Source organism: Mus caroli, unplaced genomic scaffold (assembly GCF_978045245.1).
Source record: "Mus caroli unplaced genomic scaffold, Mus_caroli_1 scaffold_3, whole genome shotgun sequence".
Taxonomy (NCBI): domain Eukaryota; kingdom Metazoa; phylum Chordata; class Mammalia; order Rodentia; family Muridae; genus Mus; species Mus caroli.
Window position 1 is genome coordinate 63,890,736 of NW_028227258.1, and position 137,247 is coordinate 64,027,982.

The 137,247-nt window shown below is 45.8% G+C and overlaps 2 protein-coding genes and 1 non-coding gene across 7 annotated transcripts; 2 read left to right on the forward strand and 1 right to left on the reverse strand.

Annotated features, from left to right (window-relative positions):
• The first annotated feature begins 23,294 nt into the window (after positions 1-23,294).
• On the forward strand, positions 23,295-97,989 carry LOC147005496 (uncharacterized). Of its 4 annotated transcripts, none has more exons than XM_085835641.1 (4): positions 23,295-23,512; positions 90,136-90,271; positions 92,246-92,328; positions 97,771-97,989. In XM_085835641.1, the coding sequence occupies exon 4, from the start codon at positions 97,783-97,785 to the stop codon at positions 97,987-97,989; it is 207 nt and encodes a 68-aa protein (XP_085691767.1). In that variant the 5' UTR covers positions 23,295-23,512; positions 90,136-90,271; positions 92,246-92,328; positions 97,771-97,782. The 4 variants fall into 4 exon arrangements, with proteins under 4 accessions (XP_085691767.1, XP_085691769.1, XP_085691770.1 ...); XM_085835643.1 differs by lacking the exon at positions 23,295-23,512 and adding an exon at positions 85,773-85,829; XM_085835644.1 differs by lacking the exon at positions 23,295-23,512 and adding an exon at positions 86,502-86,570.
• On the reverse strand, positions 42,040-42,119 carry LOC115030797 (small nucleolar RNA SNORD71). The gene has a single exon (XR_003836370.1). It is a non-coding gene; the product is annotated as a small nucleolar RNA SNORD71 (small nucleolar RNA).
• On the forward strand, positions 97,957-110,782 carry Bcl9 (BCL9 transcription coactivator). Of its 2 annotated transcripts, none has more exons than XM_029475353.2 (7): positions 97,957-98,083; positions 98,971-99,287; positions 100,494-100,683; positions 101,424-101,523; positions 103,670-105,908; positions 107,070-107,330; positions 108,496-110,782. In XM_029475353.2, exons 1-7 carry the CDS (start codon positions 98,031-98,033, stop codon positions 109,611-109,613), a joined length of 4,278 nt encoding a protein of 1,425 aa, XP_029331213.2. In that variant the 5' UTR covers positions 97,957-98,030; the 3' UTR covers positions 109,614-110,782. The 2 variants fall into 2 exon arrangements, with proteins under 2 accessions (XP_029331213.2, XP_029331216.2); XM_029475356.2 differs by having other exon boundaries at positions 98,971-99,065.
• Positions 110,783-137,247: the final 26,465 nt, after the last annotated feature.

Sequence of the window (137,247 nt, forward strand, 5' to 3'; positions counted from 1 at the left end):
CTGTTCAAGGTAAACCTGGGCTATACAGGTAGATATCCTGGCTTGTACAACCAAAACCAAAAAAGCAAGCAAGACATCCTTTCCCCTTTCCCAGCTGGTCCATCTTTTCATTCCTGTCCTTTTGCAACCTGTAGGCTATCTCAATTTATCTGACCTCCTGAGTCCTTGTTGTATCCTAGGTTCCCCTAATTTCTATGACTCACGGGATAGCTTCAGTGCAAAGATATCTATTGTGCTCTGATAATCTAATCACCTGCTTTCTCTAAGAAGGCTGAGTTCCCTGAGAAAGGAGGCCACATCCTATCTTCGCCTTGTTCCCTGGGTTCAGCATGGCTCTTGGTCCTTTCTGAGCTCAGGACACCCAGCCTGGGTTCTTGCCCCCACATTCTTCCTGCTCTGCCCAATGCTCAGATCTCAGACTCGGAATTTCAGGCTCACATGTGCAGACCTTGCCGGACAGTTCTACTCTTGGCCCCTCCCGGGCTCTTCAAACTCAACAGGTCAGGAACGGAAGGTGGCTTCTATTCAGGAGTCCTCTCCTCCTCCTTGCAAAGCCTCTGTTTATCCGCTGCCAGAACAGAAATCCCTGCTGTTTCATTTTTATCCCTACTTCAAGCAGACGTCACAGCCCTTCAGCTCCCCTTCCGACGCATCTTGATTCATCTGTTTTCCCATTTCCACAACTGTTGCTCCAATTCAGATCACACGGAGAACATCATTCTGACGGCACACCCAGCAGGCCAACCATTGCAAACCGTAACAGGACTCCCTTCATTCATTAGCTCCCTTGGTGTTCACACCGACTCGAGTCATGAAGTTGAAGCTTAGAGAGAACTTGTCCGAGCTGGTAAGCCTCCAAGCAGACATTTTGCCCGTTTCACCCTAATGCCAGTATGGTAGGTGTTAACATTACACCACACTGGAGATGTCAGCCAGTGCTAGGTCCTTCCATCTGCCTTTCCTGTTGACTCCTTTCTGCCTTGGACACCCGGCTTTCTTTCTTTTTTTTTTTTTAATTGAAGTCTTATTGTGTAATTTCTACTTAAAGCTCTTCATTATTTTTCCTTTGCTTAGTGAGACAGCGCAAGCCTGGGGATAGGTCAGGAGCCTTTCATAACCTTCGCCACATTAAGCCTCTCTCCTCCTGCCACTGCTGCCCCTAGCTTCATTATGCAATTTGGGAGCTGTACCTTAGTATCATCCAACTAACTAGATTTGAGTTTTTTTTTTTTCCTTTTCCCTCTGCTTTGCAAATCCCTTCCCTCGCCTTTTGCCCAGTGGTTCTCACCCTTCCTGATGAACAGTTCCTCGTGGTGCAATGACCCCTGATTATAAAATTATCTCATTGCTACTTCATTTCTGTAGTTCTGCTACTCTTGTGGACTGTAATGTGAATATATGATATGCAGGATATTTGCTATGTGATCCCCCCAAGGGGTGGAGACATGCAGGTTGAGAAACCTACTCTAGCCAGTCCTTGCATACACTTCAGGTCTCACCTCCACGAGACACGTGGTAAAGAACCCCCACTCCAGAGCACAGTGTGTCTTCAGTCTGTGCCACTATTGCTGGACACTATGAGTGACTGTGTGCTTATCAGGGGAGGAGGCTGCCTGATTGATTCGGCAGTGCCCTGTGTCTACTAAGCAGTGATTTATTAGAGGAGCTCCCAGACAGACCAGGTGGAAGTAAGGAGCATGGGACTGGGCAAGGGTCCAGCCTCATCCAAATCCCAAGAAGGGCTCTCAAGCTCAAATCAAACTAGATTTTCCCAGTTGAAGTCAGAACAAATGAGGTTTTGTTTTCTCCTGTTCCAACCATCAGTCACTGGCTGACAGAGTGTTTGCGGTGACAAGTGTTACCCCCACTGGAGAGTTCTTGTTCTAACAAAGGGAGCAGCTTAGAGACCTCAGCAAGCGTGGGTGTCACTACGCAATGGGAATGATCTATACATCGGCAGCCAGAATACATCGCCCTTGACAGCTCGCCAAAGGAACAAAGGGCAAACATCTTCATCCACTCACTCCCTGGTTCTTTTACGCCCAGTTTCATGATTTCTCCAGGGATTGAACTCCCTCATTTTGACAGTCTTGACTCTGTGAGGCCTCTCCATTTTCTTCAACCTTCCCTAAGGTCTAACCACTTTTGAGGGCTTCCCAGCTTGAGTGATTCTAGTTTCTTATCTCTTGTGTTTTGTTAAGAAGTAGATGAAGCTCAGTGATGGTGGCACACACCTTTAATCCCAGCACTCAGGAGGCAGAGACAGGTGGATCTCTGAGTTTGAAGTCAACCTGTTCTACAGAGTGAGTGAGTTCCAGGTTAGCCAGGGCTACACAGAGAAACCCTGTCTCAACATCCCCGCCAACCCCCCCCCCCAAAAGAACTAAATCAACATGGCCGTGGTCATTGATATTTCCACAACTTAATCCATTTTCTAAAGATTGGTTCCTATTAATTTTATTTACATGTATGTGTGTGTGAGTCTGTATGTTTATGAATGTATGCACTCTATACATTCATACATATGAATGAACTATGTGCACTTGGAGGTTGGAAAGGGTATTAGGGCCTTTGAACCTGGAGTTACATGTAGCTGTGAGCCACCCAACAAGTGAGCTCTGGAAGAGCAGAAAAGTATTTTTAACTGCTGAGCCATCTCTCCAGCCACACCTCAATTCAAACAGTCACATCTCAAATAAAGTGAGACTGCAGGGAGCCAATTAAATTTTTTGTTTGTTTGTTTGGGGTGTGTGTGTCACAGCTTGAGTGACATCAGAAGACAACTTGTAAGAGTCATTCTCTCCTTCCACCACCTGGGTTCTGGGGATCAAACTCAGGTGGTCAGACACAGTTGCGAGCCTCTTTGCCCAGTAAGCTATTTCCCTGGTCCCAATTTAATTTTTAAACCATTTGACTAGAGCAAATTTACTCCACACAAAAAGATTTCCTTATACTTGGGGGCTCACCCTACTAAGATATCTTTCCGTTCTCCGTACATTTTTAGATCCAACATTCACTATATATGGATTCAACTACTTGTGGTTCAAATGTGTTCAGAAAAATAATGGTCGGTGCTGAACACGTACAGACTTCCACTGATATTCCCTAAATAATTTGACAGAGCATCAACTTGCATAGTATCTACTTTGTTCTGGGTGTTACAAATAATCTCCAGATATAGTTTAAGGAATACAGCTGGGTGTGCTTGTACTGCACACAAATACAATGCTGTCTTACATAAGGGCCTTCAAAGGTTTTGGTGTGAACTCTGTGCTGGTTTATTTGGCTCCTGAACAAGGTTCTGGTATCACCTAAACCACATGCTTCTAGGCACGGGTGAGGGCATCTCTAGGTTGGATCAATTCAAGTGGTAAGATCTACCCTAAATGTAAGTGGAACCATCCAATGGACTGGAGTGCTGGTCGGAGAAAGCAAGCTGAGCATAAGCACCCATCTCTCTGCCTCCTGATTGCAGAGGCAACGTAACTAGCTGCCTCAAGATCCTCTCTCTACTTCCAACCCAGGACAGATGGGAACCAAAACAAACTGTTTTTTAAACTTGTTTGTTTGTTTGTTTTTGTTTTTCGAGACAGGGTTTCTCTTTATAGCCCTGGCTGTCCTGGAACTCACTTTGTAGACCAGGCTGGCCTCGAACTCAGAAATCTGCCTGCCTCTGCCTCCCAAGTGCTGGGATTAAGGGCCTGCAGCACCACGCCTGTCTCTGTTTTTTAAACTTTTTAAAAACTGTTTTTGTTTGGTTTCTTGTTGCAACAGTAAGAAAAATAACAATTACCCCTCACCAGTCCAATAGAAGCACCAAATACACACTTACCAACTACAGGTGCTCACCTACTGTAAGGCAGTGGTTCTCAACCTATGGGTCGGGACCCCTTTGTGGATCACAAGTGCATATGAGATATTTACATTACAATTCATAACAGTAGCAAAATTACAGTTATGAAGTAGCAGCAAGCCAGGGCAGTGGTGGTGCATGCCTTTAATTCCAGCACTTGGGAGGCAGAGGCAGGCAGATTTCTGAGTTGAGGCTAGCCTGGTCTACAGAGTGAGTTCCAGGACAGCCAGGGATATACAGAAAAATCCTGTCTCAAAAAAAAAAAAAAAAAAAAAAAAAGAAGAAGGAGAAGGAGAAGAAGAAGAAGAAAGAAGAAGAAGATGAAGCAAAATAATTATGGTTGGGGGCCACCATACTATGAGAAACTGTATTAAAGGGTCACAGCATTATAAAGGTTGGAAACCTCTGCTGTAAGGGTTAGGGGCTGGCTGCTCAGAGTCTTTACTGGAAAGCTCCATGGAACCAAACCATATGGAGGAAAAAATATGGTTTCAGAAGGTTCTCTTCTGCAGGAAGCCTGTACCCTCAGGTTATTTGGTTTTGGTTGTTGTTGTTGTTTTATTGTATTTTTTTTTAAGACAGAGTTTCATGTATCTCAGGCTGAATTCAAGCTTCCTATGTAGCAGAGAATGGCCTTGAACTCCTGATCTATCTGTTTCTCCCTCCCAGATGCTAGGGTTGCAGGTGTACACCGTCATACCCAGTTTATGCAGTTTGATCTCAGGTCTTCATGCCTCCTAGGCAAGCACTCTACCAAAGTAGCTACATCCTCAGCTCATTCCCCAAGCAAAGTTCCTTTCTGGGGAAAATTCAAATTAACCAGACTCAGTCAAAAGTTGAGCCTGGGGACTGGTTAAGAGCAGCACCTCCAGAGGACCAGAGTAAAGTTCTCAGCTAGAAGTACACAGCTGCCTGTAACTGCAGCTCTGGAGAACTGATACTTTCTTCTAGCCTCCATGTGTTCCTCTCACTCCCACCCTGACACACAAACACACACACACACACTCATTTTTAAAAGTGAAAAATGAATTAGTGTTCTCATTTTACAGAGAAGGAAGCAGAGGTCTGGAAATGGGTTGACTCCTTTAAGGCTACACAGCTAATAAATAGCAGGGCACAGGAATCGAACCCAGGATTTCTGGTGCCGCATATGAAGGTGTTTCAAAGAACCCTGCTGTGTAGCTCAAGGCTGGTGTGCCATGCATGCTCATCACTTTTGTTGAGTTGAACTGCCCATGCCTCTGTTACTCATAGCCAGTGTTCCTTCTCTTGAAGTAACAAGGAGTTACTTAAACTAGGCTGTGTTAGTTAATACATTGTATCAATGGGGTCAGGGGCTTTGGTTTAGTTCCCTCAAAGACAGCTCACATCTGTGTGGTACAGGGACACTTAACTGAAGACAGAGCTACCAATCTTTTCAGACATCTCTCAAGTCCTAGCCCTAGGACTGGAAAGAGTGGGATGGAGAGATGGAGAGGAAAAGGAAGAGGGAGAGAGGAGAAAGGGGAAGGAGAGAGGGAAAGAGAAGTGGGAGGAGGGGGAGAGGGGAAAAGAGAAGAGGGAGAAAGGAGAGAGACAGAGACAGAGGCAGAGAGACAGAGACAGCTATGGGGGAGGGGAGCAGGCTGGAATCTTCATCCTGCCTTCTGCACTTGGGGGTCTCTTGTCCACATCTGCTTTTTCAGGTTCCAATCCCAGCACTTGATGGGGAACCCCCTGCTGTCAGCCAATGGAGACAGACCACTCAGCCCCGTCCTTCCTGTTTTCCAAAAAGGCTCCTACTCAGAAGGGTAAGCAGCCATCTGGCTTGATCCTGACAAGATGGGGACTGACTGCTGCTGAGCATAGACCTGGTTGAGTTTCCTGCCGCACACGTGACCACCAGACCCGTGGGGGGGGGTTTCTACGGCAACCAAAGGGCAGTGAGTTTGAGAAAAGCTGAGGGCTGAATCCTAGAGGAGTCAGGCCACTGAAGGAAAAGAGGGGTGTGCAAGACCAACCCCGCTCCCCGAAACCCACAGAGAGGAAGGCAAGACAGAAGTTTCCCCTTGTGAAGAAAGTGAGGCTTTGAATTAGATAGACAGACAGACAGATTGATGGGAAATGTAGAAAGGAGAGTAACCAAGCACAGACAGACAGATTGATGGAAAGATGTAGAAAGGAGAGTAACCAAGCAGTTTGGGTGCTGTTAACGAGTGCTCAGTCAGTCAGAGATGTGTTCAGCAATTCCCAGCGGTGGCTGTGGTAGACTTGTTTCCCTCAGAGATCCTGCTGGTCCTGAAGGCCTTTACCAAAGCTAAATTCTACCTTGTGCAGGGGAAGGCATGAGAAAAGAAGCGAGAGATGGCAGCAGTAAGCCTCCAAGCCATACTCACACACATACACACAAATATTTAAGTGCTAGGATTCGGCCATTTCCTGTCTCTTTTACAGGGTAGATAATCTTTCCATTTCCTCATTGGTAAAATGGCAACCATGACAGCACGCTTGCCCTAAGAGGCTGCACTGAGGCTTAAAACACTCAATAAAAATACATAAAACTACAGCTGGCTGACTGTGGGTGTCACACACCTTTAATCCTGAGAAACAGGGCCAGGCAGATCTCTGTGAGTTCAAGGCCAGCCTGATCTACACAGAGAGTTCCAAGCCAGTCAGGGATATACAATACAGTAAGACCCTGTCTCAAAACAACTGCAGCAACAAATAATCAAAACAAAACAAAACAAAAACCATAGCTGGGGCTGGAGCGATGACTCGGAAGCTAGGGGGGTGTACTGGCTATTTTTGTGTCAACTTGACACAGCTGGAGTTATCACAGAGAAAGGAGCTTCAGTTGAGGAAATGCCTCCATGAGATCCAACTGTAAGGCATTTTCTCAATTAGTGATCAAGGGGGAAAGGCCCCTCTTGTGGGTGGGACCATCCCTGGGCTGGTAGTCTTGGTTCTATAAGAGAGTAGGCTGAGTAAGCCAGGGGAGGGAAGCCAGTAAAGAACATCCCTCCATGGCCTCTGTATCAGCTCCTGCTCCCTGACCTGTCTGAGTTCCAGTCCTGACTTCCTTTGGTGATGAACAGCAGCATGGAAGTGTAAGCCGAATAAACCCTTTCCTCCCCAACTTGCTTCTTGGTCATGATGTTTGTGCAGGAATAGAAACCCTGACTAAGACAAATTGGTACCAGCAGAGTGGGGTATTCCTGTGACAACCTGACCATGTTTTGGGGAGGACTGTGGAAGGACTTTGGAACTTTGGGCTTGAAGATCCATTCGTTGTTAAGAGATCTGTCAGATGTTGTGTAGGAGCTTGGAAGATAATGCTGAGAACAGTGCAGAAGATGGAGGCCTGGTTTGTGAAATTTCAGGGGGAAAATTAAAGACTCTCTTCAGGGCCATTGCTGTTTTTATTGTGAAGATTTTGTAGTTCTGGTTAGCTGGGGCTGAAGAATCAGCTGTGATTAACAAGATACCAGAACTACTAAAGCAAAAACTTTGCATTACTGGGACTATTGATGCTGGTTAGCTGGAGCTAAGAAATTAGCGGTGATTAAGAAGAGACCAGCATCGTTAAGGTAACATCTTCTGGGAAGTGTTTTCTGAAAGCACAAAGAGGCTGTGTTCCAGAGATAGGCAAGGTTGTACTCCTTCTGCAGCGGGACTTGGTAATGTGTAAGGGTCACCCAGGTGGTACTGGTTTTGAAGGCATGAAGGGGTCATGCAGAGCAGCTGAGGCTAAGCACTGTGAGAGGCCATGGAAGGCCATTGGTGAAGGTGCAGCCTCAGTTGCAGTTGGGGGCCCAGGACTGAAGGGGTCATGCAGTGTTTTGGAGATGCCAGTACCATGAGATGACCACCAAGAGCAGCAGCAGCAGTGGAGTACAGGCATCTGGAGCCCAGAGGACGACGTGTGTGCTACAAAGGGCATGGCTGGAGAAGTGACCCAAGCCCTTGGAGGAGCCCAGAAGATCGTGAGTTGGATCCCAGACGTTGGACAGTTGGAGATTGATTTTTGCTTTGATTGTGACTGTGCCCCGATATTTTCCCTCTTGAAGGAAGAAACTGTTTTAGTGGAGCCCACAGTTAAGAGACTTTTAATTGTAAAAAGACTTTGGATTTTAAAAGAGATGGATATTTTAAAGAGATTGAAATTTTAAGAATATGTAAAGACTGTGGGACTTTTAAAGTTATTTAGATCTTGGGGATGAATAAGAATGTAAGGGTTGAGGCTTACTAGTGATGTGTTTGTGTGTCAAGTTGACAAGGGGTCAATTGTACTGGCTATTTTTGTGTCAACTTGACACAGCTGGAGTTATCACAGAGAAAGGAGCTTCAGTTGAGGAAATGCCTCCATGAGATCCAACTGTAAGGCATTTTCTCAATTAGTGATCAAGGGGGAAAGGCCCCTCTTGTGGGTGGGACCATCCCTGGGCTGGTAGTCTTGGTTCTATAAGAGAGTAGGCTGAGTAAGCCAGGGGAGGGAAGCCAGTAAAGAACATCCCTCCATGGCCTCTGTATCAGCTCCTGCTCCCTGACCTGTCTGAGTTCCAGTCCTGACTTCCTTTGGTGATGAACAGCAGCATGGAAGTGTAAGCCGAATAAACCCTTTCCTCCCCAACTTGCTTCTTGGTCATGATGTTTGTGCAGGAATAGAAACCCTGACTAAGACAGGGGGCTTGCTGCTTTTGAAGAGAATCCCATATGGTGGATCACAGCCATGTCTTAACTTCAGTTCCCGGGTGGCCGATGCCGCCTTCTGACCAGGCATACATGCAGGCAAAACTCTTACATACATAAAAATATATACCTGGCTATGTATTTTAGCTAGTGTCACTGCTGTAAGAATGCGCAGACTCCAGAGAACTGCTCCGCGTGTCATGTTGACTTCTAATATTCTCAACTTTCACACTTCAGCCTGCTCCGGTAACCTACTGAGTAGTATTAGTTTTAGATGTAGGGAATACATTTTAGCAGCCACCTCTTAAGCAGCTGTATGCCAGCTCACACTAAAATGCAGGCCATCCCCGTTATGTCTGGAGTCACTGCGACCTTTCCAGCCTTGCAGGATGATGACAAAGCCAGGGGTTTGCCTTCCAGATCCGGCTCAGCGCAGGCGCAGGCGGTGGGGGCGGAGGGAAGGAAAGATCCCCAGGAAAACTGCTGTTGGCACGAACTGAATGAGGCGAGTGGGAGCCGAGCTGACTGCCGAGTTCAGCTTAGCCGCAGGCTATAGAAACAGACTTGAGACTTGAGTAAGAGCAAACAGGAGAAAAGCAGCGCTGTGAAGCAGCACGCGGGCCGGCTAGAACCGGTTGTTAATGCACCAGACCAATTTCTTCGGTACAGTTACTTCCACGCCTGGTCAGAGGGGCGGGTGCAATTCTTCAAGAAGTATTTACTGGTCTGCTCCGTTTCTCAGCGCTGGCATGAGCCGGGTGAGAAAAGGGAAGGCTGGAGGCGGCTCTGGCTCTTGGGTTTACAATCTCTTGCTGAGAGAATCCATTAGATACTGAGGCAGGTTTGTTTATGATTATACCCGCAAACAGCTAACTGCAACGATCAGTTAAGGCAAAGAGGATATCCCTTCATTTGTTCACCCTTATAGATACACATTCATTTACAGACTTGTGTGTGTGTGTGTGCGTGTGCATGTGCGTGTGCGTGTGCGTGTGTGTGTGTGTGTGTGTGTGTGTGTGTGTGTGCGAGCATGCATGCATGTCTATGTGTGTGCCCGTATGTATCTATGTGCGTGTGTGCACGCATGCATGCGTGACTGTGTGCATGAGTGCATGTTCGTGTGCCAGTGTGTGTGCACGTGTGCGTGTGCATGTGTGTTCTACCAAAGAACAAACCCAGGGCCCTGTACCACTATGCTGCAGTCCCACTGTTTGCTTTTCTGGAATGAGGTTTTATTTGCGGAAGACCGGCCTTGAACTTGCTGTGTAGTCCAGATTGACTCTGAATCCCCCTTTCAATCTATCCATTTCATCCTCCCAAATGCTAGGATCACAATCCTGCAACTCTACACCTGAACACAAACTCCTCCTTTACTTACATGAGCTCCTGAGAGAAGTTGGGGGCCAAGGCCAACCCTGGTATTCAGTGTGAGAAAGGTGGCCAGAATGTAATCCTGCTCTGAGAGGCTAGAGGCCTGTTGAGCTGAGAGCAGTCTGTTTGGGGACGGTCTCACTATGTATCCCTGGCTGGCCTGGAACTCACCAGGGAGACCAGGCTGGCTGCATTGGATTCACTGAGATCCTCCAGCCTCTGAGTGCAGGGAATAAAGGCATGTCCCACCAAGCCCCGCCTGCATTTTCTTGATTAAGGACTGAAGTGAGAGGGTTCAGCCCACTGGAGGTGGTGTCATCCCTGGGCTGGCACTCCTGAGTGACATAAGAAAGCAGGCTGAGTACATGCGCCATAAGCAAGCAAACAAGCAGAGGTCCTCTTTGGCCTCTGCCTCAGTTCCTGCCTCTGAGTTCCTGCCGGAGTTCCTGCCCTGTCTTCCATCACGATGGACCACAAATTGTAAGAATAAACCTGGATTCTTATTTTATGAGATAAAGTTCCTGCCGGGGTTGCTTGCCCTTGTTGCATTTCTCACAGCTGTAGAGAGCAAGCTAGGACAGTGTGCAGAAGGCGGAGGCTGAAAGAAACCTAAGGAAGTGAACAGGGGTGGGGGATCGGAGTGAATATCCTCTATACCCCAAAACACCACACTGCCATTAATAAAGATTGTATTTTGAGAGAACTACTTAACAGCATTTAATAAGATCTGGTGACATGCAAAGAGGACAGTGGAGCAGGGACACCAATCCAGATATTTCTCTAGTGGTAGCATGGAGTTTACTTTGGTAGAACCCACAATGCACTTCGCCCTTGGCCCTCTCAGGACTCTGTGGCACGGTTCTGTTGTGACCAGCTTATAGGTCCAGGCAGCCCAGGAAAGTGAGCAAACACCGACCTTAGAGGTCAGTTTGAAAACCTGGGCCTTCTCACAGAAAGCCTCTAAGAGAGAAAAGCAAGCCTCCTGCCAGTGAATTCATGCCCTCCCCCATCCCACAGAGGGAGATGTCGCTCCAGGGAATAGGGTGTTAGCAATATCAGCCCACAGGTGCCAGTGAAGGCTCAGGCTTCAGAGGAGATCCCACAGGAAAACAGAGCTGCACCACCTGAAAGGATTCCTCTGGGCTTTGGAAGGGACGTCCCACCGGGGGCTGCTTCCGGGCACACCATGCCCTTCCTTCCACTGGGTCCCCGGGTAACTTCACATAAAGCCTGCTCCAAAAAAGCCATCCTCTGATTCATGCTGAATGAATTCCTGGCATGCACTGTCAGAATGTGAAAGGCAGGTGTAGCTCCCCTGATGTTTTGAGTAGGTACTTGTTCAAATCATGTAACCTCTCTAGGAACCGTTTCTCAAAGGAGTGATGTATAATTTCTCCTCCGTCGTCGCGGTGGTGAGGGGGCGGATTCTGAGGAGGAGACACTGAGGGAGGAGGCAGGGAAAGCAATGCCATCCTGGATCCGAGCTGGGGAGATCAAAGGATAGGGGTGAGCCTCACCTCTGGAGATGGAGGGGTGGGGGTGGAGGGGTGGGGGTGGGGTGGAAGTCTATAAGAGGAGGGGAGGGAAAAGAACTAAAAGTGTATGGGAAGGGGGAGACACGGTTTTAGATTCCCCGGAGGACTCCGAGCATCCTGAGGATGCTTTTCAGGATGTCTGTGCTGCCCATGCCCCATCTCTACCCCGCAGCACCCCTCCCTTTACCCTTCAAGTAGCAAGTGCCTTCCAGCCTCTTTGTACTGGTTTACTCTCCGGCTCACCCAGCCTCTTGCCTTTGTTCTACCTCACCGATCACAACCAAATGCAAGTGCCAAATGCCCCAGTAGCCTGAGCTTCAGCCACAGCCATCCTTGCTGCCTACCCTGGTAGGTCTCAAACGCTATCATGCGCCAGAATCACTGGCAGGGCACAATGGTTGTAGTTTATAGACAGAATCTCATGTAGCTCAGGCTAGCTTCAAACTTTAACCAAGGATGACTTTGAACTCCTGGTGCTCCTGACTCCATTTCCCCAGTGCTGGGATTACAGGGCTGGGCCACCACTTAATCAGTCCTGGGAATCAAACCCAAGGCTTCCTGAACTCGAGGCAAGCACCCTACCAACTGAGCTATACCCACAGTCCAATGAAGGATGTTTTAAGAGTGCTTGCTGGGAAGTCCTCTGAGAATTGACATTGCGGATCTGAGAACCCTAGCCTTAGTCATCCACTGGCCCCCGTTGATGCTGGAACAGCTTGGAGATGGGTATACACTAGGTCCTTGACTGTGTCCTCCACGGTAGCGAGCTTACCCACAATAGGGACCCAAATCCCTCCTGCTGGACAGACCGTATGGCATGAGGGGTTCACGGTGATTTTTTTAGGTACCGTTAATGAAGCAAGGAGGTCTGTCTTCAGGAACATTTCACTTTTTTTCCTTCCAAACCTCAACCATCTTCTGGGCTGTCCGGCCTTCCCTTTCCAACAAACATATGTCTTCTTTAAATACTACAAGTTCTCCCAGCTGTCTATCAAAGTTCATAAGTAATTCTTTACAAGAAGTTTGGCAGAGAAGAGAACTGAGGTAATCAGTCTCTGCAGAGGGTGCAAGGCCCCAGAAGGCCTGGTATTGTACTGAATTAAGAAGAGAAAGACTTGAGCTCATTTAAATACCCATGGAGAGAAGCCAAGAAGGATGCTAATGTGGGAGAGAGGCAGAGGCCCCTAAGGAGAGGGGAAATGGGATCCAGAGTACAGGGAGAAAAAGAGCTGCTAGGACCAGGGCAGGGATACATGTCCCTCTGTTGGTGGAAAAAGAAAAAGATGGGCTCAGACGCAGGAATAATGGGGCTATAGACTTTAGGTGACTCCCAGTTCTAAGTCCACGGAATTAAATTGCCATAGTGTCACTGGCTTAATATGTCACCTCTCCTTGGCAGAGCTCTAAGCCCCAAGAAATGAATCTTCCACGAGAGTCTCTCAGGCTGGAAGATGTCTGCCAGTGGAACAGCCAGGACTTCCCAGGGGCACAAAGTGGAACTGGGAAAGGAAGGATAAATGCACCCAGCTGTGACAAGGGAGGGACCAGAGCAGGGTCACAATCTAATCAGTGCCAGGACCAGATTTAGAGTTGCCCTCAGCGAGCCCATCTGTCTGGCCCATCCAGTCACACTCTCTAACCACCTGAAACTGCAAGGAGCAGGTGGAAGGCAGGATTGAGAATAGATTTTTCCTAAACCTCAGGGACGGGAAGTTGGGATGTCATGGTCTACCCCTGACCCACACAGAGTACATCCCATCTCTGGGGAACCTGGAGGTAAAAGGAAATAATAAAAGCTCTAACAATCTGCCAGATACCTCCTTTCCTGAACTGGCATGCAAAGAAGTTTCTGGATCACAAATGTAAGCCATACTCTTCATCCTTCCCCTCTTCTTCCCCCTCTTCCTCCTCCTCTTTCTCCTCCCCTCTTCCTCCTCTTTCTCCTCCTCCCCCTCCTCCCTCTCGTCCTCTTTCTTACTATCATTGTCTTTATTGGGTGTCAGGGACCATTCTAGCTAATAGAAATACTTAATTTTAATTTTTATATGGTTTTCCTGACTATAAAAACAATAGATGGTCAATGTTTAAAAAGAAGAAACTCTATAACAAGACGTGCATTCCTAACCTAAGACAGCCAAACAGGGTGTGGTGGAAGAAGGTAAGCACGAGACTCAGAATCCGTTGACACTCAGGCTCTTCTGATTGTGCGATCATGGGCACACACACAATGTCATCGTGTGATCTTGGACACACAAGGCTTCCTTTCCTCCCTTTCCATATTGCTAAATGAAGGTAATGCTGCTCCCTCACCCCCACCCAGACAGGGTTTCTCTGTGTAGCCCTGGATGTCCTGGAACTCACTCTGTAGACCAGGCTGGCCTCGAACCCGGGAATCCTCCTGCCTCTGCCTCTTGAGTGCTGTGATAAAGGACGTGCACCACCATGCCTGCAGTTTTTGCTTTTTTTTTTTCTTTTTAAGTTTTAGTTCTATTTTAAAGTTATATGCATGCGTGTGCATGTCTGGACTTAGGGGTTAGGAGCTCTTGGGTACAGGTTTCTGAGGAGACTAGAATAGGAAGTCAGACTCCCTGGAGTTAGTGTTACACACAGTTGTGAGCCACCTGACTTAGGAGCTGAACTAGGGTTCTCTGCCAAGAGCCATTTCTCCACCCCGGGAATAACAGTTCTTGGAAATTTTAAGTAAGATGAGATTCATAAAGTACTGACAACAGCACTTGGCACATGGTCAGCAGATGACATAAGATGGTCACTATTGATGTCATTTCTGATATTTCATGCCCATCTACATAGCTTGAGTCTCAGGAGTAAGTGACCAATGGTAACAGCTCATGGAACATTTTCTTCAGACTTTGTGCTGGCCACTTTTATGTCAACTTAACACAAGATCGAGTTATCTGAAAGGAGGTAACCTTAGCGGAGAAAACGTCTCCATTCGATCCAATTGTAAGGCATTTTCTTTTTTCTTTTAAAATAATTATTTATGTTTATATCATGTGCATTGGTGTTTTGCCTTCATTTATGTTGGTGTGAGGATGTTGGATCCCTTGGATCTGGAGTAATAGACAGTTGTTAACTGCCAAGTGGGTACTGGGACTGGAACTCAGGTCCTCTGAAAAAGCAGCCACTGCTCTTAACCATTGAGCCATCTTTCCAGCCTGTAAGGTAAGTCTTAGTTAGTGACTGATGGGGGGGAGGGGCGCATTATGGGTGGTGCCATCCATGGGCTGGAGGGCCTGGGTTCTATAAGAAAGCAGGATAAGCAAGCCATGAGAAGCAAGCCAGTAAGCAGCATTCCTTCATGGTCTCTGCTTCAGCTCCTGCCTCCAGGTTCCTGTTCCATTTGAGTTCCTGTCCTGACTTTCTTTGATGATGAACTGTGGTCCTGAAGCGTAAGCTAAATAAGCCCTTTCCTCCCCCAAGTTGCTTTGGTGGGTCATGGTGTTTCATCACAGCAGTAGTAACCCCAACTCAGCCAGACTAGTCAGTATGCACACACACACACACACACACACACACACACAATTTCACATGGCCTGTTCACTTGCCAAGTATTATGAAATACTCTCAAACTAATTCCATGGAACTGGGACTATAGCTCTGTGGTACAGCGCTTGCTTAAGATATGCAAGAACCTAAACTCCATCCACAAGTATGGACAGAGAGTCACACAAAGAGTGGCAAGGAAGACTATATAAAGAAATCTCTCTCTCTCTCTTCTGCTTTTCTCCTCCCCTCCTCCTCCCCTCCCCTCTCTCCTCTCTCCCTCTCCCCAGGACACTCCCTTAAAACAAAGACACTCACTCAGGCAGTCCCTGGCAGCAGCCTCCATAGTGATTTTGAGTAAGAGGCAGTGACAAGCATTTACCTAACTAAACTCAAAACAATGCTTTCAGTTCAACTTTTAATGTATCTTTCATCTCTATGAAAGATATTCATTTCATTGCTGGGCAAAAGATGTGATATAAAAGATAAATTACTTTTGCCTGGCTTCAGTCCCTTTCGGAGCCTTATTAAACTGTGTTTCACAGAGATAATTGCATGATTTCCATTTTGGGTGTCCTGAGGTCAAGTAACCTCAGGTCCTGAGGAACTAGGAACACGACCAGAATATTTTGGGAGCTTTTATCTCCTGGCAGCTGTGTAGGGCAGAACGACATGAACCCTTGATCCAGGCTGGTCCGAAATCCTCCTATAAGTACGCATCTCCCTCAGAATGATTTTAGGTTGAACTCAGGACTTTGACTTAGCTGTAGCTTAGTTGTAGCTAGTGACCTGGGTAACTGTTTCCCAAATAGCCCTGAGAGCCCCTCGAGGCCCAAGTCATATCTCAGTCCTTTTGCCCATTCAAAGCTGCTGTAAGCTCACATTCAGGGCCAAGATCAACCAACAGAGGTAGTCTTTTTTTTTTTCTGGCTGTCTCCAAGAACTGCTGAAGTTTATTGTGCCTCCTCTTAGCTGGTACCAAAACCAGTTGCTCCCTCTGGTAGCTATGGCCCGCCTTTCTGCTCTGCTGAGCTGTGAGCTACACAGAAGCAGTTTCAGGGAAAGAACATTACAAACCCAGTCTATAGTGAAGGTGGTGAGTTCTAGACTGTGTCAGCCTTACCTCCCTCAATATTGCAAGCCTGTCCCAGGGTAGAAAACATTTCCCTTCACAGGAGGAGGAAAAGAACAAAATGGCTTTTCTGACCAAAAAGCCTGCTGTATTATTTACTGTACATTTACCTTGGTTATAATAACATGCTAGGAGATTCATGTTTGGGCAGCTTCACACGGTTCCATCAAGGCTGGTCTTCCTTAAAGTACACCTAGCTTATGATGAAATTTGCAAACTCCAAATTACTATTCGTTAGCCTGTCCAAGTAGCATTACCTGCATTAATCAACCTCACAGGACATGAGCAAATATCTCTGTCCTTTAAGGGTTTTTTTTCCCCTTTAAAAAAATTATTTATTTTCTCTATGTGAGTACATTGTCGCCATCTTCAGACACACCAGAAGAGGGCACTGGATCCCATTACAGATGATTGTCAGTCACCATGTGGTTGCTGGAAATTGAACTCAGGACCTCTGGAAGTCAGTGCCAGCTCTATACACACACAGACACACACACACACACACACCTTTAAGTTTTTATCAGGGATTTTGAACGCCTTCTATAGATCTTTGGTAGGAATTCGAATTATCGAGAGTTAGTTGATCAGAAAGACAGCAAGATAAAAACTATTTAGGAGAAAAAAACGATGCATCAGTCTCTTGGGCATTGAATATGTTAGTCAGCACAATTCCTTCCTCAGTTTATCCCGGGTGAGGCTGTTCTGAGTCTTTGGAATGGATGAAGAATGGAGAAGCTGTGTACATTTATGCTGAGGGAAGATTTTCTACTCGCTTCCTCTCACTGGAGCCTAGTTGTCTGCATCTCTGCTTAAAATATATATTTAGTTTACTTGTGTTCTTATGAACATTTTCCTTCTTTTTTGTTTTTGGTGTATTTGTGTGTATGTGTGTGTGTGTGTGTGTTTGAGACTGTTTCACTGTATAGCCCTGGCTGTCCTGGAACTTACTCTGTAGACCAGGCTGGCCTCAAACTCAGAGATCTGCCTGCCTCTGCCTCTGCCTCTGCCTCTGCCTCTGCCTCTCTGCCTCTGCCTCTGCCTCTGCCTCTCTGCCTCTCTGCCTCTCTGCCTCTCTGCCTCTCTGCCTCTCTGCCTCTCTGCCTCTCTGCCTCTCTGCCTCTCTGCCTCTCTGCCTCTCTGCCTCTCTGCCTCTCTGCCTCTCTGCCTCTGCCTCTGCCTCTGCCTCTGCCTCTGCCTCTGCCTCTCTGCCTCTCTGCCTCTCTGCCTCTCTGCCTCTCTGCCTCTCTGCCTCTCTGCCTCTCTGCCTCTCTGCCTCTCTGCCTCTCTGCCTCTCTGCCTCTCTGCCTCTCTGCCTCTCTGCCTCTCTGCCTCTCTGCCTCTGCCTCTCTGCCTCTGCTTCTGCCTCTCTGCCTCTGCCTCTGCCTCTGCCTCTGCCTCTGCCTCTGCCTCTGCCTCTGCCTCTGCCTCTGCCTCTGCCTCTGCCTCTGCCTCCAGAGCACTGTGACTAAACATGTGTACCACCACCTCCCAGTGAACATTTACCTTTTTGTTTGTTTGTATAAACCATGGTTCTCTATTTAACTGTCTGGAAGAGGACACAGTAGCTTAGTTTCCCAAACATCTGGTTCTTCTTGATTCCACACCAGCATGTTCAGTCACTTGTGATGCTCTTTATTGATGTATAACTTAACTAAGAGAAGACAAAGTAATAACTTGCAAGGCTTAAAAAACATGAGTTTGAGCCAGGCGGTAGTAGCACACACCTTTAATCCCAGCACTTGGGAGGCAGAGACAGGTGAATCTCTGTGTTAGAGGCCACCCTGATCTACCTAGCACATTCCAGAAGAGCCAAACAGCGAAGGCTACACAGAGAAGTCTGGTTTCTTTCTTCTAAGACATAGAAAATATTTTCCTTGAATGTTTACATTTGCCGTCTAGAATTCAAGGGAGGAGCTAAGGTCTCTACAGTTGCCTGTGGTCACAGAAATCTATGGCAACGTAGACAAGATAAAATAGCAGTAAAGATCAAAAGGTTGGGGTCAAACAGAGCCAAGTATGAGTCCCTTATATTTATGAATTATGTGACCTTGGCCTAAACCCTGATAACATTTAACATTTGCAGATTGCTTTGTGTGCACTAGACACTGAGCTAAATCTGCCAGATGCATTCATTATCTCATTTCATCCTTAAAATAATCCCATAAGGAAGGTGCTATTAATATCCTCATTTCACAAATGAAAAACTCAAAGCTCAATAGGTTGGGCAGTTAGTTCAAAATCACAGACACCAAGTTTCAAAAAACAAAGCATTCGATTGCAGCCCTGTTGTCTGTACTCTACTTACAAGCAAGAGTTGTGGGAACTGAGTAGATGATACACACCAAGAGTATGTCTACATACAGCGGTTCCTTCCGTGTAGTGTTTGTTTGTTTGTTTGAGACAGGGTCTCACTATGTAGCCTTGGCTGGCCTGGAACTTACTGTGTAGACCAGGCTGGCCTTATACTCACAGGGATCCACCTGTCTCTGCCTCTCGGTGCTGGGATTAAAGACCTGCGCCACCATGGTGGGCCTTATGAAGTATTCTTACTTCACATTGCCCACTAGAGTTTGTCCAGCACTATACCATTTATAAAGATCATTTGCTTAGTCAACCACTAGAAACTGGCTTAGAGAAGTGACAAACACAGATACTCAAAATAAAACCAGGCTGGGGAGATGGCTCAGCGGGGAAAGGCATAAGCCACAAAAGCCTGAGAACCTGAGTTCTGTCCCCCAAACCCACTTAAAGGTGGGAGGAGAGGACCGACTCCACAAACTTGCCCTCTAACTTCCACACATGTGCTATGACATGTACAACCCCACATGTATATCATGTGCACACATGCATACCAACTGGCACACAATTGTAATAAATTATAACTTAAAAATATAGCCTGGGTCATTTGGTTTGTAAATGCTCTTTCAGTCCCAGAATGCAGCAGCCATGTCCAACTTTCAATATGTGTGTGTGTGTGTGTGTGTTTCTGTATAACATATGCCATATATTATTATACATATTATATACATGCCATATATATATTCTTAGGTGGATTCTAGTCCTATCTGCCTCTAAATTGCTTCCTCAGGGTGGCAAATCTGGAAACTTTTCCTTTTCTTAATTTTCCACTTCATTCTCTCTTTTTTCAGACAGTTCTCCTTCCAGTGATGTGAAGGAACAAGAAGTCCCGTTTGTCTGACCCCCACATTCTTTCCCCAGTTAAATATCTATGTAGGGAGGTAGATGTCAAATTATAAATGGACCTTTTTTTTTTTTGGTTGATTTATAATTTGGGGTGTCTGGAAATCTGAGAATTTCCCGATGTTTTGAGTGGGACTCCAGTCCCCCAGGGATCCCAGAGGAACCCATCCCCTGTACCAGATGTAAAAAACAGGAAAGCAAACGGAGAAGATAAAGCAAGGGCTCCTCTTCCTGTGAGCCAAGGCGGCAGGGCTGAGTGAAGCTGACTGTGCCTGCACCAGGCACAGGGTTCCATTACAGGCACTTGGGAGGTGGAACTGGGGTGATCACAAGTTCAAGGTCAGGGTGCCTGCTGTACAGAGCAAGTTCCAAGAGATTTAGATCCCCCACCACCACCATACACACACACACACACACACATACGCACCTTTCAGTCTTCATTTGTTCCTAATAAAAGCTTGTCTTCACTTTCCATAGCCCCTCAAAATTCGCACCACCTGAAGGATGTTCTTCATCTTTCTGTTATTTTAAGCAACCTCCACATTAGACCTTGCTCACACCAGAGGCTCCTAAGTTCCCAAACTTTTGCCTGCTTCCATTTTGTTCCTCTAATCTGAGCCGCTATCTGATATAAACTAGCTCTTTGTAGCAAAGTAGAGTAAGGAGGTAATTCACACTGAAGTATGAGCGGCTGCTCTGCTTTATTTTCTTCACAGGTATTTGCATTTTAAAAAGACTGCTTTCTATGCAAATGAATTTGTAATTGGTGAGAATTCTCTCTGGTGACCGAAAAATAAAGTAGCAAGCGCCCATTAGGCAAAAAGGCATTTTTGGAAGAAGTGAGCTGTAAGCGAAGTAGAACAACTGACCAGCCACAGGAGCACTAGCAGCCTTTTCTCCTTCCCAAGAGTCTAGAGCCTTGGCTTTTGTACAGTACTTAGCTCTCAGAGATGCTGTGAAGTACACTTAGGAACATTCAACATCTTCATCCAGAAAACTAGCACTGAGAGCCCATCCCTTCTGGAGTTGTTTCATATGTGTGCATGTATGTCTGTGTGTGTCTATGTGTGAATTTGTGTATATGTGTATGCTCCTGTGTATTATGTATGTACATGTGTGTTCATGCATCATGTGCTTATATGTTTATGCATATGTATATATGAGTATAAATGTGTATGTGTGTTCATGTGAGTGTATTATGCATGTACACACTAGTGCATGTGTTTATATTGTATGCATATGTGTGCATGCATCTATATTGTATGTGTGTGTGTGTGTGCATGTGTGTACGTGTGTGTCACTATTGTCATTACCGCCATCCACACTTTTGCAGGTGTTTTTACTTTTTAAAAATTTTTTGAAACAACATTTTGTTGTTGTTTAAAATGGACAGACAGCTTTCCTGGTCTCCAGTGTCTTTCTCCATTACAGTCTGTGGCTGGTCACTGAAGGTTATGGTGACCCTTTAAGCAATTACTGTCCGGGAGGCCTCATTGTGTGCTGTGAGTCACCACGGCTCAGAAGCACAGGGTGACTCAGTAGCCTGTTAGGGAGAGGTTAGACGCTCCCCTGGACTAACATGAAAGGATCCAAACCCACAGCCCAGGAAGAAACATGGCACTTGCTTGGGCAGCCAGGGGGTCTGGTGTGCCTGATTATGAGGCGCCCAGGAGACCGAGGGCTACTCCAGCGAGAGAGCACAGTGTGGCGGGGGTGCTGGACTTTGGAGTCACAAAGGGCTCGGTTTTAGTTCTGTTTCTGCTCCACTCTGCTCTCAGGCACCACACACGTGCTCTGAGCCTCATTTTAAAATGTATTTATTTTTATTATTTTAAAATAACGTATAATAATAATGTGTGGGGAGTATATGAATATGTATGCGTAGATGACTACATACATGAGTATGTAAAAATAATGTCGGGTGAGTTATGAATATGTATGCATGTACCCAAAGGGTCCACAAGAGGGCATCAGGTCCCCTGGACCTGGAGTTACAGGCAGTTATGAGCTGCCATTGAGGTGCTGGGAACAAGAATCCAGATCCTCTGGCAGGGCAGCCAGTGCTGAGCCATCTCTCCAGTTCCATCTGTGCTGTGAGGGGTGTGTGTGTGTGTGTAAATGCACATGTAGTGTATATATACACATTTTCTGGCCTGGTAGTACCAATACACAGGAGGCAAGGCAGGTGGATCTCTTTGAGTTTAAGCCCAGCGAAGTCTACATACACAGTGAGTTCCAGGCTAACCAGAGCTACCTAGCAAGATCCTGTCTCAAACAAAACAAAGAAATCTATCTGTATGTGAACATGGTTCCTCTTAATAAAAATTACTTCGTGATATAAATGCTCTGGCAAATGTTGAGAAACATAAAGGTAATTATTATTCCTATCACCATCATGATTGTACATTGGGATCCAAAAATACAGTTCCCAGAACTAGTAATAATAGGGACCAAGCTAAGGGAAGGGAGTGACAGGGCTCAGATGTCTCTGTCACTGGTTCAGGCAGGGACAAGCCATTCAGCTAGGTTGAAGCATGTGAAAAGTCATTCTTTATTCCTTACTGTGTGCCTGTCAAGGGAGTAGTCATTTGTGTCCACAGCACTTCCACTTTAGAGAAGAAGATTCTGGGGAAGGGGTCCAAGTGACCTTCACGCAAAAACAGAGCTGAGGCTGAGCCGTGCTTCACCAGGGCAGCCATGTAGGCCTACCTCTGTGAGACACCAAGGCTTGCCAGAGATATGAGTGGTCCTCACGCCCTTTGTGGGTCCACTGCTCACAGTTCCTGCCTTCCCCTGCTGTCTCGTGTTCTCCTCATGTTCATAGCTCAGAGTCTGGAGTTCCATTTTTCCCCCTTTTTTAAAGCAGCCTCAGCCACTCTCCTCTCTCTCTCTCTCTCTCTCTCTTTCTCTCTCTCTCTCTCTCTCTCCCATTTCCCACCTCCTCGCTCCACACCAATCACATTCCTGCTTGCTCCTAGCCCCGTTCATTATCCTACCGCACTCCCCTTCATTCCTAGAAAACAGCTCACCCGGCCCCCCTCCCCCTCAGCTCATGCCCACCTTCCATAAATTCCAGCAGCCTGGCAATCAGTAACTTCAGCATCACACTTCACAGCTCTCAGAGTTTATACTAGTTACTACGCTCCTCCTCGTTATTGCTCTCTGAGATTTGGGTTGTGGACCGGGGATGGGGGGCTGGGAGTCGGGGGTTGGGGGCTTCACTTAAAAAAAAATCTGGCCATAAGTTGAACCTACAGTTAGGTTGACTCCCACATTTCCACGTTTCTTTTTGAAAAATCAGTGGCTTGGGTCTACGCTCTGTAACATGGTGAAAGACAACTAGGTCCTTTGGGGAACAACGGGGAAGAAGTAGAAAGAAAAAAAAGAAAATTTATGTATACAAAATACCTAACCCGGTCCACACAAACATTAGCCCTGGGTCCACCCACGGCATCTCCCCACTCCCCCAAGCCCAAGCTCAGGGGTCTTGGCTTTTTCCCTTCTGGGTCGTTTATTCCACTCCTTCTGAGGCCAGATTGCCTCTGAGTCTGTATGTGTGCACACGTGTGTGGCCACTGCTGGCTTTCCAAAGGGCTCACCTCTCTACTGCCATTTTGCTAGGGCACAGCTCCTTCGGATCTTACTCTCCCTCTTTCTCTCCCTGCCCCCAACTCAGCCTGTGCCTTTTCCTGTCTCTTAACTCCACCAGTGCAGCAGCAACTAGCCGAGCTGCTGGCGTGCGTGCGAGTGAGCGAGTGTGAGTGTGAGTGCGTGTGAGAGAGTGAGTGTGTATGTCTGCGTGCGCAGCTAGGCCAAGCCTGCAAGCCTGCCTGTCACTGGAGAGTTTTAGTTTGCATTCAGAAGAAAGGAGGAGGGGAGACAAGAGGGAAGGAGGAAAGGTGGAGGGGGGAGGAGGAGTGAGGGGGGGTGCGGAGAAGGGAGGGAGAATGTCTTGTTTGTGGCTTGTCAGCAATTGCTTGAGACAAGCTTCCATGTGTGAAAGCTACTTGGCATGAATGCCTGGGCCGTACCAAGTGTCACCGCAGCAAGAGGGGGAGACAGAAGAAAAACAGATCAGACCAGAGCAGACAATAGGCCCCTAAAGTGTTCCCCCTAAGTTGCTTTGATGTTGTCCTGGTGTCTTGATACCAGGAGGCCAGGGATTGCTGGAAAAGGGTCTTTTTTGTCTTCGTTCACTTCCCCTCCAGTTTCTGCAATGATTCTCCAGAATCTCTGCTCATGAAAAAGGTAAGCACTCTAACAATTCCTTCTTCTGTGGCAAGCTTGCTCGCCGGTGCTGGGAAGTGGGGGTCTCATTCCTGCGCTGCTCAGGAGGAGCGCTTGGGTCCTGCGATAGGAGCTGCTGCGGTGCCCCTGAAGTCTCTGCCAGACGCTTAGAGCTGGGGATGGCCCCTCTTTCCAGGGAACCCCAGTAACACGATCTGTGCCTCTGGGTTGGTGGGGGGGTGAGAGAAGGGGTGGAAGGAGAGGGTGGGAGGAGGATGGGAGGGTGGAGGGTGAGAGGCAAAAAAAAAAAGAGAGAGGGAGAGCAGCCTGGAAGAGAGGAAGAGAGGGGCAGAGCCCTATTTCAGAGAAGCCCCAGCCCGGAGCCCAAGGAGGCCTTGGGAGCCCCGCGCTGTGCATTCGCAGGCTGAGCGAGGCTGCCTGGAGCTCTACTCAGTGACTGCAGAGATTGCATGGCGCTTTGTGTGTGCGAGTATGCCTGTGGGTCTGGGTGTGTGTGTGGACCTCCCACACACTGCCCTGGCGTGTCTCGTAGTGAAGGGGAGGTACCCCAGTCCTGATCACCCAGCCCAGACTCGCAGGAAGAGAGCGGCATGGCCGGCCAGAAGGGTGAGAGAGAGGACTGCCCCGAGACATCCACAAACTTTTCCAGTTTCGGGGAATTCTCTGCTCTGAAACACTATAAAGGAGTTGTTGGGTTCTCCGGGCCTCAGTTTACCCAATCTGTGAAAGCGGGAGAGCTGACTGGGGATGTTGCACGCCTCCCAGGGGTGAAACCAAACAGAGCAGCCCACTCCATGTAACTGTGTGGCGAAATCTTCTGGCTGGCAATGCTGTGGAATCACAAAGTGGAAGTGTGACCATTATTCCTGATTATCGCCGTCATGACGATAAAACCATCATTAAAGACACCGGGAGACAAACAGACCGGCGAGCACAGATCAAGTGTCTGCCCATTTCTAATGAAACAAAAACCCTCTTTCCACCTGTTGGCTTCTGTCCTTTTCTCTTGTATCTTTTCCTTAGATTTATTGGCCGATTTGTAGAGAGAATAGAGTGGGAGGGGTTGGGTTTTCCCTTTTCTCCTCCTTCATCATACATATATATGTATTTAAAGGTCAATATAAGATTCTCAAAGGGAAACCGTGCCTCCCGTTAAAGCTCTTTATTCAAGACCTTGTGTTTCCTGGCGCTGGCAGGGTGTGCGTGCACATTTGTAAACTACCTTGGAGGTTAAAGATTTTTATTGTGGCTTTTAGAGATTAAATGAGATTTATTTACAATTGCCATTTATCGGAGAGTAAATATCAGTGTGGAGGGGTAAGAATGTGACGGCTGGTTTCTTCTCTGGCGGTTTTTGTGGATAAAACCTTTTGCTTTTTTTAAAGTGGCGTCTCAAGAACTGGGAGGAAGGGAGGCTGAAATCAGTATCTAACACCCGTCTTTCACATGATTGTTTGGAAGAGGAAAAAAATGTCTGCTTATGGTTTTGAATTGTGGATTTCTTCTGCCTTTCCATGGTTCCAGCCCTCTTGAAATTCCCGGGGTGGGGGGGAGTTGCTTGCCTGGTTTTAGGTTCTCTGTGACTCTGTTTTACTGTTTGTTCAAAAAAGAAGTCTGTGGAGGTCTGCGTGGCTGTGACCCCTTCCTATCCTAACTCAAATGTTTCAGATGATCTGTGATAGCCCGAGATGGAGGCAAAGAGCCATCCCTGGCTAAGAGGATGTGTGCTCTTCCTACAGAGGCCTGGAAACCTAGATGCTGGGTGTGGGAGAGGAGGAAAGGCATTAGGGGCCTCCATCTGGCACGAAGGTCCCAGAACTTCTTTATTCTATTTTAACGTCTTACATCTTCAGACTTAATCATCATCTGCTGTGAAGGCTGGAGAGCTCCCTATGATTTGTCTTTGGCAAGCTTCTGAGTCCAGATATCTCTTTTAAAATGTTAGCATTTCAGAACCGGAAGGGAGACGGAAGGTTACTTGTCATGTTTTTAGATGTGGGTGCTTGGTGAAGCTGACTGCAGCACAGGGTCCCAAGCCCTCTGAAGGTTGTCTCACCGTCCACTCCAACCTCGTCACTGCTTGCCCTCACACAGGAGCAGGCACCTTTCCCTGTTCCACTCAACGCACTGGGTTCAGCCGGCACGATGTGCCAGGTTCACATCACAACAGGGCCCAGACACGGGAGGCATCGGTTGCACCGTTGACTTGTTTCAGGCCCTGTTTTTTGAGGATGGAGGAAAATGTTAGGGGCCCATCCTCGGGCGATGTCTGGTCTTGTTAGTATGATCCACATGAGCCACAGAATCACACAAACCATTGGTTCCAACTAACTGCTAATGCATATTAAACAGCACGCAGGCATCACCATGCAGCGTAAAACTGTAGAAGCTATTGAAGCTATTTATTGTAGAAACTCCACCATGTTGTTTTGGAACTCTAAAGACAATATTACAATAATATTGACTTCCCCACCCTTCCCAGCAGAGCCTGCTATCTAACTATATGGCAAAATCTTACCAAGAAAGTGAGTTTGGAAGTTATTGGCCTTCCAAACTGTCATTTTTGTCTACGTGACTGAGGTTCCCTGTTCCAGTCTCACAGAGCCCAAGAACCCCAACAACTGAAGAAAATGCCCACCCCCATCCCTGCACCCTAAACACAACGTACACCAGAGACAGATAACATCTGTTAACCCTTATTTCACACTTGTTGTGAGCTGGTCTACGTAACAGTCATTATCTGGATAATTCACATTCACTGTAGCTTCTTCGTAAGCCCTAATGGGTGTTGGAGGACTGTGGTCAGCGAGGTCCCCTTTACATCTCCCATGGTTCCTGGGCTGATAGTAAAGACTTAGGAAACTCCCCCATGTTGTTTTGGAACTCTAAAGACAATATTACAATAATATTGACTTCCCCACCCTTCCCAGCAGAGCCTGCTATCTAACTATATGGCAAAATCTTACCAAGAAAGTGAGTTCAGCCAATCCCATTTAGGGTCAAGTTATTAAACTCTTACTGGTTTGGTGATGTCAGAAGTACCCCCACTTCCTCTTTATAGCCTGCCTTGGAGAGAACACGTACCCATGCTGCTAGTCACTTCTAAAGAGTCACTCGGGGCTCATCCTAACATCTTCCCGGCTTTCTCTAGTATTCAGGGTAATGTTGTCTTCCGGGCTGTCAACCTGCTTCATCTTTTTAAAAGAAGACAGACATGCCCCCCCCCACACACCCATACACACAAATCACAGGTTAGGTGCCTACATTTCAGGAACCCACACACATTGTGTGTGTGTGTGGTTAAATCACGTCTCAGGCAAAGTGAGAGTCATTTCAATGCACTCGTCGTTGTTACACAGTGACGTGCTCAAGCCCACGTTGTAGCAACAACCTAAATCAGGAGCTTGTCATGTCTGCATTTGGAACCTGTGGCTTAGGCCTTCTCTCTCAGCAGGATGCACTCGATTCAATGTCTTTGATCACTTCCGGACACACTCCCCTAGATGCGAGTGACTGAGTGTAGCGGCACCTGTGGGGGAGGCAGCTTGAGTTGGCACCGGAGAGAGTCACCCAAAGAGAGTAAGGGAGTTGAAAGGTGAATAAAATGAGGATCTGGGTGGAAGAAAGATTTAATGGGCAACCAGAGAGCAGGCATACAGGTCAACCTTACATCCAAGAGAATAAAAGTGAAGACTGTTAGGACATTTTAAAAGGTTGTTTACAGACACTTATATTGAGTGCATCCACCCACTACAGGCAAGACCAACACCAGTGCAAGGCACTCCCTAAACTCATTAGTCACAAGTGATGTTTTTGTATGGAGTTTTACAGAAGGAAATTGATGGGTTTTTTCCCTACAAGAGACATACATATAAGATATAAAGTGGAAACTTTATTTCTTTTAAGCTTTGGCATCTCAATGCGAACTAAGATGGATGCTTAGTCCTCTGCCCTGGCAGCTCTCTGGAGTAGGTGCTATTGTCAACCTCATGTGATATGTAAATAAGGTTCCAAGTGGGTCATCTAAGGAGTGGCAAGGTAGCCTCAGGGTGAGATGGCTAACCAATTAAACAGTCCTGTTAGGCTAGTGGCTTGGGTTGTGACGTCTCTGATGGTTTCACAGGGGTCTTCAAAGACCATCTGAAAATGCAGATGTTGTCGTTGCAATTCATAATAGTAGCAAAATTACAACTATAAAGTAGCAACAAAATAAGTATATGGTTAGGGGTTACCACAACATGGGGAACTATGTTAAAGAGTTACAACATTAGGAAGGCCAAGAACCACTGTGATAGAGCATCTCCTCAGGAGATGGGAAACAGAAAAGAGGGCTACACAATTCATATCGAAAGCTCTGTGGTGACAGGACAGAAAGAGCCTTAGTTTGGGCATCCCACTCCCTGACTTTTAATTTAATTTAATTTAATTTTTTTAAACAAAAAAAAACCAAAATTCTAGAGATTTTTAACAATAATTTTAGTTAGTTAATCAGCGGAAGAGATTCCTATTTCTGACTTAATAGTGGCATGTTTTCTATAATGGGTATTATTCCAGCTTTTGGCTTGAGTTTGACAGAATCCTTGTTCTCCCACTCTGGATTCGCATTGGAGTGAAGGATTTGGACTAAGTCATCTTTATGGTTCCCTTCAGCTTTGCTAGTCAGTTGTTTTTCTGATTCTGTGAACAGGCTAAGGGGACAGTCTAGCCATCTAGATGAGGCCCCATTCAAGAGCTGCGGCTGCCAAATAAATACAGTGGGCTTTGTGGATATATAGAATAAATGTGTACACATATGCATCCATACAAACTATATTGACATTTTGAAGTGAAAGCACGTTAGGAAAGAGTGGAATTTTAATTTATGGATTGCAAGAGAATTTGCCAGTCAGCATGCAGGCACATGTGCGAGCGACTAAAGAGCCATTTTCAAAAGAATAAGCTGTTTTGAATGCATGTCTTCCTGTATAATAAGTATGAATTTAAAATGGATGGGCACTGGGTGCATCTCTTAGCTTTGCTGTTCTCACGTGCTCTCTCATGGCAACCACGCTGCTCCTTTTTGTATTATGGTCATATGCTGTTTTGAGGGTGCAAAGGACCCATTTAAGCAACTGGAGTGCTGACCGTCCATGCCATGAATTTCCTACTCACTCTGCTCTGGGGCATGGCGGGCCTAGCGACAGTCTTTATCATATGCAGCTCACGGATGTTCTTGTGGAAGAAGAGCCTTCTGCTAAGTTACTTGCAAACTGTGTGTGTGCCTGTGTAGTCTGTATGCCTAGCCTAGGGTGTGAGGAACAGACTGAATAATGGCTGAGATCCAGACAGAGAGGCTAGAGAATAAATGGTCTTTTCATTCATGATGTCCCCTCCATGAGTCATCTCGAGAACTATGCATTCAGAGTTGGACAAACCTTTGAAAGCTATCATTTAAAATCTTTACAAAAGATTTATCTATTTTATTTATATGAGTACACTGTAGCTGGCTGTGAGTCACCATGTGGTTGCTGGGATTTGAACTCAGAACCTCTGGAAGAACAGTCAGTGCTCTTAACCACTGAGCCGTCTCTCCAGCCCTCATGATGCAATTTTTAGAACCCCAGAATAAATTCTTCTACCATGGTTTAGAAATATCATCTTGCCTGTGGCAGGGGAGCCCATTTCAAACCTGTGTTGACAGTTAGTAAACCAGCAACTCTTTTAATTGGTCTCAATTTTTTTTTCTGAAAAAAAAAAAAAATCGAGTATATAAGGTATAATGACTTTCTAACTGAGAAAGGGGATTTGAGGAGCGAATATAATTATATTTTACTTATTCTTTTATTCTGGGTTGTTAAAAATTCCTACCAGTGGATCTCTTGTTTATTTCATAATCATCATAAAATGTACATAATAATAGAAATATATTAGTGACTTCAGAGGTAGAGAAGCTGGAATGGATTTATCAGCAAACATTTTAGGCAGCATGATTGTACTCTGTAGACATGTGTAGAATATTTAGTTGTTGATGGATGCTAACAGGGTAATAAACAAAAAGCACTCTGTGTATTACACTGCTCAGTTCATTTTCTGTAATCCAAGCAGTTACCAAGTGTTTTTAGGTCACTCACTTGATGATTAAAAATACCTTGAAGTCTAAAGCTTTGGAGAACTTTTATAATTAAAACCAAACCAAAACAAAACAAAACAAAAAGTAAACAAACAAAAAAAAACAAAAACACAAGGACTCTTTTTTTTTCCTGAAAAATAAAAATAAAAACAAAAGCAAAACAAAAAACTCAAGCAGCCATGAATGGCCTTTGGAAGGAGCCATGCCCCCACTGGCTAAGAAGGAAAGCTTATGGCCCCCGAGGCTGCTATCCTGTCTTCTAGGTAGGCTTGCCTTTGTTGTAGGCATTGGCTGGTGCAACCAGGGGAGAGCTGTTACTGGCAATCTGTGGACAAGGGACAGGTGAGGGAACGGTCAGGTGCTTGCTCGCTCTAGTCAGGACTGTTTGATGGTTTACTGGAGGGAAGAACACAAGCACTCAAGTATCCAAGGCAGCATTGTCTAAAAAGTCAGGACTTGGACTTGCATGCCAGGGACCAGGATTCCCCTGCCTACACTGTCTTTTACTTTGTCTTTTTTTTTTCAAACTAGATCCCTAGAGCCAGTCTACCGCATCCCTTCTGGACCTCCTAGGGTGGGCATGTACTTAGGCAGTCCTGCACTGGTTCATCTGCCTACTCCTTTAGTCTACTGTGTCCTCAAGGGTCGGGATGCATTTTTAGTCTTTGTGCCGTAATACCTCCGGAAGGATGAGACAGAACAGGGAACAAATCACTGTTGTTGAATAAACAATTTTCATTAGGAATAGCTTCTTATGGCACTGGGGAGATGGATCAGTGGGTAAGGTGCTTGCCTTGTAAGCATGAGGAGCTGAAGACCCAAGTTCAGATCCCCAGCACCCGTGTAAAAAGCCAGACTTCGTAACACGTGTCTGTAACTCCAGCACTGGACTGCGGTGTGGAGGGGATGGGTGGGGCATGTGGAGACAAGCAGCTCTCCTACATTGGCTGGTTCAGCAAAATCCAAAATCCAAGATTTTTTTTCCAGATTCTGTGAGATACCCTGCCTGAAGAAAAAGAAAAGGTGGAGAGTAGTAAAGGAAGACACTTGACAGCTACCTCTAGCGTCTACATGCATGCACACAGGCAAGTGCACCCTCACACAGGTGGACATACACATGCATCATGGACACAAGGAATAGGAAAAAATGCACCTTCAGAATAACATCTTTAAAATAGTCCTATTTATTGACTTATAGTATATGAGTGCTCTCTTTGCGTGTACCCCTGCATGACAGAGGAGGGCATGAGAACTCATTACTGATGGTTGTGAGCCAACATGTGGTTGCTGGGAATTGAACTCAGAACCTCTGGAAATGCAGTCAGTGCTCTTAACCACTGAGCCATTTCTCCAGCCCTGCTTATGAATAACGTAACCAGCCAAGTGTGGGGGCACATACTTTTAATCTCTGCACCAGAGTGGCCGGGCAGGTGCATCTCTGTGAGTTCAAGGGCTGCATGGCGAGACCCTGTCTCAAGAACTAGAAGAAGAAAATAAATTAATAGTTTAAACAAATACCAAAGATAATGGAAGCGATATGAAGTTATCAATCTTGTATATATCTCATCAAAAAAAAGGAAATGTCTCATTCTGTATTCATTCCTTTACTAAAGAGTGTCACAAAAGAATGAATCACTCATTCATCCTGAAGTACTGGGATACCCCAATCTATCTTTGCCTTATGACAGACTGCTGCTCTAGTTTCTCATTCTTGGGCCTTGTAATTCCTGCTAAGAGGGTTTTTTTGTTTATTTATTTTGTGCATATGAATGCTTTATCTTCATGTATACCTCCATGCCAGAAGAAGGCATCAGACCTTATTGTAGATGGTTGTGAACCACCATGTGGTTGCTGGGAATTGAACTCAGGACCTCTGGAAGAGCTGCCAGTGCTTTTAACCGCTGAGTCATCTTTCCAGCCCCAAAAGGTTATTTTTTATGTCCAAAAAATACCACTGACACTCAGTGTGATGGTTACCCTTTCCTAACCCTTTGTAGGGTCATGTACTGATATTTAGGCAGTAGCTAAAGAAGAGATATTTCCTGAGAAAGTCTACACAGTCAGACAACAGCAAGGAGAATACCTGGCCTGCAGACATCTGGACTATCAGAAATAAAAAAAAAAAGCAATTTATGCTTTAATTTTCTAAGCATAGGTATAAGTGAAGAACCCTCCGGACAAGGGCTTTTAGTTGCAAAGAACTGACTCACTTAAGTGCCCTCAAGCAACGGGGCATTCACGGTGAGGATGCCCACAGCCAAGTGGACATCACAACTGGATGCTTCTCCAGGACTGTGCCAGTCCCAAGGACATCCACCTGCCAATCTCAGTGTCTCTCTACTGCTTCTCTGTCCCCTTTGGTTCCCTGTGGCTTTAGGCTTTTTGCTTTATTATGGGAGAACCTTTTAATTTCATAGCTTTTTTTCTGCTGATGCGTAACTGTTGCTTCTTAGACTTGCCCGCACTCTCATGTCCAGCTTCTGCCTTGCCCCCTCTGTGGCTTCTTGGTTCATAGTCTTTCGGTTGTACTTTTCCTGATGACTGCGGTGTTCTCTCCGAGTCCTTTCTTCTTAGTGCACATTCCTGAGAATCCAGTTAGTCCCTTTTATCTTTTCTTTGTCACGCCTGTAATTCTTTGGCTGATTGTGGGTGTAGTTGTTCAAGAGTTTGAAGTTCTCCCGTAGTATATAGAGGAGGGAGGAGCAGAGCTGTTTCTGTTTGATGTAAGCAGAGAGGCTTTTTGGTAGAAACTATGGAAAGGCTCCCTTCCTTTCCGTGTGGTTGGCAACAACATATTTGACATATCTAATATAAGCCCATTATGAGAGTCTAAGTTAAGAATAACCAGGTTATTAAAAATTAAAATGGTTCATCGGTGATAATTAGTATAACTGTGATAAGAAAGCCATGGGACGAATAGCAAATTCATAACCAAGAACGAAATGGTGAGATGGAAGAGAGTTAGAGCTAGCTCTTAGATATCATGTTGTACGCTTGTTAGACAACAAGAGTAAGCGAATGGTGAGGATGAGCATATGTTGACACAGATCCTAGAGGCTAGCTTACAAAGCAAGCAGAACCCTGGAATCGAAGACCAGGGAGACAAAGAGAAATATTAAACTCCGTAGGGAGTTTGGGCCAGGACGTTCTTCCTGTGTGTTTTCCCCTAGGCTTCCCAAGTCTATTCTCGGTCCTTTTTATCTGAAGTTCTGAACAACCTGAACTGAACCAGTGATACGATACAACCGTGGACTGTTGATTCTCACTCCAACTCACTTTGCTCCCCTGTCAAATATGGACCATGCTAATTATTTCAATACCTTGTTATATGAATTAAATTAGACGGGACCATATCTTTAAAGTGAGTAATATATTACCTGGCATTAATGGGTCCTCGTTTGATTGTAGCAATTACTGTAATACACAGAAAGGAAGGAAATGATGATGAGATAATACAGTGAGGAAAATTTCACTTGTTACATCATTGACTTCGTGGAGCAGCCCCGAGAGACTTGTGTTTCTACTTTGTGAATGAGAAAACAATAACAATGTTGCTGGGGATGTAGCCTAGGGATAGAACATTTGTCTAGCATATACAAAGCTCTAAGTTTGACCCCCCCCACACCCCCCACCCACTCCCGTAACAACAACAAAAGCCCCAAGAGGGAAAGTATATAATTATTCAAAGAGCTAAGCTTAATTTTTTCATACACTGCTGTTATTAGTATTTCCATCTCATAGCTGAGGACGCTGAGATCCTGGGAATGTAACTTGCCCAAGATCCCACAAGGAGTAAATGATAGTCACAGCTGCAGTCTATGTCTTTTAAATCCAGGCAGTCTGCCTTCAGATGTTTCCAGAGACCCATATAACTGAGTCAAGGTTCAGGTCTTATTAAAGGTGCTAGCTAGTTCAGGTTACTCCCAGAGATGTGTGCAGACTGAACGCGGGACTGTGATAGACACGCAGCTGGAGTGCGCACCTGAATCCCAGTCCTGTGATGCAATAGGCAATGGCCACTTCTGGAATGGGTACAGACAATTTTAAAAATAACTTAGACATATCAAAAATAAGGTCTCTGAGATCCGAAGAAATGATTTAACAAGGACATCTATTGTGTCAGGCAATCAAAAGTGAGTGTGATTTGGTAAGGACTTAAAGATGAGTAAAGCTTGAACCCCTACTCTTAAGATGTGTTCATCCTGGTGGAGGAAGACGGATAATCACACAATTAATTATAAACCATATAGCAATGGACCAAAGAACTGCAGCAGTCACGGGAGAAAAAGATGAATTTGGCAGTGATGAGCGTGGTAGAGGAACCGGGGAAGGCTTCATGCAGAAGATGACATTTGCAATTGTCCTTTAGGGACAACTTTGGAAGTACCAGAAGCCTTCTATAATTTCCTTTTTCTTCACACTAGTGATTTTCTAAAGATAGTATTAAATAGATAACTTTATATCACACTACAGCACTCACATTATATGTATGCAGTGTTTTCAAAGATTAGGTTCTTTGAGGGAAAATGGAGAAATATCTACTCTTAATACGCATATGACAGCATTGGTATTTCCCCGGCCTGCACTTATGCAGATACCTATTAATGGAGTCAGAAAATGGAATTGTCTAGTTTGTGCTTTCAAGGTTGGGGCTCTAAAGCTGTGCGACAGCTGCCCAGAGCCCAAATGGTGTATTTGCATGTTGTCAGGAACACTAAGGCAGTCCTTGGGAAATCCAGACAGGCCATTTGTCTCTTTCTCCTCTTCTTCTTGCTCCTCCTCTTCTTCCTCCTCTTCTTCCTCCTCCCCTCTTCTTCTTCTTTCTCCTCCTCCTCCCCCTCCTCCTCCTCTCCCTCCTGTTCCTCCTGCCTCTCCTGCTCTTCTTCTTTTTATTTATTTATGAGTGTTTTGCTTGCATGCATGTCTGTGTGCCATGTGTCTGCCCTCAGAGGTCAGAAGAGAGCTTTGGATTCTCTGAAACTGAAGCTATGGATGGAACTGAGCTGCCATGTGAGAGGTGGGAATCAACCTTAGTTCTTCTTCAAAAACAAGTGCTCCTAACCACTGAGCCATCCCTCCTAGATTTTAGTTTAAAATTAGAAATTCCCAATTTTCATTACATTTAGCACCAGGTTTTCTGTATATATATATATATATATATATATATATATATATATATACCACATCAATTTGAGATATCCTATGTTGTCTCCATAAGTATTGTGATTGTGGTCTGTGTGTTCTGGTTGTTGATTAAACTGAGATGCCCCATCCCAATTTAGCTCAAAGAAGCCACCACAGATACCTGCTGCATTTGGTTTCAGTTCCCTGGCGCATTCAACTCTGCACTGCAAAACAGAAACCTAAGAAAGAGCTCTTGACTGGGTCAGTGGGTCCTCGGTTCAAGTCTCCTCCCCCCAAACTTCTGTTGATCAGCGTTGTGCTCTTTTCTTCTTCCAAAGACCAACTCAGATGCTGCTTTCCTCCATCTTAGAGGCAGAGGAGCTACAGAACCAGCGTGCCCATCTTATCTTCCGGTTTCTTTCAAGTGGCCATAACAGCTTCATGTATTTCTTACCACAGATCACTTAGAGACAGTACAGCAGGTGCTGGTTAATTTACTGTCAGCTCAACACGGCTCCAGGAAGAAAGACCCTCAACTGAGACTATGCCCCACTGAATTGCCTGTAGCCAAGTCTGTTGGGTATTTTCTTGATTGATGATTGATGTGGGAAGAGCTTCTGGGCAGAGCCACTTCTGGTCAGGTCGTCCTGGGTGGTATAAGAAAGAACACTGCTCAAGTCATGAGGAGCAAACCATTAAGCAGCATTCCTTCATGGCTTCTGCTTCAGTTCCTGCCTCCAGGTTCCTGCCCTGATTTCCCTCAGTGATGGACTATGACCTGGAATGTAGAAGCCAAATGAACCCTTTCTTCTCCACATTGCCTTTGGTAACAGTGTTTACTGCAGCAATAGAAAACACAGCAGGATTGTAGGTTCCAGGCATCCCACAGACCACAAAGCCACAAAAAGGTAGCCTTGACTAACAAGTGCTGTTCAAAATTGCTTATTGAGTTCAACCAAATTGAATTTTTGCCTTGGTTGGCTTGGATTTGGGCATGATAGCCTGGATGTCTGTGCGTCACTTCTCTTTAGAGAAAGGAAGTATTTTAAGCCAGTCATGTATTACCTGTATTACTAGCATTTAGAGGCTGAGGCAGGGGAATTGCTATGAACTTGAAGCCAACCTGGGCTATATAACAAGTACCAAGCCATCCTCGGCTACAGAGTGAGACCCCTAGTTACAAGCAAATAAACAACAAACAAAAAACGTCAATGACTTTAGGATGAAAGAGATCGCATGCTGCTACCATTTAATGTAATTATTATTAATAAGCATCAACAAAGCAGTATGAAGTGATAAAATTACTTCCTTTGCTTGCTTTTGCAGGCAGAGTTGGAAGGCTTGATAAACTCACTGGCCCCTTCCATCTTTAATATCTATGATTCTTTGAAATCTTATGTAGACAAGTGCAAGCTAATGTACACTGGTAGGAACAATTGAAGCAGCTCATATTCGCTGATGGGCTCTGAATTACTCTACTTGTAAGTGCTCAGGAAAAAGATCTCAGATTCATTGTGGATTGCTCAATGGAGACATCTGCTCGCCGTGCGGCAGCAGTCAGAAGAATGAATGAGATATAATAGGCTGTATTAACTTTGAGAATGGAATAAAGAAGAATGCAGAAAATAATATAGTGCACATAATTTGGCATTGACTATTTCTGTAATTACAATAAAACATTTTAATGATATACATTGATGTTATGACTTCACCTTAAAATCAGAATTCAGCACTCGGCCCTTTCATTTCAAACAAAACAAAGCAGAATTATAAAGGATCCAGAGAAAAACAACAGACCCTCTCAAAGACATGCAAGGGACTCGCCTATAAAGAGGAACCAAAAAGATGAGGACATTTTAATTTGGGTAAAGGGGGTGGTGGTGGTGGATGACATTGTATAAATTTATTTAAAATTAATGAAAGTTTCAGAAAATTGCTAGAGCTCGCTTCTGATTATCCTTGGTAATGGAGGTCAGAGATAGGCAGGATAATTGAAATCCCCGATTATCTCCAACCTTCATTTTAGCCATTAACGGTAGCATCCAGCCCTGGCACAGTCTTAACAAATGAGTAAAAATGGGAAGCCCAACAGCCCAGGGTTTATGAAGTGGAAAGCCACGGCAGAGGCAGTCTGGGGTAGTAAGCTACTGTGCAATATGCCACCAGGAAACCTGAATCCAGTTCCTGCTCTCTGTCCATCATCTGCATAACCTGGAGTGTGGTACTTAACTTCTGTCCCCATGCCTAGCATTGCTAGGGGAATAAGTAAGCTGGTTGGGAAAGGTGGTGAGCCGCATCGCTCTGGGCTGGGGTTGTCTGTGCCAGCTTTCCCACTCGGCATGCCAGCCTCGGGATCTGGCATGGCTCCGAGCTCCCAGGTCTTACACACTCCGTGGTCCCTTCCCTCGGCATTCTGCGTGAGAAGATGCTGTTATCCTCAGAAGCATCCTCCACAACCCTGGCTCCTGGAGAGCCTGGAGGGAATTTTGCACGTGTCTTCATTTTATTTTGAGATCCTCTCACATAATCTTCCCAAGAGCCCACCAAGGTGGGGACCCCTCCTTTCCTTCTCTTTCAAATGGAGACCCCGAGGCATAGGGGACTTGCTTTAGAACCATGGCAGTTACAGAACAGAGATGGCACTGATGCTGCTGGCCTCTCCGTTTGTTTACAGAATTTAGAAAGCTGTTCATTATGTGTCTCTGATTCGCCCTTTCCTTAATCTCCTGGAGGCTGCTGTGTCATTCCTCAGCACCCAGTACAGGACTCTCCCTTCCCTCAAACTCTGAGCCTTCTCCTCCCCTAAAAGAGCAGCATGTCTGCCTAGGCAGCCCCCACATCGTAGTTCTTAACTCATATTACTAAGTGCAGAAGCCCCTAAATCCAGCTCAATAATACTCAACTCAAATAACTCAAACCCAGTGCAAATAAGAATCAGTGGTTTTAGTTAAGCAAGTTAGTTAGAACAGCAGTCATACAAAACGTGAAACCAGTCTTGGAGCCTTCATTTTAGCTTAAAACTTCCCTTGGGATTTTGTTGTGGCCCAAAGCTTTGTCTTTAGGGTTCAGGACTTCCCATGAGAACCCTGATTCTTTTGTTTGTTTTGGTTTTGTTTTATTTTGTTAAGACAGGGTTTCTCTGTGTAGTTCCAGCTGTTCTGGAACTCACTCTGTAGACCAGGCTGGCCTTGAACTCAGAGAGAGCCACCTCCCAAGTGCTGGGATTAAAGGTTGAGAACCCTGATTCTTGATTCTGTGTTAGAGCCACACATGGAAGTTTTCTCAATCTTTTTTTTGCTTGCTGTCTTCAAAGTAGAGTAATGTCTGAAAGAGACTGGAGAAACAATCGAGTTTTTTTTTTCCAGATGTAGTGATGTTTTACAGCTGTTTCTCCCACACTAGTTTTTAAAATTGTGTGTGTGTGTGTGTGTGTGTGTGTGTGTGTGTGTGTGTGTGTGTGTGTGTGTGTTGGGAGCGGATGGTGTGTGCACATGAGTCTGTCCAGGAGGCCAGAGGCATCAGATCCTCCGACCAGGAGTTTCTGATGCTGCCTGTGACTCAGGTTAATGGGGTGCTGGGAACTGGACTCTCATCCTCTGCACGCGCAATCTGCTCTCTTATCCACTGATTGTCCATGCTCGGCTCTAGCAGCCCTCCTGAAAGGCCTGTCTCATACTTAAAGCTGTAGGCATGGTTTCGTTTTTGTACCTGTAGCTCATGATTTCAAATACATTTAATTAAATCATGTTATAATAACACAAAGAACCAGTGCAAATAGTCTGCAAACATAGACTCTTGATAAACAGAAAACTCCTGCAGAGGAAGGTGTCCCAGGGTAACCTTTTGCTAGCAGGGGTGGCTCAGTATGCCATGGACCTTCGATGTGTCCATCGAAAGAGGCAAGGGAGGCCACGATGAATCAGTCGTGTGCCTTCCCTGGAAGGTACCCCAGCTCATCAGGGCTTCTGTTACATACTTCTGTCCTGAAAGCTGAATTCCCCGAAGGTCTAACTTCCATCTCTGTAGTCATTCTCAGAACCCAGCATAGTGATGGGCATATATTGACTAACACCGACTAACCAGCCAGCTAATAGGCTAAACCAAAACTCAAACTGGCCACTATATATCCTCTGGTGGGACTATCGAAAGCCTCAAGCCACTGCATAGAAAAAGCTGGCGAATGAATTTCGAATGTCGCTGCATGTATACTTTTCGAAGGCTGAGTAACCTAAAGCAGATGTTAAGGAGTGGATTCCGTGTAATATGTAATTAACCTAGGAAACTCACCAACATAAAATAACAGCAAGGCAATGCTTGATAACATTTTATAAGGGATTAGGTATGTTCTTACATGGGGAAAAAAATCTGTTCTTACAACACAGTGACTGACTACAGAAAGCCTCTGTGGTGATTATGTTCAGGGCCAGGCCGGGTCAAGAAAAAACCCTCCCCTCCCGACGCTTCCTCGCAGCATCAGTTTATTATCTGCTTCTGTGGCAAATCGAAGCGTTGTGAATAGAGCACAGGAGAGAGAAGTCAGACCTGAAGGATATTAAACTTGACAAAGACATTCTGTGGTGGGGGATTGGTTGGGAAGATGGAGGCTGGGGATAGAGTGTTGGTGATGGCAGGCAGGCAGGCAGAGCCTGTTTCCCAAAATAAAACCAGATAACGCATTTAGGCTTGTATGCTACAAATGAGTTTCAATTTGAACCAAAATATACTGAGCAAGCACAGTTGGAACGTTACAGAATGTTTACGTGGCCATAGGAGGAATGAGACGAGAAAGCCTATCCACGTTACATATACCCGCATATGCTCATGTGTGCAGAATAGAAATGTTTGTAAGATTAGGTGGGTGTGACCTTTCTCATCACTTTTCCATATTGGGGATCTGTGGGCCAGTTTCAGTGATTAGCTCTGGGGGAGCCATCTTTCCTTCAAGAGACTGTGAGATGGTTCTCTGGAGAAACAGACTGATTCGCCTTTTCCTTAATCTCCTGGAGGCTGCTGGGTCATTCCTCAGGACCCAGTACAAGACTCTCCCTTCCCTCAAACTCTGAGCCTTCTCCTCCCCTAAAAGAGCAGCATGTCTGCCTAGGCAGCCCCACATCGTAGTTCTTAACACATGTTACTAAGTGCAGAAGCCCCTAATTCCAGCTCAATAATACTCAACTCAAATAACTCAAACCCAATGGGATTGGCGTGGGACTAGCATTGTACGGAGTACCCCTTGGGTCCAGTCTGCATGCTTAATAAATGGTAGCGTGTTTTCCTTTGAATGTAAATGTAAATACCACTGATTTTCTGTTTTCTTTGAGGCATGGTCTCACTATGTAACACCAACTGTCCTGGAACTAACTATACAAACTAGGCTGGCCTTGAACTCACAGAGCTCTACCTGGGTCTGCCTCATGAGTGCTGAGATTAGAGGTGTTGTGCCACCATGCCCGCTACCACCAAGTTGTTGGTGGTTTTTTGTTTTGTTTTTGTTTTGTTTTTTTTACAAGATCTGTTGAATATGCTATTGTGAAAGCAGAAAGCCCACTACCAACTAGAATTACATGGATGCTGTAGCTACTGTCAGTATTAGAATGTTTGAACTCTTGATTTCAGAGTCACTAAAATGCAAAAAGCATGCATGTTAAAATCAACGAAGTATGGTATTTCACTTAATCCCCCCCCAACAACTGCTAGTCAGTGATATGTGTGGAGAAAGAAAGTGAGGCTCCGAGAGGTCAAATAATTCGCTTCAAGTCAAACATCAGAGCAGATGTCAGAACCGGGCTGTGAGCAAATCTGTCCAGTTCTTTCTCACAGTCCCATGCCACAGAGTGAGCTAAGATTTCCCTAGACCTCAGAGATGAAGCAGCAGCAGCAGCAGCAGCAGCAACGACAGCAAAAGCAACAGCAACAACAACAGAAACAACAACATCCTAATATTCTGCCAAGATCCATTTCCTTTTGGATCTGATTCCCGAACACCTTTCCTCTGAAGGACACCGGAGCCTGCCAGGGCTGTCTAAGGCTAGAAGGGAATTCTGAATTCCTGGGGTCTGTTCTCCTAGTTAGAGCCTGAACACCTGGTATTAACACCTCCCTCCCCAGGGACCCCTACCAGTGGGGACAGGCCCCTCAGTAGCTCAGTGCCTGGCCGGGCCGGGATCCTGGCTCTGTTTGTGAGATGCACAGTCAGTTCCATCCATATTAGCAATGCCTGGCTCCTCCCATGTTTGGGAATGGCTGTGAGGTCCTCTTATGGCTTCCTCTCTCTGCGTGGCGATCTCTATTTTCCTCCCAGGCTGTGGTGTAAAGACTGCTTTCTTGCTGGCCAATGTACTAATAAATACACTTACTGCATCCATACCCTTTGTTTGTTGTTTGTTTGTTTGTTTGTTTTTAAGGCATCACTATCTGTGCTCCTTTGGAGTGAGCGCTGTCACTTCACTAACCCCGAGTACAGGCTTCCCTTGGTACAGCCTGGGACAGTGTTTGGGTTTGGGGGTTGGTTTTTGTTGTTATTGTTTTTCTTTTCTTTTCTTTTCTTTTCCCAGCATCTCATCTGAATGTGTAAGTGCCTGCTCCCCTGGATGGGTGAGCTTCTCTGGGTCTCTATCTGTCTCTGTCTCTCTCACTCTGTCCACACGAAATTTGGGCAATTTGGACTTTAGTAATTTATATATTAGATTTAGGTTGTTTCTGTTCTTCTCAATTTTGAGATTAATTTTGTGACGGTTGACGTTTTATTTATTTTTCATGGTGTGTGTGTGTGTGTGTGTGTGTGTGTGTGCATGGGTGACAGTGCACGAGGGCACATGGGCACCTTGAGTGTAGGTTCCTGAAGAGACCTGAAGCTGGAGTTACAGTTGATTGCAACTCTTGTGTTGGTTTTGGGACTCAGGCTAGGCCCTCTGTAAGAGATGTATCCTCTCTTCACCACTGAGGCCCAGGTTTGACATCTTGAGAGCCATTTGTTGTGGGGTTGCTTGCTTGCTTTTGATAGCCATGCTTCCAATTCTTTTTAGCATTCTTTAAAAAATTTTTTTAATTAATTTTAATTTTATATGTGTGTGTGTGTGTGTGCACGCGCGCGTGCACCACATGTGAGTCTGGTCCTCATGGAAGCCAGAAGAGTGGGTGAGGTCCCCTGGAACTGGAGTTACAGACAGTTTGTTAGTCATCATCATGCAGTACTGGGAATCAAACAAGGGTCCTCTGGAAGAGCAGCAAGTGCTTTTAACTACTGGGCCATTTCTCCAGCTCCCAACTTCATAGTGTTCTTAAATGAGTTTTTTTTAATCTGTCAGCAGTTTAAGTGTCAGCTTTGTAATGAGATGCTTAGCAAAAGATCATTCCTGGTTTTTATCCTCTAATGACCTATTCAAAAATCTATAGCTTTAACCAAACAGAGCAGGGTGGGCTTGGGATGTAATAAGAAATCCTGTAGGGGCTAATTGACCAGATCACCTGATTTGCCTGTCATTCAATGTCGCCCCACAGTTCTCTAGCCAGTTTGAAAGAACGACAGGTATTTCACATCTCACATGCCACCGTAACCGGCTTGAAGCCTGTGTGCACCGGGTGTGTTTTCCTGATTTAGCTCGCTCAGGACCCCTATTTCCCAAATGATAGGGGAGTACTTCTGACCCCAGTTTTGCAATAGAGAGACACACTCTGCTACCTTCCCTCAGAGAATCAAAGGCAAGACAGCAGACACCTCACTCATCTTTAAGAACAGAAGCCAACACTCACCTTCCTGTTGATATCTCAGAGATACAAAAATTGTAGGATATTTCTTGAAAGAGATTGCTGTGGAGATTCCTGGGCTGTGGAATGATAGTTGGGTCTGTAAAACCAGGAATTAGGCTGAGCAGGATGGCGCACGCCTTTAATCCTAGCACTTGGAAGACAGAGGCAGGCGGATCTCTGTGAGTTCAGGGCCAGTCTGGTCTACATTGTGAATTCTGGAACTGCCAGAGATATACCACCGTGAGACCCTATCTCAAAAAAACAAAAACAAAAGCAAAAAGCCCCAGGAAGTAGGACCCAGAGAGGAACCTGGCAGAAAGCATCGTCACATCCATACTCAGTGGGCACCTTCGAGCAATGAGTCAGGAAGAGTGGCCTTCCTTAAGTCATGCTGATTAAACTGCAGATTTCAGAAGAAGTCACTGGTGTGAAATCAGAGAAATGAAAATGAATGTAAGCACAGAAACACCATCTACTGAATCAAGCTTGGTCAGCAAGAGAAAGTTAGCATAGATGGGAGTCCGAGGGGAGACGTCTCACCCAGGAATCATCAGCTGCCAGGCTCCTTCCTCAGGGAAGGAAGCATCCTGGGATGATCTTTACCTCCCGGAATGAGTGTGTTAAGCTCTTGTAGCAGAAGATGGCCAAGTCGGCCATCATTGGGAAGAGAGGCCCCTGGGTCTTGCAAACTTTATAGGCCCCAGTACAGGGGAACACCAGGGCCAAGAAGTGGGAGTGAGTGGGTAGGGGAGCAGGGAGAGGGGAGGGTATAGGGGATTTTTGGGATAGCATTTGAAATGTAAATGAAGAAAATATCTAATTAAATTTTTTTTTAAAAAAGAGTAATAACAAGGAGCGCTTTCTCCATGGTTCTTTAAGATTCGCAGGCATGATTAATAACAGGTGGCTTGCAACTAAACAATGTACTAGAAGCATGTGTGATTTCGAAGGCAACAGGGCTTCACGGACTTACTGTCTCGTTCATAAAGAGTCGAGGTCTTTGTGGAAAGTCAAGGATGGCCAAGGAGGAAAGCTGTCGGTCTGCCGCTGGGCACTGTCCTGTGTGTACACAGAAGTCTTTGCTCGGTGAAGCTCATCAGCACCTTCCTTCCTAAGTGGAGTCACTTAAGACAAATGAACTCTGCAGCTCCATTGATTGAGGTAAACCCCAACACACTTACTCAGGCTCTCAGGAACGCTAACACAAGGCTGGAAAATCGGGGAATTAGCTGAAAAGCTTACCCTTTTTTTTTTTTTTTTTTTGAAAAGGATTTGCTCGATTCAAATTAATTGCTGAGGGAAATGTTGTTATTTTTGTTTTACTTTTTTTTTTTAATTCAGTGTGAGTGTTCTGCCACACATCATCCCCAGCTCAGAAGAGGGCATCAGAGCCCCTTACAGATGGTTGTGAGCCACCATGTGGATGCTGGGAATTGAACTCAGGATCTGTGGAAGAGCAGCCAGTGCTCTTATCTGTTGAGCCAACTTACCAGCCCTAGGGAATGGTTTTACACTATTTCCCATAAACCCACCACCTTGGGCTTGACAGACTGTGAGTAGCAGGAGCCACAGACATGGAATCTGTGTCCTAGGGCACTGTGGGCACACCGAGTAATTCCAGGCAACTCCCGGGTGACCTGTTCTCATAGCCACCCCATGGAAACAACGGAGAATGATTGCCATGTTTATTTGTGTTTCCACGGAGCTCTGAAAACACCATTGTGACGCTTCGAATGTTTGCCCTTCTCATTCCCTCTTATTATTATTCATGGTCTTCTAAAAAATCATCAAATTGAGCCAAGCAGCCCAAAAGATGAATTTTAGGATCTATTTGTCTATCGTCCATTTGTTGACCCCATCCATTTATCAAGAACCTCCGGAATGCCACACTCTAATGGGTACCGACGGGCAGGAAGAGTGACTCTGATTCTGTCTCCATGCCCAGGAAGCTGCATTTAGGAAGAGTGTAAGACATGCACACAGACAACTGTGACACCAGGAAGACTCCAACAAATGCTTTAAACAGGTTCAGGTAAAAAATCCTTCCGGAGGTCCACATGGGATCAAGCAAGAGCAGAGAAAGCATCCAGGAGAGAAGGTGTCACTGACTCCAGGGAATGACAGCCTAGGAGGCCGACAGCTGTAATTGGAGGAAGTGTCTAGCAGAGCTAGAAAACAGCACAAGGACAAACAAGCCACGCTCAGGAAGCTGGAGTCACTACAGGATGAATGTCAGTAAGTGCAGAGAGAAGTGGACGGACTGGGCGCAGGGTTAGAGAGGTGCAGTTTGGTTTCCTGGGTGCTGGAGAGCTATTGAAAGTTCTCGAGCAGGAGCTACAACTCAAGCAACCCTTTCTTTATTCAAGGGCTGGAATCGGGCTGCTGGCTGTACAAAGGAAAGGCTGCACTTCAGTCCATAAACACTGTTGAGGCACTCATGAGATCCAGCAACAGACTGCAGCGGGGGAGAGGCAGGAGGGGAGGCAGGCAGGTAACTGGCAGCCTGGTGATACTCTTAGAATTCGGCTGAGCGAGCGCTTGTGCACATGCGTGAGTCTGGGCAGGGGGTGGCTGGATTAAGAATAATCTTTTTAAAAGGCAGAGTCAATCTCATTGTTCTCCTACTTAATGTCCAAATGGCCCTCACTGCATTTAGAACAAAATCCAAACTCCTGCCCATGGCCCAGCATAAACCCAACATAACCTGGCCTGCCTTGGCTCTCACCTCACCTTTTAACCCTCTGTGTTCCAACTTCAACCGTTTAAACCCTTTCAGTCCCTCAAATGCACCAAGCTCATTTCTGCCTCTGGGCCTTTTCGTGTCTCATACTCTCTATCCATAACATTCAGCCCTCGGAGGTCCCCATTGTCACCTCTTCTCAGAGGCCTTTCCTATAGCATCATGTGTCATCACGTCCGTCGCTTACAGAACCCTCTACCACATGGTTTTCCCTTTCTATTATTCTTCTCAGCATCACCGTGTGTAATCTGTAGTGGGTCAGTGTTTCAGAGCAGTAACTGCTCTTCCAGAGGACTTGGGTTCAATCCCCAGCACCCACAGGGCAGCTCACAGCTATCTGTAACTCCAATCTTAAAGAGATTCCACACTCTTTCTGGCTTCCACAGACAATGAGTGCACATGATGGACAGACGTGCAGGCAATACATTCATACACATGAAATGAAAATCAATCTAAAAACACAAACCAAAACCAAACGACAGCAACAGCGGGGGAAGAAAAACACCTAGCATAGCATATTCCAGGTACGTGATAGTTAATCAATAACTGAGTAAGAGGGAGCTGTCTGTCAGAGAGTCTGGCTTTGTGTGTGGACGCACGTAATACTCAGGTAAACTAGGCAAAAAGTACTCTGGAAGGAGGCCGGAGGGGGCTGGGGGACAAAGTCTGACATCATTGCACGGAGAGATGAAAAGTCAGGGAAAGCTGCCCCACCTGCCCGTCCCTGATCTATCAGCTCCACCTGCCCAGTCCTTGATCCTATCTGCAGCTGTTTAAAGCCTGACCGACCTTCATCCACTTTCACCTTCCACACCCAAGCAAAAGCCCCTCGTCTTACAGGGATCTTTTCCATATTACTTTCTCTGAAAGTAGTTTCTGCAGGTCCTGTTTTAAAATCCACAAGAATCTGCAGTGCCTAAAATGGTATAAAAGATTACTAACTACCACTCATACACACTATGCCCCAGGGTCCACAGTGTCTCTCCATTAATGTATCCCATCGCAATCTAAGACTGGAAGAAAGTGAGCCCCTGGTTTTGCAGAAGAGGAAAGTGAGACTCGATTGTTTGAAGAGTGTCAGGTCTGCTGCTCAAGTTTAGCCTGAGTGTCCCCTGAGTGTGTGCTCAAGCACTTCGTAGGGTGTTCCTGGGGTGAGGGACAGACTCTTCTTTTTGGTGGGACTGTAACTTTTGGAAACAACCAGAAGCTCTGGAACACAATCTGGCTCTGTGATCTCAAAGGGGGTCCTGGCTCAACAGCCAGACAAAGGAACGCAGGGGGTGTTCTGTGAAGAGCCACCTTAGTGAGGGCTTAATTTTTCCCTCCCTTTCTCCTCTCATAAGAGACAAAGCCAATTCTTGATTTCTTCGGGTTTTCAGTTATCTGTCAGAAAGCTCCCAAATCCTGTGCCTCTCCTCGTGTTTCCTATTCTTATATTTAAGCATATGTTATCATGTGTTGCCATTTCCACGATGAAGGGCTGCGGGGGCGGGGGCTGGGGCTGAGGTAGGGTGCTCACCTTGTCTGTGAGAGGAACTGGAGGAAAATGAAGTCTAGAGCTTGGTTCAAAACATTGCTTCCCCACTCTTTGAAGTCTGTAGCCTTAGGCAAATATCTGAGTCTAGATTTCCTCATTGTAAAACGAGAAACTGTTACTCGGGTTCCCACATCACAGAACCCTGCTGATGCTCAAACCACACCCCATGAAAGACCTCTGCAGAGTATAAAGTTATACATTCTTACGAAGAACCTATTATCACTGTCTTCATCACAAAATGTGAGTGTCCTGTTGAGAAGACCTAAAATAGTCCTTGTGCCCCGTTTGGAATTACCGAAATTAACCCATGCTTCTGTCCTCTCCTAGAAACAGTTCTCAGTCCTTGGCGTTACCCTTGCTCGGTGTACCTGGTGTCCCTGCTTAAACAAAGTTGATGTTTGCCCTGACTGGTATGGTAGTCACTGGCCACACATAATCATTTATGTAAAATAACTAGGATGAAATTAGATATTAAAAATCAGTGTCTTAGCCACATAGCCTTCATTTTAGACATTCAAATAGTCTAATGTGGTCAGTGGCTACCATATTGGATGATACATATAGGGGATATACCCATGCTTGTGAAAAGAAAGTTCTATTAGGTAGAACCTTTCCATTTTTCGTGAGCTGATAGCTGTAATAGAATATAGTGTGCTTGCCCCTCAGTTAACGGATACCTTCCATTTGCTTCTCATTGGCCACTTTGTCTCACTCCTGTCATAAAAGCAACTTGAAAAAGGGCTGTTGGAGGGGACAGCAGCCATAATAGTGGGGAAGGTGTGGCAGCTGGAGCATGAGAGACTGGCCACACAGTAGGTCTGCATCGAGGGAGCAGACTCATGAGTGCTGGTCACAGTAGGTCTGCATTGAGAGAGCAGACTCATGAGTGCTGGCCACAGTAGGTCTACAGTAAGAGAGCAGACTCATGAGTGCTGGCCACAGTAGGTCTGCATCGAGGGAGCAGACACATGAGTGCTGACCACAGTAGGTCTACAGTAAGAGAGCAGACTCATGAGTGCTGGTCACAGTAGGTCTGCATCAAGGGAGCAGACTCATGAGTGTTTGTCTCGTGTTTTTCTTTCTTCTGGGACCTCGAGAACAGTGTCACCTACATTCAGAGTGTGTTGTCCCTTTTCAGTTAACCCTTTCTGGAAACACCCTAACAGAGGCACACCTAGAAATACATCTTGCAGCTGACTCTAATTCCAGCTGACTCCCATTGGATTGACTCGATCAACCATCAGGACTTCTTAAGACTAAACCATAGAGTAGGACATTAGCCATCGTCTTCCAAGGTTCTGCTTTTTTAACATGAGGAGGCTTAAGCCAGAAGTGATGAGTTTGCCCGCTCCAGCCCCTGCATCTCTCCACTGGATCCCCACTGCTGTTCTCAGGAGCTCAGAGTGAGAGGCAGAGGCGTCTGTCCCTCTTACTGGACTCCTGCTGCCATCTGTTCAGGAAAAAATGTTGCCTGAGACACAATTCTCACTCAGGCTGCCCACTTTGCCAGTGGACTGTCTTCCTCACTCCTGGTCACATGTGGACGCCAAGCTCTTACTATGTCACCATGGAGACAGGCTGGAAGGCAAATGTACCCACACCACACTCTTGCCTGGGCACCTCCATACAGTCACATGTGCCCTTCTCGGCTGGCTGCTTAGACAACTGAAATTTTCAGTGACTCAGAACTGCAATAGATTCCCCAGGCCCATCTCCATCCCCTGAGATTGGCCTTGCTCCTCTCCACATATAAGTTCAAATCATGAACTAAGGAACCATGATGCAAAACGCCAGTTGGGGTGGGCTTGGTGCCTTATCCTATGAGTCCAGACCACATCCAATGTGGATATAAAAGGCTTTTGTACTGAGATCTTGGCACATAGTAGGGCCTGGTGGGTTTCATTCTTTTCTTTCTAAATAGACCACTTCCATCCCAACCCTCTGTCCGTGCCTAGATGGCCAACCCAACACTTGCAATTCCGTTCAGTTGCTAAAAATCTCAAATTAGTGTTTCTTAAAACTTCTTATTCCTAAAAGTAATCCTCACTGAGAGCCCACAATCAAATGACCAGTGTACTATGAGCAATAAAGAGACGAGAACCAGACATGGTAACTCTTGGGAGGCAGGCAGATCTATGTGAATCAGGATAGACTGGTTTATGTAGCTGAGTTCCAGAACTACATAGACAGACTATGTCTCCAAAATGAACAAATGGAAAACAATAAAACGACATAAAAGTCTATCATGAAGACATTGAGTATCTTGTTGGTGTAAAACCACATCAGGAGATGACAGCACACTACATGTTAATTAGTAGATACGCCGGAAACATTACTGTTTGGTTACTCTAGCCTTCCAACGTCTAACTGGACTGGCTGACTACCTGGAGGGCCCATTCTTCATGGAAAAATGGATGTTGGGGCCTGAAGGAGATTAACTGATTATTTGGTGATGAAATATACGTACAGGCCGTGCTTTAGGGAGCTATTTTATTCCGTTGGGGGAGGGGGCTTCAGGAGAAGAAAATAATAAGAGTTAAACTCCCTTAGGTGAGGCTCTTCAGAAGGAACCAACGAAGGTGAAAGGCTCTGAAGCTTAGGTGACACTTCATTTCTGTGAGTTCTTTGGTGATGTTGTGTGTATGTGTGGTGCTTTGAAGGGAAAGCTACACACAGACAGCTTTCAGATACCCAAGGCTATTGCATTAGATGGCCTCATTACCTCATCTTCTATGGGGTGCGTTAAATCGGACCTCGTGGGAAACAGGTCTCAGAGGGTGCTGAGAGCCTCGTCCTTGCGGGAAGGATTTCCACTTCTGCACGGATGGTGCTTGCAGTTTTATTTCACATCACAAGGGAGTATCAGCTTCTGGTTTCCCTCCTTTGAATTAAGAATATATGTTTTAGTTTTATATTTTTGTGCATGCACGCGTGTATGCATCTGTGTGTGTGTGTGTGTGTGTGTGCACTCGAACACACATGAATGCAGGTGCCCAAAGTTAAGAGCTGCCTGATACAGGTGCTGGGGACAAAACCCTGGTCCTCTGACAGAAGCTAACTACTGGGCCTCTCCATCCCCTCCACATCCCTCTCCATGGCCCCCCAGACCCATTTTCTCCACCCATTGCTCCTAGCCTTCCCTCTCTCAACACCCACCAACTCCAACAAGTGGATTTTTGAAACCCCTTGGCTGTGGTGATGAGTTCTTATACAGCCGAGCTCATAGACAACATGAAACTTAGGAAATCGGGGTTTGCTTTTGTTGTTGTTGTTCAGAGAAGCATTTGCTCTTGTTTAACTTCCGGAGCCCAGGCTTCTTATTACTGCTCCTACTGCAATTGCAGTAACAGCCTTGGGTTTAGGAAAAGCCTTCTCTACCCTGGCTTGTTTTTTAGAAGCATAGATAACTTCCAACATATCCTAATTGAGCTGACATTTCACACATATTTGGTCTATGCCTAAGGGAAATTTAGGAGGGAGAGACAAAATGGAATCCATTCATTTATTTCTGAGTCAAGTAAAAGCCATAAGAAAAACATTAAAAAAAAAAAAGCTCAACAATTAATGGTACACAACTCTTTTTTCTTTTCTTTCTTTTTTTTTTTCTTCTTCTTTTTTGTTTTTTTAAAGCATCAAGCCCTCCATGAGAGAATTAATGCGTAACTCTAGGGAGGAAGGAAAGTGTGTAGGAGAATGAGACCAGAAGTGAAAGCAGGTAGTGTTCTTGCCCTGGGAGCATCACCCCGCACCACCCCACCCCCACCCAACAATCTCAGGAGCCAACCCCTCCTCCTCCTCCTAAGGCAGATCTCCCTTATCTGCTAAAGTGGCAGTGCTGGTGACCCACCAGGTCCGTCTGCCTCTCTGCTCAACTGCTGGCTATCAATTTCAAATGTAAGGTTCCACGTAGTTCTGACAAGCGCACTTTGGGAGAGTATGTGCAAGTCACAGACACACAGAACTGTTCGTGGTCTCCGGCGTGCTGAGCACACCAGCAGCTTTCCCCAAGAAAGCTCCTGCGGATCAAGCTTTAGATATGCTAATGAATCCACCTCCTCAGCCAGAGCCTTATCTTTGTTCAGCATCCAGGACGTCTCCTCTAGACCTCTGTCATAGGATGCCCTTGCTTAAGGGCAAAGCATCATGATCGGACGGATCATCTCTGGAGACAGGTAGCCTCAAGAAACTTAAGCCACAAGACACTTATAGTCTAAATAATGGTCTTTTTCTGAGAGGGAAAGAAAAGAAAGATCAGGCACGAAGATTTCCATGAATGTGAAGACTCCAAGAACATCCCGGTGATGGCTGGTGGAGCCTGTGACTGGAAATATCCAGCTCTCCGACTCAGTTTCAGCAGCCCTTTACTGCTTTCAGTGTAAGGTGTTTTGTTGAATGAGGTGTCTGCCTGAAGATACCCAATTTGAGAGCCATCTGTTGGTGAGCTGCAAAATCACCCACAGAGAGCATGTTGAATGAAAAGAAAGTCTTAGGGTGGAATTTGTGAAATCCTTGCTATTTCATTTAAAAGGCAGAAGCTTCGAGAAGGTGAAAGAGGGAGGAAAACAGTTAAGTGTCCCTGAAGACATTGAGGAGTCGGTGACGAAAACCTTCCAAAGAAGACAGGCAAGATGCAGGCTTGAAGATGTAGGCTGGAAGGCAGGCGTGGAGCAGGCCGGAAGGCAGGCAAGACACAAGCTGGAAGGCAGACAAGATGCAGGATGGAAGGCAGACATGAGGCAGGGCTGGAAGGCAGGCAAGACTCAGGCTGGAAAGCACCTAGGTTTGCCTGAAGCCACTTGTTTCTTTAGCCAATCCAGTTTCTATGGAGTAGAGTGGGTGTGGTTTGCCTAAACCTCTTCCAGTGCTCGGACTACACTTTCCAGTTCTTGCATGTAGCTTCCCAGGGTGCCTAGTGGTTAGGACTCAGCTATCTCAAATTCTTTCAAGTGCACGCTCTACCTTTTGCCCCTTGACCTCCTTGTCTCTCCGCCTCATCCACACTCAATGAACACATTACTCACTGGTTTCTAATCCAAGACTCCTTTACCTTCTCCAAGGTTTCCTGGAACCTTTACCACTGTCTGGTTTCCCTTGCACTGCTGGCCTCTCTAGAGTTCCAGACCCCATGCAGTTATCCCTGGGCACTCCAACCTCACAGGCATCTTCAGCAGAGAACAAACAAGCAAACCAAAAGAACACAGAAAAGAAGCCACGTTCACTTTATTTTAGAAAGGCGGAATCACTACCCGGTTTCCCTTTCCCAGTTAATTAATCAACACCACCTTTCATCCAGTCCCCCAAGGTAAAGCTCTTACACTAACAATTTGAGTTCTTTCCCCTCTTAATCTCTACATCCAAATACTCCCGAGAACCTGTTGAATTGACCTGAGGAGCATCTCCAAACTCATCATGCTCTTTCTCCATGTAGCTTGCACACCTCCTGGAGGACACACATCACCTTACTTCTAATCTTTGGGTAACCCTGGTAACCATGCTTAGCATCGCATCCAAAGCTCATCACACAGGCTGAAGGAATGCTGAGACCTTTTGCTGTTTGCCTCCCGCTTCCGGCCCCTCCTGACCTTCCTCTTCTTGTACTTCTGCTGTGCTCTCTGAACCATCTGCCAACCCAGTCCCTTCACATGAGACTTTTGTTGGAAGAGGATTAAGTGCATAAAACCAACTACTTTTGATTTTTCCCTTCCTTGATCCCCCAGCAGAGAACACCAGTTATCAGATGAAAAGGACCCCTCGCCTACTCTTCAGGGGATGGAGGTGGGCATAATCGCTGGAGAGCAGTTACTCCTTGGCGAGCACATGATCTCCCCCTCCCCACAGTGGAGCTCAGAATAGGAACACAGAGTCCGCTGAACAAATAAATAGGAATAAGCAAGAGTGTGGATGCTGAGGAGAATTTGAAGAAGAACCTGTGTCAAAGAAGAGCCAGTCTCACACCATCGTTGAGGACATTTTAAAGGCTGTTTAGGAAGACTCAATTCAACATTGAGCCTTCAGATTAAGCTCTCTAATTGGGAGAGTCTAGCCTGTTGGTCCCCAAATGATAGTGTTGGCTATAGATATTAAACAATACTGTATCCTATTTAATATTATTAATTTATTTATTATTGATTAATTTAATAACATATTAATAATAATTGACTATATTTAAATAATAGTAGATATCTCTGGGCCAGACATGTTTTTTTAAAAGGATCCTCCAGTCATGTAGAAACCCTGCCCCCACTGAGACTCATCTTAGCCACATGGGACCGGAGAACAGCTAGGTTAACTTAACCAAATTCTCCCTTAGGCACGCTTGCAGTGGTTTGGTTCTGAGTATTTCCCCAGGCACAGAGGCCCTCTGCTCTTTGGCATGTTTTCGTGGTATGAGAAGCCAAGGACCTCTAGCTATATTAAGGAATCAACAACGGTGCATTAATCCTCTGTCTGTGCATCAGAGAAGCGAGGGCCGGGAGGACGGCTTGATGAGCCACCTTATAAAAGGCTTCCTAATCTGCCAAAGCAGTTATTTATTTATTTTTCATGCCCTTAAATTACTCACCTACTATATTTGAAGGCCTGTTCTTCCGAGAGCTTCCTGCCCTCTTTCCAGATTCCTTAAAAGCATACTCCTCTTCAACCTGGGATGCTCCCTGCCCAAGGGCCTCACTTGCCAAGGCAGCGCATCCTTCTAGGCAGGATGAGGAGCCAACCCTGTGAACAGCAGAAGAATGGGTGAAAACCCTTAGTTCCCATTGGTCTTCTCTCCTACAAATCCATACCCCAGGGCGGGGGAGGGGAATCCTACAGATGCCGAGAAGATACTTCAAAAAGTGCACTGTCCTGGGATCTAGTGTTAGACTGGGCTGTCAGGGTGTTTGTATAGGTGGGGCGTGTTATTCCCTGTAGAATGGAGCCTGTATTAGACACACAATAAAGACTCCGTACTTGATAAATATTGCACACTTTACAAAGACGTAGACTGCAAGCCCTTCCGTTGCAGGGAGGGATGAGGGCAATCCATTGTAACAGTGACTCTGAGAATTCACTGTGAGTGAGGTTCTGCTCCCAGACTTGGCATTTAGTAGCAGTGAACGTTGTCTTTATTTTTAAGTTAGTTACTTGTTGAGGTCTCCATTTTCTTATCTTGAATGGGGAGTATTGTGGTAAGGATGATGTCAGAGAGAACGTGTAGGACACTCAGCCAAGTGTGTAAGGAGTGCTGCTTTTTTTTTTTAAGATTTATTTATTTATTTATTTATTTTATTATATGTAAGTACACTGTAGCTGTCTTCAGACACTCCAGAAGAGGGAGTCAGATCTCGCTACGGATGGTTGTGAGCCACTATGTGGTTGCTGGGATTTGAACTCCAGACCTTCGGAAGAGCAGTCGGGTGCTCTTACCCACTGAGCCATCTCACCAGCCCAGGAGTGCTGCTTTTTCTAGGAAGAAGTGACTTCCTCAAGTTGCACAGCTGGTTAGAGAGCAACCAGAAAAATAGTCAGGCATCCTAACTCTGTGCCATGTGTCTTCTTCCTGCTACCACAACCCAGGAAAGAATGCAGAACAGGTAAAGGTAGAATTCAACTCAGATTTGGGTAATACAGTGCTCATGAGGGGGGGAAATTTTAAAACAATCATATTACTTTATTGATAAGTACCATGCATCTCCATTCCATGCTGGAGGTGCAGTTCACCTTTCCTGAAGCACCCCAGGATTCTATTATTGATCCCTGTCTTAGAGAGGGAGAGGGAGGGTTACACAGCATGGGAAACGTGCACCAACCTCTGTCTGTGTGCAGAGCCCAAGCCTGGAGTGCTCTGCCCCGTGGAGGATAGAACAGGAGTGCAGACACAGATGAGCTAGAACTGCAGGTTAATGGGAGCCAGAATCAGGCTGCATCAGATGGCCGTTTGCCACAGCCTCTCTCAGTGGCTGCTGCTTCCAACACATCTGTGGAGGAGTGTAGTATGCCTTGAGTGGAGAGGGCTTGTTTCCCTGTGTAGGAGAATCTGGGAAGACAAATGAAGAACCTATTTCCATCCCGTCCAGAATTCCATAGAACCAACTCTGAATGCACCTTGATGTCAGGGAAAGGCGCTTTATTTCCAGAATGAAAAGCCAAATAGTCCAGGAGTGATAAGATCACCCTAGCTTTTCTTATGAACTCCTAGAAGTCATCTTTGTTGGTATAAATGAGATCATTTAGCCTAATTAGTTCCAAGCTTAATTAGCAGTAATTATCCCAACATGGGAGTAATATCCGAGCAGGAAGTGCCGAGTCCTCGATTAGATAGATCTCTAATTGGTGTTACAATATTGTAATTAAAGCGTGTTTGTACGCCTCTGCCGCAGCGCGCGATTTGTTTCATGTCTGATTAAACAGGGAGGAACTGCAGTCTTTGAAGGGGCCAGAATTTTAGATCTGATTCATGTGACATATTAACCCTGTGACTAAAGAGATTTGGGATCTGCTTTTGTGGTCAAGGTGAGCGTCGGGCATGCTGGGGGAAGGGCGTGTTCTTCCTCGGTGGTCTGCTCATCTCTCTCTCCCATGGTGCATGCGCAGAAAAGGGAAGTATTTGATTGGAGAGTCACTTTATAAGGGTTGCATTTTTAGAGAAAAACTTTTTCTTTTTTTTTGAGACAAGATTTCTCTGTGTAGTCTTGGCTGTCCTGGAGCCCACTCTGTAGACCACACTGGCTGAAACTCACAGAGATCCCCCTGCCTCTGTTTCCTGATTGCTAGAATTAAAGGCATGGGCTTACCACCATCCAGAGAGAAGAGTCTTGATATAACTCAACAAAGGCTGTAAAAAGAGTAATGGCAGCTATCATTTATTGAGTATTTACTACAAGCCAGAAGCTGTGCTAACTGCTTTAAATATCAACACTCATTAAAACTTCAGAGGAACCCCCTGAGATAGCTTATTATAATCCTCATTTCAAAACAAGGACCTAAAAAGGAGGAAGTGGCTTTCTCAGGTTAACTCTAGGTTATTCCTCTGGTTATGAGTGAATGTCACCCTTCAGGCTACTTTTGATTTCCAGACCAGGTTAGCTCACAATGGTAGGCAAGGTTAGCTTCCCTGAACAGATCAGATTAACTCCCAGAAAGAGACAAGGTTCACTCACCCATATAGACCAAGTTAACTAATCCATGCCAACCAGCTTAGCTCCCTGAAACAAACCAGGTTAGTTCCTCCATACAAGCAAGGCTAGCTCTCCAATACAGATCAGGTTAGCTCACCCATGTAGAGCAGTCTAGGTCCCTGATACAGTGTTGGTATTTACAGACCAGGTTAGCAAACGCATGCTGAGCAGGCAAACTTTCCCATGTAGACCAAGTTAGCTCCTCCGTGCTATTCTTTCACACTCTTTTCTGTTGTCCACACAAAATCATGTTATCTCTGCTCCATTGCTTCCTGTGTGCCCGCACCTAATAAAGTGCTAGCCACACAGTGATTGTCAACGAATGAGAACCAAATTAATTATCAGTCACCCCACATACCAGTCACCTGCCTTAATGGATTCAAACCCAGGTTTGGCGTTTCTCTGGTCTCTTCCCAAGCTTCCTTTCGAGAGCGGCAAACCTAACACTGCATTTCTGGGTAGCGCAAGCACAATAAATGTGTGTCTGGGGGAAAGGGTGGGAGAGTAGAAGTCTTAATATTTCAAAATGCTGTCTTAAAACCTTTTAGGAGAGCCTTTAACTTATCATTTATGTTTATCTGCTCAACGCTTCCACTTCATGTTACAATTTAGGGATATTTTTAACCCATATCTAATAATTGGTAATTGAATCTAATAGCCCTGAGAGAATTGGAATAAACCAGATAGAATTGATGTGTCTTTGTACATCACCACAGATGAGAGTCTGCAGTCGTTTAATGTACCTAGCACTCTCCAAGTCTGTACTTCAGGCATCGGCAGTGACAGTTTTTTGACACGTTTCAAGAATATTCGGTTATCATGATCAGTGACACAAAAATTCTCAGGAATTTTTTCCACATTGATTTTGCTAAACATTTAAATAAATATGTTACCTGATGCATTGTGGAGGAAGAAGAGGCTGGATCAGGATGGAGGCAGGAGATTTTAAAGTTTGGAAATTACTTGTCTTAGTCAGGGTTTCTATTCCTGCACAAACATCATGATCAAGAAGCAAGTTGGGGAGGAAAGGGTTTATTCAGCTCACACTTCCATACTGCTGTTATCACCAAAGGAAGTCAGGACTGGGACTCAAGCAGGTCAGGAAGCAGGAGCTGATGCAGAGGCCATGGAGGGATGTTACTTACTGGCTTGCTTCCCCTGGCTTGCTCAGCTTGCTTTCTTATAGAACCTAAGACTACCAGCCCAGAGATGGCACCATGCACAATGGGCCCTCTCCCCTTGATCATCAATTGAGAAAATGCCTTACGGGTTGGATCTCATGGAGGTATTTCCTTAAAGGAGGCTCCTTTCTCTGTGATAACTCCAGCTTGTGTCATAAAACCAGCCAGTACATCACTCTGTGTGTGTGTGTGTGTGTGTATTTTTTTTCCCAGCTAATGTGTGTGTGCACGCAGGTGCACTTGCACCGTGGCATGTGTGTGGAGGTCAGAGGACAACTTCTGGGAGTTGGGTTTTGCTTTCCTCCTTCCTGAGTCAGCTGTCTCTTGTGGTTGGGGCTGCTGTGCTGCTGTGCTGGGTATTCCAGGCTTGCTGGCCATGGCTCCCAGGCACTTACTTCTCCTGTCTCTGCCTCTCATCTCAACATGGAAGCACTGCAGTCAGAGAGGAGAAGCAGCACCACATTTGGCTGACATTCAGGCTGTCAGGCTCAACAGCCACACCTTACATGTGGTGCTGGCTCCCACAAGGCATTGCTGTTTAATCTCCGTCCCCAGTGAAATGTATTTAGGGACTAGGGAATTCAATGATACTCTTGTTTATTTAAAACATTTACTTATTTTTATTATGTGTTGCTTAGGATGCCCCCAAACTCCTGAACCAGACAATTTTTGCTTCAGACTCTCAAGTAACTAGAACTATAGCTGTACACCACTACACCTATCTAAAACCACATTTCCTCAACAATGAATAATGAAATCTGGTGTGTGTTTGTGTGTGTGTGTGTGTGTGTGTGTGTGTGTGTGTGTGTGATCCACAAATCCAAGGAAAAGTGAAATCACAAAATTTTCAGGAAAAGAAAGAAGGAAGGAAGGGGGAAGGAAGAAAGAAAAAAACCTTCCTTATATGGATCCTAATTTATAATATATACCTGTATTTAAGTAAACAAACATACAAGTAGCTATAGTGCAACATTTAGAATGGAAGACAAGAAAGGATAGTTTTTAAAAAGACAAGGGTTACAGAGATGGCTCAGCAGTTGAGAGCACTGGCTGCTCTTCTGAGGAACCAGGATTCAATTCCCAGCACCCACATGGCAGTTTACAACTGTCTGTGACTCCAGTTCTAGGAGATCTGACACCCTCTGCTGGCCTCTGAGGGCACTGCATGCACCTGCTACACAGGAGATGTGTCTGTCTCATAAAATCACTCATACAATCAAATTAAATTTAAAAAAATACAGAAGCAAAATGCTTAGTAATGAACTCACATAGGCAGTAGACTTTCTGTAAGTCATCTGGGTGCTCTCTCAAGGTGTAACAGGTTGTCACTGCAGGACACCTCCTTAAACGTGATGCCCACACTCCATAAGTGGCTATTACCCCGCTGGGAGACCTGGATTTCTTTTTTGTTTGTTTGTTTGGGTTTTTGTTTTTGTTTTGTTTGTTTGTTTCTTTTCGAGACAGGGTTTCTCTGTATAGCCCTGGCTGTCCTGGAACTCACTTTGTAGACTAGGCTGGCCTCGAACTCAGAAATCTGCCTGCCTCTGCCTCCCGAGTGCTAGGATTAAAGGCATGCGCCACCATACCCGGCTGAGACCTGGATTTCAAACTAGTCACACTGACTAGTCCTGCAAGAGGCAGTTCTTTGTGAGCACTACTAAACTTACTGCATTTTGTTCTTTAAATGAGGATTTTAGCTATTCAAACTATAGCATTCGAAAACTGTTATAAGTATGTTTTAAATATAAGTTTGAAAACTCTGAGACCACCTGAGAATGCTGATTTTTGTTTGTTTGTTTGCTTGCTTGCTTGCTTGCTTGCTTTTGTTTCTGAATTTCAAAGAGTAGTGTGCCAAGAATCTGCAAACACCAAGAGATTTTGTTTTTGTTCTCATTCAACATCATAATTCTGAGTTGTATCATTGTTAATGGATAAACATACTTTTTATTTGTTTATTTATTATTATTTTTATTATTTATTTATTTATTTATTTATTTTGGGTTTTTTGAGACAGGGTTTTTCTGTGTAGCCCTGGCTGTCCTGGAACTCACTCTGTAGACCAGGCTGACCTCGAACTCAGAAATCTGCCTGCCTCTGCATCCCAAGTGCTGGGATTAAAGGCATGCATCACCACTGTCCAGCCATACTTTTTAAACAAAAATAAAAAAAATAAATAAAAACACATTTAAGAATATAAAGTTTAACATCTTAGTAGATGTATACTTGCACAAAGTATAAAACTCACAAGGAAAGTAAGGAGCCCCAGCTTCCATTCTATAAGCAGCTCCTTATCCTCTCTAATATTATATATTATAATCTTACACACATGCTAATATTATATGTTTGGTCTCACCCCTATTATCCCTAGGTCTCTTGTGGGCAAGCCCTTTAGAATTATCTCATACCCCCTCCCCCAGCCAATCTATAGGTATTAGCTTTGCTGGAGAGGTAGCCCAGGACCTCTGCCTTCTAGACAAGTCCTGTATCACTGAGCCACACACCTCAACTTTTGAGGAAGCAGCATAGTTCACGCTGAACTTACAGGTAAATTGACTCACTTTCTAGTCTGGGCAAAAACCAGAGAGTGAGCAGGAGACACTCATTACACAGAAACCGAAAGCCCAAGAGCTCCTAAAGACATTTTTCTGGCAAAGCGATTGTGAACCATTGTGTTGACAGCCGGCATGTAGCAGGTCATTTAGACCCAGTGCTAATAAATGAAAGGTACCACTGCTCTTGTTACAGTGACGTCATCCAGGGTGGGCTCTGAAGTTTGTTGGGTTTTTGTTTTGACAAACTTCAAGATGATGTTTCTAGTTGCGTCTCTCAGTTCTGGCCATGACGAGGCTGAGTTTAAAGGTTGCGATTGAAGTTAGCAACTTCACGTACTCCTGGTGTCCGGCCATTGGAGGAGTGGGGTGTGAGGGTTAAGATGGATCTTGGGGGTGCATGACCATCACAGAGAAGCTGCTTATACAGAGGCCACCCTCATCGAATTGCTTTATGGGGCCAGGGCTTGATGGAATCAGAGGAAACTTGTCTGAGCACAGAAACACACAAAGCTTTCTGCAATACTTACATGAACATTTGGGAGTTTTGTTGTTGTTGTTGTTTGTTTGTTTGTTTTGTTGCTCTTGAATAACCATGTTAGTAAAACAGTTGAACTTGCATTTTGACAAGTAACCACATGGGCTAAATTCATGGTCATTTGAACATGTCAGGGCACCCACACAGCACACCAGCCAAGGTCATTGTCAGCTTAATATCGTTATGTTTGGGAATTATTGAGTTCTGAAGATGCTACTGCAACTTTAATTTTTTTCAAACCTTATTTTTAATGATGGTCCTTAAATGCTTGAATGTCCCTTTTAGCCCACCACCCACCAGAGGTAGCGGAAAAGAAAGGATGGGGGTGGGGGAGTGGACCTGTTTAGAAAGGTTCTTTGGAGCAACTCTGTCTGTGTTGTCAGGAAATCGGCTGTTCAGTTCACAGGAGTCAGCAGTGGCAGCTCGATCCACTCCCAAACACTTCAGGGAGCCACCAGCATCCAAGTTCAGTAGAGTCAGGGTAGCAAACACTAACCAGCAGTGGTGGCACTACCTAGCAGAGATGGCCAGGCCTCAGCCTCGGCTCCCGTCAGCAGGGGGAACAGGAACAGCAGGAGAGGTTCTCAGCTGTGCCTTTCTCAGTGAAGCAAAGATCAGTGAAGACACAAGCATTGCACAGCTAGCTCTGTAAGCAAGCCCAGCTCAGCCCCCATCACTGTCCACTGATTTATATTTATACCCTCCAAACATCACTTGTCCTCCACAGGTCTTGCCTCAGTATGTCTGTCTGTCTGTCTGTCTCAGATGACATCACTGCCAATTAGCCCGAGTCTGAGGAAACGGCAAGAAACTGCAGCACACCACCAGAAGTTTGTTTTTTGTTTTTGTTTTTGTTTTGGTGTGTTTCTCTATGGAGTCCCAACAAATGGAGCTCAACTACACAGTGTAAGGCAGACCAATACATGTGTGTGGTTAGCAAAGAATCCTTCATCACATGTCCTTTCAAGTGCTGGCTTTAGCAGAACATCCTCTCTCCTGTGTCTGCTTTAGTGAAACGTTCCTTCATGAGTCTGCTTTCGTCGTTCACCTGTATCCACTTCAGCTAAATGTTCCTTCACGTGTTTGCCCCAGCCAAACACCATCCAACACAACTCACTTAAGTTTCCACTTCATGCTAGCCCTTCCGAAGCTGGGGTGGTCTGGTGGTCCTAAATGATCTCGCTTATATGTCAGATATCTGTTTGCTATTGTAACCTCCGAATTACTGATTCTAACTGAGCTTGACAATAAAAGACTCTTTTGCATGTTTCAGTGGACTTTGCAAATCTTGGGCTCGTCTGGGTTTCCCATGAACTCGGGGCACAGCGCTATCCCTGTGGCTCTCCATGGACGCAATTTGACTCTAGAGTCTGATATTTCTTTTGTGACTACAGAAAGCTCTCATGGCTGAGTAAAGCAGAATCCATTATTGGGATAAAAAGGGGTGAATGGGGCAAAATGCTCAGGAAGCGTCAGCTCAGCTCACGGTGACTTTTTATTTTTAAATATTCTTTTTAAGTTTAATTTTATTTATAAAGTATGATAAAAGATTTAATTATTATTAATAAGTAAATAAAATGTTTAAAATAATATTTAAAAAAAATTTTAAATTGTTCCATTGTGTACACAGGTTCATTTTGTGTCTTAATTTTTGGCTGGGAAAATATAACTGACTGCTGGAATAGACTGGTTTTAGGCTAAATATTTTTTACCTACACACACTTTTAAACAGACAGATCTTTTAAAAGGCCAATTTTTTTATTTGTTTTGTAGACCTTGATTTTTTGGTTTTGTTTTATTGAGGCAAGGTTTCTCTGTGTAGCCCTGGCTGTCCTGGAACTTGTTTTGTAGACCAAGCTGACCTCAGACTCAGAGATCTGCTTGTCTCTGCTCCCCCAGTGCTGGGATTAAAGGCATGCGCCACCACACCCAGCTCTAGACCTTGGATTTTCAATTTGTATCGATATGCTAGGCCAACTGCTGTCATATGCCACTTTGGGAATTTTCTGATCCTACCATCTGAGCTTTTAAAAGATATGTGTATTGTGTGTGCTGTGTATGTATGTTTAAATGTCTTCATGACGCCAATCTTTAATATGATTACAAATGAATATATATATATATATATATATATATATATGACTATATGGTGAATCAAACCCTCACTATATTAGTCAGGATTCTCTTAAAAAAAAAAAAAACAGAACTGAGAGAGTAAATAAAAGGGGCTTGTTATATTGGCTCATAGGATGTAGTCCCAGGTAGTCCAACAATGGCTGCCACCCACTGGAAAGGCCGAGAATCCATAACTCCAGAAGTCTGGCTATCTTAGCAGCCCAGATCTGATGTTGAAGACCTGGAAGATCCTGTTGTTCTTCTGTTTACAGTGGAACCCTGAAGAAGTTAAATCTAGTATCAGTAACAGAATGTTGTGGCAGTAGGATAGATGAACTTGCCAGCAAGAGTGAGAGCAAGTAGACAAAATACGGTTTCCTTCTTACACGCCCTTTTATCTAAGCTACCAACAGAGGTTGCCACCCGATCAAACAATCTGATCACAAAAATCCCTCTTGGGAGTAAGTGCCTAGCCATTTGCATTTTAGCTGATTCCAGATGCACTCAAGTTAGTATTTGGTCCCAGAGCCAAATATTTTAAATAGGTAAGTTGGTCCCTCATACCACACCCTCTAACTGTCACTAAACTTAAACTTAAAAATCTTCCTATTTTGAGGCCTTACTACAACTTTAGTTCTTTTTTTCTCAAGTTATACCCTCTAGACACTCCAGGCAGTTGTGTTGTTGTTGCTGCTGCTGTTGAGACAGGGTCTGTCTGTAGCCCTGGCTGGCTGAGAACTGAGAGATCCACCTTCCTCTGCTTCTTAAGTGCTGAGAATAAAGGTGTGCGTTCTGGGCTTCAACCCCAGCTCCAGCTCCGGCCCCGGCCCCAGCCCTGGCCCCGGCTCTGGCTCCAGACAGGATTTCTCTGCTGTCACAGTATGTCTAAGGGTCAGCTTTTCCCCCTTGCTGGCTAATGGCTGCATGACTTAAGTTCCACACTTAGCCAATAAATTTGGCTCCGCTGTCTTAGAGCAGGGCCTGGTGATGAGGTTTCCTGGCCTTCTTCCCCTCTGGGTCACACGCTTTGCGTATATTATGCATTCCAAAGATGGCTGTTGAATTGAAGAGAGTTTGTGACAGTCTGCACATACCACTTTTTACTGAAGAGACCTTCCTGGACTAACTCACGTCAGACTTCGCTTTCTGCCGAGTGTCTGTGCACCTGGTGTGTGTCACTGATTTGCATACTTAGTTTCTTATGTGTTCTACGTATTCCTTCTGAAGTATAAGGAAAGGCTACCAAGACTTGGAGTTGGGAAATGTGGTTCCGTCTCTGCTAAGGCACTGTATGTGGAACAATCACTTAACTCCTTTAGGTCTTGATTTTTAAAGTTTTAATCTGAAAGCTGGAAGGAAGGGCAGAGGGAGGAACCGATATGAAGCCTAAAGTCTTCTCTAGACTCAGAAGTCTGGTATTTGGTTCAATCCCTAGCACCGTCCGAGGGAAAATTCTGACTTAGGGTGTACTGACTCCCTTAAGAGGTCATAAACCTCTCCAAAGCAGACCTTCTGCCATGTGAAAGAGAAATGCCCTTGACATAGAGGATGTTTAATAGATTCTTCAGATCTGACTGCTACTCCACCCTTCTAATAAGGAAGTTACACCAGAGGAGGGGACTCTTCCAGTCCCTGCTACCCCACAGGACCTCTCTGAGCCAGCCTAGGAAATGCTGGGCACCTGGGGCCACCTCACGGTGAGGCTCATGCACAGGGCCCACCTAAGAGCTTTGCCTTTCTGAGCAGTTGTGTTTATGGTTGGCGCTGCTTGCCTCGGTAAGATCATTACCTTGCAGGTAATGAGAGCTGCGTGTGATATGGTTGAAATCATGTCCCTCGCCTGAGATGGAGAACTCACGTGATGCTGAGTGGGGCCCATTATCCCAACAGCACTCACAGGAACGCTAAGTCTGGCAGATATTAGCTGGGGAGCCACAGCAGCTGTCAGGAGCCCGGCCTGCCTGCCACCTTGTCACTTTGGGGTGTTTTCTGGTTTTCCTTTCCTTGGCTTCGGCATCACATTTATGTCTCCTTCATTCGTCCTTTTTTTCTCTTAGGAAGCAAACACAGTACACCCCATTTCCTCCATTCGTCTCTACCTAGAAATCCCGATGTTCTCATTCATTCCAGAGCAGAATGGGTTTCCTCTTTTTACTAAATGATGCACAATCCGCTTATTCATCCGCCTCTGTGCCCCTGGCCTGGGTATTGAAATCACTCTGAAGAAGATGCTCCTGCAGGCAGCTGTGGGTGAAATAGAGGAGCTGAGAGAAGTGCTCAAAGCTTCAGCTGCGGTCTGCTGGGGAAGCTTTCAGAAGAGGAGGAGGAGGAGCTGAGGAAAAACCTGTGTGGGGAAGGGGGTAGCGAGGGACCTTCCAGGGAAGAAAGCCCAACTCACATCTTAATGTGTATGAAGCAAATGCTCAGATGGAGTGGGGAGGAGTTGTGGTTTGGGTACAAACCACAGAGGAAATGAAGGACGTTGCCACTTTCCAGATTGTCCTTTGGCCATCTCAGGTGCTCTGCGAGATTAAGGCAGCATCTAGGAAAAGCTGCTCACCCCTACCCACCTCCAGAAGCACCAAGCACAGCCAGCCCTCTGTGAGTTTACAGAGTTTAGACTTGTCTTTTAAAGGATAAGCATACTGTAAAGTGTATGTATCCATTAGGACACCTGTTGTCCTAAAGGAGAAAAGGAGAGGATTTGAGGGCTGGGGAATGAGGTGGGAGGAAAGTCCTCTTCCCCTGTGACCTCGCAGCTGCCCTCCTTTCCAGCAACTCCCCTTTGTTTTCCTAATAGAGACCTTGTGACTGTTTTGATTTGGCAAAGGTTACTAGTAGCTCTGGGTCTTTTATTAAGGGTCTATTGGGTGCTGGGTGGTTTTTTTTTCCTCTTGTATTATTTCTGAGTAGTAGGTGTTATTACTGCTCCTGTTTTTTATAGGTGAGAAATTGAAGCCAAAAAAAAAAAAAAAAAACAAACCAGAAAGGAAGAAAGGGAGAAAGAAAGAAAGAAAGAAAGAAAGAAAGAAAGAAAGAAAGAAAAGAGAGAGAGAGAGAATAAGGAAAGGAAAGCCAGTAAGTCCCCCTTTGATCTTGAACTTTTTGCTCGGGTGGGAACACTTGAGCTCTGCCTTGCCACATTCAGATCTAGTTTTAGAAGTATTTCAGACATCAGTGTCACACCCTTGAAATTCAGGTTTCAAATGTGGATAATTACAAAGATGACCAGGGGTGAATTATTGAACCCATTTAAGCTGCATGTGGAATGCTGTGTCTGCCTGTTATGACAACCACTTAGGCCTCTTTATTGGAGACTTGTTAGAACGGCATGAAGTGACAGACGCGCAAGCATCCTACTGCCTGGCGTATAGTGAACTCACCAAAGGGATGCCCAAGCCTTCCTCCTGTGTTCACCTTCTGAACAAGCCTGAGAAACACTAAATTGCTTGAGAGAACCCTCCATTCCTTAAACTACCCTCCCCACTCCTGTTACTCTAACTCTTGAGAAAAGGGTACATCAAGGAATGTTAACCCCCAAAGAGAGACCCCATGATTCTCAACAATAAAACAAACGTGTTGGCTGTTGAGTTCCACTCTTCTGAAGGCTGAAAGTAGGAGTGGTGTTTGTGTCTATTGTTCCGGGTATTGGAGTAGGAAAAGGAGTATTCTAAGTCCCTGGCCTCCCTGAGCACAGGACCCTGGACCCTCGATGTAGTCTTGCCTCAGGTTGCTCTTTCTGGGTGCGTTCCCTCACTGGAGGGCCAGTTGCAGATTCCAGGCCAGGCCGCAGCTGCTTTTGATCAACCCCCATCCCCCCACCCCCCATCTCCCCCACCCCCACCCCTTCTGTGATGATTTTGCATGTGTTTTAGACCCTGGTGACTCTAGTTGCCTGGGTCTGGTTTTGATTGCAGTTTTATCAGGATTGTATATCTAGTTGAATTTGAAAAGCTTTTCTTTATTTCTTCTCTGAGTGTTCTATACCAACTTCCAAATCTGGATGGTTTTCCAGATTTATTTATTTTTTTTTTAGATATAATATTTGTATATTTTCCTGATGACAAAAGTAAGCGACACTCACAGTAGAGAATTAGAACAGTCAGTAAATGAGTAAATAGAACTTAAAAAAAAAAAACTTTTTAAAAAGAACTCTTAAAAAGCCAAAAAAGCAAATAACTTGCGTTGAAAAGGAAACAGAAAAACATACCTGTTGGTGTATGTTTGCATACAAACATGTTTGCAAAACTGGCCTAAAAATGTTAAGCCTATTTTGTGTCCTGATTTTTTTTTCCTGAGCATTACCTTGCATACCATAAAGATTTATATCGATAGAATATTCCACCTTATGAATGTACTGAGGTTTAGTGATTTTAGATGCCTTTGTATAGAAGATAAACAGATTGGCTTGTTCCTCCCCCCAACCGCCGACCCCTGACCCTGCTTTCATCTGTCTACATGCTTACCAAAGTATGAAAGGAAAATAACATTCCAGAACACATAAAATTCATGTGAGGCTCATGTTAGCATGTCTGGGAATGCAGTGTATTGAAGCTCAGCCCTGTTTCTTTATGTGCATGCTGTCTTTGGTTGTTTTCGCTATGAAGACCATGTGACCTGCAAGCTCCAAAATAATGGCTATCCGCCCTTTCCAGAAAGCAGTTTACTGACTTGTACCCAAGCATGCAATCTTCCATGCTGCCTGTGAGAGTGGCCGTTTGGCGACACACATGTTAGGTAGAGAGCTGGCCTTGAATGTGTGCAGCCCTGGTTCAGCCCCTCAACACCATATAAACTGAATGCGGAGGCTTTTGCTCCAATCTTTGTGCCCCCATGTTGGGGCGTAGGGGTAAAAGGAGAGGTTGGGTACCAAGTATCATCTTTAGGCACACTGAGTTTGAGGCAAGCCTACACTATCTGAGACGACATCTGAAAAACTCAAATTTTTACCCCGTGTTCACCACATGCTCAGTGCTCATGAAAAATAAAATGCATGTGTATTTTCTTGATTATTAATTATAAGCTTTTTAAAAAAAATATGTCTAAGTGGGTTTTTTTCCTGTTAATATTCTGCAAGAAATGTTAACATTAAACTCAAGCCCCTTTGTATTTTATTTGTATTTTTTTGTCATCTTAGGAATTCTTTTCTTAAAACTTTAAAAATTGCATGTATTTATGCACGTGTGTATGTGTGCACCCTCATATGTATGTGGGCACCCTCATATGTATGTGGGCACTCTCATGCTATGGTACTACAGGAGGTGTTCAGAGGGAGACTTGGAACCGTTCAAAGGTGAATTTAGGAGCCGGAACTCAGGTGGCCTGTCTTAGCAGCAAGTGCTTTTTACTCACTGAGCCAGCCCACCAGCCCAAGCGTCCTTTAGATATTAAAACATTAATTAACTTTCAGTCGCAGTTCTTGGAAAAGCTTTGTTCCCGTCAGGTCCTCTGCCTTTTAATTTTGTGATATTTTTCACATACAGAATTTTGCATTCATATGAAATAAAATCCAATTATTTTTTTTTCTTTGAGCTTATTCTAAGAATATCCATCTTTCCCTGTGGCCAAGTTTACATCAATAGATACCTATATCTCCTTCCTTTCATTTTAATGGATTCATTTTTTTAAACCCACTTATGTCTTCAGCTCTGGAAGTTGTGTTATATGAGATGAGATCTTAAATTTACACCTGAACAGGAGAACCATTATTGCAATATTATTGGTTGAGTAATAATTTTTTTCACTTATATGCACCTCTGCTAAATTCCTATGTCCCTGATGTGTTTCTGCCCCACATTCCAATTGTTGTCAATCTTGTGAGTGTGTGTGTGTGTGTTTGCGCACGTGCATTTGAGAGTGCGTGTGAAAGAGTGTGTGTACACACATAGTCATTGCTAACTCCTTGTGATACCCACTTAATTTTTCTTTGTTAGGGCTACATAAGACACAGACTCAGGCTAGAATTTTGGATTTATGGTTGGTTTTTTCGGTTCCTCACATGAAGGGGTGGTGGGAGTTGCCTCTTTGTGGCTGTTGATTCTGGTTCTCCAGTTGTGACTTTTGAGTTTCAGTAGCACCATCCCTGCCCTTGGTCCCTAAGTCTGGAAGGCAGTATACACTTATCTACGAAAAGTACACAAACTATCAGGAGCAGTCCTACGCGGCCAGAGATAGAGCAAGGGCCAGATCCTCACACACTTACTCCAGGAGCCACTGGGCTCATTCACAACCAGTCCAGGTGATAAAGGCTTAAGCGTCCCACCCTCACAGGTTAGAGGTTTTCTGGCCAAATAGCATCAACCAGCATAAAAAGAGCAAATCCCACGAAGGGGCTCCCAGAAGAGCTGTTCCATGATGCGGAGCCCCTAACCTTCTGTTAGCAGCTCACCCCAACCTGCCCTTGGTTCACAGTGGAGTTATTTCATTTACCAGGTGTGAAAATTGGATTTTACCACGGAGAAGGGGAGTTATTACCTAGCAGGTCTGCTCTTCAGGGGAGCAAAGCTTGTGATGGGATTTAGTAGGAGAGCTTTGCTATGCGTGGAACATATAATTAGGGATGTGCTCCTTCCTTTAAATCGAATTTGCTGTCTTTGTCATTTTAGTAGTGGATCTTTTTTTTTTCTTCTTCTTCTTCTTCCCCTGTGTTTCTGTCTGACAGCATCTCCCCTTGTAGACTGCATGCATCCTACCTAGGGTCTGAATATTTCATACGGCATCATTCTGCCAAGAGCCGGACCTCAGGGGTGTGACAAAGAGTGCAGCTCTGGGGTAGAGATTGCCTGTGGTGGGTCTGTTGATATTAGTGGCATAGCAAGATACTAAGCAAGGGAAGGGGTAATAAAGTAATGTTCATGTTAATTAATCGCTATATAGTCTGGGGCCTCAGTTTGATGTACGTATTAGGGTCACTCTGAGACCCTCTAATGAAAGAACTCAAATCAGGAGTTTAGATTTAATTACTTGTTGTTAGAAGCTATATAACTCAAAGTTAGTGCCTGGTTAACTACATTTGCTCTTTAAAAAGACACCTTGTTTACTATCTTGGTGAAGATGGCTGGATTTATTATTGTTTGGCGTTTCTAGCACACTTCGCTCTTGCTGAGAGCTTTAAGCTTATTTATGTATGTGTATCGGTTGCTCTTTGCAGCACTCCCAAGAGATGAGTGGGTGATAAGTTTTATTATTGCCTGGTTTTTCAACAAGAAAACAGACCGGGAGCTCCTGAGAAGAAAAGGAGGCATTCGCCCGAATTTACAGTCCGTAGTTTCTGCCTGCCCTCTTGTTAAGGGACCCTTAACAAAATGGTAATAGGTTCAGCCTGTGTCCCCTGTCATTGTACCACCTGTGCCCAAGCCCACATCCCACAGCAGGATGCTCCCCTGAAATCAAAATTATGACTTACTGGGCCCTCTGTGCTGAACACTTCCTGCCTAATGCACACGGTCTTCCTTCCTGCGCATCTTAGCCCCTGCTTTCCTCATAGAAGCCCCCGGGTATTCCCAACACCCATCTCCACTCTCTGACGTTACCTGTGACTCAGCCTTCCCTCCCGCCCACTTCATTTACTCAGTAAGGCACATTTCTCCTTTCTCTTCCCTTCCTCTGCCATTTCCACAGTCCACGCCCCCACCCCACCCCACCCCCATTGCCCTTACGTGGGCATGTGGAATAAGTGAGCTGAGTCTCTACATACATACATATGTCCTAAATTGTGCTGCCCCCTCAAGTCTTGTCATGATTGTGATCTTCTCTGCTCCTACCCCTTCCCCATCCCCTCCCGCCCCTCCCGCTCCTACCCCATATCCACCTTTCTGGTCAACCTTCTTCTAGGCACAGAACAACAGGAACACCAGTAGACTTAGGCAAGCCCACTTTGCCCACACTCAACAGAACTCCTCTGGGGCCCTGAACCTTCACAGTTACGATGCTTTCAGTTGAACCAACTGGCCCTGTGCTTTGGGAACCCCACAGTACGCTGGTTCGGTTTCTACGTATCTTATGAAGCCAGGATACACTTTTTACCAACCCTGTCCCTACTTGTTGAAATTTTTCTCATGATAAATTTAAGGACAGATCAAATATATCCTGCTCCTGTAAGAGCCTTCTGGTTGTCAGTAAAGGGTCGGATACGTCTGTCCTTCCACTGTACACTGCAGTCCTACATCTAACATCTAGTCCGATCTCTTGCCTGGTTGCCCCTCTTAACTCTAAGACTCCCATAATCCACCCTTTTATTACCACGCTAGATCCTTCATCCTGGTCCCAGGAAGCTCTAAGTCACTCCCTTGTGGGCTTCCTGGACTGCTATGTCCCAGTAGAAAAACCAACAACAGCAACTAACTTGTATTTATCTGTTTATCCTCACCCCTCAATGTGGAAGGCACAGGCCCTGCTAGCACAGGCCTAGCTGAATCCAGACTCAGCCCTTCTAGAACACACGGAAATGCCTGCCTTGTCTCCTTAGCCATCTCTCCCCCGCCGCCAAGTTGACTTTGTTCTTTTTAAGTCTGGGAAAGCGGGTTTTTCTGCTCTGTCTCTTTTGAACCTGTTTTATTTCCCCTGCTAGACTGCAAACATCCTTGAGGGGAGGAACAGAGGAGGATCGATGGGCTCCCTGTCCCCAAGCCTGGATCCTTCCCCATGACCGCAGGTCAATAAACGCTTGTTTAATTGAATTGTAGGATGCTGCGCTCAGCTAGCTGCTAAACAACCCCATTTAAGGGGTTAACTAATAACACTCAGAGACGATCTTCTCCTTCGGGGGCATTTGCATTTTAATGGGAATCTTAAAAACCCAAAGGGAATGTTCTCTAATGGTGGGATCTCAGGAGTTGGGAAAGGCTTTTTTTTTTTTTTTGGTAGTGGTTCAAGATGGGGACCTGAACGGTTCCTCTACCCTAGGGTCATTGAGGGCTTTTGTGTAAGGGGACCCCAGTCTTGTGAAGCATATGAACAGAAAGATTTTAAGTGCATAAAATTAAATACATGCTATTAAAAACTAGTTATAGTGAAATACAATGGTCTAAATAAACAAACAAAGTTTGCAATATATTAATATTTATGCTTCTTATTAAGGCATTAGTAAAGCCTGTGCAGGTCCAATAACTATTGTAATATTGTCACAGTGATGACTAGTTATGGTACTTGGATTATCTGTGATTTTATTGGCAAAAATAACCCCAAAAAACCCTAGACTGTTCCTACTGCCTTGGTCTATTACTCATCTGGAGTGGAGCGTAGGGGTGCTGGGAACCCACCCTGTAGCCTCATCCTCACAGCAAGCCATCTGCCACAGAGCTGTAGCCCCAGCTCCATTACATATGGGTGGCTAAGGGACATGAGTTGCGCAATTCACCTCAAAGTCTCCGTGAGTTGCTTCTGTTCTCAGAGTCCAGTGCTGGGACCGTTAAACAGCTTGATCCCAGGGTACAGAGGGGCTGCCGTCTTGGTGACTGAAAACTGAAAGGACTTACATTTTAATGCTGGGGGAAAGATTCCCTAACGCTGGTGTGAGTACTTGTTTGGGTGTACATGCTTTTGTAACTCTCCTTTTAACAGCAAAACAGAGACAAATTTTCCGCCTGTTCCCAGATAATCCTGTGTGTTTACTCACTTAGAGGTGATCTTCCACAGGCAGATTTACCCCAGGATTGGGGGTGGGGGTAGGGAAGTGGGTGTGCACATACCTCTGCTCTCAGTGAATGAGGACTTACAGCTTCTAAAACCTTTTCTATTTGTGACTTTTTTCATCTGACAAATTTGTATGCCACCCTGGATATGTAGGTCTCTAAAATAGTCATACAGCTTAAACATTTCCTGGTAATTTATCATAAGAATATATTTTAAAACAGTTCTTTAACATGCATATAATTTTACCATTTATTAAAGATTAAAGCAAATTTGCATGCTAATGAGATGGAGGTGCCTGTTTATTTTTATATAAAGAATTAAATCCTGGCCAAATATTTGACACTGCAGGATGTAGACCCTTTCCAGTGTTTTTCAGCATTGATCGATATTTTTGATTTTGTGATTGTCAATGCCGAGAACTCCACATCACTTAAATATTCAGTAAATAATGGCAGAGAATGTTTAAGGCCATTTTGGACATTCTGTCCTAAGCAGAAACCAAAATTCATTTAATGGCTTTTTATGAAACTCAAGCTACTCAGAGGTTTTTACAGGGTGATATGCTGTTTGTTTGAGCCCGATGCACAGGAGATAAATACAGCAATGGCCATCTTCCAGTTTTACCAGGTGCCCTCAAACTGCAAGTCCTATGCTGTTTAGGAAGAAACCACACCAGTTACTAAGCTGTTACCATGAGGACAGTCAACTAGAGCCAGAATTTTCTTTTTCAAATTATTTTCCAAGCAAACAGTAAAATCCAGTTTTCAGAGTCTGACAGATCAAATCACTTAAATTAGCTGGGCGGTGGTGGTACACGTCTCTAGCCCAAGCGCTCCTGGGAGGCAGAGGTAAGTGGATCTATGAGTTTGAGGCCAGCCTGGTCTACAGAGTGAGTCTAGGGCTACACAGAGAAACCCTGTCTTGAAAAAACAATAACAACAACAAAAAAAGTTGCTCAAACTAAAAGTTTGAGGATATAATTTTAATAGGTCCCAAAACAGAATGGAAAGTGGTATGAACATTTTCATGCCTTTGTATTATACAGAAATGACATTTTCTAAGTGTTCCCAACTAAAAGCACCAGGTACTTCTACCTCTCAGGCAAGCAAAGAAAGAGAGAACATTATTATACCAAATACTTAGGAAATAAAGGGCATGAATAGGACTTCCTTTTTAAAATATTTTTTATTTATTTTATGTATATCATGTGGTTGCTGGGAATTTGAATTCAAGAGTCTGCTCGCTTTGGTGGGGGCCCCCCGCTCACTCCGGCCTAAAGATTTACTTATTATTTATATCTAAGTACACTGTAGCTGTCTTCAGACACACCAGAAGAGGGTGTCAGGTCTCATTACGGATGGTTGTGAGCCACCATGTGCTGGGATTTGAACTCAGGACCTTCGGAAGAGCAGTCAGTGCTCTTAACTGCCGAGCCATCTCTCCAGCCCCCACATAGGACTTTCTTAAATCAAGCACATGATTATAGTCCTGTTCACAGTTACACTAACTCGATATTTACATGTTGAAGAACGACAGTAGGAAAGTAGTAAAAGGTTTTCCTTTCCTTAAACCAACGATCAGAAATCTTTGTATGTGCAGGAAAAACCGCTGAGGTCCATAACCTACAACAGCCTGAACGGTGAGCGGAGGTGTTTCAGGCACCCTCTGTTGTGATGTAGGCAGGGCAGATAGAGCATGTTTTTGGAAGTAGTTGTGGTTGTGCATTTAGAAACCCTTTGAGCTTGCCAATGTTTTTGTGACACCCCACCCCCTTCCAGCTATGCTATACTAGGCCCCCACCCACACTTCAAGCAGCCAGGGCTTAAAGGATACATGGAAGTAAAGTTTAATAGAAGCTGGTGTGCCGTTACCTGGGTGTTTGCATTCTTTCCTTAAAACTCTTTCTGACGATTATATATGCCTGTACGTATTTAAGCATTTATCATCGTGTGTGTGACTTTGTGTCTCTGTTTGATATGTGCACGTGTGTGTACAGTTGCATGTGCCTATGTGTGCGTGCAGACTAGACCAGGCCATTGAGTATTCTCCGTCGCTCCAGCTTTTCCTCTGAGGCAGCGTCTCTCACTGAATCCAGGGTTTGTGTTTCCTCAGCTACGCTGGAAGACAGCACACCCCAGACATCCTCCTGTCTCCACCCACTTCAGAGCCGGGGTTATTGGCCTTAAGTGGCATGCAGGCGTGTTACGTGGGTGGCGGGATCTGGGCTCTGGTCCTTATATCTTTATACGTGTGCAGCAAGTGCTCTTGACTACTGAGTTAGCTCCTTAGCCCTTAAATCATTGTCTTAAAGATAGTGACACCGAGAGGGTTGTCTATGGGGTCCTCTCGTTCTCTTGTATACCTCATTCAGCCTGTCACCTCAGTGTTTCCAGCTTCCTCTGTCACCTCCCTGGGGTCTCTTCTTCTATGGTCAGTGTTTACTCATAAGTCTAAAATTTAACTCTGCTTCTTCCTAGATCATCTGGGTTTTCCTAAAACGGCCAGTTCCTTGTGCTATTCTCCACATGCCACAGAATGCATATACTTATTGCAAATTAGCCAAGGCTATCATTATGTGGCTCTAGAGTGCTTGCTTCATAATCTCTGCTTGTCTATAGTTAAGAGATGCAGCTCAGTAGATGATAACTTACCTACTATACAAGGCCCAGGGTTTTATCCTCATACTAAATAAATAAATGAAAATGAAAACATTAGCATTGTGGTTCATCCTCATTCTACTCACACTAACCACTTTCTATACGAATTTTTCTTTACTGGGCATTTCTCGTAAGTGAAATCAAGTAACATTCGGGACTTTGGTTTTGGTTTGTTTTTTTTTTTTATACCTTGCCTCTTTCATTTAGCAAGGTAATTGTAAAGATACATTGATACATTTATGCTCTAATGCACAGATATACCACATTTGGTTTGCACATACATCAAGTGAACATTTAGGTTGTTTCCACCTTTTGACTAAGAATAACCCTGCTGTGAACGCTAACAGTCAAGCCTTTGTATAGTGTGTGGTTTCACTTCTCCAAGGAAGAAACTCAGAGGTACAGTTGCTGGGTCACATGGAAAACTCAGGCTTAACTCTCCCACACCCGAAACCCCAGGAAGGGTTTCTCTGTGTAGCCCTGGATGCCCTGGAACTTGATCTGTAGACCAGGCCCCTAACTCAGAGATCAGCTTGCCTCTGCCTCCTGAATGCTGGGGTTAAAGGTATGCACCACCACCGCCTGGCCAGGTTTAACCTTTTAAGAAACAAGTAAACTATATTCAAGGTGGCTGCGTCATTCTATTTACATTCCTATACAGCAGGAGGACTGGGAGGGAAGGGGAGAAAGACAGACACAGAGTTGAGAGAGAGAGAGAGAGAGAGAGAGAGAGAGAGAGAGAGAGAGAGAGAGAGATCAGGGCATTTTTCAGACCTTCCTTTCTGACCACAGTGCCTTCCCTTTCTACTAGTTCCTAAGCTAGAAAATTCGGTGTATACTAGCATTATATGCTGGGCCAGCTCCAAAATGGCCTCTTTTTCCTGACAGGGTCTAGCATCATCTCATTCGAGGGTATCTGACCCTAGACATGTATTTTAGCTGCTTTCCTTGTCTGTTGCGCTCTCTGCAAACCCTCCTTCCCTAAGCTGCAGGTTAATAGAATAGCAACCTGCAAAGGTCAGGCAGGCATGGGTGTGACACCAGGGAAGTTTTGGCATTGCCGGCAGCAGCCCTACATAGTTACATGGCCATGAGCTAGTCCTGTAACTTCTCAAAGACCAGTTCTTTCATTAACCTCCCTGAGCCTTTCCTCCCACCCCCATTTTCTCATGAGCAAAGTGAGCTAAGAATAGAAGCTGAGTTATAGAGTTGTTCTCTAATAGAATTAGCTTAGAAAGCCCTAACCATGATGCCAGGTAGAGAAAGCACTCAAACCAGTGTTGGCATAGAGTGTTAATGACCATATTATTATCGCTTCTCGGGAGTAGCCTATCTCCTGGTCCAGTCACATGATTTGCATAAGGCTCACATGTAGCTGTGAGTGTGGAAATGCTTTGAAGAATACTATGCAAATGCCAGCTTTTCCCTTGCAGAGTTTCCCTTGCTCAAGGGTTAGGGGCCGTGGGAGAGCAGCTATAACACAGGTTTTGCCACCAGCCTCACATTTAAGTCTTGGACCTTTAGTGCTATTTAACAGCTGTGAGGTCTAAGAAAGTTATTTACCCTCTCCAGATTGGTTTGTTCATCTGTGATATGGGTGCACAGTTAGGATGCCTTAAGAAGGAGGCTGTAACACAAACAAAGTTAGGTCAACTTAACACTGTAGCCTTTTCTACCTCTTTTTAATTAACAATGTATCTTTTTTGTTGTTGTTGTTTTGGTTTGGTTTGGTTTTTTGAGACAGGGTTTCTCTGTGTAGCCCTGGCTGTCCTGGAACTCACTTTGTAGACCAGGCTGGCCTTTGCCTCCCGAGTGCTGGGATTAAAGGCCTGCGCCACCACGCCAGGTTTACAATGTATCTTTTTTTATGCTTTCCCTAAATTGTTCTTTTCAATTAATTCTCATTGCATTTTTAAAAAGGAGTTTTAGCTAGGCAGTAGTATGGCGCATGCCTTTTAATCCCAGCACTCGGGAGGCAGAGGCAGGCGGATTTCTGAGTTCAAGGCCAGCCTGGTCTACAAAGTGAGTTCCAGGACAGCCAGGGCTACACAGAGAAACCCTGTCTCAAAAAACAAAGACAAACAAACAAACAAACAAACAAAGAAAAGAAAGAAAGAAAGAAACAAACAAGAAAGAAAGAAAGAAAGAAAGAAAGAAAGAAAGAAAGAAAGAAAGAAAGAAAAAACTCTTGTCATTTTATGTCCATGAGTGTTAAGTCTGTGAGGATGCCCCATGCGCAGGTGCCCTTGGACTGGGTAGGAGCTGAAGTTAGGCATTGCATTGTGAGCCACCTGAAGTGCACGCTGAGGATTAAACTTAGGTCATCTGAGACAAGTGCTCATAGCTGCAGAGCCACCTCTGCAGTCTCGTTTCCCATTATATTTCCCTAGCTGTGCTCCCTACTGACCCTCCCATGTGTATAGACAGGCTGCAGTGGCCACAGAGCCAGCTCTGCCTCAAGCCGACTGGCTTTAACCTCAGCTCCACACTTCTAGCTGTTGGCTTTAGGACAGTCACTTCCCCCATAAAGCAGTTCATACCTCATGGGGTTTACCTGCGTATTAAATAAGATAATACAAATTGTCTGAGTAAGTGGTGGGCCCGTGCTAACTGCTCTGTAAATGACAGCTGTCACTCTGATCATTTCTAACGTGCGTTGCCATTCACGCTCATTGCCATTCCTAGATATGATTTACAGCTACACATCTACTGTGCTCTCTCCCAGTGTCTGACATGGCACCTTGTCTGTCCCTCCTGATCATCTTTTCTTCCTGCATCCACCAGGTCATATTCTTTACAAGGCCATTTTAACCTCTGACCCTTCAAGAAACTGCCGCTGCTTTCCCCAGACTCTCGGCCCATGAATTGTTTTCCTTTTCTATGGAAGCCTAAGGTTTCTTGGTTTTTTGTTTTTGTTTTTTAAGCCTGCCTGTAATTCAATTAAGGTCTTCACTGTTATTAAACATTTTTACAGTTGTTTCCTCAACTGAACTTTATGATTTCTTCGGCTTCGGTAGCAGTCTCCCTCACTCCTGCGTAATTTAACACAGACGATCAATGATACAAGATTAACCATGTAAAGCAATAAAAAGTTTAGCACAGGGGTTCTTCAGTCATCTGTATATTGCCCTCAGTTCCTAAGAGTCAAGACCGATCCTGGCCAGAGTGACTTATCTCAAACCCAGAGTAGAGCAAGGGATGGGTGATGAAGAATGCCCGCAGACCAAGGTCAAAGCTACTTGAGTTGGCAAAGCTTGCCTTTCTGGGCACTAACGAGCTTGTTTTTATTTTCCTCTGACTTCTTGGCATCTCTCTGCAATTTCAACCCCTTCCTCCAATCCCAGAAGGGATGGATGCCCTCTGAGCATCTCTCTGCCTGCCTTCAATTTCTGAGGGAAGACCTCCAGGTTTCAAAATTAGCTTTTTCTTTCTCCCCACAATATTCCTTCGGTGCAGTCTGTAGCCTCAGAGGATATGACTATGGTCAGATAACTTCTTAGAATAAAGCAGAGTTAACCCTTTATTGTGTTTTCCTCAAGAGCTTGGGGGAAGCGATACTGTAAATCCAAAGGTATTTCTAATGGCAGAATTTAAAGGATCAGGCCAGAAGCATTAAAGAGATCTCAATGAGTAAGTATGGGTGTTAAAATGGAGGGAGCATTGTGGGGGATTTCTCAGGACCCCTAAATTTTCTCCTTCCATCCATCCCACTTTGGACAGTCTCGATAACCAAACATGAGAATAACCAACATCTACTGGGTAGTAATTTTGTCTGCTTTGGGTAGTATACATACTATCTGTATGTAGCCACTCATAGTCACTTATTCCAACAATGCTTGAGGAAGAAAACTATCACCCTTAATCCATACCACGAGGTCTGGCACAGTCAAGTTCTTTTCCTAAGGTCACGGCCTACCGACCGTGAGCCCCTCCACCCAGAAGTAGCTTTCACCAGATATGCATTTTGGGAAGGCAGAGGAGCACCCTCTCTGTGGGGAAAACCTAAATGCCATCATAGCAAACAAGGTACCCCAAGTGCCCCTCTGCTGTGTGGGGCACTGCATGGAGAGGGGCGTTGGCTGAGCCGCCTGTCTGAACCTCTTCCACCTCTGCCTCAATGAAACAGGGTTTCCTTAGCCCTGCCCCCTCAGATGACGACGGAGCTCCTCTGATTGCCATTTTGCTTTCTTGCCTCTGCGCTGCTACTTACTTATCAGCCCGGTTCTTGCTGCTTTGTGGCTATTTATATACATTGTCACACAGCTGAGCTCTTGCCCATTGCTGAGTCCTCTGCTCGGCTCCGCTCGCTCCTACGCATTCCTTAAGAGTCTGCTTGGGTCTTTTTGCATTAAGTCGCCTGTCTACCTAGATATATTTCTTTTGCATACATCCAGCACCCAGTATTTATCCGTATCAGTTATTATAACTGGTTATAAATGTGTACTTATCAGTATTTTTAACTAGACTCCAGATCCCAGCATGGGGTAGGGGGGTGCCTTATGTTTCCTTTTCTATTGTGAATTTTTAGTATTTTTCGGGAGGCACACAGTGGGCACTTACTCAACATTTTAATTTTTAAATGAAAGAACTGCCCAAGTCTGATGAACCTGACGCACGGGATTGATCCCTTAATATGTCCTGCATTTAGTAGGTCCTTGATAAAAATAGCAATGATGCCGGGCGTGGTGGCGCACGCCTTTAATCCCAGCACTTGGGAGGCAGAGGCAGGCGGATTTCTGAGTTTGAGGCCAGCCTGGTCTACAAAGTGAGTTCCAGGACAGCCAGGGCTACACAGAGAAACCCTGTCTCGAAAAACCCAAAACAAAACAAAAACAAACAAACAAAAAAAAAAACAAAAAAAAAAACCTAGCAATGATATATGATTCAAAAACAAAACAAGCATAAGGTTCTGCTCTCAGGTGGGAAACTGGGATGTACAGCAAGAGGTAGATGGTGTTTGAGGCTGCAAACTAGGTGTGGTTTCAAGTTGTGATGTAAAGAACTGAACTGAGTGAGAAAGAAAAAGGGAAGGTGTTGCCTGAAGTTCTTTCTTTCCTTGGGTTGTTATTGTTTTGTTTTGTTTTGTTTTTTTCAAGATGGTTTCTCTGTATAGCTCTGGCTGCCCTGGAACTGTAGACCAGGCTGGCCTTAAACTCACAGAGCTCACCTGCCTCTGCATTCTGAGCGCTGGGATTTAAGGAGTGTGCCACCATTGCCTGGAGTTTCCTGGCTAAAAATACAGTTCAATATCCAAACTCAGGTCCATGTGACTCTGAAGCCAGTATTATTGCTACCATGCCGTATCGTTAGGTTCTCAGAGTAGGTGGGCATCAAAGAACCAAGGTGGCCTCAATGGTGAGTCCTGGCTCGAGGAAAGGGCACTGCATAAACTGGAGGATATGTGGCCATCTTTAGGAAGTTCTGTTAGGAAAGTGACTGACAAAGGGAGAGACTGGAACCAGGATTGTCTGTCCAGCAATCCCCACTTGGAAAACAGAAAAGCAAGGAATGGATGAAAGGAGGAAATTCTGGACGCTGATGACTAAGACTACACAGAGCAGGAGAGGTGGAGCCGGGATTACCCTCAGGTCGGGGCTAAGCGAACATACAGACAATTGAGAAACGAGACTTGATTTTGAAAAATGGTGAATTTGGTTTTGACCTCTTCATGGAGATAAGCTGAAATACAGCATCAAATTCAAGTGAGGCTTGAACTAGACCTTTCCGGGAGGTGGGGGTGGGGGTGGGGTAGAGAAGGTGGGGTACAGGGGCGGGGGTGTGCTGGTCCTATGCAAAAAGAGATGGCCAAACTTGGCAGAGCAGGAGAGGAAGAAAGAGTCAAAGACCTTCAGAGCATCCTCAGTGAGGGACAAGCAGAAGCTTCAGCCAATAAAGAAGACGAACCTAGAATAGCGTCCCTGTGGGAACTGAAGAGGCTGGAGGAGAAGGCTGGGGTGGGAAGACAGTTACTGGTGGATTGGCAGCTGGGTGAGGCTGTAGCAGGAGCCTGGCTGGAGTATTTACAAACAAAGAAACTACCGTGTGGGTTGGTTTTTGGATGGATGTGGATGAAAAGAAAGGGGAAGAGGCTATCACTTTAAGATTTTACTAAAGAAAGGGATAAAAGCCAAACAGAAGGCAAAAACAACTTTGCCTGGTTCTCCTAAGGTGGGATGAAGCAAGAAAGACAGACCTCACAATGTAGAGCAGTAGGGAATCACACTTTAGGACAGTTGCTATGGGAAATGACACAGACAGCAAGGATCAGGAGGCAAGAAGCAAAGAAGCTTATGTTTCATTGTCTGAGTTCTGCTCAGGATCCATTTTCCAGCTTAAGATGATTCTAGTGCTGTCCAGCAGCCCAAACAAAGTCCAGTTACACCCAGGCAGCAGGGACTTCCACTGCCGGGTGGGTAGTCAAGAGGTCAAGGGAAGCTGCCTGGATAAAGACTGAGACCTGCCCTGCGTGCAAAGTGTAATGCTGAAAATGGTTGGGCAGCAACTTCAGTGAAGAAGAAGAGGTTCTTTGCGTGAAAGGGAAGGGCCCGAGAGCAAAAACTAAATATGTCTATAGAGATAAATACTAGATAGAGAACAGGATTCCTAAGAAATGCCCGGAAGGTAATCAAATGAGTAGAAGCATCTAGAACCATTGCTTGGGGAAGCAGTTAACAACAGAAAGTGAAATAACAAGTTAGTGGAATTTGGCAAGGGAGAGGGAAGTGGGACTCTAAGGATAGGTATGAGGAAGTAGTGTGAAAACGGAGGTTAGAGCCCAGTGGAAAAGCCCCTGCCAGGCAGGCATTTAGTCACTACCTTTAATGCTCAGCACTGGAGAGATGGCTCAGCAGCTGAAAGCACTGCTGCTCTTCCAGAGGACCTGGGTTCGATTCCCAGTACTCACTTGGAGGCTTGAAACCATATTTAACTCCAGTTCCAGGGGATCCAACTCTCGTTTGGCTTCTGAAGGCACCAGGCGCACACACCTGGTCTGTAGACACACAGGCAGGCTAAATATCCATTCACACAGCTTTTGTTGTCTGTTCGTTTGTTTTTCTATATGAAGATGAGGAGTTTGGGGGAGAAGTGGGTGACGCGCTCAGAGCATTTAGGTTGTGTCTTAAGCTGCGTGGACTACAGAAAAAAAAGGAGGAGGGGCGCATCAGCACTGAGTCAGCTGTTTAGAACTCTGGGACACAGAGCTGGAACCTTAGGGAGTAGGATGAGGAAGCCAGAGACAAGACCACATAGGTTGGAGCATGCGATAAAGCAGGGTGTCGTGTCACCTTCCAGGGGATCTGCCTATCACGCCACAGGTCCGTCAGTAGGATGGCTCCACACTCACTGTCTGCAGATCATGGATCAGGAGAAGGCACAGGAGGGAAGGCTAGGGAGCAGGGTCTCCAGCCTCAGGAAAAAGACAGCCCTCCCTTTTGTCAGGCAAAGATGAAGCTCTGAGATTCTTCTGTGAATTTTCATGGAAAGCTGTTTCTCCTTCATGGTAGCCTAAAAAAGTATTTCAGGCTACCTATGCACTGGACAAGTAACAAGAAGCCATTGTGTTCTAAGCCTGCATTTTTTCAGTCAGTGTGACCCTCAGTGGTATTCCTTCAGCATTGAAATTCACCGATTTTGACCAGTGAGGAGGATAATGAATGAGCGCAGCGGGAAGAACCTATGGGCTTGCCGAGGGCCTTGACCCCAGCGAGAGTTTGTTAGGAATTACTGTAACCCTGACACCGGCTGGCTGAGTGGCTCAAGCTTGCTCAGTTTAAATTCCGTGGCTCCTAAGGTAACTAACTGCCTGTTCTCCCTGACAGTTACTAATACTGTGGGGAATGAACAGTTCCTAGGAGTTTGGACTGTGCTGTGATGCATGGGACTCAAATCCTAGTCCCTCACAGCGAGAGCAATCTTAGCAAATCATTAAATTGCCACATCAAAACTGTCATCTAAGAGCATGGAGGGATGGCTCAGTGGCTGAGAGCACTACTGTGCTCTTCCAGAGAGAGGACCCGGGTTCAAGTCATAGCATTCATATGGTGGCCCCCAGCCTTTTATAACTCTAGTTCCAGGGTGTCTGATAGCACCCTCTTCTGGCCTCTGTAGGCACTGCACACATGTGATGAAGAAACATACATGCAGGTAAAACACCCATACATATAAAAAAAATTAAGGGCTGGTGAGATGGCTCAGTGGGTAAGAGCACCCGACTGCTCTTCCGAAGGTCCAGAGTTCAAATCCCAGCAACCACAAGGTGGCTCACAACCATCCGCAACGAGGTCTGGCGCCCTCTTCTGGAATGTCTGAAGACAGCTACAGTGTACTTACATATAATAAATAAATCTTTTAAAAAAATTTAAAAATATTTAAAAAAATATGTCATTTAAGAAACAATATGGATTCTTCTCAATTATAGTATTTAGGCACGCTCATAAGGGACAGATGAAACAAGAGCTTTTGTCCCTTTAATTTGGAAATGGGTGTCCTTGGCCAGGTGATAGTGTTGCACACCTTTAATCTCAGCTCTTGGGAGGAAGAAGCAGGCAGATCTCTGGAGTTTGAGGGCAGCTTGGTCTACAGAGCGAGTTCCAGCACAGTCATGGCTACATACTACAAAAGAGAAATGTTGTCTTGAAAAACTAAAAGAGGAAACTGGAGAGATAGCTTAGTGGTTAAGAGTACTGACTGCTCTTCCAAAGGTCCTGAGTTCAAATCACAGCAACCACATGGTGGCTCACAACTATCTGTAATAAGATCTGACATCCTCTTCTGGGGTGTCTAAAGACAGCTACAGTGTACTTACTTACAGTGTATTTATTTATTATTATAATAATAAATAAATCTTTAAAATAGAAAGAAAAAGAAAAACCAAAAGAAAAGAAATAGGAGTCCCGATAGAACAGCCTGGTCTGTTGAAGACTTAAGAAGTCAGACTTGCAGCATCCCAGCCTAGAGGCCACTATGTGTTTATGGTCCTTACGAGAAGCAAGATTCAGTGCAAGGAGTGCAGTTGAGTCTATGAAAAGCCTGTATTTTTAGCAGTCTTGCCATTTGGAGGAAGAAGGATTTCACAGAGTTGCTGGAGTAGCAAAAACATCACGAGACTTCTGTTTACAAGATGCTTTCAGAAGGATCTCTCCGCTCTCCACTCGTGTTTATACATGCACAGTCTGTCAGGCCCTTCGACACCAAAGGCAGGCTTTTGTCCAGCGAGAGCAGATGTGTGGACGTTAGAAAACTCAGAGAGCAAATACTCTAGTGAAAGAAACTATTGAGCAGAATATATGATATTTTAAAACGCATTTCTGTCCTGTGTGTAATATAGCTAAACTAACATTACTGTGGAGCTGCTAACCTTTACATTTCCTGATTTTTTTTTTCTCAGCGTGCTTAAGGTCCTGTTGCTATTGCTTGTAGCCTAGAGTTGTGCGTGTCATCCTTGTCTTCATTTTCCTTCCAATTCAGTAAATCATTTTTGAACTTTAACACATGGTTGCAAGAGTTTAATGCCTAGCAAAAACAGGGGTTTTTTGTTTGTTTGTTTGTTTGTTTGTTTGTTTTTTGCTTTTTTTATTTGTTTGTTTTGCTTTAAGTACATTATTGTCACAGTCTGCCCTTTAGCTTGTTGTCCAGCAGTGACCTGATCTGGAATACCCGAGTCATGCTGGCTGGTATTATGTCAACTTGACACAGCTAGAGCTAGGAAGAACTCAATTGAGAAAATGCCTCCATAAGATTCAGCTGTAAGGCATTTCTTAATTAATGGTTGACGGGAGAGAGCCCAGCCCATTATGGCTGGTGCCATCCCTGGTCTGATGGTCCTGGGGTCTATAAGAAAGCAGGCTGAGCAAGCCATGGGAGGCAAGGCAGTAAGCAGCATACCTGGAAGTTACTGTATCGGCTCCTGCCTTCAGGTTCCTGCCCTGTTTGAGTTCCTGTCCTGACTTCCTTCAGTGATGGTCTACAATGTGGAAGTGTAAACCAAATAAGCCCTTTCCTCCCCAACTTGCTTTTGTTCATGATGTTTCATCACAACAATAGAAACCCTAATGAGGACAGAAGTATTTTGGCAGTGGTTTTCTTTTAGGAATACAATCTATATGAGTCAAGACCCTTTCCCTTACATTAGCCATCCCAAATACTCTTACATACGTCTAGTTTGATTGTCTTTTCTCATAGTCACACGTGATCTTTTCTCATGCCTCTTTTAGAGAGGTTCTTAGCTATGTGGAATCTAATTTCTAAAGCCAAAAGTTGATAGCTCCCTCCCCCCAAACCCTTCAATTTTATTTCTTACGTGGACTCAATTTGCTCTCAGGTTTATATCGTTTAGACCTATCTGACTCTCTTTTAAACTTATAAACTCAGTCTCAAAGAGAAAATATCTTGCCACAGTTGTTCAGATTCTAAGCCAGGGAGAAACTGTATGGAAACCCACATGACCAGTTGTGAGTTTTGAGTAGATTGGAAAGTAGTGAGTGAACTTTATTATTTAGCGTTCTATTATACCATCCTTTACGACAGCACTGCTCCTTAAAAGGGCACCACAGGAAGGTTCCCTATTTTATATAGAGAAAAGCGGAGGCAGTACTGGCTGTCCTGGTTAAACCCATGTAGGTCTTTTGGCTATGTTGCTTGCTTCCATCTTCGGGGAGACTATGTACATTCTCAGGTACACAGAATCCACTTAACTGTTAGAAACTCTTTGGACCAGTGCACAGAGTTGCAGGAGAATCCTTAAGATCGACTCCGCAAAGTACAAACTCGAAGATTAGTAGGGTTTTGTGGCGAGGGCAGACAGTAACGATGGCTGGTCAAGGCAGTAACATGGCCCCACAAAATAAGGATAACAGGAATCTGAGCAAAGCGCATTAACCAAGATGTGAAAAAGTGCTACCTAATGAGCTAACATCTAACTTCACAGGGGTAGTGCTGAACGCGCCGCCCTCGAATTCTCAACAACAAAGCTCTTCCAAAAAAAAAAAAAAAATTAAGGGAGTGATACTGTGGTTGGGAGAAGACCTGGGGGCCGGGGCAGAAGGTGCTCTCTGGAAACCATAGGTAGTGCTGGCCAGGCAGGGCGGGGCGGGGCAGGGCCCGAGGTGAAGGAGACCTTGCTCTAGCCACAGCGCCAGCAGGACCCCAGAGAGTCTGTTCTGGGAAGAGGAGAAGAGTGCAAGCCGAGGGGACCAGCTTTCCAGAGGGAAGAAAGCCCTCACGGGCAAAGGTAGAGTGGACACCAAGGGGCGGATGGGTGGGCTGGTGGAAGCAAGGCGGAATCGCAGTGGAGAGGTGCGAGGAGGTGGCATGAAGACTGAAGACTAGGCCCGGCCCTGAGCGGCGGGCGAGTGAAGGAAGACCGGTTCCTTCTGCAGCTCCCAGTTAGTTTCTGTCAAAGATGGCCAAATTCCACTCTGCCCTTCCCCCTCCCGCGCCTTTTCTAATCCCCTTCGGTGGCTCCCAGTACTGATGGAGGCCGTGGGGAGTCTGGGTGAGTGAGCGCCGGGAGGAGGGTGAGGAAGGAAGAGAACCTCCCCGCCGCACCACCCGCCCCGTGGGTCCTGCAGGAGGATCTTTTAGTTGAAAAAGAGGGTTCTGTGGCTTTAAACCGGGGAGTGGGCGTCACCGCGGGGGGACCCGGTGACTAGCCGGGGCGGGGTTGGATGGGAGGGGTCATGTAAAGCAGGAGGCGGTGCCGTAGGGGCGGGGCATCGTGTAGCGCGGGGGCGGGGCCCCGGGTGGGCGGGGCGCGGGCGGCTTCTCTTGAGCCAGGCGCGGGAGGGGGCGGAGGCCACGGCGGGCTGGTACCATCGATCGCCTTCGGGGAGGGGGACGGGTGCCATTCCCCCGGAGGGGGCGGGCCCTGGCGGCGGCGGGGCCAGGGCCCCATTCCCCGCCGGGCGGGCCGGGGGAGGGGCGCGCCTCCGCTCGCGTCCGAGGCGGGGCCCGCGGTACCTTTCGTGGCACGGTGCGGCTGGGGGAGGGTCGAGGGGAGGGGGAAGGGGCGGGCCTGGGAGGGGGAGCCGGAAAGGGGGAGGCACCGGCGGACAATGGAGCCTATGTGTGCCTGCGGGAGTGGGACGGCGCCGCCGCCGCCGCTGCCGCCGCCGGGGGGAGACGCTGCGCTGCTGCTGCCGCTGGTCCGGGCCCCGGCCCCCCGGGGCTGAGAGCAGCCGGGGACCGCAGCTCCCGCCCGCGCTCGCCCCTCCCCCTCTCCGGCCCGGGGTAAGTGGCCCCGGGGAGGGGGAGGGGCGGGCCGGCGCGGCGGGGGCCGGGTCCGCGTGCGCGTGTGGCCGGGGGGCCTCGGGGGGTCGGGGCGCTGGCTTGGCGAGTTGAGTCTGGAGGAACCTGTTGGGGGAGGCGGGGGAGCCTCGGGAGCTGTGGGAGAGACCGGGGCATCTCTCGGGGTTTTAGAGGTTGTGTCCCAAAGCTGTGCTTGGAGAGGTTACCTGAGGGGAGATGACCGTCTCGGGGTCTTGGGATGGAGGGGCGATGGAGAGGAAAGAGCGCGCGAAATTAGGAATTTCGGGTTGAGTTTGTAAGACCCGGGAGATGCGTAGAGGGGAGAAAGGGGACTCCGCAGGCCAGTGACTTGTTGAAGGGTTGGGGGAGGTGAAAGCCTAGAGGAATGTCTTGAGTTGTAAAGGGTTCCAGCAGGTGAGTTGGCGACGAGTGAGTTAGGTCACTGAGTCATTGTGAGGGTCGTAGAACACACCAGTGGTTTTCAAATTGGAACCCCAGAGGCTGGCTGGCTGGCCTTTGAAAGTTGCAAAGACTATTAAGATGTCACTTCGAAGTGTTGGGTGAGCTTGGTGAAATGGAGCTATCCTAAGGAAAACAAGTCGCAGAGTTGGTGGTTAGTCCAGAGGGAAGGACCAAGGCCTGTAGTAGTATTGCTGGGAACGTTATGTTAAAGCTGCCAAGGATGAGAAAGAAAGCTTGAAATCTGTCCTCCAAGAGCCTTGGTCTGCTGGAGGTAAGGAAGGGCGTTTTTTTAAAAATGTTAAAAGAGTTATTCTGAGGCCAAGATTGGAGTCAAAGTCATTAGATAGGGTAGTGAAATGGTGGCAAATATGCCACTGTGGACATAATCCAAGGCAGGATGCAGTGGATACAGAGTTAGACTTTAGTTAAGGCAAGTACAAGTCACCCCCTGACAATGACTTCAGTGGCCATGTAAAAAGTCAATGTGATGGTGCATTTGTTTGATAAATTGTGGAATTAAATGGTTGTTTTGGCGACAGAGATCTGGGCTCTTGTGTAGGGAACACAGTGATGAATTAGTTATAGGAGGTAAGGAGTAGGTAGTGAAATAGTCGAGATGTTGGAAGATAAGACTGTTAGAACCTGGGACTTGGAGGCTTTTAAGTCTGGTTGGTTTGAAAGTTTTTGACTGGACACTAGTCATCGGGGAGTTTATCATGAAGAAGTGTTTGTGTGCAAATCTGATGGTCCCGGGGACCAGTAACAAAGTCTTCTCTCTTCTCTTGAAAAGGCCTATTGACAGGGATGGACTAAGAAGAGGGTCCCTTAGTTTAGGTGTTGCAAACATGCTTTGAGGAATGAGTGTGTATATGACATTTGATAGCTTTATGACCTAGAAGTTGGATATTGAGCCTTGAAAGTCTTTGTAATCGGTTGCTGGATATAATAGTTTCAACATGGATGATAGTTGGATGGGCAAGTCATTGGCCTGAAGATGGAAGCACGGTTTCTGTATGGTTTTCTATTTATAGAACAAGTATCATGGACCTGGCCCTTGAGCAAAAGGAATGTTTTGTTCTTGATTCCTGTTAGCCAGCACAAGCCAAAACAAAAACCAAACCAAACCAAAAAAAACCTTAAATACGTTGGAATTTCTTCTATGGGTTATTTCCCTGTGGCCTTCAGAAATACCTGCTGCTGTAAACTCAAAAGAAAAAAAAAATGCTAGGTGGAAAAGACCCAGGGATTTCGCAAGCATTGTAACCAGCCGAATATTGGATCATGGTGACCTGGCACAGTAGTGAAAAGCCTTGAACTTGGAATCAAGATGTTAGCTCTCTGGATGACTTACTTTGAACAGATCTCTGGTGTTTCCTGGTGTGGCTGCTTCTGGAGTGGCGGCTGCCTGCTCCAGCCGCTCGTAGCTGCCTTCCAGTCTAGCCAGTGAATGCCTGTCCAGAAAGTTCTCGGAACGCCTCTGAGGATGAGCCTCTGAGGATGAGTGATTATGTAGTATAACTTTTTAAAAAAATCCGACTTTGACTGTCTCACTAGCAGACCAAATTCAACTTTCTTACAATCATAGTAATATGGTTAAAGAACAAAAAGGGGAGTTTTGTGCACTTGTTTTGTTTTGTTGTCCGAATTTAGGGTTTTCTATTCATTTTGAAAGATTAGTGTTTAATGAGAGGACAGTGATTTTGATGGTAATTGTAAATACGGAGCATAAGTCAGCCCGGAGTGTGAGAAGGCAGATGCTGGCCTAGACTGCAGGCACCCTGTGTTGTGTGGCCTAAGGCATAGCTCTTGGTTTCCTACCTAGTCAGTCCTCTTCGGCCATGGGATAGTGTGGGTGGTCCTACTCTCTGCTCTCCGCTTCAGCCAGTGTGGTAGCAAAGTCTCTGGACGCTTTTCTTGTTCTAACTCTGGGGTTCTTAGTGTTTTTCTGTCCCAGTACTCTGCAATAAAACAATACAGCGTCCCAGCTGAGAATGTTTCCTAAATGCACAAGATGTAAGACATAGAAGTACAGATGAGCTGTCAAAACGTTCATGGTGGCGTGGTAATGTGTGCCTCTTGGTCACACACAGAACCATGTCTAAGGAGACTGGTTTTGAAGCAGTGACGAGGGAAGAATATGTGTCATCTACATTATCGAGTCGTTAACTAATGTGATGTGGTGCTGTTGGCAGCACAGTCCCACTATTGCCGATGCTACACCCACTGTTGAAGGCTGCACTAACTACGTTACTTAGAGATTAGTCAAAATGATGGTCTGTGTTATCCCCTGAAGGCTTCAAGCCACCTCTCCTCTCCATGTAGATTCCTTGGGAGCTGTGAATCATAGAGTTAAGAGCTACCTTAGACCAACTGAGTCTGATTTTTTTGGTTTTTTTTAGTACTGTGATTTTTGAAAGTTAACTTAAGGCTGCTTACACTTTGGGCTTTGTGATATTTTTAAGTAGCTTCATTATGCTAAGAACGGACGAAGAGACCACATGAAAAACCAAAAGTCATTTTGCACCCTGTGCCAGCCGTTCCTGGTTGTACAGAAGGGTAAAAACAAGACCTCAAAGGATGCTCTTGTTTGTTTTGTTTTTTCCAAGTTCCCCAGATGCCATCACATATGTAGTTCCCTAGGTTTCCTATCCCTTTTCTCTGACTTGTACTTGAAGTTTTAAGGGGGTTGCCTCCTTTTCCCATTTTTGACTCATTTCTTTCTTCTCCCAGGTGCCCTCCATTTGGCCACAGCAGTGGGGAGTGGGGAGTTTTCCTTGGAGTTGGTGTGAATTTGCATAGGAACTTTCCCTTTCTTCTTGTCATCTTAGGACTTGGATGCGAGACTGACTGGTGTCACTTCACATTGACCTAACCATTCCTGTGTGGTGAGGTGACAGTCCTCCTTCTCTGGAAGCTCCTCCCCGCCCCAATGTAGAAGACAAAGCGGAGTGGACATCTTGAAAGGTAAAGGCCTTACCTTAAGCAGCAGCTTGTGTGACATCAGCTTGAGCATGTTGGAGTTTTGTCTCTCTGCGGTTGCTTATAAGGTAAAGCTGGGCTGCTCTTACGTTTCTCGGCTAAGCCATCTTTCCAGCCCACTGGGCTGCTCTTGATTCTAGAAGTTGCCCAACGTGCAACTCATCTAAAGCAGATGCAACTAAAAGTGCCGCTCCCCTGGGTTTTGTGTGACCTGGGCCTTGTGTTTGCCTCGCTGCAGAAGGCGGAGGAGAAGAGCAGACTGGGAGAAATAAAGCTGGTGTTTATCATGTCCCCTTGGGTTTGTGTGAACGTGAGCTAAGAGGAGCAAGCTCACTGTAATACATCAGTCAGCCACGTTTGCTGGGTTTTTGCTGGGTACCAGGTGGTTGGATGATGATTGACACCGTCCTCGGGGAGTTCCCTATCTAACTATAGCAGTGATACTGTTTTCGAGATGTTAAATAGTAAGGGTAGTGCCAGGGCCCTGGCTGATGGACAGGGGAGTAGCTGGCACTCTGGGAAGACATCACAGAGAGGGGATCACTGTGTACAGTAGTACTTTGGTGGCTGTTATTCTTATGGATAGTACTTCGGATTTACTTTGAACATTTGAATTTTATCAGAATTCTTTAGCTTAATATGAATTTTTGTTTCCTTAAAGTTTAGTAGCCATTGGAGGACAATAGATGGCATTTTTGCCCCATGAATACTAAACCACGCAGCAGTGTTTTGTGCCCACTGAGTCATTTGTTCTCCTCTGTAGTCTGGAGAGAGGTCGGCTCTTCCTTTTGTGTGCTTGAAGAAGCCGTTTGGGTGTTGGCAAGCCAGAAGTTAAGATTGAGCTAGGAATGGAATCTTAAGACCTTTTAGTTCCACATTCTAGGATGCTGTGCCTTTTATGGAGTAGTGGTCATAGCGCAGAAATGAAATTTGTTAAACATGACATAGTTCTAATAAACTTGACTCCATGGAGCAGGAAAGGAAGAGTGCATCATGGGAAGAGCTGAAGCTGGAGTTTTGATTCTGAGCTCAGTCAGATTAGGTTGTGACTTTACTTGAAACTTTGCTGATCCTATCCAGTGCCCTTTTAAAGATTTCCTAAATAATTTGGCTCTCAATCTTCTAGAACTTTGTTTTCCTTTGAAATCACAAAACTAGCTTCTGCCATGAAATGGCTCAGCCTGTAGAGGCGCCTGTGCCAAGTCTGACAATCTGAGTTGAACTTTCAGGACCAGAACACTTACAGTGGAAGGAGAACCGACTCCCACAAATCTTCCTTGGACATCCACACATGCACCATGGCGCATGCACATGCATGTACACATAGATTAAATACATAAATAAGTATAATTTGTTTGGGTCAAGTGTTATAATTGTAGTCTACAGGGACTGATGTTGAAAATCTTACAGGCTACCAGCATTCCTCAGTTCAGCACTTCACTCTGCACACAGTAGGCACTTAATAGAAGCAGGGTTGTTTAGTCCTAAGCTCCTAGCAAAGTATGGAGACACATTTTTCCTGACAGCTGTTGCTGGGTAGAGTTACAGCTGTGCAGAGGGAGTAGTGGTGAGCAACCCTAATGTTGTAAATTCAGACGTATGCCTGGCATTTTATCTCTTTGCACCTTCAGAGTCAACGTCCAATCTCTGTACTAGGAAGACACATAGAGGCAAAAATGTGGGCTTTCTCTTTTTTCATTAAATGCCTGGAATTTCAAAAGTAGAAAAGTTGATCATATTTGCACTTACTGTCTCATCCCCAGAGCCTTGAATTAGCTACATGTACTGTAAACATCCTTTAACGCTGATTGTTTGCGTGTAAGGTGGTGGTCTCCTTTTTAAAACCCCAGAGGAAGTAGGAAACCCGTTCTTCTCTTACGCTTACGGTGGTTGTTACATTGCTATTGTTGGTGTTTTCAGATCTACTTTGAAAAGCCTACCCACTTTATTCTCTTCTAGGTGAGGGTCACCTTTGAGGAAGGCGCTCTGACTCCTCCTCACCCCAGGATGAAGTCTGCAGTGTCGTGACCCTTGGGGTTTCGGTGAGTAGATGGATGGTACCATGGGAACATGCCTGGCTCGGGAGTGAGAGCTTTACACAAAGCATTAGCTTTCCTTAACAGTTGATATTTTTCTTTCAATCACTGGGCTCTGGCTCCCCTCCCTAGCCTTTAGCAACTGCCATTCTCTTACCTGCTTCTGAGTTCAACTTGTTAAACGTGTATGAGATCATATGGTATTTGCTTTTTTGTGCCTGGCTTATTTAATGTCCTCCAGATTCATCTGTGCTACTACAAATGACAGGATTGCATTTTTTTTTAAGGCCAAATAGTCCCAGTGGCAGGGAGACTTGCCATAGTTCGTAAATCTACTCAGTTCTTAAATCATCAGTGGATAGATGCTTGGGTATATTCTGTATCTTAGTTGTTGTTAAGAAGTGTGCAGTAGCTGGGCGGTGGTGGCATACACTTTTACTCTCAGCACTGGGAGGCAGAGGCAGGTGGATCTCTGAGTTCGAGGCCAGCCTGGTCTACAGAATAAGGTCCAGGACAGCCAGGGCTACACAGAGAAACCCTGACTCAGGGGGAAGAGAATTGTGCAGTGAGGCTCAGGTGTTTAATTCCTAGACTGGGGAGGCAGAGGCAGGTGGATGTCTCTGAGTTCAAGGATAGACTGGTTTATATGGAGCGTTTCAGAACAGCCAGATTACAGAGTAATACCCCTGACTCAAGAGAAAAATAAAAAGCCCCAGTGAGGGAGGACACTCTTGGCCATACGCATTTCCTTTCCTTGAATAGTAGTTTTTGAACAAATTCCTACCGGTCTAGGCTCCTTAGTAAATGCTAGGAATGGAAGTGAGGAAAATTAATGAGCCATGGTCCTGCTTCATGGAGCTTAGAGTCTAAGAGGAATGCTATACAGGATCGCATGATGGTGTACACAGTTAGAAAACCTGAGGAAACCCCAAGGTGCTATGAAGGATTTCATGTAAGTGGATGGTTTTAAGGGATCCTCTCTGAGGAAGCAATGCTTGACCTATGACTTTATGTTAGGTAAGTGGAAGATGCATTTAACCGCATGGGGGAGTAGTTTTAGAAGGAAGACTATCCTAAGGGGAATAATTCATGTGCAATCCCGTCAGTTTTGAACCATCCCCGAAGGTGTCGAATAGCCGATGTGTTTGCAGAGTTGCGGAGTACCAAGATGTGTGAACCTGGGAGCTGTTGGCATAGCAGGAACTCACCGAAGGAGAAGAGAGCCCAGTGTGGAGTCTTGTAAGACTCGGGTGTTAGACTGGGTAGAGAGGGGGCTTGGGATGTGTATACATGAGGAGTAACTGGAGAGGTGAGGGGACCTGGCAGCTTAAAAAGGAAGGAACAGCTTGCAAAACTGGCCACAGCGCCCAACCTTCTGCTCTCAAGTGACAACATCTCTAGAGCTCATGCTTGAGAACCACATAATCGAGAGGTTTTAATTAAAGAAAAAAGTCATGTAATGTTTTAAGTAGGTTTTTATTTTTATATTGGGCTACCAGTACATTTATGGCTACTGTGTACACACCTGATGGATGATGGAGTGAGATGTTAGACCAGAGGCTGGGGTGACCTCACAGAAATTGGTACTGTGATCTGGGGATGGAAGTTAATTCCTATGGTGGAAGGTGGATGCCAAGAGAACATTGTGCCTCCTGTCACGTTCATGGCGAAGCTTGGCTCTGAGGGGAGTAGAAGCCTAAACTGGTTTTGATTTGCTTAACCTATTTATTTGTTTTGTTTTGTTTTTTTCATGGATCTATTCACTCTATGTGTGGCTGTGTATGGGTGCATGGCGTGTGTTGCCATGGCACAACTGTGGAGTTAGAGGACAATCCCTGGGACTTGGTTCTCTCCTTTCAGAGTATAGGTCCCAGGGATCAAACTCAGGTTGTCAGGTTGGCGACAGGTACCTGAGCCCTGTTTATTTTTTTTCAGTGCTGAAAAGAAACTACAGTGGTTCTGAATGCTAAAGGTCTGATGGTTGCAGCAGAGAGAAGGGGTGGCCAGAGAACAGAGTAAGCGCCCTCAGGGGGCAGAGTGACCCTAGGCATGAGCCATCCCCTAGCCTTTTGGTGGGTTTTGTTATTGTTTGTTTTGAATGGAATGGAGCACAAATGGATGGGTACTCTGGGAAAAAGACTTGCAGGTTTAGTGTGGGGAGGGCCCACATGGTAAACTGTCTTCCTCCTCTTTAAGTCATAGCCAGGACCACAGACAGGAATCCCAGCACTCGGGACATAGAAGCAGGAAGTCTGCAAGTTCTTTGTCAACATGATCTGCATAGCAAGTTCCAGGCCAGCTAGAGCTATAGAATGAGACACTGCATTACGACAAAACAAACAAAAGAAAACACTAGTAACCCCAAGCTAGGGTTCCAGAGGGAGGAAGGAAGATGGTAGGCAGACAGGGGCAGATAGAGAAGATGCAAAGTGGTACCTGGCAGAGGAGCCAGTGAGCATGTTCCAGAGTGATGCTTACCACAGTGAGAGTTGGTCAAGCCCTGCTGAAGGACTGACTCTTGCCAGTTGTGGCATTGCCATGTCAGGAATACACTTCAGCCTTGGGGTTTGGGCCAGACACTAGCTCTACAACCAGTAGAGTGAACAGAAATGTCATCATTAAGGTGAGGTAGTAATAGCTGTCTTGTGGGCTTGCTGTGAATAAGTTGGTGTATATATACCGTGCTTAGAACAATGCCCGGGGCTTAGGAAAAGTGTCAGGTATTCTGGAGAAGAGAATCATGGGAGCAGATCTGAGGCTTGAGGAGTGTTCGTCTTAGAGAGAAGTCCCTCTCCTGCTGTGATGATCTTGTCAAAGACTTCTTCCAGTTTCACCTGTTTAGCGTAATTTTATTCTTCATGGCTATCATAAGACATTTGGTAGTCTTTGCTTCGTTGTTCTCTCAGAGTGGCAATCTAAAGTTAGGCCTCATTTCACCTCTCTTAGGTTAAGAATCAGAAACCTGGATTTTATTCTCAGTCTTTGCATGAGGCCTCTTGTTCCTCTCGGCTTCTATTCTGCCTATCCATCCAGAAAGTAAGATTGAGGAAGGAGGGCCGGGTCTGAGAACATTGGTTGGCTAGAGAGGCCATTTGTGTGTGTGTGTGTGTGTTTGTTCTGGTTAATTCCAGTGGGAAATACCTGTGGATCAAGGTCAGGCACATTGAGAGAATAAGAAATGGCATGTAGAAGTACTTTGAAACCAACATGTGGGCTGGCAAGATGGCTCAGCGGGTAAGAGCATCACTGTTCTTCCCAAGGTCCTGAGTTCAAATCCCAGCAACCACATGGTGGCTCACAACCACCTGTAATGAGATCTGACACCCTCTTTTGGTGCGTCTGAAGTTAGCTACAGTGTACTTATGTATAATAATAAATAAATCTTTGGGCCACTGATCGACCGAAGTTGACTGGAGCAAGCGGGGTTGAGCAGAGCCAGCAGAGGTCCTAAAAAAAAAAATATTCAATTCCCAACAACCACGTGAAGGCTCACAACCATCTGTACAGCTACAGTGTACTCACATACATAAAAATAAATAAAGAAATCTTTAAAAAAAAAAAAAAAGAAAGAAGACCAACATGTTTTATGTTCATGCTATCATTATTAGAAATAATCTTTGCTACCAGCTCATCATAACTGCCTGGCAGATTAATGAGGCAATTTGATATTTGTGATGTATTTTGCATTGCACTGCCTGGGAAGAAGAGTACAGTACAAACGCCAGGTATTTCTGTTCTCTGGGGAAGCTGATAAGTCACTACCTCCGTAATACATACTGCATCCTCATGCTGAGAAGTGTAGAGAAACCAGAGAACTTAAAATAAGGTGCTTGTCTTCTAAGAACACAGTCTTCACAGGGAGGAAAATACACACAAAGGATTGCTGGGGCCAGTGGCCGAGCAGAAGATGCAGACAGTACTACAAGTTACAGCAGCGTGTCTAGGTGGTAACTGCTTTCCTCTGCCTGAGGAGGGAAACCTTGACTGAGTCCACTCAGGGCTCATCTGCTACTTCTGATTTTACTAAGAAGATTTAGTAAATCTTTAATAAAGATCCTATTTTTTAATAAGAATGTAAGAAAAAGGTTTATGATCTTAATTTTCCACACTTGACAACTATAGTCCATTCTGTAATTTAAACTGTTCAACAGAAAAAAAAGACAGAGGGTGTGAGGGGTAGAAACATGACCCTGAATATAATTAAGATCAACATGTTCTTTAGAACATAAAACTGCTTTAGAATATCTTCTTCTGGTTCTCCTTCTTGCCTCCTTTATTTACAAAGGAAAAGATGTAATTGTGTCTACTTAAAACTCCATAAATCTCCTTTACTGGCACAGGTAATATAGTTGGGACCACTGGGGATGCCTAATTGAAGGATTTTTGCACTTGACAATTCTCATACAACCACTACAACCTAAACAATAACTACAGACCCTCCTGATTGAGACTCTCAAAATATGTGAGGCTATAACACTCAAGCTGTTTCTAGCTCCTTTTATTTTTCCAGCCACTAATCCTGCACCTGATGCTCTCCTCTGTCAGTCCCATCCTTGGTCAGCAGGTAGAGAGGGAAGCGCAGGTCATGGTGGCTACAAAAAGATGGTTGTGGAACTCCTGGGGGGGGACCCGTGACTTCGAGTATATCATGTTTCCCTCCCCCACTATCTAGGCTTCTCTACATAAAAGGCTTTTTCATTTGTTCCATAGCCAGCTTTGGTAATATTTTATTGACCTTTATGCTTCAAATTAGCCTTGCAAATTGGCTCAAAAAATATCTTAGCCTTCAAAGATACTCCTTTACCTTCCAGACTGTGGCTCATTGCCATGCTTGCCCATGTCCCTGTCATTAAGGTGAGGACACAGTTACAAAATCTGCATAATTTAATAGAAGAATCATGGAAACTGGGGGTGGGGGGGCAGAACTGATTGTATTGGTATTAGCTTAATGTTTGTTTTTAGAAGAGTCTCCTTCAGTGCCCCATCCCCCTCAGGCCTGAAGAGTAAAAGCAGCGATAATGTGCTACATAGTTTGAAATTGGGATGGGTTTGTTACACATCTCTGCCCTTGTTTGCCACCCCAGCCCACCATCAGAAGGCAATGCCCAGTGGTCTCAAAGCATTATTTGGGAGAGGGGGCAGACAACCCAAGTCCATTGAGACTGTAACATTCAGAAATAAACACAAGGGAGAATAAATGGCTGAAAATTAACTCCCTCTTCTCAACCGCAAACACAGTTGCTTGGATGGGAGGCCCGTGTGCTGATCAGAATTTCTTAGTCCCCTTCAGTTGCTGGAGCTAATGGCTGCAAGAGGACTTTTCTCCTTTATCCAGCAGGAGCAGAGGCATGCCCAGCTGTCTCATGTCCAGACAAATGACCCTGTAGAAAGGTGTTTCTGTGTTCATTTTCACTCTCACCTCTTGCCTTGTGTGTCCTTCTCCTGTAGTGTGCCCTGGAGATGCGAGATTTTCCTTCAGCAGCAGGAGGCACACACTCAGAGAATGCTGGAACTTCAAGGGGGAAGGACCCACTTCCACAGCAGAGAAAAACAAAGAGGAAAAAGGCGAACAGGCAGCCAGCACTAAGGGACGCACCAAGCAAACAGTGGGCAACCGCCTCTGCCCCTAGCAGCTACTTCTGCTGCAGCCCGAGAGGAACTCGGTGAGCCTGTCTCAGTTAGTGACCGAAAGCTCAGGATTTCAATCAATGCATCCCAGTAACCCTAAAGTGAGGAGCTCGCCATCAGGAAACACACAGAGGTAAGGGGCAGGGCTTCACTCTCACCCATTGGGATGGCACATGGGCACCACACACACTCATTGCTGCAGCCGCGGGTACAGTTAGAAGCAGGATGGACACTCGTGGCAAAGGAAGAGGAAACTTACTGAAGCAGTAACAAGTGCAGTTTCTCTGGGCTACTCTCAGCCACCGTTCCCATATCTCCCACCTGTACCATTTCCCCACCCTTTCAAAGCAAAAGCAGAAGGACCTTACAGACCAGCCAGCACCATCTGAGGATCTGAGGCATAGAGTAATGAGGTCCTGGAACTAAGCCACCGCCAACTACCACCCAGAGCCCTTGCTGCGATTCTCAGTACCCAGTTATTTAAAAGAATGTTTTGCGTCTTCCCTGGGCAGAGGTTGCCTGCCCTGCTTTGGTGCTGTGTTGCTGTTGGAAGGGATCTTGACACTGGAGGATTTCCCTAACCTGACAGCTCCAGTGGGTTTCCCTTCTGCCCTCCTGGGCCTGCTTGCTTGTTCCCGCAGAGCAGCTAGGCTTTCATTACAGCTGTTCCTTGTCATGAGCCTGGGGGTGGTAGTATTTTGATCTTAACGATGTCTGTTTGTTTACTCTGAGCTAGTCTTAGTGTGAGAGTCACTTTTCTATGTACATAGAAACGGTTGTCCTTTATTGACAGAAGCCCTAGAGATAGGTCCCCATGTGACTCTAGTATCCCTGAGACCTGGAGGCCATTCTGTTTGATCCTCCTCTCTGTTGATAGCTCTAAGATGGGAGCCAGGGTGGCAGGGACAAGCAAGTGGGCAAGGTTGCAGCACGCAGGGGCTCCTTAACCCATTCTAGAAACATCAGTTTGTACTGGCCATATCTGGTATCTGATCTCTCTTTGTTATTTGTTTCTTTTAGTAGCCCTAAGTCAAAGCAGGAGGTGATGGTCCGTCCCCCTACAGTGATGTCCCCATCTGGAAACCCCCAGCTGGATTCCAAATTCTCCAATCAGGGTAAACCGGGGGGCTCAGCCAGCCAATCCCAGCCATCCCCCTGTGACTCCAAGAGTGGGGGCCATACCCCTAAAGCACTCCCTGGCCCAGGTGGGAGCATGGGGCTGAAGAATGGGGCTGGAAATGGTGCCAAGGGCAAGGGGAAAAGGGAGCGAAGTATTTCGGCCGACTCCTTTGATCAGAGAGATCCTGGGACTCCAAACGATGACTCTGACATTAAAGGTATGTCTACAAGATCTTTGAGACTCAGAGGGAAGTAGGTGTTCCCTGGGGAAGGCGTCTAACATTCAGTAGAGGCCAGAGGCTGCTGTCAGTGAAGTGGGAGAGCCTGGAAGTCTGCAGCTTAGGATAGATAAACTACTGCTTCTCATTTTTCTCCTCATTGAAGAAGAGTCTAGAACACTTCGTTGAGTTCTTGCTCTCAAAGGTGTGTGGCTTGATTAGATATCTTACAGTCCTAGCTCATGTTCGTAAGCATATTTCTGGCCTGTACTGTGGTTCTTCAGTCAAGCCAGTAGCTGCAGTCAGCTGTGTCTTTGCTGGGTCTTTTGCCCACTAGAGCAGCTTCTCTGACATTCCCGCCTTGGAGAAATCCTCCAGGACTTAGGTTTTGTGCTTTCTGGTTGCCACTTTGCCAGACTGATAAACACAAGGGGAAGCCTTAATGGCCCTGGCACTAGTCCAGAGCTGTCACAGCTGATTTCAGTGTGGCAGGAATGAGTGGCTACCAGATGTGGTAGAAAGTCGGCAGGCACCACAGTGGAACAAGTCAGGCAAGAGTATTGGTATGGGGCTTTCGGCTTTTTTCTTTCTACATTAAAACTAAAAAAAAACAAAACAAAACAAAAAAACTTAAGAGCAGGCCAGAAAGTGAAGATACTGTTTAAGAAATGAAAGTGAAATTTCCTCAGCCCAAAATGAAAGTGTAAACCTGAGTAACCTCCCTGCCTCTCCCTGCTTCCTTTTCCCCTCCCTGTCTGAAGTGTTCCTGGAATCCCAGCCCTCTCCTGGGGACTGAGGGTGCAGACAGCAGGACAGATAGTTGTCATCCATAAGGATTTGAGGGCACCTAGAAAGCCAGCCATCAGACCATCCGTATGAAATATGATAAATACTAAGTTACTAGAAGGGAGCTATGAGTTTGATTACCAGGGGTATCCTGTCTTGTCTAAAAGGTTTCAGAAAGGAGGGACGTTCATGCTAATGTGTGTGCTGTAGACAGGAGAGGGTGGAGGAGTGATGCATAATGAGTCGTTTAGGGAAAAGTATTTGATGTATATGAGTAGAAGAGTCAATTTCTCTTAGCAAGGAACTTGCTCTTGAAATTTTCAAGGTGGATTTGTGTTGTGATGACGCTGTAGATGCTAGCTGGACAGCTGGGAGGAGCCGCCTGTTCTCCCCGTGACAGCGAGTCTTTCATTCTTTTAGAATGTAATTCTGCAGACCACATCAAGTCCCAGGAGTCCCAGCACACGCCACACTCCATGACCCCGTCAACTGCTACAGCCCCCAGGTCTTCCACTCCCTCCCATGGCCAAACTCCTGCCCCAGAGCCCATATCTGCTCAGAAGACGCCAGCCAAAGTGGTGTATGTGTTTTCTACGGAGATGGCAAATCAGTAAGTGGTGGCTGAGTCTCAGTGTTGAGCTTGCCGGGTGTTTGGAGTCCAGGGTTGTTCTACTGTGTTGTCCAGGGGCAGCTACTGACAGCTGCCCTGCCTGTGTCAGGAGAGAGTAAGGTTATGTAAACACAGGTTGAATGTACAATATACAATTTTCTGCAACCTGTGTGTCCTTTTTTAAAAATATACCACAAACAGTAAATGTCTATAATGGAATAAGGAGAAAATATAGGAAGAAAAATCTCTGGAATTCACCAAAAGTAGCTACTGTGAACATTTTGCTATATATGTTTTAAGTTGTTAGCTGACATAATGAAGTTTGTTTACTTACCAAGAATACCTTCACACACTTTACCCTCCTCATTTTCTCCCAAGGGGAAGTGTGGATCTTCACAGTCCTACTCTAGATCCAGGTGTTGGGATTCCATGTCCTAGGAAGTGTTTGAATGAGAATTTTCTATGAATCATCTAACTAGATTGATCTTGGACTTTTTAGTGTGCTTTGTTGGTTTGGTTTTGTTGTTTAATGCCTATGTAGGCATTCACTCACAACCATCTTCTCACTTCAGACATTTGGTGGTAAATGATAAGCGCAAATAATGAAGTGTGTTTCTTTTGATTTCTTCTCATTCAGCATTCCTAGTGGGCCTTTACCCCCATGGGGTTATTAGCTTGTCTAGAATTGCAGCTCATGTCACAGAAGCAAGTGCGAGTGCGTTGTCTCATCTGTCTTGCAGGGCTGCAGAAGCTGTACTGAAGGGCCAGGTTGAAACAATTGTCTCTTTCCACATCCAGAACATCTCTAACAGCAAGTCAGAGAGAAGCACAGCCCCCCTGGTATGTTGTTTAGCCTTGGAATGGTGGCATCAGAGTTTTGCAGTGCCTGAAGAGCAGTGGTAAATTAAACGGAGAGTGAAGGAGTCTCAGGGGCACAAGTAGTTGTCTGGGTATTTCACTCAGTTCTGGCATTGTGAGGTCTTAGGCTTATCATCTGACTAGCTGCTTCTCCTGGAAGAGGCTGGAGAATATGGAAAAAAGCAGAGCTCAACCTAATGACACCAGGATCAGAGTCTGGTGACTCTCCAAATGATTCTTATTTGTTTCGAGTCAAGGCCCGTTGAGTACTTTTTAATTGCTTGATACTCTCAGAGGGACAGCGAGTTAGTCTGCTTCCTCCCTGGATCGTAGGCAGCCAGTATAAACTACACTAGAAGAAAAGCATTTCTCTAATCCTACAGATTTCCACGTGTAATCAAAACTTATTTGTTGAGACATTGTACCAGATGCTGGAGGTGGGTAGAGATTTAAAAGTTCTAGACACAGTCTTTCCTTTCAAAGAGCATAAAGTACAATCCTGGGGTGAGTCTTAAACATGAGAAAAAGTTGAATGGCAGTAAATGATGAGTTATAATAATACAAGATAAATTAGATGGCCTCTTGTCTAGCTTGAATGTGGAAGAGGGCTCGGTCTCCAGGGCAGAGCAGCACTTGGGCTTTGCTGGATTTAGAAAAGGTGCTTCCTAGGCCTGCACCCCTTGGCTGCTCAATGAAAACCCCTTGTCTGGGGTGGGCAGCAGTGCAGCCTACTGCTTTATTGACGCTATGACAGTTCCTGACACAGCGCTCACCTCTGCCTTATCTGGTACTAAAATGACGTTGGAATAGGAGCTTAGGGAGGATTGGTAAAGACTGACTTGATTGGTCTCCTCTGCTGTAGTTGCTTTATGAAATTAGTATCCACCTGCAGCAAACTCATCACGACTGGACAGCAACGCCAAACTGAAACAGCAGCTAAGCAGAGGTGTCCTCCACCAAGGAATTGCAGATGTGGAATATGCTTTTGATGGTTCAGAACTACAAAGATTGAGAATACAAACACATATACACTGTAGATACTTATAAGTGAAACACAAACTGTCCACATGCATAGATGCCCACAAAGATCTGTGTACAGATTTGCCCACAGGCAAACATGCAAGCAAAAACATGGACCTCATCCAAACACAGTGTCCATATTCTCGGTGACATGCTTTTATCTAGGATGGAGTATAGCAGCTGTCCTTAATAAATGATAAGCAGTCATCCAACCTGTTAAAGGGGACAGCCTTGTTGATTGGGAAAAACAGATCCAGAGACACTGTGAGATAGACAGTCTCAGATTTCTCCACAGACACTTCCTGCCTTCAGATTAGCTTACTACAGCCAATATACAAACTCTTATCAAATACAGAATCAGTGATCACAAACCGAAAACAGAAACCAGAGAAGCCAGGCCATGGAAACTCAAGGAGGAAGTAAGTTGGTAATCACTCTGTCAGGAGGTATGGCATGGAGCAGCCTGCCTCTCTTCCCTGCTGCTGTGTCTGGCTGAACACAAAGCCACAAGTGACTTTATTTCCTTCATTTGGAAACATCAGCCCTTTTGATTGATAACGAGAAGTCTGTGTAATCAGGAAACAGAAGGTGTTGGGTATAACCTCCCACATGCCAAGGAACTAATCTTTCCTTAAATCAAAAGTGTGTGTAATCTCGAACCTGTTCCTCAGAATAGATTGTCAGAGGTATTAGGGTAGCTCCCACTTGGCACAGTTAGGAACTTATTGAGCCTGATTTTTAGGAAAGGAAAGAAGGTTTGACATAAGTTTTAAAAAATTATTATCCAGGGCTAGAGAGATGGTTTAGCAGTTAAGAGTACCGACTGCTCTTCCAGAGGTCCTGAGTTCAATTCCCAGCAACCACATGGTGGCTCACCCATGTGATGGGCTCTGATGCCCTCTTCTGGTGTGTCTGAAGAGAATAATGGTGGTGTACTCATATGGATAAATAAATACATCTTTTTTTAAAAAAGGTTATTTATGAGCAATTTTAAAGGACTTATTGCTATGGGTTTATGTTACTGAGGTACAACTTTTATATCTTGTTTCTTTAATTGCCCTTCTGCTCAGTTCACCATTATGATACAAAGCATCTTTTTTGTCTTCAGAACACACAGATACCCACCCTTCGGAATGATCCAAAACCTCTCCCACAGCAGCCTCCAGCTCCCGCCAACCAGGACCAGAACTCTTCCCAGAATGCCAGACTGCAGCCAACTCCTCCCATTCAGGCACCAGCACCCAAGCCTACTGCAGCCCCGCGTCCCCTGGACCGGGAGAGTCCTGGGGTAGAAAACAAACTGATTCCTCCTGTGGGCAGTCCTGGGAGCTCCACTCCACTGCCCCCAGATGGTACTGGGCCAAACTCAACACCCAACAATCGAGCAGTGACCCCTGTCTCCCAGGGGAGCAATAGCTCTTCAGCAGATCCCAAAGCCCCCCCACCTCCACCAGTGTCCAGTGGTGAGCCCCCCACGCTGGGAGAGAACCCTGATGGCCTCTCTCAGGAGCAGCTGGAGCACCGGGAACGCTCCTTACAAACTCTGAGGGACATCCAGCGAATGCTTTTCCCTGATGAGAAGGAGTTCACAGCAGGACAAACAGGGGGTCCCCAGCAGAACACTGGGGTTTTAGATGGACCTCAAAAAAAACCAGAAGGGCCAATACAGGCCATGATGTCTCAATCCCAAAGCCTCGGTAAGGGTCCTGGGCCCCGGACAGATGTGGGGGCTCCGTTTGGCCCTCAAGGACATAGAGATGTGCCCTTTTCTCCAGATGAAATGGTTCCACCTAATATGAGCTCCCAGTCTGGGCCCATAGGACCCGACCACCTGGACCATATGACTCCCGAGCAGATAGCATGGCTGAAGCTGCAGCAGGAGTTTTATGAAGAGAAGAGGAGGAAACAGGAGCAGGTGGTCGTCCAGCAGTGCTCTCTCCAGGATATGATGGTCCATCAGCATGGGCCCCGGGGAGTGGTCCGAGGGCCTCCCCCTCCGTACCAGATGGCTCCTGGTGAAGGCTGGGCACCTGGGGCAGAGCCGTTTCCTGATGGTATCAACATTTCACACTCTTTGCCCCCAAGGGGCATGGCTCCCCACCCCAACATGCCAGGGAGCCAGATGCGCCTTCCTGGGTTTGCAGGAATGATAAATTCAGAAATGGAGGGGCCAAACGTGCCCAACCCAGCATCCAGACCAGGTCTCTCTGGAGTCAGTTGGCCAGACGATGTGCCAAAAATCCCAGATGGTCGAAATTTCCCTCCTGGCCAGGGTGTCTTCAGTGGTCCTGGCCGAGGGGAGCGGTTTCCAAACCCCCAGGGCTTGTCTGAAGAGATGTTTCAACAGCAGCTGGCAGAGAAGCAGCTGGCTCTGCCCCCAGGGATGAGCATGGAGGGCATCCGGCCTGGCATGGAAATGAACAGGATGATTCCAGGCTCCCAGCGCCACATGGAGCCAGGAAGTAACCCCATCTTCCCTCGGATACCAGTCGAGGGTCCTCTGAGCCCTTCCCGGGGTGACTTTCCAAAAGGAATGCCTCCACAGATAGGCCCTGGTCGGGAACTTGAGTTTGGCATGGTTCCTGGTGGGATGAAGGGAGAAGTTAATCTAAACGTCAACATGGGAACCAGCTCTCAGATGATACCTCAGAAGCTGAGGGAGGCTGGGGCAGGCCCTGAGGAGATGATGAAATTACGCCCTGGGAGCTCAGAAATGCTGCCTGCCCAGCAGAAGATGGTGCCCCTGCCATTTGGTGAGCACCCTCAGCAGGAGTATGGTGTGGGCCCCAGGCCATTCCTTCCCATGTCTCAGGGTCCGGGCAGCAACAGTGGCTTGCGCAATCTCAGAGAACCAATTGGGCCCGACCAAAGGACTAACAGCCGGCTCAGTCATATGCCACCACTACCTCTCAACCCTTCCAGTAACCCCACTAGCCTCAGCACAGCTCCTCCAGTTCAGCGTGGCCTGGGGCGGAAGCCTTTGGATATATCTGTGGCAGGCAGCCAGGTGCATTCCCCAGGCATTAACCCTCTGAAGTCTCCGACAATGCACCAAGTCCAGTCTCCAATGCTGGGCTCACCCTCCGGGAACCTCAAGTCCCCTCAGACTCCATCACAGCTGGCAGGCATGCTGGCAGGCCCAGCTGCTGCTGCTTCCATTAAGTCCCCTCCTGTCTTGGGGTCTGCTGCTGCTTCGCCTGTTCACCTCAAGTCTCCATCACTTCCTGCCCCGTCACCTGGATGGACCTCCTCTCCTAAACCGCCCCTTCAGAGTCCTGGGATCCCTCCAAACCACAAAGCGCCCCTCACCATGGCCTCCCCAGCCATGCTGGGAAGTGTGGAGTCAGGTGAGTAGCTTACACCCTCACACCTTACAGCTGGAGGTTGCTACAGCCTGAGTTTGTATTTTAAGGAAACTCATGTCTTGATCGAATAGTCAGAGCAGTGGCCTTTGTCAGATTTTGTTGCCAGGTGCATGATTGTTAGTGCTTGCGTAAAGTTATTCACAAGCATCCTGGCAAAGATAATGTATGAGGGGCTGGCGAGAGGCTTGAAAACAGACCTGCCGAGGCGGGCTTAGTTCTCTGAATCATTGACGTTCGCATGTGGATCCATGGTGCTGCAGTGGAGTGATGACTGCTTAAGTGTGGCTTCCTGAAGTCCTGCAGCCACCCACTCCAGCAGGTTAACATCCAGGCAAAAGAACAAGCATAATGAGCCCAGCCAGAGGGAGGCCCCTGCTCTGAGACCCATGCAGTCCTCTATCTATCAACTGTGAAAATTTACGAAAGCTCCTTGGTAAGCTGCCCTAGCCACACATCGGCTACAGTTTGTTACAGCGTTTTCTGCCTAGGAGAGGCTCTGGCTGATGATGGTACTTTCCCGAATTGGGAGCAGAGGTGGTCAGTAAGGTAGCCTGGGGTGTTAACGACTGGGTTGGTGCCATCTCCACTCGAGAAACACTAGAATCAGAACAAGGCAGGCGATTTACCCTAGCAAGGTAAAGTATCTCTCCGTGGGGTGGCAGTTCACTAGCACAGTCGAGTGGAGTGGAACCGCCTGCCACCTCAGACATGTTTGTCATGGAAATTTATCAAGAGGTTGTGCAGAGTGATGGGGTTTGTACCTGAGGTTGAGCACACTCCTGTCTTGTTGGCATACAAATACCTGAGTCAAGGTCTAAATTGCAGTTGCCCAGGGAGAGAAGCCCACTTGTTAAACACCCTTCATGGAAACGGTTATCTCTAAGCCTTGTTTTCCCCAATATTGAACCAGTGTATCTGGCACATCCCTAGCCTGCTCATCTTCGCACCTGCCGATCCTTTACCTCCATCGCATTGCTCTCCTTTGCACATGGAGCCAGGCTGGGAGACTGACCCCTGCCCCAGCTCCAGCAACACTGCCCTGTCCATCTGACTTATTCTCGGCCTCACTGGGTCATAGCTGGAGTGCCCAGCACCCTTCAAGAAACATCTAAACCCCTGCCTTATTTTGCTTTGTTCTCTCAGGTGGCCCCCCGCCTCCTACAGCCAGCCAGCCTGCCTCGGTGAACATCCCTGGAAGTCTTCCCTCTAGCACACCTTATACCATGCCTCCAGAGCCCACCCTTTCCCAGAATCCACTCTCGATTATGATGTCTCGAATGTCCAAGTTTGCGATGCCCAGTTCCACCCCATTATACCACGATGCCATCAAGACTGTGGCCAGCTCCGATGATGACTCCCCGCCAGCTCGCTCGCCCAACTTGCCATCAATGAATAGCATGCCAGGTAAGACATGGAGCTGGTATAAGGCAAAGTAGGAGCATTGTAAAGTGTTTACTCAATAGCCATAGACCGCATAGATAGATTTAACAAGTTGAAAAAATGTGCCAGGCAAATTTCTATGTGAAGTGCCTGGCCTAGAGGATTGATGCTCGGTTAGCGTGGTTCTGAGTCTGTAAGAAGGAAGAAGGGTGGGTGTGGTCAGTTTTATAGTGGTGATCTTGTGTGGGGCGCCTTTAGGTTTTGGTTTTCCAGCAACAATATTACAGAGCCTCTTTTTAACGTGCTGACTGCACTTTCATTTCTACGTTTCTGGGCTGCTTTTCTGGGAAAGCAGCTTCAGACCCCGGGTTCTTGCCTCCTGTTCTGTCTGCATTCCCTCCTGTGCTCACTCCCACCAGCCTCACTAACAGGAAGTGATGTGGAACGGTAACACTGATCATCAGAGAAGCCATGACTTCTCAGCCATGCATACCTGGTTCCCCTTTCATTCTGATTGCTAGGCACACTGCTTATTTATCAGTTAATTAACCAGGTTAGGACATGCTCTGTGGATGTCAGAAGGAACAGCCCTGCCATACTTGACTTTAATTCTAGAGAACAAATAACTTCCATGTCTCAGAGTCTGCAGCAGGACTGCAAGTGTTCCTTATCTATTGGATATTACTGTTTCTTTAACAGTTTTATAACCTGGAGCTTTAATACCCTCTTTACGGCAATGTGAAACAATACAAAATTCCACTTGAAGGAGAAACAAAAAGACCTGTTTGCGTTCCTTCTTGATATTTGTGCTACTTGAACTTAAAGAGACTCAACCAGTCCTTTATCCAGAGTAGGCTGCACTTGCGCCACCCAAACAAATCCTCTTCTGTATGAACTGTCTCCAATGAAGAAGACCATGCTCATTTGAAATTTAACTAAGACCTTTTCAGAGGAGATGTATCCCTTGCTATCTTTAGTCATACAGTTAAAGGCTTGGTGATATGTTGTCTGCTTCCTGGTGCTACCGGACTGTGTCCCTCCTCACAAACTTTTGGTGACAGCCTATATGTATTTTCCCAACACGATGCACATTTGATGCATAATAATTTTTTGTTAATGTGTGATTCATTATCATTTTTGCCAGTTGCTTTTGGTTGAGTTGATTCCTTTGATGTCTTTATTTTTCTAGGAATGGGCATTAACACACAGAATCCTCGAATTTCAGGTCCAAACCCTGTGGTTCCGATGCCAACCCTCAGCCCGATGGGAATGACCCAGCCACTTTCTCACTCCAATCAGATGCCCTCTCCTAATGCCATGGGACCCAGCATACCTCCTCATGGGGTCCCAATGGGGCCTGGCTTGATGTCACACAATCCTATCATGGGACATGGGTCCCAGGAGCCTCCAATGGTACCTCAAGGACGGATGGGCTTCCCCCAGGGCTTCCCTCCAGTACAGTCTCCTCCTCAGCAGGTTCCATTCCCTCACAATGGCCCCACTGGAGGACAAGGTAACTTCCCAGGAGGGATAGGTTTCCCAGGAGAAGGACCCCTTGGTCGTCCCAGCAACCTGCCCCAAAGTTCAGCAGATCCAGCACTTTGCAAGCCTGGAGGCCCAGGGGCTCCTGACTCCTTCACTGTCCTGGGGAACAGCATGCCCTCCGTGTTTACAGACCCAGATCTGCAGGAGGTAATCCGACCTGGAGCCACCGGAATACCTGAGTTTGATCTCTCCCGAATTATCCCATCGGAGAAGCCCAGCCAGACACTGCAGTATTTCCCTCGAGGGGAAGTCCCCGGCCGCAAACAGCCACAAGGTCCTGGGCCTGGGTTTTCACACATGCAGGGGATGATGAGCGATCAAGCCCCAAGAATGGGGTTAGCATTACCTGGCATGGGAGGCCCCGGGCCAGTAGGAACTCCAGACATTCCTCTTGGTACATCTCCATCCATGCCAGGCCACAACCCAATGAGACCACCAGCCTTTCTCCAGCAAGGCATGATGGGACCTCACCACCGGATGATGTCACCAGCACAATCCACAGTGCCCGGCCCAGCCACCCTGATGACCAATCCAGCTGCTGCTGTGGGCATGATTCCTGGCAAGGATCGGGGGCCTGCTGGGCTCTATACCCACCCAGGGCCTGTGGGTTCTCCAGGCATGATGATGTCCATGCAGGGCATGATGGGACCCCAACAGAACATCATGATTCCCCCACAAATGAGGCCCCGGGGCATGGCTGCTGATGTGGGCATGGGTGGGTTTAGCCAAGGACCTGGTAACCCAGGAAACATGATGTTTTAAGCTGCTACGATTGGATGTGCCGATCCTTGTCAAGATGAGATTCCAGGTCCTGTGAGCTGCTTTGATGGAGTTCCAGGAGTCCTTACTGTTGGTCATGCAATAGGAGAAGAGGGACCCGGGGCTGCTTTGAGGGAGGAGGGAACCAAGAATGTATGGATTTACCGGAAAACAAATTATTCATTTAATCAACAGGTGTGTTTTTTTTAAGATTTATTTTTTAAAAATTATTTTTGTGGACATGGGGATCCCGTGACGGCACCTACTTTTGGGAGTCTGTAGCCGTGTTTGAGAATTGCCATCGGTCATGTGTTGCACCGTTCTGTGTTTACGTCCTTTGGACTGGCTTCTCCCAGGATTCTTTTCTGGTTTTTTTGTTTTTTTGTTTTTTTGACTTTTGATTTGGGCTTTATTTTGTGTGTGTGTGTGTACTGTACTATATTGTAAAAGGGATTTTAGCAGAGACTTTAGTCTTTGGGGCAAGAGGAGAACAGGAATGCTGGGCTGTTTACTTTCGATGGAGAATCCATCTTCAGACCTTGGACTATTTTCTTTCAACTCCAGTGTATAGAAAAACCAAACTACGACCTCAGAGCAGAGTATTAACGAAAAGCACAAAAAAAGGAACTGAGTTCAGCGAGGGGTGGGGGGAGGGGGGACATTTTTCTTTTTAAAAATACTGAAGCTTGGGACGTTTGTTCTTCGGTTCACGTGCTCCTCAGCACGGTCTGTCTCCAGTGTACAACCCTCCCGCCCTCACGGTTTCCTCTCTCTCCTCCTTCAGTTCCTTGGTTACGCGTGTTTCCTTCCTGTGACCCCGCTGGTGGCCCTCTGCTTTCCCCTCTCTTCTTCCCCTTGGCAGCTGCAATACCCGGGCTCTCTGGGGTTCTCCCTGAAGCCTCGCCCCTGCCTCGGATGCCCTCTGGCCTCTTGTCCCTCCCTGCCCTCCCCGCCCTGGTGTACTCTTCCTTGCCCGCCTTGTTTCTTGTTCTCCTTTTCTTAGGAATTCCCAAGTGAATTTTATTAATGTGTGGGAATGGAACCGATGCTAAAAGCTATCCAGGATTTTGTTTTTGTTTTAAATTTTGTGTTCCTTCCCTTTCCTCCCTCTTCCCATGCGTGAAACGTTCTGTGTAATCTTCATTAAATTTGGTACAAAACCACTCACCAGAGCTGTGGTGTCAGAAAAATAAATATATTGTTTCTTACAAAACAGAACTGCCTTTTTGTGCCTTGGCTTCCTATTCACTTCATATCAGGGCCATTGGTTACTATGTGACTGGAGTCCTGATACTGGAGCTGGCTGTAGAGATGGGGAAGCAGAGGACACTTGGGAGCATACCTTGCTGTCAGCGACCCTTCCTTGTGGAGTTGCTCCCTTCTCTGGAATCCATCACAGCAGAAGAGCAAGCCTTCCTCACAGCTGATCTTCCCCTCTAGAGCAGTGGTTCTCAACCTTCCTAACACAGTGACCCTTTAACACAGTTCCTCACGTTGTGACCCCAACCGTAAAATTATCTTTGTTGTTGCTACTTCATAACTTTAATTTTGCTACTGTTATAAATCTGTTTTCCAACAGTTTTAGATGAGTCCCTAGGGTTATCTGACCCTTGGGAGGGTAACCACTGCTCTAGAGCAAGAGCTGGCCTTTGTTAGGTTCCTTGATGAGAGCCAGCAAAATGGTATAAATCAACTAGGAAGGCCAGCATAGATCTTCAGTTATTTAAATAAGCTCTGAGACCTCCCTGGATCTTCCTGACATCAAATATTACCACACCTACACATCCTGTGTTTTGACTGTCCATGCGACTGTGGTGTTTTCTGCCCACCCTCCACCCCAGCCTGCCCCTGGTCACCTCTGCTAACCACATATGGCTTCCCAACACATTGATGTCTATCCTACAAGTCGTGCATTGAAGTACTCGGTGCTGTGTCCCTGCACAGCTGATTTGTTCTGGTGAGTGTACTCCTTTTGAGTTGTCTGTGAGTGGAACTCAGCAAGAGGGTGTCTGTGTGCATGTGTGTTCTCAGGTGAGATGCTGTGTCTGTGTGCATGTGTGTTCTCAGGTGAGATGCTGTGTCTGTGTGCATGTCTGTTCTCAGGTGAGATGCTGTGTCTGTGTGCATGTGTGTTCTCAGGTGAGATGCTGTGTCTGTGTGCATGTCTGTTCTCAGGTGAGATGCTGTGTCTGTGTGCATGTGTGTTCTCAGGTGAGATGCTGTGTCTGTGTGCATGTGTGTTCTCAGGTGAGATGCTGAGCCAGGAGCAGCAGGTGCGAAGTCAGACATGGACAAATTAGACTTGGCTGCTGTTTCACACACTGTTACCTGTGAATATGGCTCTCTCTCTCTCTCTCTCTCTCTCTCTCTGAGACAAATGGTTCTGAGAGCTGCTTTCGTCTTCGCCTGTAGTGTCTGTCTGCTCAGGAGCCCCAAACAACAAAAAAGTGGATGTGCACACTGGGGGATCCACACTGCTAGCCCCCTTGGTGTGTGCTTTCCTTAAGAGGACCTGTGAAATATACAATAATCACCTTTACGGTTGGGGCAGTAGAGCCCACAAGTTTAAGAAGAGACTTATTTTGATCTACTCTGTTGATACTGGATAACACATTTTGTGTCATAGAGACAGTAGGCCAGAAAATGATAACGATTCATGGATGTAGCTGCCCTGGTCTCTGATGTTTCTGGCCCTGAATTATGTAGCAAAGAACAGGGTGAAAAGCATGAGGACCATGAGATGAAACCCTCAAGAGACAGGCCAGCTGCTCGGGCTGGGGCAGCCCCACACCTTACTGCCAGTACTGGTATTGCAGTCACGGTGGAATTTGGTCCCATGGCTACTAGCCCAGGTAGAGAGGGGGTTGATCTAAAAGCAAGAGGTGTGGAGACAGCCACAGCCTGCTGGGCGACCATGGGTGTGTCACTCCTCCCTTGCAGCCCCCTGCTGGAGAACTTGGAGTAGCACAGGTCAGCCTTCCCATTTCTTTTTTTTTTTTTTTAAGATTTTATTTATTTATTTATTTATTTATTTATTTATTTATTTATTTAATGTAAGTACACTGTAGCTGTCTTCAGACACTCCAGAAGAGGGAGTCAGATCTCGTTAAGGATGGTTGTGAGCCACCATGTGGTTGCTGGGATTTGAACTCCAGACCTTAGGAAGAGCAGTCGGGTGCTCTTACCCACTGAGCCATCTCACCAGCCCGCCTTCCCATTTCTTATGTTTTCTTAGGACTTGGAAGCCTTCCTTGTTCCTCCTCAGCATCCCTCAGCCACAGTTCATCTCAAGGACCAAATTTATGTGAGCTTTAGATGTAATTGGTAAGTTAATAGGATTGACGTAAAAATCACACTTTTGAGAGATTGAGTGTGGGTGCATAGAAAACTTAGCAATGTAATGTTTTTAATAAAGAGGGGCAAAGATGGAATAGTGACGTAGTAAAGGCTTAGCTAGTTTCTCCACCCAAACAGTTTGGGTTTCATGGAGAAAATGAAATCATAGCTTGTTACTTTCAGGACTAAGTGGTGTGCGGTGCTGTGCTGGCTTTAAGGGTTGGTAAGGACCGTGCAGCATTTTCTCCAAAATAACGGGATCTAAAACAAGCCTATAGCTAGAAATGGAAATATGCAAAGATATAACTTTAGTCCGCTAATGTAGGGTGTGGCATGAGAAATTTAAACGTTTTGCGTGGCACAAAGGGATTGAACCCAAGGCCTCACGTGCAACATGGGTGATCTACGATTAAGCTGTCTGCCCCCAGGCTAAAGCCAATTTGTAAACAATTTCAATGTTTGAAGCTGCTTTTGAAACCGTTGATTCTTTTCTCACATCCTTTCTCATTGTCACTTAATGCTATAAATTCAGTTCAATGGCATTTGTCAAGGTTGGCTTCTGGGATGTATCACCTGTTCAGGTAGACTAGATGGGGCCTCAGCATAGTTCAATAAGGGGGCTATCACTTCAGCACTCTCAATATAGAGGTCCCATGCTTCCGTTTTTCCCTGGGCTCCACCGATTATTTAGGTGACGGTGACTGTGACTGTGGTAGCTAAGTAAAGTCACGGTGCTCCACAGCGGTATGGGTCGTGCTCCCATGATTATTCTCTTAGCCAGCAGCTTCAAGCACCCTGGGAAAGATGGCTTCTGTGTTGCATTTGAATGTTGCCTGTGTTAGTGGTTTCTTTTTCTTTCTTTTCTGGGTGCTTTGAAAGTGCTGAAAGGAAAAGGGAGTTAGCCTTAAGGGGAAGACTCATTTGCTCAGCCGACACTGACAGAGCACCTACTGTGTGTGTGTCAGGGATTGTGCTGAGCCCAGGATAAAGAAACTGTGAATCAGTTACAATACGACCTGGTGGCTACTGCAGAGAAGTGGGAACAGAAAAGGAACAAGCAGCCGGAAAGGAAGTTTCTTCAAAGGAAGGGTGATCTTTGAACTGACTCTGGAAGGAGGGAGGCTTCCTGGAAGACAGGTGGAAGAGAACGAACAGCAAGGGCCTCTTTGAAGGAAGACAGGTGTAGAGAAAATGCTCAGAGAGAGGGGCTGGATCATGCAGACCCTGGTGTGGCCCTCTAGGTCTTGGAACTTAAATTTTAAGCAAGGAAGCCTTGCAGGTAGTGCCCTAAAGTTACTTGGCCTCACAAGGCTAGGGTTTGATGTCCAGTACCGTATGTAAAACGTTTTAAGCAGGGAAATCAGGTAATTGCATTGGCTTCAGAAGTACACAAAGTGGAGTGTGGGAGACAGGCTGGGTGGGGGAAGGGAGCCACGGGAAGACAGGTAAACACCCATGTACTCTAAAATCTTAAGCTACTCTCCTCTGCTTAAAAAAGGCAGATTTCCTACGTTCTTCATCAGTACTGCCTCTCTCGTTTCTAGTTTTTCTGTAATTGTTTCGAAGTCATAAACTCTTATTTTTAAGAAAGTCACTAGAACCTTAATTTCTTGGTAGACTCAAAATAACACATTTAAAGCAGATCATGAAAAATGAGCAGAATCTAGTTTGTAGACAACGTTTCTTATTGGAGGGAGCTAACCGGGAATATAATATTACAGGGTGCTGCACTGTAAGGAGCATAATGAAAGGTATTTTCCTCTGCCTACTGCACCTGTCAGGGCTCCTGTCAGACAGGCGTGCCTTCTGCCTCTGTGTGGGTGACCACACTTCAGCTCTTAGCTTTCCGGCTCAGTACTTAACTGTGCTTGGAAGCCACACTGCTGGAGAAGGTGAGTATCCGAGAGCCTACGAGCCCTGGTCGGTGCAGAAGTCACTGCCTCCCTCACACAGATTTAAAGCCTGGGAAAGCTGAGTTATCTCACCAAGCACAAAAGAACAGGTGTCTCTGCAAAAATACTTCTTCAGGGCCCCTGAACAATTATGAGATGCCCCAGGGTGTCAAAGCAGAAGTTAGAGTCCTGCTGGGAGAATAAAGTCCAGCTGTGCTTGCTGGGGTGGGGGTGGGGGATGGTGCTTAGTGGTAGGGGGGGCAGCACAGAGGTGTGTGGGGGGGTGTTCTATGTGGCTTTGAGAAGATTTTCAAAACCCTTGCTTGGGAAGCAGCCCCTGCATTTCTTGCTCATTCCTGTTGCTGGAGCACAGGTGGAGACATACAATTTACATTTCTCTTGTTATCCAGTGTTCAATTAATTAGTGTGAATTTACGTTTTCAAGTTTTTGTTTTATTTATTTACCACAGCAGAAAGCTCTTTCTATTAAAGTCTCCGGGGGAGCCTGTGTTTATTTCTCTTCTTCACCGCACTTCCAGGGGCCTTCATTTTTTCTCACTTCCCACATAGACACTCCTCCACTACTTAGGGAGTGACTTACCCTGGAGACTCCCACAAATCAATCTGTGATCTAAGCATTTGCCTTCCCGCTGTGCACTGAAGGCTGCCTTAAGTGCCTTCCATGGAGGAAGAGCCCTGGCTTCCTCACTGTTGGGTGTGTGGTCCTCAGACTGGGCCCAGGCCCTTGCTAGAATCTGAGTCAGCCCCTTTTGGTTCAGGCAACACATTTGGTTACAAGGGATTGTGGGGCACTGTGATCTGTTTTCCAACCACAGGAGATCTAGGTTTGGGCAAAGTTGTGTACAATGGTTGTCAGTAGTTGAGCTACTAAAACGTTTTATGGCTTTGAGCTGGAGAGATGACTCAGCCAGCAATTAAGAGCACAGGAGCAGAGATCAATTCCTAGCACCCATGTCAGGTGGCACACAACTACCCATCACTCCTTGCACCTACATATTGCCCCTCCAACATACCCGCATCATTAAAGATATTTTTAAAGTTTTATATGTGCATACAGATTTAGTTATAGAACTATGTAATTACTATGCTCCTTGATTCTTTGAGACATCATATGAAGTATTTTGAACATACTTACCTCCCACATGGAGGAAGAAGAGAATCACCTCAATAGTTGTCCTCTGACCTCCACACGCACACAGTGTGTGTGCACACTGCTGTTCACATTCTGCATCGAAAGCATTACCAAACGTAGGCAGTCAGGACAGAGTGGCCATATGGGCATGGTCAGACCCTTCTTTCTATATTAATCTCTTCCTTTCCTTAGACATTCCGTCAGCAAACATGCAAGGCTCTCTTCTGGCTGTTCTAGTTTGCCCAGTCACAACTAGGAAATGCCTTCTGTATGCTGATAGCAGTTAAGTTTTTAAGCTGTCTGCACAGCATAAGCTCTGGACACACAAGTCACCCTGATACCTTAAACTTAACTGTCCAATTTCCCCATGATGCCACTTTCCCATTACAGGAAACAGTGTGTCTTCCCCCGAGTCTCATGCAGGAGTCATTCTTTTTTAACATGCTTATTAATTCTTTGAGAATATCATACAATGTATTTTGAATATAGTCACCCTTCATGTCCTCCCATAACCACTCTCTTATCCTTTCCCTCCCAACTTTAATGTTAGTTTTTTTCTTTTCTTTTCTCTTCTTTTCTTTTCCTTTCTTTTCTTTTCTTTCTTTTTTGTTGTTTTTTTTTCTTCCTTCGAGCCCAGTTTGTGTTGCCTAGCTAGGAAGTGGGACCTGCCTTGGTGTATGGTTGACCTAAGAGAGGCCACACATCAAACAGTGACTCTCTCTTTCCCAGAAGCTACCAAATGCCAGTAGTCCTCAGGTGGTAGAGATACCTGGTGTTTCCTCCCTACTCCCCACCCTCCACTCCGCCCCCCCCCCCCCACGCTGGGATTTTGTCTGGCTGGAGGTTATGTAGGTCTTAGGCATGTTGACACAACCACTGTAAGTATGTGCACCTGCCCTGTTTTATCTGGGAAACTCCTGTTTCCTTGATGCTACTGACCACCTCTGTCTGGCTCCTATAATCTTTCTACACCCTCTTCCTCAAAGGTCCCTGAGCTTTGGGAGGAGAGGTGTGATATAAATATGTCTAACTTAGGGTTGAGCCCCCACAGTCTCTTACTCTCTGTACACTGGTCAGTTTGGGAGGGTTTCTGTTTTAATTGCCATCTACTGGAAGGAGAAGGTTTTCTGATGACATCTGAGAGACTCTCTGATCTATAGGCATAGTAGTACCTGTTAGGAGTTGTTTTACTACTATGTCCATTTAGCAGACTAATAGTATGGGGTTCTCCCTAGGGCCTAAGACCTATCTAGCCACAGGTTCTTGTCTCCATTAATGGTGCCAGATATGGGTTCCATGTCTTAGATCCGCTCAGAAATCAGTTGGTTATTCCCATAGGCATATCTTGTCAGGTCAGTTGTTATAGTTTGCAAGGTTCATAACTTGGCAAGAATGGGGCTTACTTTTCTGCTCCAACAATGTGTATAACACCTTTCATCACCATGAAAACTAGCCAGTAAGGACGATGCTTGCAGGTAAGCACCAGCTTGGTTTTTAAATGTTATTATTAATCCTTTGCTTTTAGCAAACTGTCACATCCTCTTGTGTCTATTTCCAAAATATATCTTAAACTCACCCACTTCTCTCCCATCACCTTAGCTCATGTTTCCAACCATCACATGGTGCTAGTTATATTGCTTTTAATTTTAAAGGAAGTTATTATTGTATATATGTATATGATGTGGAGAATTGGGGAGAATGAATGTCATATCATTCATGTAGAAATCAGAGGACAGCTTTGTGAACTTGGGTCTCTCCTACCTTCATATGGGTTCTGAGGGTCAAACTCAGGTTACCAACCTTATACAGCAAGTGTTTTTGCCAGCTGAGCCATCTTGCTATTGTTACTGTCTCAATCTCTATCTTCTCTTGTCTTTCTATTCAGACCACTTTCCCTATTGCAGGGAGTAAACTTACACAGAGAAAGATACATACACACAGAAACACACAAATGTACAGACACCACACACACAATTCAGCATCATAGAACTTTATTACATACCCCTTAGCAATAACTTCCGTGAGCCACTTTATGACGTCAGGGACCTGTTCTCTCTTGCTCACCAGTTGTTCACTAGCACCTCACATCTGGTGTCTGCATTTGACAAGAGATCAGTAAATATTTGTTAAATGGACCAGAGAACAGAAGGATCCGCGTGAGCATGGGTAGCTAGGGAGCATTTCACAGTGGCTGTGATACATGGATTGGAGCCAGACACGAATCAGAAAGATGGTGTACAAAGGCTCAACACAGCTAAGGGAAAAGAAGTGGAAAGGAACAGGCCAAGGCAAGGAAGCCAGCTGACATCAAAGAGACAGCTTAAGTAACACAAATCAGTTGAGTAATAGAATATGGAGTTAGAAAGATGGAAGGAAAAACAGTCTCAGAGGCCAAGAGATGGGATTGCATCTTGATGTGGGAATCAACTGGGGTGCGCTCTTTGGTCTTTATCAAGGCAATTATTGGTGCACTGTTCATAAAACGAGTCGGGCAGGTACATGCAAAGTGAACAGGGTAAAGGCAAAACTGAAAGAGCTTACAGTGGCAAACTCAGTACTGTTGCGTTTGGAGACGAGGCTGCGGGCAATGGTGTGGAGAGAAAAGGGTGAACTGAATGTGCTTTGAGGGAAGAAAGCCAAGATGTCATTAGATACCAGGAGAAGGGAGAAGTCAGGCAGGAGTCTGAAGCTTTGAGACTGAGCAACCGAAAGCTAATGGAGGGGATTCAACCACAGCGTGGAAGTCACATGTATCTCCACTGAAGCTCCAACAGATGTTGAGAAAATTGTGCCATATAATGAGTTAGGCTTCTGTGGTGGTTTGAATGAAAGTGGCCCCCATAAGCTCATAGGGATGGCACTATTAGGAGGTGTGGCCTAGTTGGAGGAGGTGTGGCTTTGAGGTTTCAAGTGCTCAAGCCAGGCCTAGAGTCATTCTCCCTGCTGCCTACCCATCCAGATGAAGAGCTCTAGACTCCTCCAGCACCATGGCTGCCTGTGTGCTGCCATGTTTCCCACCATGATGATAATGAACTAAACCTCTGAACCTGTAAACCACCCCAAAATTAAATGCTTTTGTTTATAAGAGTTGCTGTGGTCATGGTGTCACAGCAATAGGCGCCCTACGACAGCCTCTTATGACTTTTTTTTTTTTTTTTTTTTTTTTTGCCTAAAATGGGTCCCAATTCATTCTTAGGAATAGTTACAGAACAAAGACTGTCCTTATTTCATATGCCAGCCTCCTAGAGAGTAAAAATGGCCCTGATGTTCCTCCCAGTTATCTCTGTCCCATAAACTTCCCTTGTTGAACAGTTGAGATGAGTGGGACCTGCCTTTCTCTCCCCAGCTCCTCACAGTTTCTCCACAGCAGTTTGTACACACACTGCAGGAAGTGTTCAGTGCCAGTCTGACCCCATACTCAGGCAGCAGTTACCTCAACTCATCCCAAGCTTCCTTATGATCTACTGTCTCTTGGTCTCGACAACCTTAGAAACTTATCCTAAAATTCCGTGTGTTGATTCTTCGTAATTTTGTATTCAAAGGGAAGCTGTTCTGATTTTCTTGCAAGTGATGAAAACACGCAGAAAGATCCTGATACTTTTGAGGCATTTTTTTCACTCATATTTGGTTTTGTAGAAAAAGAAAAAAGAAAAAAGAAAGAAAGAAAATGAAAATCACAGCCTAAAATCTACCATTTTAGGTATGCGTGAAGATGCTATGCATTTAGTACATTTGAGTCACTGCATCTGCCCTGGCTCTTTTGTGTCAACTTGACACAAGCTAGAGTCATCAGAGAAGGAGTCACAGGTGAGGAAATGCCTCCATGAGATCCAAATGTGAGGCATTTTCTCAGTTAGTGATCAGTGGGAGAGGGTCCAACCATAGCAATGGGTGCTATCTATCCCTAGGCTGGTGGTCCTGGCTCCTCTAAGAAAGCAGGCTGAGCAAGCCAGTAAGCAGCACCCCCTCCATGGCCTCTGCATCAGCGCCTGCCTCCAGGTTCCTGCCTGCTTGAGTTCCTGTCCTGACTTCCTTTGGTGATTGTTGGGACCGAGGTAAAACATTAAAGCCTAGGTAGCAGTTACCTGGCTAGCCTGCCATCATAAAGAAACTGATTCTGTTTTTTACAGAAACTTGATTTGCTAGGAAACAGATTGATTACATATTCTGTTATATTCTGTGCCCGTGGAAACCAACCATGATAGAAATCTGAAAAACTGTTTTATATAGCTACCCACCGTAAGCTTGGACTTGAACCAACCACCCAACAGCATGTCTTGTACCTATATATAAGCTTTTATGGTATAAGCTACCCCTAGGGTGAACCTCAACATGAAAGAGACACCTGCACCACTATAAGGAACTATTCGGAGTTTTGGAGTAAGATTTACACTTTGTGTAGTGGTCAAGTAAAGTTTAAGTTCCCAAGACTTCCCTGGAAACTGATGTCCTACTTAGCGGAAATGTCAGTTTGACATCCTAGTTGAGAAGTTTTAAGACATGAATGTTAGACATGTCCTATCCTGGCAGACAAGTTAAGACATGAATATTAGACAAGGCAAGTCTCCTGCCATAGTTGAGTGCCCCAACCAATGAGAGCAGGTTGTATACAACAAAGCCATGTTCCTAAAGAAGTCCCTATACCTAAATTCTGATTGGTGGAGTAACTTGGCACAGATGTTTGTGGGTTTGGGGCTTAAGAACCCTGTAGGATCTTAACTCAGGGTCATAGTTCAGTTCCTGAATCTGGACCACGGCCCTGGTTGCCGTCCTGGGGCGTATGCTCCATACTATCCCTGCCTGACTGAGATCTGTGGTTGCGTAGTTGTGAGGTGATTTCTGGACCCCAGCAGTGATGAACAAAGATGTAGAAGTGTAATTCAAATAGACCTCTCCTCCCCAACTTGCATCTTGGCCATGGTGTTTTGTTGCAGCAATAGAAACCTTGACTAAGGCAGCATCCACCACCACCATCAGTCTCCAGAGATTCTCCAAGATAAAAACGGAAACTCCACGTGAAACATCTGCCCGTTCCTGTTCCATGGGTTCTGGCAATGGCCTTTCTACCTTTCTTCTTTATTTTTATTTTATTTATTTATTTATTTATTTAGGAATTCCCCATGAGTAGAATGTATCGTATTTGTGATTTTGTGTCTGGCCTGTCCCACTTAGCATTAAGGTTCATCCACACTGTAGACGTGTCAGAATTAAGTAGCCTTTTAAAGGCTAATTTATACTCCATTGTATGATATATATTTGTCTATCCACTCATTGTTTATTTTCTTTTTTTTTTTAAGATTTATTTCTATTTATATGAATACTCTGTAGCTGTCTTCAGATACACCAGAAGAGGGCATCAGATCCCATTACAGATGGTTGTGAGCCACCATGTGGTTGCTGGGAATTGAACTCAGGACCTCTGGAAGAGCAGTCAGTGCTCTTAACCGCTGAGCCATCTCTCCAGTCCCCATTGTTTATTTTCTAAGATTTATTTATTTTTATAAGTGATGAAATGAACTACCCCAATGCCCATATTTTTTTCAAAAACTGTTAGGGCTAATCTTTACATTGACATCAACCCAGCCCTTGATCCAAGTGTTAAATGTATGTGTATAATCATTATAAGTTTCCTTACCTAATTCACCTTGTCCATTTACCCATCAAATAATTCATTCTCTGTCTGTCTCTATTTCTGTGGCTCTGTCTGCATCTATGTGTCTTTGTCTCTGTCTCTCTGTCTCTGTCTGTCTGTCTGTCTGTCTGTCTCTCATGTGTGTTTGCATGTAGCATGTGTGCATGGGTGCCCGCCGAGGCCACAAAAGGGCATTGTTATAGGTCTTCAAGTTATAGGCAGTTGTGAGCTGACCTATATGGATGCTAGGAACCTACCTTGGGTTCACTGGAAGAGCAGTAAATTAACCTCTTAACCACTGACCTCTCTCTCCAGCCCCAGGATTCTTTTATTAGTACCTACAAGGCTAAGTATTCACCCAGCAGTAAACTGATCACATGTGGTCCTAAACCACTCCCACCAAACTCAGAGTCTAGTAAAGAAGTCAGAGTGTTTACAAGTCCAGGCATGATGGGAAAGAAGAGGAGGTAGCTATCATCTAAGCTAGGTAACCTACCAAGAACAATGTTAGCAAATTTCCAGGGAATCTTCCATCCATTGGCCTCTTAACCCACAGGAGCAAGGAAATCATTTAAGTTCCATCTCCAAAGGGTGATAACTGCTTTCATTCCTGTGCTCACGGCCTCTCGTTTGTGGGAAATAAGGCATCTCCAGTCTTAGGTTCTATAGTCCAAGGTGGACTTTAAAAACTGAGGTCATCTTTGCCTTTGTGTTTTCGCTCTGAGACTAGAAATATGTCTCTCTTGGTTTGTCACGTGTTGCTGTCTGACACAACTCGTGTGAGTTCTTTATTTATTTCAGGGTATTGTTCATCAGACAGGAAGATCTGAACTCATTAAAAGCAGCCCGGTGCTCTGCCCTCCCTTCCCCAAAACTACGACCCTCTTACGCATGCTCACTTGGCCATTTCAGCCTGAAGAACAGAGTGCTTACACTGGAGAGAGTGATAAGGAAAGAAAAGGATTTGGAGTTGTGCTGGTTCATGCTTCATCAGCTTGGCACAAACTAGGGCCATCAGTGTGCATGTATGTGTGTGGGGTGGGGTAGCCTCACCTGAGAAACTGCCTCCTCCATCAGATTGGCCTGTAGGCAAGTCTCTGCGAACTTTCTTGATAAATGATTGATGTGGGGGCCCAGCCTGCTGTGGTTAGCACCACCCTTGGACAGGTGACCCTGGGTGATGTAAGCGAGGAGCTGAATGTGAGTCTGAAGAGCAAGTCAGTAAGCAGCACCCTCCATGGCCTCCACAAAAGCCCCTGCTTCCAGGTCCCTGCTTTATTTGAAGCCCTGCTGATTTTCCTTCATGACAGACATTAAGATATAAAATGAAATAACCCCTTCCTCTCACGACTTGTTTTGGTCATGGTATTTACCACATTCATAGAAAGCAAACTAAACAGGAATTAACTGGCTTTACTGGGGATTGAGCCCCACACTAAAACAACTCTCTGTCAAGCGAATGTAGCCCTGGCCTGAGTCTTTGGGTTTTGAGGTAGGGTCTTGTGATGGAGCCTGAGCTTGCCTGGAATTTACAATCCTGCCTTAGCCTCCCAAGTGCTGGGGTTGGTGGTATACACCACTGTTATGGCTCCTCCATTATACCTTTCCCCTATAGACTGCGCCTGCTGCCTTTACCATCCCCAGAAGAAACCCTTAGTTTTCCTCCTCACCTGACTCTAGCCAAGTTTATGGCATCCTTAATAAAAGTGAAGGAAGCTGAGGAAGGGACTCATTAGGGCATAAGTGGTGTGAGGTGATGGGTCACTACATGTGTAGGGAGGAGGACGGCACATCTGGACTGCCTGTGGAGGTGAGGGCTCGCTCTCTCCAGGAATGTGAGAGCAGAGGTCGAGGACTAAGCCCACGAGCTCGGCAGCACGAATGGGGCAAAGCTCCAGCAGAAGGAACACCAGCTCACAGGAAATTATGGAAATGTCCACCCGCTTCCACCTCGAGACCAGCAGGGAGATGGCAATTCAGGCGGAAAGGATCAGCCACTAAAGTAGCTAAGGAAGCACTAAATTGTAAAAAGTCCAAATGGTGGGCACAGTGGCTTCAAGAAATACATGAGGCAACCCAGCGCAAATGCCCTCAGGAGTCAAATCACTAACAGCAGTTCTTGAAAATGCTTGATGCAGTCAGTCCTCTTCCAGAGAGCAGTTCTGGTACAGCGGAATAAACGGGAGTGTGGTGTGGATGTGCGTGTGTGTGTGTGTGTGCGTGTGCGTGTGTGTGTGGTAGGTACTCTGCACGGTACGTGAACTAGTAGGTTTGGCAGTCAGCACCAGGCAAGTGATGGAAAATAGATGAGAAACGAAAGGAAAACAGAAGTAAGCGGAGTGTGAGGTAACAGAAAAACTGTCTTAGGAGAAAAGAAGGAACCCACTGAGTGAGAAAGATTGGGTAATAGAGTTCCTAACATCCTTGGCAGAGGAATCACAAGACACAGGGAAGGAATCTGGGCCCAGGGTGGAAGATACCAGACAGTAAATGGAGCAAGTGTCACTTGAGGTAAAGGAGACAGAGCTAAGGGAAGACACATTCCAGAGGACACTGCAGAGAGAGGTTTGGTAAAAACGAAGACCGGATGTCATTTCAGGTCTGTTTCTGCCCCTCCAGGTGCTGATAGCAAAGACGTTTTTGTGAAATGGATGTCAGATAACACAGGTGTGTGTACTCAGGGTTTATCTGAGCATTTCTGAGTCACCGAAGACCTTGCAATGCAAAGACAAGATCTGGAGTGGCTTCAGTAGTGAGTTCAAAGGCTTACAGATGCATCCCTACACTATACACACACACATACTCACACACACTCACACACACACACACACACGCATGCACACACACACACACACACACACACACAATCCTACATTCTACTTTCTTTCTCAGAACTGCTCTCAGAGAGAGAGAGAGAGCAGCTATCTTTTTCAATGCTGTGCCTCTTGGTGGCCATCTACTTCATGATGGGACCCAAGGGTGACTGGTGCCAGAGCAGCACTGACAACCCCAGCATGGAGGAGAAACTGGAATACCTGGAAAATCAGGTCAGATTGCTCAACATCTGCCCAAAAAGGGCTCTCAAGAGCCTGAGCCATTCAAAGGACAAAGGACAAATGAAGGTCAGCTGAGCGGCCTGAGTGGAAGACTCCAACTTAAGATCTCAAGAGTATAATAATAATAATAAATGGTAGAAAGAAAAAGAAAACAACTGTCAGTATCTCAATAAACTGAGCAAGAACACCATGCCTAGTAACAGTATTTCCCATGGTGCTTCAGTCTCAGACGCCTGCTGGAGAAGGAACCAATCATTCATGTAGTCCGTGTGAAATTGCTGCTAGGGAAAACCGTATTTGTTAAGCAAAGGCTATAACAGTATTAGCTGTCTGGTCAGAGAAATATGTCTGTGCATAGAACAGAAGTTAGTTTCCCCAAGCATTTAAATGCATATATTTTCAAGGTTTTTAAATAAAGGCAGGGTGAGGAAGAAACAAGTCCGGCTGAGCACTACCTCCCTTGGCCCCTCATGTCATCCTTAGTGCCACCTGGCTCTGTAGCCCACACTCAGCTCCAGCCCTAGGGTTCTAGCTAGCGCCAAATTATGCCTCTTCTCTCTCAGGATTGATTCAAAAGCCTCTTGCTGCTCCGGGTTCTCAAAGATAGTACTTCAAAGCCATGAAGAAAGAAGGAGGTATCAGAGTAGACATTCCAACACAGGCGGGTGAAGCAGCAACTGGAAGCTGTATCCCCGGGCTACTGTTTGCTCCCTGCCATCCCAAAGCCTGCAGGACACACCCCAAGTGGGGCAGGGCTGCGGAGGGACTGACTGTTCCTGGGGGTCAGGCCAGGGTCACCAGATTCTCAAGCACCTCTGTGCACCCTCTTTAATGTTCAGAATCATCAGATTAGAGGACCGAACCTTGTTCCCGACCACATGAAAAGCAAAATGAGGCTTTCTGACTCAGACTGGCCGGGAGGATAAAGGATGCCATGAAATCTCAGAACCACAGACTCTCCAAGTAAGCAGACACTGGCCAGGGTGTGACCCTGGCTCGATGCCAGTGTAAGCTCACAGTCCTCCAGGGACACCACCCTCTGAGGTGGCCCAATTCATCCATGCACAGCTCTGATTCTTTCAAAGATTTCCCTTCTACTGATCTCAAGCCTTCCTATCCTGTAACTTGTAGGTGCTTGTCTGAGTGTGTCCTCTAGGCCCACATAAATCATGCATTTGATATGTTTGGGACGACTCAGTCACTTTGATTCTCTCCTCTTGATGGTGCTTCTCTGGTTGATGAATCTGTCTAGCTCTGCTCTCAACCTGGCTCTAAGATCTATGTCCAGGTCTCTGGCCACGTGGCTGCTGTATAGCAGAGGACAGGACCATCAGACCCTTTCTTCCGGGTACCAGCTGACCACTGTACATTTAGAACTCTGAGGACCACAGCATACCGAGTGAACACCATGCTCACAAAAGCCTCTGTCAACTGTGAGAAACTGATTTTGAGGGCCTAGGGTTAGAGCCCTGTATTCAATGTTGGCCCTGGATCCAAAAATGGTATTCGCACGAACTCACTCCGTCATCCTGGGAGACCCCTCCCACTTCTGTCTTTGGTAACTACTATTACTCGAAAATCATGGAATTAACATGTACAATGAGGTAGAAGCCTATGAAATAATGTGGAATATGTCTCCAAAGAACACTTACTACTGAATTAATGGCTTTAAGCATTAAATTCGATCAGATTACATACTGAGCCCCACTCTGCTCCAGGTCATGACCTATGTACATCAGGCAATGTATTCAACAGCACACAATAATAGTAAATCACACAAGAGGCCTGCCTACAGAAGAGACGGGATGATATATTTTTTTAAAGAACTTAAATAAATGCAAACATTTACTGAGCGTTCCCCACGTGACAGCATAGTTCTAAAGGCTCTTTGTACTTTTTCTTGATAAAACTTCATGCGGTGAGAGCCATGATGATTCCTGTTTCTAGGTAAAGGGCACCAAAGCACAGAGAAGTCAAGTCATTTTCTCTGGGTTGCACAGATCCTAAGGAATGGAGCGGCCACTGTACGTTTAGAATTCTGAGACTGTGTCATGTTATTGAGTCATACTAAAGGGACTTCTCACTAAAACCTCTATCCAATGGTAGGATTAGGTAGTCTGGCTCAAGAACCTGTGTGCCTAACCAGTCCTTCTGCTGCACCTGTGTAAATAAACATAAGCCTACTCATAGTTACATAAGCAGATGCTACCAGGGGCAAGGATGACATCAGTTTTTTTTTTCTCTTTTTTAAAAATTTTTGAGATCACTCTGCAGTCACCACCTCTTCCTTCCCCTCCCTCCGAGCTCTTCAGAATACCCTTCCCCACGCTCGTCCACGTTCATTTGCCTCCTTTTGACTAATTGTTATTCCATGCACACACACACACACACACACACACACACACACACATATAACCTGCTCCGTCTATATGTTACCTGCACTGTGTTTTCAGCACTGACTACCAGGTACCAGATAACAAATCAGTGTACGCTTCCCTGGGGAAGATCTGAAGGAAGAATCTCTAAGATGGGATCTGAGGACAACCTTTCCCAGTCTGGGAAAGGATGAGCGTGGTAAGGGATGAAGCTAGAGGTAGGCAGGGGCTGCACACACTCAGGATTTGGGTTACAGTAACTCACCCTGTTCAGAACCTGCTGAACTGCTCCAGCATCATTGAGCCTCTTTACAGCCATCTTGTTCACAGAAACACAGAATGCTTGTATTGTACCTAGGAGGACTTCCTAGGATTCTCCGACAAGATCCAAGAATATTCCTTCACACTCCAAGCAATGCTTTGTTCACCAGTGTTGACAGAGAGCAAGCCACACAGGCCAGGCAGCCATGGTTCAGAACCCACGGAATCTCCATCTTGCGGTGTGACCTTGGCCTGGTCACAGCCTAGCTCACTTTTTTTCATTCCCATGGGACTCGCCACTGCTGCATAATGTCACCTTATTTCTAGAGCTGAGCTACTGAGGTACCAAGAGAGGACACTTTGACCTAGGGAGTGGTCGCTGGTTGCTCCTTCTGCCGCCCCTCCCCCACCCCCTTGCCCTTCTTCCTTCATGGCCCATGTGAGCTGTGTCCACCTGGATGCGTTTGGCTTCAGTCCCTAACCGTGCCCTTGGCTGCTCTCTCAGTTCTCAGAAGGCCCGCTGGCTTGACCCCATCAAGTCCTGCTTACCCGAGGGTTATACAGCCCTTCCCTTAATTACACAATCAGTTCCTCCCCAGTTCAACCTTTTGTGGTCTCTGAGCATCCCAGCTGCTCTCCAGACGTGGCTCCCCCGGCTGAGTCTTGGCCGCTGCTGAAGCTCTGGCTTTCTGAGCCTGCGATGCCAAAGTTGAAAGCCTAGCCTGCTATTTCACACCCTATTTCCTTCCAAATTAATTCTCTGATGAACACTGTCTTTTGCTGAGACTCAGAGCAGGCCATTTCCGGACATCTTCCCCTTACCTTTGAGACTTTTAATCTCTCCCAAATCCAGATGTCTCTCTGAGAAGCCTGCTTTGGGTCAGGGTGGGGTAGGAGGGGAAGCCCTGTTTGCCTACCAAAATATAGAAAACAACCTCTTCCAGCACCACCCAGCCTCAGCTACCCAGTGTCTGGGCACATAGTAGCTGTTAAGTTTTGGGTTTTTTCAACCCCAAATGTAAGAAGATATGGACTCCAAATCTGTATTGGAGCATCTAGCTCATTCCAAATACACAGTAATTTTGCTTAACACCTTCCCACCTTACCTAGTCCTTAGCAGACAGCATCGTCATTCTCACAACACACAACAGAAACTGCAGTATTCTGAGAGTTGCCCAAGGGCCCAGGGCCCAGGAAAAGCTAGAATTCAGGTGTCTGGCTGTCAACTCCAAGCAAGGTAGGTGTGTGGTTCATGCAATCCTAGAACACTGTAACCCCCAGTCATAGAAATTGTACCTGTTAGTGGTATGCCAGCACCAAGCATAGTGGCTGGATTCTGGAGAGCAGGGAAGGGCACATGGACTTCTCTGGAGCAATATGGGCAGGGTCTTCTGGTCATATAGCACTTTCTATCTTAGGAAAAGCTTCACCTACCCAAGTTATGTGATGATTATACAACACCGAGAGGAAGAACACGAAGTGAAGAAGTATACAAGTGAAGAGGTATGAATATTTGTGTTTGTATAACCTATATTTGTGATGCCAGGGATCAAACCGCAGGCCTTGTATATGCTAAGCATGCACTCCACAAGCAAGCCACACCCTAGTTCCATACAGTTCACCAGCATGGGCCACACCCTAGTTCCATATGGTTCACCAGCATGGGCCACACCCTAGTTCCATATGGCTCACCAGCATGGGCCACACCCTAGTTCCATATGGCTCACCAGCATGGGCCACACCCTAGTTCCATAGGGTTCACCAGCATGGGCCACACCCTAGATCCATAGGGTTCACTGCATGGGCCAGACCTAGTTCTATACGGTTCACCAGCATGGGGTTCACTAACTTGTCCAAAACTAGGCCCACAATAAAGGCAGAGGGGAGGACCATCACCCACTTGACAGGACGTCAAGGTCAGTACCCCTTCCGTTCTCAGGCCGTGTTTAGCCTTTGCTTCATAAATATCCATTCTGCCCCTCTCCCATTTCTTCGATGAGCACCAAATCTCAAAAATCAGGTAGGGAGAGAGGAGAAAGGAGAAGAGCAGTTGTTGGGGAAATGACTTCAAGAGGCTAGTCAGGTGGCAAAGGCTTGCAGAGTCTCTTGGCCACTAGAGGGCAGGGCCTGCACGGAGCACAAACCAGTTCCCCAGAGACCTGCCCTTCCAGCCAAGCTGAAACAGGATGCAGGCTTTTGCCAGGCATCCCCAGGGCACACCACCCTAGCAGCACCCCTTCCCCACCCCACCCCCACCCCTGACACGCAGCAAACACAGCAGTTAACACTTTATTTTGCAAGCCCTTATTCCTACAGGCCTCCTTTGGGGGTTTCTGGGTGTTCAGGAAATGTCCCCAAAAGCTTCAAGCTTAGCAGGGTGCCAGGTACCACTTAAAAAAGACTGGAATTCAGGTTTCTTAGTGTTTCTTAAAAGCCTGTGTGTCTGGTCCTGGTGCTTTGAGGACTATGGTGTTAGGATGAGACTTCTGCTCCTCATCTCCAGGTTGGGTTCTGGTCCCTTGCTGTCTCCTCAGAGAAGTTCCTGTTTCACTTCCCCAGGTCAGGAAACTGTATGGAGAATCTGCACATAACTGAAGCACTGACTGGATTTACCTAATGCCAGTGCTTTCATTTCATTGACTAGCAGAACAGAGTCCCGTAGGGCAAGCCTCAATCAAGGCCCTCAGAAAGTTCTAGCACGTGGGTCCTTGCAGGTTGCAGCCTCCTGGCTTGAGCCCAGCTATGGTAGGAGTCAGAGAGAGCTGGAGAAGAGAAGGTCTAGGGAGGCCCTTTGCTTTGCCGCTCTTGAGCAAGCCATCTCTAGGATTTCTTTAGCAGCATTCTTGGACACCCAGAGGAAGGAGTTAGGTCCTGGGACAGGGGAGGAGCCATGAAGTCTCTCCACACCCACCTCCTCCTTCCTCGCTCAGGCCAAATTGCCTGGTGGGCAACTAGCAATGTCCCTGCCTTGTAGATAAAAGACACAAGCTCTTAGAAGTTCCATGACTCCCCTCAGTCACACCAGCACTGAGGGAGGGAGTCAGGATGTGACTGTTCCCTCAGGTGCACTGTCTGGACATGGTCATACAGCAGGGCGCTGCTTGCAGGGCAGGGGACTCAGGAGAGGAAAACCTCACAGGTTAAACTGTAGTGGGAGGCAGGGAGAAATGGAGAAAAGACACTTGGGGCACTTTCTGTTGGCTCAGTAGAGGCTCACAGTTGAGACGTGGCTATTGGAAATAAATAGTAATTAAGCATTAGTGTTGCCATTTAAATGAAGGGAAAATAGGCTCTTTGGAAACAGAACTTGAACCTGGTTACAGCCTAGGTGTTTTCTTTTGCTCTAGGCATCCCCCTAGTGGCAAACCGAGAAGTGTGCCCACAAGGAGACAGTTCTCACTTCCCTGGCTGGTCAGAACACCTTTGCTGAAGACTGTGTCCTATCAATTCCTGCACTTGCCTGTAGACTATAATAGCATACAAGAGCCATAATGAGTGACCAACGTCCAAGTGACCAACAGAACCGTATTAGGAAGGAGTGGACAGGCAAATGTAACAAGTGTGCAGGGTCAGGGGATGGAATGTGTGCCAAAAAGAACGAGGCCAAAAAAGTGTAATTTCCTTTTGTAAAAAACATAGTTCTCAGGGCTGGAAGGATGGCTTGCAACGGGGATAGTTGGGGGGTGGGCGTAAAGGCACTTGCTGACAAACCTGACGACATGAGTTCAATTCCCACATGGTGGAAGGAGAGAACTCGTTCCAGAGTGTTGTCCTTTGACCCTCCATATGCAGACTGTGCCATCTGCCCACCTACCCACCATGCAAAATAAACAAAGGTAATGGTCTGCATACACAGAGTCTTCACCTGTCGAGCCAGGGAGGTGTGTGAGAAACAAGGCTGGAGAGTCAGACCTCGGAGGATGATGGGAAATAAAGGTGTGAATCGTTGGGAGGCCACACCAGTGACTTAGAAAGGTGAATGGGAGTTCAGGAAAGCAGTGACAGCGAAAGAAGGGGACCTGTCATTCAAACACTCCAGGTCGTGAGCATGTGTTAGATACCAGTCTACTGCTGACAGTGCTAATGGATGAGACAGTCAAGTCTTCTCTGCAGGGCTTACTTTCTAGTCAGTAAGACAAGTATATAAGTCCCTGGATCTGTAGTCGAAAGCCCTAATAAATGCTGTGGGGGACAGTACTTCTGAGGGCCGCTGTAACAAAAGAACCACAGGCTGCATCAGAAATTCACTTCCTTCAAGCCAAGCCTAAATTGAGAGGCGTGGCAGGGTTGGTCTCTTGAGACCTCTCTCCTTAGCTCACAGAGAGCAGTCTTACGGTGTGGTCCCATGAAATCCCCCCTGTTCGTTCAGTTCCCTCAATTCCTTCTTCCTATAAGGATGCAATCACACTGGGCCAGGATTCAGCTATATGACCTCATTGACCCTGATGGCATCTTTTGAACTTGTCTAAAAAGAAGAGGGCCGAAAACTTCAACGCAGGAACATTTGGAGGACCTTAGAAGCCCATGGTACAATGTGATAGACTATAACAAAGGCTCAAAGTAGAGAGGCAAAGGAGCTGGCATGTTATTTGTGGAGGATATGGGAAACCTTCGTGAGAGGACAGTGAATTGAGAAATTGAGATCCGAATGAAGAGTGAGATCTAACCACCAGGATGACATCCAGGAAGTGCACAGCCTGTGCAAAGTTACTGCAGTCAGGACAAGGCTCTGGGCTTCTTGGCACACTCCTTTTCAAGACCACCAAGATAGGGGAGGATGAAGGTCAAAGGGTACACATTTTTAGCTAGGGAGAACAAGTCATATGATGTCCCTCCCACACACGTGGTGAGCATGATTAAAAACGTGTTGCTAGACTGCTTGGGACTTTTGTAATGGGATGCCACAAATGGGTAATTTTAGAGAAAATTCATGTCACATAGTTCTAGAGGCTGGGACAGCCAAGACCAAGACACCAGCAGGTCAGAGCCTGGCTCTCTGCTGCTAAGATGGTGACATGTGCATCCTTGAGAAAAGGGACAGCATGTCACCACATGGCAGAAGAGCAGGAGACAGAGTCCCTCTCTTGGTGGCACTCACTGATCCATGAAATAGAGCTGCAGTGACCCAAACGCCTGCCATTGGGCCACATGTCCCAGTTCTCTCACCCTAGGGACTAGGGTTCCACATAACGTTTAGACAGGAAAATGCACCCAAACGGTGGCAACTCTGTTCTCCTTCCTAAACGTACAGATTTTTGTTTTCTCCGTGCACAAAAGGGTGGTCAGTTATGTTCATTAGCTTGAGTTAAGCATTTCATACTGTAGATCTATGTCAAACACTAAATTTTTCTTTATAAATACAGACAATCATTACTCATCAATTACAGGTAAAGTCAAAAGTTACCGTGGGGGTGGGGGTGGGTGGAGCATGAACAAGAGGGCAAGGCTTCCCAGGGCGGTGAGGACCACTACAATGACTGGCGCTTAATTTGAGACAGGAACCAGAGAACCTGGGGGCAAAGGAGAATCAGAAGCAGACTCTATTTAAAGGAGCATCTGTGTTAGGATAGTCTGGGGAGGAAGGGCAGAAAGGCAGGACTGGCTAGGAGGCCTGAGCAAGAGTCCAGGACGTGGACTCAGGGAGTGAAGACAGGAGCAATGCAGGGGTCAGTTCTGGGTACAGTGGAGAGACTGAGTTAGCAGTCACTGATGATGGTGCGGTGGGCACAGGCTATGAGAGTGGGAGAGCACTCAAGGTCTTGGTTCAAACAACTTGGTGAACAGTGGGTTAGCTAGGTGAGGATACCTGTTGGAGGGGATGATGGAAAAGGAGGCTTCAGAGCTCAAGGTTTATTGTGGGCCATTAGAAGTCTCATTCCTATGAAAGTTACTATCTAAATTTAATATCTAGCATCTAATTTAATATCTGATTTAATAAATAAAAGAATTTAATATTTAAACTGAGTAAAAAGAAGTGAGACCAAAGTTCAGAGCCTTGGTGAAGTATAATTTTATCATGTAATTGATACTTAAAATTACAGAACCCCTTGAGATCACCAGGGAGTGAGAGCAGAAGAGGTAGGAAAAAGTGTCCAAAAACTAAGTTCAGGAAAGGGGGGATTCAACAAAAACAGAAGAGTCGGGAAAATGGAAGAAGCAAGAAAGTGCCTTCGAGTCAGGTGGTGATGGCAACCTTTAATCCCAGCACTGAGGCAGAGGGTCGCTATGAGTTCGAGACCAACCTGGTATACAAAGGATAGCCAGGGCTATACAGAGAAACCCTGGAGAGAGAGAGAGAGAGAGAGAGAGAGAGAGAGAGAGAGAGAGAGAGAGAGAGAGAGAGAGAGAGAGAGAGAGAGAGAGAGAGAGAGAGAGAGAGAACACGAACCAGAAGCCAAATGAAGAACACCCCCCACCTCCCGAATGCTGGCAAGCTGAAAATTGGCTATTGGATTTGCCAGAGGTCACTGATGATTTTGACAAGGGCTGTGTCTCCATGGAGTGTGGGCGTGAAAGCATAATAAGAAGAATCAGGGATGGCGACTATTTTTGAACAGCCTTGCTAGAAAGAAAAATGGCATAGCTGAAGGATGGAGAGAAAATTTAAGACAGGAGATTTTATAGCTTATTTGTATGCTAATGGGAACACGAAGTGGGAAAAGAACACTGGCGATACAGAAAGGCCAGGCTGGAAGGCTGGCCTGGGATGGGCAGAGGGAAGGGCCTAAGTAACAGGAAGAGAGGAGGGGGAGAGGGAGAGGAGGAAGAGAGGGGCTGCAACACAACGCAGACCAGCAGACGTGCCGAGATGTGCACACTTCTTGGTTTGCTTTCTTAGTGAAATAAGGGTTGCAGGAAGCAGCAGAGTAAAGACAGACAGGACATGGAAGACAAGATGGAGAGACATAAACGGGTTATAAAAATAGACTAGTAGCATGACAGAACTTAACTGACAGCATAGGGCCACTTCAGAGGACACACTGGCAGGTTCCTGGTTAGTGGCTAGAGGAATGGCGTTAGCGCCTTCCATTCAGGTTGGGCGAGAGGGAAGCCTGTGGGAGCAGTGTTAGGAGAAAAGGGATTTTTTGTCATGGAAGATTCTGTCGGCAGGACAAGCAAGGGGACATGACAGTCTAAAGCTGAGAATGGCTGGCTTGGGCTCCCCATCTGCGCAGCTGTCACACAGACAGCAGGGATGAGGGAGGCTTTCCTGAGGGCTTCTCTGAGAAGTTGGTGATTTGAAAGCATCATATTTAAAACTGGTGCTGGGAAAGAATGGGGCTGCAGACCAGAAAGCAGGATTACCAGCAGCTGCGGGCATTACTAGATACCCAATCAAAAGTGATACTCAGCATTGATCAGGTCCCTACCTTTTCATTATTAGTCGTGTATATTCATTATATTATAGTAATAGGCTTCGTGGATATTTTCATCCAATCATACCGTATGTTTGTCTCTGTTTACCCTTTCTGCTTTTCTTTTCCTATATAATCCTCTTCTAGTTTCATGTCATCTATCTTTATAACTATATCAACATGTAAAAATATATATACACTCTAAGACCCACATGTAAAAAAACCTTATCTTTCTGAAAATGGCTTTGATAGTTTAATACAATTTGCTACAGCTTGATTCATTTTTCTGCAAATATCCCTTTGTTCTGTAGATATCTGAATAAAACGCCTTTGTGTATGCATACCACATATTCCTGACCCATTCCTCCACTGATTGACATTTAGTTTGGTTCCATAGCTTAGCCGATGGAGAACGATGGAGCAGCAGAAAATGTGGACCCACAGGTGTCTCTGTGGTACGCTTCGAGGCACACCTCAGAGTGGTACAGCTGCATTGTACGACAGATCTAGCTTTAGGTTTTAGAGGAACGTCTCCGAGATCTCCACAAGGACTAGTTTTTGTTCCCGACAGCAGCGTGGATGGGTTCCTTTCCCCACATCCTTACCAGCATTTGCTGCTGGTCCACTTCATTGCAGCCTTTCTGACGGGGATGAGATGAAATCACAGTGTGGGGTTTCTGTTTGTGAGGGCTAGGAGTTTTGAGCATTTTTCCCCCTTATACTTAAGGCACTCAAACTTTACTGTTTATGTGCTTGCCCACTTATTGAGCTGTTCATAGTTACTTTTTTATTGCTGTGATAAAAAAAAAAAAAAGACCATGTTCAAGGCAGCTCATAAAAGAAAGTTTTATTTTTTTATTGGGCCTATGGCTTTGGAGGGTAGAGTCTGTGATGGTGGCAACAGCTGAAGAATTCTTAAAACACCTTAACTGCAGGTAGGAGGTGGGGAGGGGTGTCTTTTGGAACCTCAAAGCCCATGCCCAGTGACACACCTCTCCCAACAAGCCACACCTCCTAATGCTTCCCTAAAATTCCCATCACGGACACTGGGGATCAAGTGTCCGAGCCTACGGGCCCGTTCTCATTCAAACCAACACAGAGGGTTGTGAGGTGTGTGTTAGGTGATAGTGTTAAATTCCTTTTGAGTTCTTTAGAGGCATTAGTGCCCTGTCAGCCTGGCAAAGGTTTCTTCCCTGTCTGTTGTTTCTCGTTGCTTCTTATCTGAGGAAGATTTTGAATTTCATACAATCCTCTTCATCGTTTGCAACTTTTTCTTGAGCTGGAGTACTTGTCAGGAAACCCTGGCTGGTGCCTCTCTCTGCATGTTTTCCTCTCACTGACAGACCCAAGTTTCAGGCCTCCGGTGCCATTGCTCCCTTTTGATTTTTGTACGAGGTGATAACTAAGGATCTAGTTTCATTCCTCTACCTGTGAATATCCAGTGTTTGTAGCACGGAATTGTTGACGTTTGGCTTTTCTGGTGTGTATGTTTTATCTTTGTCAAAAATTGGGTGCCCACAGCCAGGAAGGTTTGTCTTGGCCTTCTGTTCCATCCCATTCCGTTGGTTTATGCATGGTTTTGTGCCAGTACCATGCTGGTCTTGATGCCATGGCTCTGTAGTGTAACTTGACATATTATGGGACCTTCCGTACTGCTTTTTGCTTAGTATTGCTTTGGCTATTTGGGGTCTTCTGTGCTTCTGTAAGTTTTAGGTTGTCTTTTCTGTTTCTGTGAAGATTTGTCGCTGGAGTTCTGACGGGTTGCAGTGGATCTATGGGTTGCTTTTGGTAGTATGGCCGTTTTCACAGTATTAATACTGCAGACTGGCAAACATGGGAAGCCCTTCCTCTAGTGTCTTCAGTGTTTTAAGGTTTTCTGTGTAGAGGTCTGCTCTCATTTGCTTTCCGTTGCTGTCACAAACCAAGACCAAAAGTGGCTTGAGAAGGACGGAGTGTATTTCATCTAATACTTCCAGGTATTATACAATCCATCATGGCGGGAAGGTAGGAATATAAGCAGAAACCATGGGGGATGCTGCTTACTGGCTTGCTCCCTCTAGTTACTGCTCAACTAGCTTCTGTAAACAATCAGGATCACCTGTCTTAGGAGTGGCACTGCCCACAATAGTCTGGGCCCTCCCCAACAACTGGCAATCAAGACAATCCCCCACAGACCTAGATACAGGACAATCTGATCTGGGCAATTCCTCAACTGAGACTCCTCCTTCCCAGGTGACTTAGCTCAGCCACATTGTCAGTAAAATCTAACCAGGACAAGGTCTTTCATTTCTTTGCTTAGTTTTCTTACTTTTAAAACCATTTTTATTTCTGAGGCTATTGTGATTGGGACTAATTTCCTGTCTTCTGTCATTGTTTTATAAAAAGGCAGCTGATGTCTGAATGCTGATTTTGTATCCTATTGCACTAAGCTTGTTTCCTTGGGGGGGGGGGGGGCTTTAGGTCACCTATGCATAGGACCATGCCATCTGCACACAGGATAATCTGGCTTCTTCCTTGCCTATCTGTGTGCCTTTCTTTTCTTTCTCTTGCCTTATGGCTCTAGCGAAGGCTTCAAGC

Bases quoted from the DNA above. Each gene is read 5' to 3' on its own strand.
- LOC147005496 (XM_085835641.1), top strand. From the start codon at position 97,783: ATGCGAGATTTTCCTTCAGCAGCAGGAGGCACACACTCAGAGAATGCT.
- Bcl9 (XM_029475353.2), top strand. From the start codon at position 98,031: ATGCATCCCAGTAACCCTAAAGTGAGGAGCTCGCCATCAGGAAACACA. The intron at 98,084-98,970 runs GTAAGGGGCAGG...TGTTTCTTTTAG, and splicing joins CCATCAGGAAACACACAGAG to TAGCCCTAAGTCAAAGCAGG. The intron at 105,909-107,069 runs GTGAGTAGCTTA...TTGTTCTCTCAG, and splicing joins GCTGGGAAGTGTGGAGTCAG to GTGGCCCCCCGCCTCCTACA.